Source organism: Mustela lutreola, chromosome 9 (assembly GCF_030435805.1).
Source record: "Mustela lutreola isolate mMusLut2 chromosome 9, mMusLut2.pri, whole genome shotgun sequence".
Taxonomy (NCBI): Eukaryota; Metazoa; Chordata; class Mammalia; order Carnivora; family Mustelidae; genus Mustela; species Mustela lutreola.
This window is the reverse complement of record NC_081298.1, coordinates 85,067,224-85,183,012: the sequence shown is the minus strand read 5'-3', so window position 1 is coordinate 85,183,012 and position 115,789 is coordinate 85,067,224. Positions and strand designations below refer to the sequence as shown.

General features: G+C 40.6%; 2 long non-coding RNA genes across 3 annotated transcripts; one reads left to right on the top strand and one right to left on the bottom strand.

The window, feature by feature from the left end:
• Window positions 1-20,583: 20,583 nt before the first annotated feature.
• On the bottom strand, window positions 20,584-30,249 carry LOC131840178 (uncharacterized). Of its 2 annotated transcripts, XR_009357241.1 has the most exons (3): window positions 30,108-30,249; window positions 29,623-29,762; window positions 20,584-21,116 (listed from the first exon to the last, which is right to left on the bottom strand). It is a non-coding gene; the product is annotated as an uncharacterized LOC131840178 (long non-coding RNA). The 2 variants fall into 2 exon arrangements; XR_009357240.1 differs by having other exon boundaries at window positions 29,623-30,249.
• A 27,274-nt stretch (window positions 30,250-57,523) lies between these two features.
• LOC131840179 (uncharacterized) lies at window positions 57,524-114,710 on the top strand. The gene is made up of 4 exons (XR_009357242.1): window positions 57,524-57,628; window positions 69,371-69,537; window positions 97,184-97,284; window positions 114,216-114,710. It is a non-coding gene; the product is annotated as an uncharacterized LOC131840179 (long non-coding RNA).
• The last annotated feature ends 1,079 nt before the right edge of the window (window positions 114,711-115,789 follow it).

Here is a 115,789-nt window from a genome sequence, read left to right as displayed (position 1 = left end):
TTTCAAATCTTTCTATGCAAATTCAAAAATTTTCTTTTAGAAGGTATCAGGTTGATAACTGAAGCATTTCTTTATCGTGTGGCATTACACAGTGATGGGCAGAAGTCAGTCTTTTTTTTTTTTTTTAAAGATTTTATTTATTTATTTGACAGAGAGAAATCACAAGTAGATGGAGAGGCAGGCAGAGAGAGAGAGAGAGGGAAGCAGGCTCCCTGCTGAAAAAAGAGCCCCATGCGGGACTCGATCCCAGGACCCTGAGATCATGACCTGAGCCGAAGGCAGTGGCTTAACCCACTGAGCCACCCAGGCGCCCAGGCAGAAGTCAGTCTTAAAGATTAAATCAAATATAGTTTTCAGGTGGTCGGTAACTGAGAATGTTGTACATTTGTATCATCAGAATTTGCTCCATAATTCTTTTCACTTATGGGATTCTCTGTTATTCAGGATTAGCTTAGCATCAAGAAGAAGGTTATGCTCTTTTCCCCTTAAATAAGAAAAATATCACTGGGTTACCTACTGGCCTCAAACATACTTCTTCAGAAGAAATCAACTGGATATTGGAGGATGAAGTGATTTTATATATTATATATATATATTATATAATATATATACACACACATATGTACACTTAATATGTGTATTCTACATATATAGTATGCACATTCTACATAGATAAATACACTTAATGTAATAACTTTAATATACTTAACTATATATACTAATTTTTATCTTCATATAGTATATATAAGATATATATTGTGTATACTACATAAGCACATACAAGTGTACGTATGTATATGATAGAAAATTTTAGAAATCACTTTTATCACATTTATTTCGTCTACACAATAAAATTCACATGCCTCAAAGGAATTATTTTTATGGATGATATTTTTAAATTAATTCTAATAATTTGAGACTAGCAAAGATTTCAACATTTAGACATAAGCAATAAAAATCATCAGCCTTAAAATACTGCCTTACTGCTTATAAAAAATTGTTTTTACCCTTCTCAACCTTCATATGCCTGTGTGTAGATGTGTGTTCTTGGTGGTTGTTATAGAAGGAAACAAGGTTTTGTGAAAGGAGGTTTTAGTCAATAAAGCTTTGTCAATATATTATGGTCTAAAGAAAGTGATTATAGGGCGCCTGGGTGGCTCAGTGGGTTAAAGCCTCCCCTTCAGCTCAGGTCATGATCCAGGGTTCTGGGATTGAGCTCCACACGGGCTCTCTGCTCAGCAGGGAGCCGGCTTCCTCTTCTCTCTCTCTCTCTCTCTCTCTGCCTGCCTTTCTGCCTACTTGTGATCTCTGTCTGGCAAATAAATAAATAAAATCTTTTTAAAAAAAATAAAGGGATTACTTTGTCCAAAAGCTCTAGGCATTCTCAATTCATATAGCTTATAAATTGTGCTGATGTGGCCTATGGTTGGCCAATTTATCTGTACCATCCTTTATCTGTACCAATTATAGGAATAACTTTTATAGGAATTTGTTTGTTTCTACAGAGGAAAAAAAAACAGGTATATGCTATATTTTTTTAATTCTACTTTTAAAAAATCCTAATATTCAGAATCTGTCTAGCAACTAATAAATGAAAAAAACTAAAACCATGGTTTATGAGATTTCCTAGCTCTGAAAGCAGATATGTTAATATTTAGAATATTTACTCTAGTTATTTTTCCTCATTTCTTTTATTTATTTTTTAAATTTTGATTTTTTTTAAGATTTTATTTGTCTATTTGACAGATTTTATTTGTCTATTTGTCTATTTATTAATAGACTGTGTCTCAGTGTTGGCCTCCTGACCCAGTTTCCCCAGGAATACAGTGTTTTTTTTTTTTTTTTTAAGCTTTCTGTGTGTGTGTGTGTGTGTGTGTGTGTGTGTGTATGTGTGTAATTTCTACACCCAACATGGGGCTTGAACCCACAATCTCAAGCTCAAGAGTCCCATGCTCTTCTGACTGAGCCAGCCAGCACCCCTTAACACATTAATTTTTGTGTTTTATTCTCTCCAGTCTTCATTTTTGAAATGATTATTTTCATTTACTTCTGATCTTTCCTGGGTTTTTTACTTCACTTTTTAAATCTTTTTCAAATCATTTTACTTCAAATTTTTCTCACTATATGAATATTTTCTTTTAGCTCATTCTGAAATATGATGGCTATATTTTCATTTCTTTTGTGTGTATATTTTTCTTCTGTGCCTTCATTGCCCAAAGAGAAATTCTTCTCTTGTTCTCTTATTTAAAAAAAAAAAAAAATTGGGGGCGCCCTGGTGGCTCAGTTAGTTAAGCATCTGCACTCGGCTTGGGTCATGATCCCAGGGTCCTGGGATCAAGCCCCGCATCAGGCTTCCTGCTCTGTAGCTTCCTGCTTCTCCCTCTCCTCTGCCTGCTCCTTTTCCTGCTTGTGTTCTCTCTCTGTCAAATAAACAAATAAAATCTTCTAAAAATTTTAAAAACAATGTTTTAAAATAGGATTCAATTGTGATCCTTTTACTTTGCTAATGTTTTAAGTGAAATGAGTTAGAAGCAGCTCAGGACAGCTTTTCTAGCTTCTGTTACAAACTGTGCAGAGTCTAGTACTTTACACTTGTTGTCAGTTCATGAGTTGGCATGCCTCAGTCTCATGGTTGTTGTCAGAAAACATGAGACTCCTGTGTCAAAGACAAAGGACTGTTACTCATAGTAAAAGCAATAGCTGACGTGTCGGCATGTTGTCTATTTGAGCTGGTTTCCTTTGTCCCCCGAGTTCCACGGAGGAGATGCGATGCGAAGAGACCATCGTGTATGTATGCCTTCACATTGGGGTGGCCTGTGTTATAAGAGAAGAACTGAGATTGGGGGAAGTAGCAACTTTCAGAGTAGGTGGAAACAAGACTGTAATTTGTCTGGAGGTAGAGGTGGGAGAGACATTACTTCAGCCTTGAAGCTTGCTTGCTACAAACAAAACCCTGAGAAAATGACCCCAGGTAAATAGTGGTCAGGACCTTGCATCCTGGCTTATTTAGCAAGAATGTGTTTGGACTCTCTGGGCCTGTGGCAGGTTACCTCCTCTAACCGCAACCCCCCCCCTTTTTTTTTCTTTTTTCTTTTTTTTTTTTTTTTCTTTTTAAGTAGGCTCCACACCTAGCATGGGGCCCAAAATAGAGCTTGAACTCAGGACCCTGAGATGAGGACCTGAGCTGAAATCGAGTCAGACACCTGGGGCTCCTGGGTGTCTCAGTTAGTTGAGTGTCTGCCTTCGGCTCAGGTTGTGATCCTGAGTCCTGGGACTGAGTCCCGCGACTGAGTCCCGCATCAGGCTCCCTTCTCTGCAAGGACTCTGTTTCTCTTCTGCTTCTTTCTCTCTGTCTCTCATGAATAAATAAATAAAATCTTGGGGGAAAAAAAGGGGTCAGACAAATACCTGACTGAGCCACCCAGGCACCCCTTCTCCATCAGCTTTAAACTTTGCTGTTTGTATGATGTTATTAAAATAAATGTGGGCTTGAACTTTCTGAGATTTTTCTACTCTGCTCACCCATGAGCTTTTACATGAGTCTCCTATTTTCTTTCCCCCTGTTGTCCCTACTGAGGGTAGCTGAGTAGCCAGGGGGTCCTGGCTGGCTCAGTTCGTAGAGCATCCAACTCAGGTTTGTGAGTTCAAGCCCCACATCAGGGGTAGAGCTTACTTAAAAAAAATTTTTTTCACCTCAGTGTGAGACTTTTTCCTGGGAAGATGCTTTGGTCCTTTTGCGACCCTAGACCACTTCAGCATTCTCAGACCTTCCTGTAGGCTCTTCCTACTCAACTGTGTATTGGAGACTACAAAGTCTGCCCCCGTTTCTGCTGCTGTCCTCAGCCTACTCCACTATTGCCAATTTTAGGACTTTTGGATTCTCGGTGCCTCCAAAAGCGCCTTTGACTTTTCCACTTCCTTTCACATTCTCCCTGACACCATGAGGGTCTTATTTTTCCATTTTGGTATTGATGGCTCTACCTTATCCCTTGTAGATGTTAGCTGAGGGGTTTTGGTTTTGTCATTGTCCTTTCCTATTGGTGGATATGGGACAATTTCAACACTAGGCTTCTGGCTTTGCCTCTTCTCCACACACAGTACTGGGTACTTTTGGAACTGTTTGAATTTTTTTTTTCCTTACTGTATTACTTAGAAAAAAATAACTTAATTAAAAGAAGATACTGGAAGGGTGCCTGGGTGGCTCAGTCGTTAATCGTCCACATTCAGCTAGGGTCATGATCCCAGGGTCCTGGGTTCTAGCCCCGCTAGAACTCACTGCTCGGCGGGAAGCATGATTCTCTCTTTCCCACTTCCCCCTGCTTATGTTCCCTCTCTTGCTCTGTGTCTCTCTCTGTCAATAAATAAAAATCTTAAAACAAATAAACAAAAAAAGATACTGGACTAGGAGCAAAAGTTTTAGTTCCCTTCCACCACTTAAAGGAAACAAAAAGATGGTGCTAATAAATTCAAGTGCTATAGGAAACAAATGAAGCAGAGAAGGGAGATGGGGGGGGAGATCATGCTGCAAATTTTTTCTTAAGATTTTATTTATTTATTTGAGAGAGTGAGAGAGCGCACGCGAATGAGGGAAGGGCAGGGAATCCTGAGCAGACTCCACACTCATGGCAGAGCCAGACCCAGGGCTCCATCTGACCTGAGACGGTGATCCAAGCTGAAAGTTAAGAGTCGGATGCTTAACTGCACCACCAGGGGCCCCTCATGCTGCAGATTTAACTGAGGAGGTGAGGGAGTGTGACCTTCCAACAAAGGCCTGAAAGGGTGAGGGGTGGCCCCAGTGGCCATCAGTGGGGAAAGTGCGGCAGGCAAAGAAGAGCCAGTGCCGAGCTCCGAGCAGGTTGTGCCTCGGATGTTTACGGAACAGAGAGGAGGCCATGGTGGCCGGAAATAAGGAGACAGGAGATAAGGTCAGAAAGACATGGGGTGGGTTGGGGGTGCTGGCAGAGAAGGAGGCGATCTTGAGAGCCGCTGCAAGGATCGGGCTTCTGATGAGATGGGAGAATAATCTGACAGCATTACGGTCATTCTGCGGCTGGAGGAGAACGGCCTGTAAGTGCAAGAGCGAAAGAGGAAGGTCACTTAAGAGACTTTTAAAAAATAGCCCATAGGGCAGATCCAGGTGTGTCTAATTTCAAAGCCAGTTCTCCGTCCATTACACCTCGTGCACTAAAGCAGTCATAAGGGAGACTGTACTTATGATGTATGGGTAGTTATTTTCTCCTCAAAACCACTCTATTGCAAACAAGCCATATAAATATCCTTTCAAAACAAAAACAAATATCCTCTCAAGACCCACCAACTACAGTGTTGAGTCTATAATATTTCCATTAGAAACTACTCCCCCCAAACAAGATAACTGACTTGCTTTAGTGATAGTATTGAGAAATTCAAACCAGCCCTTACAACTCCTATGTTGCTGTTATAATTAGAAAATAACCATTAGGTTGTAGACATAATCTTGAGATAGTGATATTTTTTTCCAAGAAAAGAGTATAGTAGAAACTGTCAGTTGTTTCGCGAAACTATTTTTCCCTTTCTTCCTTATTATTAGTCCCCTACTTTTGCCGGAGGTGGCAATTTGCCCAGGTGACAACAAAACAACACAAAATTATTCTTCCCAAACTTCCTTACAGCTAGGTGGTAACGTGATACCAACCCCGGGCAGAGAGAGGTAAGTAGGTTTTCAGGTAAGGCCTTCAAGAGGGAAAGATTTGGGGGGCTTGGCCTTTTGGTCTTTGCCTTTTCTCTTTTCTTCTCCCTTCCTTCCTGAACTTCAATGTGGTGGTTAGAGCCAGAGTAGTCATCAGCATGAGGGAAAGCCCAAGGGAAACCTGAGAAACTATGGCCCTCACACCTTTGAGCCACAGAATCAACAAAGCAAAGGCTAACCTCCAAACTCTTGTGTTAATCCTGTTTGAGCCTTCCTGTTTCTTGTTTAAGCCGCAGTCACTTACTCACATGTGACAGAACACAGTTTTCAATTCAACAGCAGCACCCAGCCCATCCTGAAACATGCTTCGGGAAGAAGGAACATTTCTGAATTTCCACAAGCTACAAGTGCCTGTGATGTTCAACATGTACACTGAGGTCTGTATTTTACTTTTCCTTGAAAAACGCTCACTTTTTTCCAAAAAGAAAAACACCCCCTGCATTTGTCTATTAGGGAAGAAATGTAAAACAGGGAATCAACATTATAAAGAAAAACAATGGAGCCCTTCTCAAATACTTGTAAGTTCATCCTAAATTTTTTTCTTTTTTTTAAGTAATCTCTATGCCCAGTGTGGGGCTTGAACTCAAGGTCAAGAGTCCTGTGCCTTACCAACAGAGCCAGCCAGGGACCCTGTTCATTCTGAATTACTAACAAAAAGAAGCATGGTATACTTTATTATGAAAATAAGCTACCCTGTGGCACTCAGATGGACTGAGTAAGCTACCGTGTCCTTTTGCCAACCCTAAACGTTATATTCTTGAAAACTATGCCAAGAGAAAGTGTGGCTGAGGGACTGAAATATTTCATGAGAAATATGGAGGCAGAGGAACCAAAATAGGCCAAGAGGAAGCCAAACAAAGTACATTTCTAAAAATGTTCACCAATATAAAACAGCCCACTAAATAAGTGGCATTATGGACATATATATGTAATGAATAATGAGTACCACAATATTCATTCTCTTTGTTATTTTCCTTGCTCATCAAGAAATTTTCAGACGTTCTTTCTCCTATATTTTTGATAGGATCTTGTAAATTTGCTTTGCTCTCTAGGAAGTAGAGAGAAATTGTATTTTGCCTCAGCATTTTTTTCTTTCACAAGGAGACCCTGAACTAATATTTCCAGATCAGATGGGCAAGTGCACTAGACGAGAAGACTCTCCAGGGCCTATCATCACTTCTGGAACCAAGGAAGTACATGTTTGAAAAAAAGAGGAAAGGAGGAAAGTTTAAAAACAGCAAATAATAAACAAGAATCTTTTGTTTGTGTAACACTGTAGTTTTCAAAGTATTTCATATCGTATCATTGGGGATTCCCATCCAACCTGGTAGGTAGAGTATCCTTTCCATTTTGCAGAGGAAGGAATTAAATATCCCAGGCAAAGCCTATATTGTTTTAAAAAAAATGCTATATTGTGCAACTAGTTAATGACAAAAGCAGGCTCAGAGTCCTCTGCTGGTTCAACTGCCCCCAACTTCCCCTACAATTTACAGAATGTTACCTTCAAGACATAATCAGTTTATGTTCTAAGTAGACTCAGAAATCAAACAGTAGTTTCTTTCAAGGAAAGCACAGGATTTTTTTGGTTCTTAGAATAGATCCTACTCAGGACACTTGACTGGCCTAGTTGGAAGAGCATGTGACTCTTGATCTCAAGGTTGTGAGTGGAGTCCCATGTTGGGTGTAGAGATTACTTTTAAAAATAAAATTAAGGGGACAGATGCTGGCGAGGATGCAGAGAAATTGTTGGTGGGAATGCAAGCTGGTGCAACCACTCTGGAAAACAGCATGGAGGTTCCTCAAGAAGTTGAAAAGAGAGCTACCCTATGACCCAGCAATTGCACTACTGGGTATTTACCCTAAAGATACAAACGTAATGATCCAATGGGGCAGGTGCACCCGGATGTTTATAGCAGCAATGTCCACAATAGCCAAACTATGGAAAGGACCTAGATGTCCATCAACAGATGAATGGATAAAGAAGATGCGGTATATATACACAATGGAATACTATGCAGTCATCAAAAGAAATGAAATCTTGCCTTTTGCGACGACGTGAATGGAACTAGAGGGTATTATGCTTAGCGAAATAAGTCAATCAGAGAAAGACAACTATCATATGATCTCCCTGATATGAGAAAGTGGAGATGCAACGTGGGGGTTTAGGGGGTAGGAAAAGAATAAATGAAACAAGATGGGATTGGGAGAGAGACAAACCATAAGAGACTCTTAATCTCACAAAACAAACTGAGGGGGAGTGGGAAGGAGGAGGGCAGTGGGGTTATGGACATTGGGGAAGATATGTACTATGGTGAGTGCTGTGAAGTGTGTAAACCTGGCGATTCACAGACCTGTACCCCTGGGGCTAATAACAAATTATGTATTTATAAAAAATAAAAATTAAAAGAGAAAAAAATAAATTAATAAAAAAGTATTAAAAAATAAAATTAAATTAAGGGGCGCCTGAGTGGCTCAGTCATTAAGTATCTGCCTTTGGTTCAGGTCATGATCCCAGAGTCCTGGGATTGAGTCCTGCATCTTGCTCCCTGCTCCACGGGAAGCCTGGCTTCTCCCTCTCCCACTCCCTCTGCTGTGGTCCCTCTCTCGCTGTCTCTCTCTCGTCAAATAAATAAAATCTTTTTAAAATTTTTTAAAAATTAAATTAAAAAAAAGAATAGGGATGCATGGTTGGCTCAGTTGGTTAAGCATCTGCCTTCAGCTCAGGTCATGATCCCAGGGTCCTAAGATCAATCCCCCCATTGGGCTCTCTGCTTAGCCTGGGGCCTGCTTCTACCTCTCTCTCTGCCTGCCTCTCTGCCTACTTGTGATCTCTGTCTGTCAAATAAATCTTTAAAAAAAAAGAAAAGGAATGTGGTTGCAAAGCAAGTGGGACAGAGAATGAAGAGTCACGTGTTCTAAGTCAAGGCGGCTGCACATATTGTCAAACCTGCTGTTAAACCCACTTTACAACTGGGCAGCATAGAGGCAGAGTAAACCAGAGCTCTGAGCTCCGTCCACCCCTGCCCCTGCCCCTCAGAGATTTGGGCAAAGAGTGAAGGGATGCCTTTGCTTTCATCGTGTCATTCAAGGTCATCGTGCTTTAATGTGACCCAGGCATGGGGGAGGGCAAATATAAGGTAATGAGGTGAGAGATTGTGTGAATAGGAGTAAGGTTCTTTGTGTAGAAGAGATGCAGGGCTTCCGAAGAACATGCTTCCTTCGCTGTGGAGGTGTGTTTGGTGTTATGCTCTGGAAGGAAGCCAGCAGGAGTGGAGGTCTCACTGGCCCCCTAGGATCCAGAGCTCATCACTCCTCAAGAGGTGGGGGTGGGAGAAGCAAGCAAAGCGTCAGCTTCCCTTTCCTTTTTGCAGAGCCAGCAGAACTGGGATTAAGGGCTCAGGAAAAGATGCTGATTTTCAGTAGAAGCCCAAGGATGCAACATTTGCAAGACAGAAGAAAGAAGGGGGTAAGTGTTACATTATTTTTGTTGGGAGTATTAGTTACCCCTGGTAGTGGTAACAGAAGGTGTAGTGGGGAAGAAGGGACAGAAAATAAGGAGAGGTTCAAGGCGGGACTTTGAGAAATAAGGGAGAGAAGAACTGAAGGAGAACCAGCATTTATGGATCCAAAAGAGTAGAGATTAAGGTCTAATTTTCCATTCCCCGCTCTCCTTTAGTTGGGAAAAAACCTCTTAAACATTGTCAAGGGCTCTCTCTGTGTGTTTTCCCAGTAAGGAGGTAAACTATAGACACTGGCCAGAATTCCTCAGGAAAGCCTAGTTTAGTTATTTGTCCCCACCCCACCCCCACCACACACGCCTCCCCTTAGAAAGGAGATAATGATATGGTGGAATTTTCAGGAGAGCATGAGACCTAGAGACCAATCAAAGGAGTAATCAGTTGCTCTGCCTTGTCTGTACAGAATATAGTACATAATGTTTCGCTTTTACCACCTGGTTTCCACTGCAGTAAGATCTGCTCATCTTCAAATGTCTGAACACATACACACATACACACACACAGACACACACACCCATTTCAGAGGGTGGGCAGTTGGCCTCTGAGGAGAGAGGCTTCTGCATCCGTTAGTGTTCGCTCTCCTGGAAAAGAACACTTGGCCACCGGATGTTAGTCCTGACCCATCCCCACCCTGAGGCTCCTTCTGGGGCAGGTTCCCTTCTGCTCTCCCAGCACCCCGTGAGGCAGCTTGCCAATACAGCTTTTAGACAAAGTTTTTTTTCCACATAACTTTATAATTATGCACAATCTGAGAAAGGTCCTCCCAGAACCTGGGGTGATTTACTAGAGAACAATAATTTATAGCCATAGTGGGCAAATCCCACATGTATCCCCAAAGGGAGGGAAAATGTTGATTGGAAGGTTAAGGGACTTGGGCCCTAGAAAGAGTCAGCCTGGGACTGTCCCTCCCTGCTCCAGGCTCATCTTTTAATACTCGTTCTGGCTCTTGCCACAATCCAACCGAAAGATGGTGAGGACTTCGACTAGAAGTTGTCATGAGGGAGATAATGAGAAATATTTGGATTCTGGGTATATTTTAAAGATAACATTAGAAGGATTTTACTGTAGAGTGTGAAATAAATTGATGAGTGTAGGGATGGAGTTTCTACCTTGAACAAGAAGAGAATGGAGTTAGCACTTACTGGATTAGAAAAGATTTGGGTGGGGCGGGGGGTGTACCTGGGTGGCTCAGATGATTAAGCAACTGGCTTTGGCTCAGGTCATGATCCTGGAGTCACAGGATCGAGTCCCGCATCAGGACTCCCTGCTCAGCGGGGAGTCTGCTTCTCTCTCTGACCCTCTGCTCTCTCTTCCTCTCTCTCTCTCTCTCATTCTTTCTCTCTCAAATAAATAAATAAAATCTTAAAAAAAGAAAGAAAGAAAGAAAGAAAGAAAGAAAGAAAGAAAGAAAGAAAGAAAGAAAGAAAAGATTTGGGAAGAAACGGTTTGGGGAGTTGCCAAATGCCATTTGTGCCTTATCCCACCTTCCCTTGGCCTACTTCTGAGTTTACTTGCAGCTTGGCAAATAGTTCACCCTCATCCCTCTGCTTCCCTGCCTTGCTGGGGACTCCCCCATTACTGGGAGACTTGTTCAGCCAAGCTGAAGGGCTGGGGAACTTTGCTTAGACTTTCTGGAGTAGCCTTCCGCGTAAGTTAGCTTTTGCTGCATAACCAACTATTATTTCTATTATTACAACTATAATCAAAAGGTAGTGGCTTCAAACAACTATAATTTTTGCTCACGATTCTGTGGGTGAGCAGTTTGGTCTGGACTCTGCTGGTTTACCTGGCCTTGCCCACATCACTTAGTGGCTACAATCAACTGGCAGCTGGACTGGTGCTGAATGGTTTGAGATCACCTCTGCTGGTCCATGGTAGATGCTAGTTGTCAGCTGGTTAATTTAGAGGCTTCAGATGGAAGGGCTCATCTACTCCCCCAGCCTTCTCATCCTCCCCTAGCATAGACTGAGGCTCTACAAGGCAGTCTCAGAGCCGAATCCTAAGGAGGGCAAAAGTAGAAGCCACAAAGCATCCTGGGGCCTGGGGTCAGAAGTCCCACACTGTCACTTCTACTGCATTCTTTGTCAAAGCAAGTCACAATGCAGGGCCTGATTCGAAGGATGAAGTGATAAATCCCACTTCTTATTGGAAGGGACATTAGGGTCCTCTTGCACAGGAGCAGGCACATGGAAAGGGAGGAAAGCTTAGATGATTTTTCATACAATCTCCCCATCTCCCCTGGTACTTGGGAGACATTAACTTGGGGAAAAGCTAACTTATGCGGAAGGTTACTCCAGAAAGTCTAAGCAAGGTTCCCTAAGCAAAGTTCATTGAAGTAGACATAAATATTGGAAGTGATAGACCTGGATAAAAGCATATAAAGAACATGTGTAGGGAGAAGAGGTCAAGACTGAGTCCTGAGCTACCAGTGATGAGAAGTTGAGGAGAGGGTAAGGAGCCAGCAAAGGACACTGAGAAGGAGTAACCTTGGTGTCCTGGAGGCTGAGGAAAGAGTGTTTCTGAGAGATAAACAGTGACGACGGGAGCTTTCATATACTGTCTGTATAAAGTGACCTGGGCTCACTGATTCATTTATGTCAGTATTTTACATTGTTTTTAAAAGCCCCACAGGCCTGGGCACCTGGGTGGCTCAGTGGGTTAAGCCGCTGCCTTTGGCTCAGGTCATGATTTCAGGGTCCTGGGATCCAGTACCGCATCGGGTTCTCTGCTCAGCAGGGAGCCTGCTTCCCTCTCTCTCTCTGCCTGCCTCTCTGTCTACTGTGATCTCTCTCTGTCAAATAAATAAATAAAATCTTTAAAAATAAATAAATAAATAAATAAAAATAAAAACCCCACAGGCCCTAAATGGTGTTACTTAGACTGAGTTCCCAAACTGATGCTTAATATGTAATCGAATTTTAATTTCAACCTCCCCCAGAAATACAATCTGAACCTGTGGGCCAGGAATATTTCAGTCCCTGTGGATGAGTCTGCCTCTTGGGCCCCGCCCTCCCCCAAAGAAGATGAAGTCATCTGCTTGATAAAACACCTTGTTTTCCTCCCTAAAGAGCACCCTCTCCTAGTTCTTTTCTTCTCCTACTAACTTTCTTGCCTCCATGCTCTTTCTAGAAAAACCTTCCATTCTGTGTAACTCCTTGAGTGCCTCTCTATTTGCTTGATGGGATGCTGCCCAATTCATGAATCATTTAATAAAGCCAATTACATCTTCAAACTTACCTGATTGAACCTTATTACTTAACAACATCCATCTTCATTATTTTTTTCTTCATTCACTTGTAAGAATTATTTTGCGGGGCTCCTGGGTGGCTCAGTCAGCTAAATGCCTGGCTTTGGCTCAAATCATGATCTCGGGGTCCTGGGATCGAGCCCCATGTTGTGCTCTCCCTGCTCAGCCCCCCCCGCCCCGAGTTTTCTGCTCCTTCTTCCTCTGCCCCTCCCCCTGCTCCTGCTCTCTCTTTCTCTCTCAAATAAATAAATAAAATCCTAAAAGAAATTATTTTGCAACTCAGAGACAGAGGCAAGCAGAACATGCACCTTTGGGGCAGGTGTGTAAATCAAGATGCAGTCGAGAAGGAAGCCAAGGAGGGCAAAGGGCACATACGTAGCACAGTACCCCTGTCCTACATACAGGAATTACTGCCAGCGCTCCAAAGGAGCTAGAGGATCAGACCATTTTAAACCTCACACTTAAAAGGAAAGCAGCATTGTATTTCCTGTTTACAGTTAGTTGGTGGTCAGGTATTACCAACTGCCCCCCCAAACCAATTCTGCTGTGCTATTCATACCTCACTTTATTATTATTTTTTTAATTAATTTTTATTAAACACCAGAACTAATGCCTTTCTTGGTCTGTTTGGGGACAGGATCAAAACCATAATGTTGGCAGTGTCAGAGTCATATCCTCCCCAACTAAGCTAACTAGCCAGCTGTAGACCTCATTTTTAAAAATTATATAATAAGTATTTCACATTTTATTTTATTTTTAAAGATTTTATTTATATATTTGACAGAGAGACACAGCGAGAAAGGGAACACAAGCAGGGGCTGTGGGAGAGGGAGAAGCAGGATTCCCAATGTGGGGCTTGATCCCAGGAACCTGGGATCATGACCTGAGTGGAAGGCAGATGCTTAACGACTGAGCCACCCAGGTGCCCTGCGGACCTCATTTTTAAGAGTTTTTGTCCTCTTCCCTCAGGAGTAATAATTTACCTTTCCCCCTCCATGTCTTCCAGAGCTTACTCTTGTCATGCATTCCAGATATAACAATGCTCTAAATTTTTGAATACTGCATTCTATGCCTAAAAGAAAAAGAGCCTACCTTAAATCCTGGGTTCAGGGCACATTCAGAAAACTTTTTCCATTGTCTGCAAACAATTATTAAGAAGCCTTCAGTACCAGTATCTGAAGAAGCCTTCAGATAATGAATGAAACCTCCAAACAGTTCCTTTGACAAGACGAGGCAATTTCCCCAGTCCCTCTTCCCAGTGGTTGCCAGGTGGCTGGGGCTGCAGGGCTTCCCCACTTCTCCATCAGTTCCTGTAACCCCCTCCCAAATAAACCCTTGCTCCCAAATCCGTGTCTCAGGGCTGGTTTTTGGGGGAGTCCAAACAGCGTCCTTCTGAATATCTGAAATGTCTAGCAGCGCTGGGCCCGCACTTCCCCGGCCCACAGACAGTGGAGCCCAGAGTGACTGACCCTTCCAAGGACGCCAGTGCCTCCATTCCGAGCAGCCTTCTCTGGGATCCACTGGGTAAACATCTGGGTTTGCGATTCTGCACACCTAAGACACAGGTAAGTGGAGGTCTTTCTTTTTTACACTTTCTTTAAAAATTTCTTTTTTAAGATTTTATTTATTTATTTGACAGACAGAGATCACAAGTAGGCAGAGAGGCAGGTGGAGGGTGGGGGGGGGAGCAGGCTCCCTGCTGAGCAGAGAGCCTGATGTGGGGCTTGATCCCAGGACCCTGGGATCATGACCAGAGCTGAAGGCAGAGGCTTTAACCCACTGAGCCACCCAGGCGCCCCTCTTTTTTACACTTTTTTAAAAAAGATCTTTTTTTTCTTTTTAAGAAATCTCTACACCCAACGTGGGGCTTGAATTTACAAACTCAAGGTTGAGAGTTGAGTGCTCTACTGATTGAGCCAGCCGGGGGCTCCTCTTTTTCACATCTTAAAGCAGCAAGAGAATGCATTTTACAACTTCTGTTATTATTATTTATTTATTTATTTATTTATTTACTTATTGGAGAGACATAGAGCGAGAGAGAGCAAGAGAGCGTGCATGGTGGGGGTGGGTAGAGGGAGCGGAAGAGAGAGAATCTTCAGCAGGCTCTACAACCACAGAGCTTGACTTGGGCTCCACCTCATGACCCTGAGATCATGACCTGAGCCGAAATCAAGACACTGAACCGTGGAACCACCTGGACACCACCCCCCCTCACACATTTTACAACTTCAAAACCACAGTATAATCTATGCAATGCATGTAATTGAAAAAGCCAAACAGATAATTTAACAAAAAATATTTCCCTTCATAAGTGCCTCCTATTCTGTCATTTTTTTCTCTTTCTAATTTCTTCTCTTCCTGCTTCTCTATTTTCTCAAGTTGGGGTTTCAAGAGTCTCATTTCAAGAACTAACTTGCTTTGCTTAATTTTTGTCCTCCGGGCTTTTGTTACCTCATTAGCTTGAGTGTTTTCAGGAGGACATTTAATGCTTCAACTGCAATTAGCAATGCTCCTCTGGAAGAAAACACATACCACTGTCATTTCTAAATTAATTCTAAGACCTTACCAAATTTGATTTCCACAAAAGAATGTGAAAATCATCTTTGATAATTTAGGCAGCAATTTTATCTGACAAATGTGAGCTTTGATTCTTTCAAACAAGAAGACATGAAAGGCAAAATTGCTTTCATGTGAAAAATACACACCCATGATTTAAGCTGTTTAATATCAATTACTCATAAAAATCCTCTTTCCCTACAGTTACTTCTAAATAGAATCTGAGACGGAGTATTACATTTCCAAGACTGCTGGTCTTTTCCCTGATTTTAAGGCATGGTTAATTTTCCCATTTCCCAGGTGTCTAAAATGAACGTTTCGCACTGACAGTGATAGGATAACAGGAGCCCAGTGTTGTCACCGCCACTCATGGTCAAGTAATGCCAGGTTTGTACACCTCAACTGAAAAAATAATGGGAGTTTCTCAGTAGAAGTTCAACATGCACTTAGATAAGGGGTGATGGCGCCTTCAGAAGAACCATGAGCCATGAAAGATCAAAACATGCTTAGAACCATCTTTCTGGATTGAAATTGCTTTCTGAGCTCAGGGTATATTCTTTTCTTTTTTGAAGATTTATTTATTTATTTATTTGAGAGAAAGAGAGGGAGAGTGGGGGATAGGGCAGAAGGAGAGAATCTCAAGCAGACTCCCCACTGAGCACAGAGTGGGAACGGGGCCCGATCCCATGACCCATGAGCTTAAGCCAGGAGCCAAAGCTAAGAGTTGGTTGCTCAACCAACTGAGCCACACAGATGTCCTCCAGGGTATATTTTTTTAAGTATCTCAATGGTGCCAAATATTTCTTCTTTGAGAATTAGTTACTTTTCTTAAAAACTGATCAAAGGAATTTGATAGTAAGTCTAGTGAATAAGATGGGCAATCATAATGGTTGGCACGGACTTAGCAAAAAAGCCTATGAGACAGGTGTTCCTGCCTTGCTCAGGCGCTGCCTCTGAGATTAGTCCATTGTGCCCCAAGTGTTCCAGACACTGCAGCATCACTGGCAGCTACAGCTCCCCAGGGGTGGTGACCGAGACCAGTTGCCCAATTACTGTACCCCCAACACCTACTATAGTGACTGGTACACAGCAGGTATCCAATAAACATTGATTAGATGAATAAATCAAAGCAACCATTCACAGGGGGTACTAACTTAAAGTACCTGACATTCATTTAATGTATATATTTGCAATAGTTGTGGGGGGTTTTTTGTTTTGTTTGGGGGGAGGGGCCAAGGGAGAATCTTCAGCAGGCTCCACACCCAGCACAGGGCCACTCTTCAGGCTCGATTTCACAGCCCTGAGATCATGACCAGAGCCAAAACCAAGAGTCAGATGGTCAACCAACTGAGCCACCCAGGTGCCCCTGAAATTGTTGTTTTTCAATATAGTCTCCATAATTTGTAAACCCAACAATAATCTGATAGTTTATAGGAAATGCCCCAAGCTACTCGGTCTAATTTTATTTATTTTTGCATAGCACCCCCTTCTAGATATAGTCCATTTTATAAAATAAAATAGCACTTTTACAGTGATTATGTTGGATAGATAGGGAAGACAATATCACCCTCATTTTATAGACTAAACATCAGGATGCTAAGCAGTTAAGTAATTTGTTCAGCATTCATGTTATTAATTAGAATATTTTTGGCTACTAATAATAGAAATCCTAAGTTATACTGACTAATGCCCATTTCTGACCAAACTACTTGGCAAAGGAAGGGGGATTACTCGTGTGCTGGGGACGGGGTCAGCCGCTCCTAAAATGCCAGGGCTTGGTGGGGCAAGATGATGCTTGAGTAAGACTGGGTCCTACTGGAATGTAAGAATGTGGGAGTGTATCCTGGGTCAGTACTATGTCCCCTGTGGTCACCAACTGGCACTCAAACCCAGCTCTCCTAAAAGCAAATGTTTTTTTTTTTTTTTTTAAGATTTTTAAAATTTATTTGACAGAGGTCACAAGTAGGCAGAGAGGCAGGCAGAGAGAGAGAGGGGAAGCAGGCTCCCCGCTGAACAGAGAGCCCTATGTGGGGTTCGATCCCAGGACCCTGGGATCATGACCTGAGCCGAAGGCAGAGGCTTAACACACTGAGCCACCCAGGAGCCCCTCAAGTGTATTTTTTTTAAGGGAACATGCTGTAACAAAGTTATATTTTACAAGTTCATTTTATAGCAGTTTTCAGGAATTAATAAATTTTACCCTGAGAGCGTATCAGCAGTTTTATTTTGGCTGAAAGTTAAATTTGATTTATGTGTCTTCTGTATTTTGATTTGGCTTAATACAGTTCATAAATAAAGAGTTGGGAGAATGCAAATGATACAAGTTTTTGTGTTTGTTATTTTGAGTCTTAATTTAAAGTTGTATTACATTCCTAGAGTACTTCTGGTGGTGCTATTCTAAGTCCCTTAGTAACATTATTTAAGAGGGCCTGGAGAATGTGTTCCAGTAATTTTTGAAGTGTTGTTCTTTAACGTTGCCCCACAGAGAAGCATTAATGTTTCCTACGAACTTCTACCCTAAGTCATCCTAAGAAATTACGGAGTTCAATAAATATCATATTTGAGATTGGCGTCCTTAAGTTACATAGTATGCCAATGTGGCAGACCTTGCAAGTGGCTTGCCCAATAGCCGTCATTTTTATTCACAGAACACAATCCTATTCCAGGCACAGTGTGTCCAGTTAAAATAATGAACTCTCAGCCTCTCTGGTAGTTGTGGATACCCTATAATAACATGGTTCTGGCCAATTCTCAATTCTATAAAGCAGTGGATTGGTGGAGCTTCTGGGAACATACCCATTGCCTTTCCCCTCTTCTTCCTGCCTGACTCCTGGACATGATGCTTGACAGTGGGAAAGCCATCTTGCCACCATCCCTATTTGGTGAAGCCATTGTAGTTGGGCTTCTATTTGCATGCTTCCAGATGCAATGCCCGAGAGACCCATTCAGTATTTCCATTTTTGGCATTCTTTAAAGCTCCAGTGAGAAGACTAAACAACAGGACCATTACTATAGGAAGTCTTTCCTGACCAACTTACTAACTAAAATTCATTCTTCTCTGACTTGTGTTTCTGTGACAGTCATTAACTTACATGCAATTGGCGGATAGGGAAAAAAGAACAGCATGACATGGAAGTCCCATTGAGTTATACACTGTTTTTCACAGCATATTCATATTTTGAAACAACTCATGAAAGTCTTAAGGGAAAAAACTCAAAATCTTACAGAAATGCCCTTCTTTAATACAAGTAGGGGTACTTCAGTGGCCTTAAGAACTGCCAATCTTCCCTCAATGTTAAACTGTCCTGGACAAGGTGACCAAAGAGCAGCTGAAGAAGCTGGTCCTACATATAATACATTTAATTCCAGAAGAGTTGTTGACTCCAGTGAAGATCTTTAATTTTATCATTTCATCACGTATATCCCAGAGGAGACCATGCGAGCCCTAGGGATTGATGCTGCAAAAAGTGACAGGGTAGGGATGCCTGGGTGGCTCAGTCAGTTAAGTGTCTGACTTCAGCTCAGGTCATGATTCTGGGGTCCTGGGATTGAGTCCCACGTCAGACTCCTTGCTCAGCAGAGAGCCTGCTTCTCCCTCTGCCTGCCACTCCCCTGCTTGTACTCCCTCTCTCTTTCTGACAAATAAATAAATAAAATCTTTAAAAAAAAAAAAACCTGACAGGGCATGAAGGTGGGTACAGCTTCATCTGCAGGTTGGATGTGCTAATATATTTTTTTTTTAATCAGAATTCTTATTGTTTTCATTAGTGTTCTGGTTACAGCATTGCATAGAATTTTAAAAGTTTGCACCAGATCCATTTTCCCCCTAAGTCCAAATGATTTTTAGAGAGTGATCTTGTAAAATTCAATCTTTAGAAAAGGAATACATATATTCACTAAAGCAGAAATGTTGGATTCTTAGAAACAGATATTAACTCTTGTCAGGACTGCCATTAATAATCTGGGTAGATTAAAAAAAATCGTATCGGGCGCCTGGGTGGCTCAGTGGGTTAAGCCTCTGCCTTCGGCTCAGGTCATGATCTCAGGGTCCTGGGATCGAGGCCCGCATCGGGCTCTCTGTTCAGCAGGGAGTCCGCTTCTCACTCTCTCTGCCTGCCTCTCTGCCTACTTGTGATCTCTCTCTCTCTATTTCAAATAAATAAATAAAATCTTTTAAAAAAAAAATCGTATCATTAGGGTTTCTTTAAAAAAAAAAAAAAAAACATGTGCTGAATAATGGAAATAAAAATGTGTTTTATTTCCATTGGCCTGGCCACAGAGAAAAATCTTGTGCATAGTAGTGTTTTCTATATAAAGGAAGTCATTTCACACCTTTGCAAGTAACCATATGTTCTATTCGCAATGAATTCTGGAAACAAATTATCCCACAGAGCAAGTCTTTACTAGTTCCTGTCTTCCTAAATAATCTCTAAACAAAGTGAGCAAGCATGGGCTGAGCAGAATCTTTCATGCATCTTTAACGTCTCACAATGAACAACAGTACTACTCATTTAAAGACAACACCACTACAAGCGTTAGTAAGTCCAAGCTCCACTCCTACTAGAAGAAACAACATAAACTCTCTATCCATTCGTGAAACTGAACAGCACACTAAAATTTGAGAGTTCGGAAGACAAAAAGAGTGAGGAGAAAGGTAGATATGTAAAATCTCCCTGTTTCTTTTAGCTAAATGAAGTTCAGAAAATTTGGGATCACTTATAAATTCTTTGTAGAAACTTGGGTGTATTTTTTCCCCTTCTATTTCAGCCAAGTCCTAACCAAAAAAAGGTCCCTTATGATCTTGCTCCTGCCTTGCCTATCTCTGGTCTAATTTCCTACAGTTCCACTGTTACACACATTCTACTCCAAAACCACACTGGCCTTTTTGTTGTTCCTCCAGTTCTTCTTATACACCAAGCCCTCTCCCATCACAGGACCTTTGCACATAGCTTTCCCTCTGCCTAGAATACTCTTTCCTCAGTCACCAGAGTTGCTCTCTCACCTCATTCAGACCCTCGTTCAAATGTCATCTCCTCTGGGAAGACTTCCTAACTCCCCTATCTAAAACGGCACTACCTCGCAATCCCAGTTTCTCTCTACCCCTTTATTCTGCTTTGCCTACATAGCATTTATCATTACTAGGCATTATGTAATATACTTATTTGCTTATTTATCATCTTTCCTCCACACCAATGGAAGCTCCACAAGTACAGAAACATCATCTGTTTTGGTCACTGCTATATCCCAGGGCCTAGAGGATTGGTTAGTAAACATCTTTCAAAAACTTACCGAGTCTCTGCTAGATGATAAGGATATAGCAGTGAACAAAACTGAAAAATCTCCGCCCAGTGGAGCTTATATTCTAGTGGTATGTAGTAAGTGTTTGATTTAATATTTGTTGAACAAATCCTCAATCCTCAAGATTGCAATCAATCCATTAAAATAAACATTTTGTCCCATAAGCTCATTATAAGGCATGTTAATGAGACCCTCATCATACTAGTGCCCTGGGTAACAAATGACCACAAACTGGGTGGTCTCAAATAACAGAAATTTATTTTCTCACAGTTCTGGAGGCTGGGAGTAGGAGATCAGTCTCACTGGGCCCAAATCAAGGGATAAGCCGGGCCTTCTCCCTCTGCAGGCTGTCAGGAGACTTCATTTCTCGCCTCTTCCGACTTCTGGAGGCTGCTGGCCCTCCTTGCTTGTGAGGCTATCACTCCAGTCACTGCTTCTGTCTTTACATCACCTTCTCCGTGTCTACAACAAATCTGTCTCCCTCTCTCTTGTGAGGAGGTATATGACGGCTTTTGGGGCCCACCAGATAATCCAAGATAATCTCCCCATCTGAAAAACCTCATATCTGCAAAGACCTTTCCCTCAGATAAGGCGACGTCTGCAGGTTGCAGGGTAAAGACCTGATGTCTGTGGGGGCCGTCATTCAGCCTACCACGCTAATGTTGTCGTAGATGAAGGGAAGTCTCTGTCAGGAGAATACCGCGACGTATCTTTATCTCTCTGCTTTTGTCTTCTCCTCTTCTTGGAAAACATGTTTATTTCTGGAAAACTAAGAAAGGTGATGACTCTTTATTTTCATCTTAACAATAGAATTCTATTTTCCAAAGAATCAGTGGAGTCGTATTTGTGACTCACACATAAATGTGTTTGATTGTCTTCCATCAAGAAACTCCCACAAAATTAAGTTAATGAACAGTGGAGGTGGCAAAGCAATATTTGAGAACAAATTGTTTTATACCTTGTACCATGAGATCTCATTATGATTTGCAGACAGAATATGAAACCCTTACCATTCACTACTTAGAGTCATAATCTCTACCTTACAAAAGCAGGCTGTGACCTTAGGGTGCTTGAGAAATGCCAATGAACAGAGTAGGGGTCTGGCTTCACAGGGTGAGCTGGAGCCCCGCAGCCTTTGGTGTGTTTGGGAGCCCCTACGATGAAGGACAAACAAGCATCATTCACAAATAAAGCCATTTTGGTGCAATTAAGCCTCTCTGGAATTTGTTTTTTCTTTTTAAAGATTTTATTCATTTATTTGACAGAGATCACAAGAAGCCAGGGAGGCAGGCACAGAGAGAGGGGGAAACAGTCTCCCCGCTGAGCAGAGAACCTGATGCAGGGCTCCATCCCAGGATCCTGGGACCATGACCTGAGCCGAAGGCAGAGGCTTTAACCAACTGAGCCACCCAGGCGCCCCCGTTTTTGTTTTTGTTTTTGTTTTTAATAAAGATTTTTATTTATTTGACAGAGAGAGAGAGAGAGAGAGAGAGAGAACATGAGCATGAGCTCAGCTCCTGCTGAGCAGGGAGCCCAATTCAGGACTCAGTCCCAGGACCCTGGGATCATGACCTGAGCCAAAGGCAGATGCTTAATCAACTGAACTGCTCAGATGCCCCAAGCCTCTCTGGAATTTGATTTGCAAGCCCAGAATTTACATTTGCCCTGCTTTTCGGCTTCTTTTTTTTAAAATTAAATTTATTTTTTTAAATAAACATATAATGTATTTTTATCCCCAGGGGTACAGGTCTGTGAATCGCCAGGTTTATACATTTCACAGCACTCATCATATCATAGCACATACCCTCCCCAATGTCCATATCCCCACCACCCTCTCCTGTTCCCCCTCCCCCCAGCAACCCTCAGTCTGTTTTTTGAGATTGAGTCTTTTATGGTTTGTCTCCCTCCCAATCCCACCTTCTTTCATTTTTTCTTTTCCTACCTCCCAACTCCCCCACATTGCATCTTCACTTCTTCATATCAGGGAGATCATATGATAGTTGTCTTTCTCCACTTGACTTATTTCACTAAGCATAATACCCTCTAGTTCCATCCACGTCGTCGCAAATGGCAAGATTTCATTTCTTTTGATGGCTGCATAGTAGTCCATTGTGTGTATATACCACATCTTCTTTATCCATTCATCTGTTGATGGACATCTAGGTTCTTTCCATAGTTTGGCTATTGTGGACATTGCTGCTATAAACATTAAGGTGCACGTGCCCCTTTGGAGCACCATGTTTGTATCTTTAGGATATATAACCCAGTAGTGCAATCGCTGGGTCATAGGGTAGCTCTATTTTCAGTTTTTTGAGGAACCTCCATACGGTTTTCCAGAGTGGTTGCACCAGCTTGCATTCCCACCAACAGTGTAGGAGGGTTCCCCTTTCTCCACATCCTTGCCAGCATCTGTCATTTCCTGACTTGTTAATTTTAGCCATTCTGACTGGTGTGAGGTGGTATCTCATTGTGGTTTTGATTTGTATTTCCCTGTTGCCGGGTAATGTGGAGCACTTTTTCATGTGTCTTTGGCCATCTGGATGTCTTCTTTGCAGAAATGTCTGTTCATGTCCTCTGCCCATTTCTTGATTGGATTATTTGTTCTTCGGGTGTTGAGTTTGCTAAGCTCTTTGTAGATTTTGGATACTAGCCCTTTATCTGATATGTCGTTTGCAAATATCTTCTCCCATTCTGTCAGTTGTTTTTGGTTTTGTTAACTGTTTTCTTTGCTGTGCAAAAGCTTTTGATCTTGATGAAATCCCAATAGTTCATTTTTGCCCTTGCTTCTGTTGTCTTTGGCGATGTTCCTAGGAAGAAGTTGCTGCGGTTGAGGTCGAAGAGGTTGCTGCCTGTGTTCTCCTCAAGGATTTTGATGGATTCCTTTCTCACATTGAGGTCCTTCATCCATTTTGGGTCTATTTTCATGTGTGGTGTAAGGAAATAGTCCAATTTCATTTTTCTGCATGTGGCTGTCCAATTTTCCCAGCACCATTTGTTGAAGAGGCTGTCTTTTCCATTGGACATTTCTTCCTGCTTTGTCAAAAATTAGTTGACCATAGAGTTGAGGTTCTATTTATGGGCTCTCCATTCTGTTCCATTGATCTATGTGTCTGTTTTTGTGCCAGTACCATGCTGTCTTGATGATGACAGCTTTGTAATAGAACTTGAAGTCTGGAATTGTGATGCCACCAACTTTGGCTTTCTTTTTCAATATTCCTTTGGCTATTCGAGGTCTTTTCTGGTTCCAAATAAATTTTAGGGTTGTTTGTTCTATTGCTTTGAAAAAAGTGGATGGGATTTTGATAGGAATTGCATTAAATGTGTAGATTGCTTTGTAGAATAGACATGTTCACAATATTTGTTCTTCTGATCCAGGAGCATGGAACATTTTTCCATTTCTTTGTGTCTTCCTCAATTTCGTTCATGAGTACTTTATAGTTTTCTGAGTATAGATTCATTGCCTCTTTGGTTAGGTTTATTCCTAGGTATCTTATGGTTTGGGATGCAATTGTAAATGGACTGACTCCTTAATTTCTCTTTCTTCTGTCTTGTTGTTAGTGTAAAGAAATGCAACTGATTTCTGTGCATTGACTTTATATCCTGACACTTTACTGAATTCCTGTACAAGTTCTAGCAGTTTTGGAGTGGAGCCTTTTGGGTTTTCCACATATAGTATCATATCATCTGCAAAGAGTGGTAATTCGACTTCTTCTTTGCCGATTTGGATGCCTTTAATTTCTTTTTGTTGTCTGATTGCTGAGGCTAGGACTTCTAGTACTATGTTGAACAGCAGTGGTGATAATGGACATCCTTGCCGTGTTCCTGACCTTAGCGGAAAAGCTTTCAGTTTTTTTCCATTGAGAATGATGTTTGTGGTGGGTTTTTCATAGATGGATTTGATAATATTGAGGTATGTGCCCTCTATCCCTACACTTCGAAGAGTTTTAATCAGGAAGGGATGCTGCACTTTGTCAAATGCTTTTTCAGCATCTATTGAGAGTATCATATGGTTCTTATTCTTTCTTTTATTAATGTATTGTATCACACTGATTGATTTGTGGATGTTGAACCAACCTTGCAGCCCTGGAATAAATCCCACTTGGTCGTGGTGAATAATCCTTTTAATGTACTGTTGGATCCTATTGGCCAGTATTTTGGTGAGAATTTTCGCATCTGTGTTCATCAAGGATATTGGTCTGTAATTCTCTTTATTGATGGGATCCTTGTCTGGTTTTGGTATCAAGGTGATGCTGGCCTCATAAAATGAGTTTGGAAGTTTTCCTTCCATTTCTATTTTTTGGAACAGTTTCAGGAGAATAGGAATTAATTCTTCTTTAAATGTTTGGTAGAATTCCCCTGGGAAGCCATCTGGCCCTGGACTTTTGTTTGTTTGGAGGTTTTTAATGACTGCTTCAATCTCCTTACTGGTTATAGGTCTGTTCAGGTTTTCTATTTCTTCCTGGTTCAGTTGTGGTAGTTTATATGTCTCCAGGAATGCATCCATTTCTTCCAGGTTGTCAAATTTGTTGCCATAGAGTTGTTCATAATATGTTCTTATAATTGTTTGTATTTCTTTGGTGTTGGTTGTGATCTCTCCTCTTTCATTCATGATTTTATTTATTTGGGTCCTTTCTCTTTTCTTTTTGATAAGTCTGGCCAGGGGTTTGTCAATCTTATTAATTCTTTCAAAGAACCAGCTCCTACTTTCATTGATTTGTTCTATTGTTTTTTTAGTTTCTATTTCATTAATTTCTGCTCTGATCTTTATGATTTCTCTTCTTCTGCTGGGTTTAGGCTTTCTTTGTTGTTCTTTCTCCAGCTCCTTTAAGTGTAGGGTTAGGTTGTGTATTTGAGACCTTTCTTGTTTCTTGAGAAAGGCTTGTACCGCTATGTATTTTTTTTTTTTTTCAGGACTGCCTTTGCTGTGTCCCACAGATTTTGAACCGTTGTGTTTTCATTATCATTTGTTTCCATGAATTTTTTCAATTCTTCTTTAATTTCCTGGTTGACCCATTCATTTTTTAGAAGGATGCTGTTTGGGTTCTTCCCAAATTTACTCTTGTGATTGAGTTCTAGCTTCAGAGCATTGTGGTCTGAAAATATGCAGGGAATGATTCCAATCTTTTGATACCGGTTGAGACCTGATTTATGTCCCAGGATGTGATCTATTCTGGAGAATGTTCCATGTGCACCAGAGAAGAATGTATATTCTGTTGCTTTGGGATGGGATGTTCTGAATATATCTGTGATGTCCATCTGGTCCAGTGTGTCATTTAAGGCCTTTATTTTCTTGTTGATCTTTTGCTTAGATGATCTGTCCATTTCAGTGAGGGAGTATTAAAGTCCCCTACTATTATTGTATTATTGTTGATGTATTTTTTTGATTTTGTTATTAATTGGTTTATATAGTTGGCTGCTCCCACGTTAAGGGCATAGATATTTAAAATTGTTAGGTCTTCTTGTTGGACAGACCCTTTGAGGATGATATAGTGTCCTTCCTCATCTCTTATTATAGTCTTTGGCTTAAAATCTAATTGATCTGATATAAGGATTGCCACCCCAGCTTTCTTCTGATGTCCATTAGCATGGTACATTGTTTTCCATCCCCTCACTTTAAATCTGGAGGTGTCTTTGGGTCTAAAATGAGTTTCCTGTAAGCAGCATATAGATGGGTTTTGTTTTTTTATCCATTCTGATACCCTGTGTCTTTTGATTGGGGCATTTAGCCCATTAACATTCAGGGTAACTATTGAGAGATATGAATTTAGTGTCATTGTATTGCCTGTAAGGTGACTGTTACTGTATATTGTCTCTGTTTCTTTCTGATCTACTACTTTTAGGGTCTCTCTTTGCTTAGAGGACCCCTTTCAATATTTCCTGTAAAGCTGGTTTGGTGTTTGCAAATTCTTTCAGTTTTTGTTTGTCCTGGAAGCTTTTTATCTCTCCTTTTATTTTCAATGATAGCCTAGCTGGATATAGTATTCTTGGCTGCATGTTTTTCTCGTTTAGTGCTCTGAATATATGATGCCAGTTCTTTCTGGCCTGCCAGGTCTCTGTGGATAGGTCCTTGCCAATCTAATGTTTTTACATTTGTATGTTACAGACTTCTTTTCCCGGGCTGCTTTCAGGATTTTCTCTTTGTCGCTAAGACTTGTAAATTTTACTATCAGGTGACGAGGTGTGGACCTATTTTTATTGATTTTGAGGGGCGTTCTTACCATCTCCTGGATTTTGATGTTTGCTCCCTTTGCCATATTAGGGAAATTCTCTACAATAATTCTCTCCAGTATACCTTCTGCTCCCCTCTCTCTTTCTTCTTCTTCTGGATTCCTAATTATTCTAATGTTGTGTCATCTTATGGTGTCACTTATCTCTCGAATTCTCTCCTCGTGGTCCAGTATTTGTTTGTCTCTCTTTTGCTCAGCTTCTTTATTCTCTGTCATTTGGTCTTCTATGTCACTAAATCTTTCTTCTGCCTCATTTATCCTAGCAGTGAGAGCCTCCATTTTTTATTGCACCTCATTAATAGCTTTTTAAATTTCAACTTGGTTAGATTTTAGTTCTTTTATTTCTTTAGAAAGGGCTTTTATCTCTCCGGAGAGGGTTTCTCTAATATCTTCTATGCCTTTTTTGAGCCTGGCTAGAACCTTGAGAATCGTCATTCTGAGCTCTAGATCTGTCATATTAGCAATGTCTGTATTGATTTAGGTCCCCAGCTTTCACTACTGCCTCTTGTTCTTTTTTCTGTGGTGAGTTTTTCCACCTTGTCATTTTGTCCAGATAAGATTTGCTTTCTCCTCCTCTGGAATTCCGCTGTTCTCCTTGGTGAGTGAAGTTGGTCTTAGCTGGGTTTCTTGTGGATCTTCTGGGGGAGGGGCCTGTTGTAGTGATTCTCAAGTGTCTTTGCCCCATGGGGAATTGCACCGCCTTTACCAGGGGCCGGGCTAAGTAATCCGCTCAGGTTTGCTTTCTGGAGCTTTTGTTCCCTGAGCACTTTCCATAGAGTTCCAGAGGACGGGAATGAAGATGGAGGCCTCCCAATCTCCGGCCCGGAGGAGTGGAGAGCTCAGGGTCCCGCTCTTCAGTGCGCCCTCAGAGAAAAGCGCCCAACCGCCGCTGTCTCCCTGGCCTCTGGTGGCGCTTGTAGGAAAGCGCTCAATCTGTTGCACTTGGAGAAAAGCGCCCAGAGCTTCCGTCTCCGTGGCCTCCAGCCGCGCTCCAAGCTCACCGAGCCTGCGACCTGTTCAAGGTAACCCTGAGCTGAGAGCCCGCTTCCCCGCTCTAATACCGCTTCCCCGCTCTAATACCTGCAAGCTCAGACACTCAGACATCCCCAGTCCTTCTGTGACCCCGTGGGACGTGGGGTTCTGCTGACCCCGCATGGGCTTCACCCCGATTTAGCCTCTGGAGCGAGGTCCCTCCATGGAGCAGACTTTTAAAAGTCCCGATTTTGTGCTCCGTTGCTCCGCTGCTTGACCGGAGCCGGCCCCTCCCCCCCGCGGCCTATCTTCCCGTCACTTTGGATTCACTTCTCTGCAGGTCCCACCTTTCAGAAAGTGGTCGATTTTCTGTTTCTAGAATTGCTGCTCTTCTTCTCTTCGATTTCCCCGTTGGATTTGTAGGTGTTCGCAATGGTTAGATAAGCTATCTAGCTGATCTCCTGCTTCCTGATATTGTCTCAGCCTGCTACTTCTCCACCATCTTGACTCCTCCCCTCCTTTTTGGCTTCTTAAGAGGAAAAATGTATTCTACAAATTTTTTTCTCCTGTAGTTTATTCAAAATATTTTCACTGCTTCTTTAGTGGGAAAGAATATTCTTAGTTAGATTTATTTAAATATGGTCAAATTTAATCAGTGTATAAAGTCACACTTATTTTTCATAATAGTATTTTGCTCTTGTAAAAATCTCATTATTAAGTAATAGAGTCTATTGAGAAGGTCAGGTCTAACAAAAAAAGATTTGAATGATTCTCATGAGTTTTATTTCATTTATAATGAATTCAGAGGAACATTTTAGTTTTATTTAACTTTATTTTTGTGTTAGTACTTTCAAAATAAAATTGTGAGAGTAAATTATGAATTTCTCCTTTACCAGAAAACCTAGTTTTAAAGACTTTGATTCTAATTAGGTCCATAAAATTGACAGCATATGTGTTTTTTCTCAGGAATTAAAAATTTCTCAAGTATGCTGTTTCATTTATTCACATAGGCATTTATTTTTTGAACACATATTATGTGCCAGTGATGGTACCAGGCACTGGGGATACCAAGGTAAACAAGACCCAGTCTCTGGCCTCAGAAAGCCTAGGTGTAAAGGGAACGGGGACAAGGACATTGTTCCTCCCAGAGTGTGCCCGTGCTCTGCCTAAAGACTGGGTAAAAGTCAGACTGTTGCTCAAAGAGACTGCAGTGACGGGTGGGGGGTGGGGGTGTGAATGTCCAGAAGTAAGAGAAAGTCTAGGTCTTGGGAAATGGAGGTAGTTCCTGGCTAGATCTGAAAGGGACAGAGTTAAATGAAGAGGGGAGGCTAGCCCCTCCACGGCCCCTAAGCTTATTAAAGAGCCTGGACTTCAAAACCCATCGAAGGACTTCACTGATTTAATTTCATTAATTAATTAATTTGAAGATTTTATTTTTAAGTAATCATTATGCCCAATTAAGGGGCTTGAACTCATAACTATAAGGTCAAGAGTGCATGTTCTACCTACTGAGCCACCCAGGCACCCCTACCATTGAAGGATTTTTAAAGAAGAGCAGTAGTATGCTGAGATCTGTATATTATAATGATCATTCTAGTTGCAGGGAGAGAATGGATTGGAGGTAGGCACGACTGAAAGCAGAGCTCTGTCAGGATGGAGAGTAGGGGTAGGGTGGGGCAGGGATGCGGGGGGGTCCATGGAAGAGCCTACTTACCTGAATTGGAGCTCTGTGAGGAAGCTGGCAGATTTGAGAAATAATTTCACCTAGTAACATTCTTAAAACAAACAATAAAGTTAAATACTTTCGGGGAACCGTGAAAAAATTTTAGTGGTCTGTGGTGAATGAGTTTATATATAAAGAACGTGATTGACAAGAGCTTTCTGTAATTTTTATTCCAAAGTCATCTGATACAAGCCTAAATAAGTAAACCTAACCTGCCCACAGAGTATAGAAACATATCAAAGCTGCTCTGATCCCCAAATATAGGTATTGAAGCAGCCAATAATATTACCACTGGCACTTCTCTTGGCTCTCAGAATCCATAAGTGAATTTCCCTGATGTTTTCCTGGCTCACCTTAGTAGTAGCCCACTCCAACACCTTCCATTCTCTTGAGGTAAAGGGATGGAGGCAGGTTGCAGGACATTCTCAGGAACTGAATGGTCAGAGAACCTCCTTCTCCTGGAGTCCAACCACATGCATTCCTCTGCCTTCACCTGGGGCAATAAGGGGCGACTTCTTTGAGGGCAAGTATGATTTCCAGGTAAAGCATTCAGTTGCACTCCTTCTCTTCTCCGGCAGGTGGCAACATGTAAGCGACAAAACTCCAAAGAGGCCCATTCATAGCCAAAGCCAGAAGGGCACTGAATGTTTAAAATTCTTAACTAAATGCCAACTGTTAAAATATTTAAATTTTGTTTAGATTGGCACAAAATGGAAGGCCTACATAATGTCCTTGTGATTACAAAGAATTGTGGCAGAAGCAAGCACCTCAACATTTTTTTATAAAAACAGAATCCTAAAATTTCCATTTTTTTATATAAAAGGATGACGCTACAAACCAATGCCAGCGGTGACTAGTCTGCAGACGATCCCAGGAGATCACTCTGGGTTTCCTGGACAATGAACCAGCTGTAACCAATGGTCTCCCTTCCCTGTTTCTTCCAAACTCAGCTTCCCACAGCACCAGTAGCTTTTTCCTTCCCAGCAGAAGAGGCGGTGACCTCCCAAAGACAACCCCCCACCCCCAACCATCCCCACCCCCAGAGTCCAGACACAGGCAGCTGGTTCTCTCAGATAACTCCTGACAGTTGACATCTAAACCCTGACAGCCTGATACCAAAGAGTCTGTGTGAACCCCACTGACAAGAATGTTCACAGCTTTGGTCATGGAGAGAGCAAAAGGGAGGTGTCTCTTCTCTGGAATGCTCCCTTATGACATGTCCGACAGAGCACCCTGCTCCCAGTATATCCCCTGTGCCTTCTCTTGCAGACTCATGGCTTGCCACTTTCCCAGTAAAGCCTGTTCCTTTGTCTGTGACACTGAATTCACCTCAGCCCTGTTGATGACAGCATAGGCTTTAAGTTGCTTTTCAGATGATGAGTGTTCCTTAGGCAGTTCAGTCTCACAATTGTAATCTCTCTGGGGTTCAACAGTACATAGAATAAGACATGAATCTTTCTAATTAGAAGGAGGCAAGTAAAACCATTGTTTCCTAGTGGAATGTCTTTAGAGGTCTTTTTTTTTTTTAAGATTTTATTTATTTATTTGAGAGAGAGAGAGAACGCAAGTAGTCAGAGCAGCAGGCAGAGGGAGAGGGAGAAGCAGATTCCGCAATGCAGGGCTTGATCCCAGGTCCCTGAGATTGTGACATGGGCTGAAGGCAGATGCTTAATGCACTGAGCCACCAGGCACCCAGGAATCATACTGTTTTATAATACATTTTCCACTTACCAGTATATCTTGGACAACTTTCCGCGTCATTCTTTTAAAAGACTGTGTAGTATCTCAATACGTGAATATCATTACGCTTAACCAATTCCACATCTATAGATACCTGCATTGTTTTCAATCTTTTGCTATTATAAACGATGTTGCAATAAGTATCCTGTGTCTATAGATCTTTGGGCTCTTGAATGATTATTTACAGAGGATCAATTGCTGGAGGTAAAATTGCTGAGTCCAACAGTATGACTGTTTGGGTTTTAACAGATTGCCAAATAGTCTCTCCAAAGGTTTGAACCACTAAATATTCTTGTATAAATACTGTATCCAGCTAAGGCAGTGGTTTTCAGACTTGTGTACTGTGGGAATTCTTTCTTTGAAAGAAATCCTTTTCAGAATCAGTAATGTAAAGCAGAAAAGGAGCTTTGTTTGGGTGGAAGCTGATACCCGGGTGGGAGGCCTGCGCTTGGCTGGCCTGGCCCTCACCTTAGCCTGCAGCAGCTCAGGGGGCCTCCTGGGCCAAAAGCGATTGAGGCAGTTCCCTTCTTTCTAACAATGTGTTCTCAAATATCTTTCACCGTCTGCAAGTAGAACTAACATGATCTAAGACTTAAAAGTTACTATAAAGCACCTATTACCCTTGGTTTCTTTATTTTCTTTATTTTTTTAAAAAGATTTTTAATAATTTATTTGACAGAGAGAGCACAAGCAGGCAGAGGAGCAGAGGGAGAAGGAGAGAAGCAGGCTCCCCACCAAGCAGGGAGCTTGATGTGGGGCTCCATCCCAGGACCCTGGAATCATGACCTGAGCCAAAGGCAGATGCTTAACTGACTGAGGCACCCAGGTGCCCCTAAGTCCTGTTCCTTTTAGATAGTTGAGTGATTTCCATCTTTGTCTTAACTGTTCTAAGTGTATGAAACCTAAACTTGGTTTCACTGGGACCCACACTTTCATTTTTGTTTCTCTTCAGTTTAAAGATTAAAGAAAAAAAATGTATTCAGTAGAGGGGCACCTGTGTGGCTCAGTTGTTAAGGGTCTGCCTTTAGCTCAGGACATGATCCTGGGGTCCTGGAATCAAGCCCTGTGTCTGGCTCCCTGCTCAGAGGGAAGCCTGCTTCTCCCTCTCCTTCTCCCCCTGCTTGTGTTCCCTCTCTCGCTCTCTCTCTCTCTCTCTCAAATAAATAAATAAAAGCTTTTAAAAAGATTTATTCAGTAGAGAGAGCACAAGCAGGGGGAGCAGCAGGCAGAAGGAGAGGGAGAAGCAGACTCCCTGCGGAGCTGGGAGCCTGACGTTTGGGGCTCCATTACAGGACCCCGGGATCATGACCTGAGGTGAAGCCAGCCCCTAACCATCTGAGCCACCCAGGCACCCCTGTTTCTCTTCATTTTAATAAGAGAAGGACAAGATGCAATAAAATATTCAAATAATTACACAGACTCATCGACAAAGGTAGTGACTGTGACTGTCAACACTGAAATGAAACTCTTGGCTGTCTCACCATATAATATTTCAAAATATCAATTCATTAACTGATATTTAAGAACCTGAACTGAAGAAAAGGTGGGTTGGGGTGTGACTATAATACATAGAGGGATGGGGGTAAAAATGTGAAGAACCACGTATATAGCATTGCAATCAGTGACCCTAGTCTGGGGTTTAGAAGGCTATTTTCAATGTTTTCTTAAGAGATTGCCAGACTTGAACAAATCTATGTTCCCAGAGAAGCAATGAGAGAAGAATACGTAAATGTCCACCAAAGCTAGGGAGCCATTTGTACCGGTCATCTCTGAAAACTAGATGTCCTGCTTAGAGCTCTCACTCCAGACCCAAGCTTCTGTGAGATTCCTCTAAATAGAGGCCTCTGCTTCCCCTCATTTTTCCCAAGAGAATGCTCACCCCTCTCTCTCTCTCTCTCTTTCCTCTAAACCTTTTCACTTTTATTCCCATTTCTATCATATCAAAATCATGCAAAGTTTATTTCAAGGTTGCTTCACAGAGGCATAATTAGGCTTATTATTTTCAGCCAACCAGGTATTGTCCCCCTTTTCATAATTATATAATGCTTCTTAAAAGCATCCAGAAATCCCAGCTCTTAGAGACAGGATGGAACACATTCAACCATCTAAAAGGAGCAGATCTTTAGCCTCAATCAGATGCTTATTGTGAAGGAAGAAACAACTCAGGAGAAAACACACAGAATGCTAGAATGATTTTATTCGGCGAGTCAACAAATACGTGAGGCCCTATGAGGCAATCACTCGTTGCTAAGAGAGTGCAGAACGTGCAAACAGCGGTCACTCTCCTAAGCCGGTGATCTCACCAGGGCAACTGGGTATACACACCCAAGAAGTTCCATGATCAGGAGGTAGTTTTTGAATTAAATGTGAAATGTGTGGTACAGATGATGGTTGCTGTAGAAGACCCACCCTTTCAGGGTCTCAGTTTATTAACCCCCTTAGAGTTTCACATGCCCTTGTTCCTGGTCTAGCCACTTCAATTACATCGGCATCTCAGAATCCTTTGGCCACTTGATCTTTCATATCTGCCTTATCATTCCTTGATCCTGGTAAATGCCACTGTCTGCTTTCTCAGCTTACTCTCCTGGGGAGAATGATGTTCTCCCCAGCATCCCGGGAGAGAATGATGTTCTTTGCTTTACCTGATTCTCTGCACGGTGTCTTATAGCAGCTCTTCCAATTTTTCCTACTCTCCTGGAGCTCCTGGTCCCAGAGGCTCCCTCATCTCAGCAGGTGACCTACCCTCCTGTACAAGAATCAAGGAGGTCTGGCGAGATTGTACCTTCCATCCTTCCCATCTGAATTTTTTTCTGATCCTTGCTCTTCCTTTCCATAAATAACTTCTCCTTCCTTCCCTGATGATTCTCACCCTACAACCTTCCTCCAGAATTTGACATAGCCATTATTTCCTCTCTCCTGCAGAATCTGCAGGATCCCAGGCTCTTTTGGCTGCTGCTTCTCAACCCACAAACATGTTCAAGACTGCCTTATTCCCTCACCTCTTATATTTGTTATCATTGCATAACAAACTTCCTCAAAATTTAGCAGATTAAAACAACATTTACACTTTCTATAGGTCAGGAATATAAGGTCAACTTAGCTGGTGGTCCTTCTGGCTCTGCGCCTCTCCTGCGGCTGCAATTGCGATGTCCCCAAGAGCTTGTCTTGGGGCTACAGAATCTACTTCCAAGGTTGAGTTTCCTCCCAGCATGGCAGCTACCTTCCCCCAGGGCGTGATCCAAGAAGGCAAGAGGGAAGCCCCAGTGCCGCTTAGGACCTAGTCTCAGAAGTGTCATACCATCACTTCTACCTTATTCAGTTCACTAGGAGTGAGTAACCAAATCCAGCCCACACTCAAAGGAGCAGAACTGTTTCCATCTCTCAGAGAAAGGAATATCAAAGAAGTTGTAGACATATTTTAAACCTACCACATCTCTCAAGCTGTTGTTTAAGAAAAGATTTTATTTATTTTTGCGACAGAGAGAAAGAGAGCATGCTCACACAAGTGAGGGGAAGGGGCAGAGGGAGGAGCAGACTCCCACTGAGCTGAGCAGGGAGCCCAAGCTGGGGCTTCATCCCAGGACCCTGGCTTCATGACCTGAGCCAAAAGCAGATGCGTAACTGATGGAGTTACCCAGGTGTCCTCAAACTGTTCTTTCAAACCTGCCAGTTCTTGGGGTGCCTGGATGGCTCAGTTGGTTGAGCCACTGCCTTCGGTTGAGGTTGTGATCCTGGAGTTTCAGGATTGAGTTCTTCATCAGGCTCCCAGCTCCATGGGGTGTCTGCTTCTCCCACTGATCTCCCTTTTCATGCTTGCGCTCTCTCTCTCTCTCTCAAATAAATAATCTTTAAAACAAACAAACAAAAAACCTGCTAGTTCTTCAAGCGACTCCACTGCTTCCTTACTCCTTTCTTTGCCACGCTTCTCAAAGCAGTGATCCGCTCCCTTCCCCCACTGTCTCCCCACCTAGTACTCAACTGTTGGCAGTCCAGACGTTTATTGCCTTCCTGAACACTACTGCTGTTGACCATCATATCTGAATTAGCGTGGTATTCAGAGCCCTACAAAACCTAGCCACAGCCTAGCTTTTCATTTCATTTCCCCCAGGTCCCCAACCACCTAGCTGAATTTCTCACCATCATTCCCCAAACATGACCTCAGCTTTTGCTCAGATGGTTCCCTCACTAGAAAGGTCCCCTCCTCACGTTCTCATTGTTCAAGACCAGTTTAAATGTCTTTTCATCCAAGATTTCCTTGCTCTTCCCCTTCCTCCTCTCTACTCCCAGAGTGTGTTCTCATTCCATTTCACACCAGTACTGTGTTGGTATACATCTTTGTATTCCTTTCAGCACCCCAACAATACCTGGCTCATACTTTAATTTTACTCTTATCAAAGGGCAAATTTAAGTCCCTATAATCTCTAACTCTGTTAGACTAATATATGGAGCTAAGAGAAATTGCAAAATGGTCTCTGCCAGAGAATAGCCTTTTCTATTATTTGAACAATTTTAATGGAGTGGCTCAAATTAAATCACGATTATTTTCCAAAAAGGTTTGCCTCTGAGATATGTTTGCATATAGTATTTTTACAGTTCCTGGTCAACATGAAATTTCCATGGTAACAGATCACACACACTGGAGAAGAAAAGAATTGAATTGTGTTTGAGCTGCATTTTGTCATCTCCATGGAGCTATTTGTGCTAAATATTTGAGTGCGTAGGGAAACTGTAATTTAAAATCACCCAAGAAAAGACATAATATTTAATGCTTTTTAAAAATGGTAATATCTATTACTAGTCTTAAAGATTTTTATTAATAATGTGGATATACTATAAAAAGAAGTTTGAATATTTCTCAAATCATATATTAATATCGACGAACAAAATACCTTTTTGCCTCTTTGCCAGTGCATAAAAGGGAAGAAATTAAATGCCATCATGGAAAGGGTGATGGTGCTGTTTTGGGTCAATAGATAGAATAATTTCTTCTGGATATCATTCAGTTTCTAGTCTAGGTTCATGTAGCAATGAACTATCTAACAATTTTGATTCTCAATATTACTAATTAAATACAGTTTAAAATTATGTATAGAAACTAAAAGACAAAATTTTTTTTTCTCACTCAATAGTACTGTAAGCTTTTATGATTTGAGAAATGTATTCTTTTCCTAAGCACTGTAAAACCTACCCAGGAACTTGAAACCATCAGAAATAATGTATCTTGAAGATTATCTTTTTTAATCTGTTTTTGGAATATAAATCTTTGTACATCAAAATTATTAGAGATTTATTCAAACAACTCAAAATATTCAAGAGGAATCAGAAACATCTCAGGGGTTTTGGTGTCTGTTTTTTTCAATAAAGACTCTATTTATTTGACAGAAAAAGAGACACAGCAAGAGAGGGAACACAAGCACAGGGAGTGGGAGAGGGAGAAGCAGGCTTCTCTCCTAGCGAGGAACCCGATGTGGGGTTTGATCCCAGGACCCTAGGATCATGACCTGAGAAGAAGATAGATGCTTAACCCAGGCATCCAGGATTTTCTTAAATTCTCATTCAACGGGCCACTTGGGTGGCTCAGTTGGTTAAGGGTCTGCTCAGGTCTTGATCCCATGGTTCTGGGATCAAGTCTTGCATCAGACTCCCTGCTGAGCAAGGGAGCTTACTTCTCTCTCTGCCTGCTGCTCCCCTGCTTATGAGCTCTCTTGCACTTTCTCTTTCTTTCTCTGACAAATAAATAAGATAAAATATTTTTAAAAAGAGAGAGATTTATTTTTAAAAATAAAATAAAATAATAAATTCTCATTCAACATCAGCTGTTGACTTTTATTTTTACATTTCAATAAGTATAATCAGAACAAACATAACAGAAAAAAGGAAAAGAATTACAAAAGTTGTATACCCTTTTGTGCACAGAGGCTATTCACAAAAAGAAGTTACATCACACTTACTCTACATTTTACTTGCTCCACAATTACAACTGTTGGCATTTATTTATTTATTTTTATTTAAAAATTTTTTTCAACTCTTGATTTTTTAATATTAATGAAAGGATGTATTGGTAGAAGGCAATTTAAATGTGTCAGTAATGTAGAGGCCACTTTTAGGCAAACAGGCTTGAGCAATGGAATGTCGAAAGGCCCACAGTGACCCTACCTCCCCCAGCTAAATACAGACTAGCCCATCAGATGAGCCAAAATATCTGTAGGTCCTAACTAACCAATGGGTTACTTAAAACCAGGCACTGTTACCAAAAAAGGGAACATTCCATAACTCGTGATATCTCCTTCTTTCCCCTTTAAAAACAGCCCTGGTCCCACTACCTGTATGCAGATGTCCTCTTCTCTGCCTGGGAATCCCTTGCGGTGTGTTCAATAACCTTCCATCTCCTCTGTTCTGCCTCAGTTAAATTCTTTCAAGTCCTGTGCCACTGGCCTCCACCCAATCGACACCCCACATTTGGGGGCTCCCACCCCATTTAGACACCACAAATAATACACTTAGCTTGTTCTTTATCGATCAACCTTCAGCACCAAAATTTATCTTACAAAAAAGACCAGGTCTCTTACTTTGCCAGGGACAAAAACTGAAAAAGCCATCAAAGCCAAAAACGCAGTAGAAAACGGTCAATGGAGTATCCTTTCCATTTAGCAAGTTTTAATTATTTTCTGATAGTTTTGCTCAGATGGAAATTTGAATGAAGCCTCCACCTATTTGTCCGAGTGATGATAACCCCCTCAGATAGGTTTGCTGTAAGCGAACTTTCTCCAGTTGGCGGGGGCTGGCTTCGGGGGTCTGATGGTTTCCTCACAAGCCTGTAGGACTTTACCTAAATTACTGGCAACCGTGTTGAAACCATGTTTGTCCTTCTTATAGGACCCAGCTTTCCATTCCTGGGGCAGCTGTAGCTTTGACTGGAATAAACAGCAGCTCAGAGGTGATTATACTTTGACTCTTCCAAGGTGGGGAGTCGGGGAGGTTGGGTGGAGTGACTTTAGTGGAATAGAGGGCTATTCACGCAAACGAAGATAAGTCTAAAATCCAAAATGTAACAACGGAGGCAAAAAAAAAAAAAGGTAGAAAAAGCCAAAATACTCAGGCCTAGAAAGTGACACTTTGATTAATCTTAATGAGAATCTACACATCAGAGATTATTTTTCCTTTCAGATTCTTTCTGCTGCCTCCTCTGTGCCCTGAGAGACTGACCTGTATGGACTGCAGCACTGGGCTCCCTGCTCTCCGATTTCTATCCGTGTTCACTGAATGGGAGGGGCGGTGCTGGTACTGGTGGGAAGTTGGTGAGGGAGTGAGGAAGGATGTTTATTTCCCTGGCTCCCTCCTTTCCATGTTGCCATAGGTTGACTGTTTCCCTTTGTCAAAATCACTGTTCCTGTTATGTTGCCCTCAAAAGAAGTTTACCCTCAAAGGTTCAGCAACCATTCCTTCCCCTTGCCCTTTGAAAGGTAAGTGTGGAAACTGCTCCCTACTGTTACTAGCCTTGGGGCACTACACCATCCCTTCTTTTTTCCCTCCAAATCTTGTCTTTATAAATAACCTCTTTATTAAACGCTCCTTAATGACTTGGTTTGACGGTGCCATCTGCTTCCTGGATCCTGACTGATACAGATGGTACTGATTTTCAACAAGAAATCTCAGAAACATCACTCTGCATTGCAGTTTGACTACACAATCCCATTCATATTATGGACACATTTCCTTGTTCATGTTCATGCTCATGACTAAAACCTTTCCACGCCTCCAGGCTGACCCTTGACATAATGTCCTTCTCTCTCTGCACAAATGACAGGGATTTAGAATAGTTCTTCCTTCCATTCTGGGAATGCACCAAGACCCTGGGCACATTCACGAACGGTTAGACTGTAGCTTTCTTTTGAGTTGTGTTCAATCTCTCTGACTAATCTTCAGTGCTGGTTATTGGTTTTCAGATTAGCCTTCTTGCTGGGACTAGAGTCTGACCTTGAACCCCAACCTTGTAATTCTGACCTCTGCTTTTCCCAGATATTTAATTGTTCCCCCATTGTCTTTTAGCTACTGGATGCTTCCTATGTCACCAAGATGGACCTTCTTATCACTCTATCGTTGGCCTGCTCCTGATCCTAAAAACTGTCCATCTCAAAATCCCTTTTATTACACTAAACCTGTCCCTTAGAAAGAAATCCTATTTACTAATTCTCCTGGAACTTTCCTATTTGGTCTGCTGGTCCCTCCTTGGAGGCTATGCCTGTTGGGTGTATTCCTCCCCCAGGTCTCATGCCTCCTATAGGCAGAACAGGCAGTGGGATTTTGAAATAGTCCATGGCCGTGGTGACATCACTTATGATCAATACATCCTGAAGGGGAATGGATAACACAACGTTAAAAATAGAGACTCACAAAGCAAGAATCAGTAAGCGTGCTTTCAGCAAAATACTAAGGATAATGCATTCTAAGCAACCGATACATGTATTGCTCAGTTTGGCATTTTAATTTACTAATCAGCCCTTATGAATCAATGCCCTGAGGTTTAATCAGCCTAGATAAACTTCAAAATAAGGAATTTAAAACCTAAAGATCAAGATCCTGAAAAGGGAGTAATAATTCTTGGACTCCAACACAAAGAATCTGCCAAGAAACAATCTTAAATGTCTAAAAATAGGAGAAAGATTAAAATTATGGTATTAATAACAACTATTTTGTTAGACACCTACTATGTGCCAGGTATTTTGCACATATCGCTTTTTTCCCTTAAGTTTTCTTTTTAACATTAAAAAAAAGATTTTATTTATTTATTTGACAGAGAGAGAGAGGATAAGCAGGGGGACCAGCTGGCAGGGGGCACAGCTGATGGTGCGGCTAGATCCTGGGATCGTGACCTAAGCCAAAGGCAGACGGTTAAATGACTGAGCCACTTAGGTACCCCAATGTGTATCACTTTATTTAACTCTTAACAACCCTGAAACTTTGGTATTTTACTAATGACCAAGGCTGAGAAAGGTTAACTGCCTTTAGTCACACTGCTAGCATTTGGGGAACTGGAATTTGAATTCAGCCTTGTTTAGAAGCTCATTCTTCTCTCTGTACTTCTTTCTATATTATGCTAATACATCAATATGATAGAATATTGGACTACCCTTAAAATAATAAATATGATGACTTTATCGATATAGAAGAAAATGTGTATGAGGAATGTAAATACAATATTATATAAAAACATAAAAATTCAGTGACCCTAAAATAATTTACAAAAGGAAACTCGGAGAAAATAAAGTAGTTGCTACTTTAAAGCAAAGAGATTATGTTTTGATAATTTTTTAAAGATTCATTTATTTATTTGAGAGAGAGAGAGCAAACATGTATGTAGGGAAGGAGAGAATCTCTAGCAGACTCACCTTTGACCACAGAGCCTGATACGGGCTTGATCTCATGATTGAGACCTGAGCCCAAACCAAGTCAGTCACTCAACTGACTGAGCCACCCAGACACCCCTTGTTTTGATAAATTTATATCTATGTATTTCTTTTTTTTGGAGGGGGGAGAAATTATAAATATTACTTTTAAATTTTTTGTTTACCGCTGTTAGTGTATAGAAATTTGTATGCTGACCTTGCTGTATCTTGCAATCTTGCTAAACTCAGTCATTCGTTCTAGATTTTCTTTTTGGGGGCATAGATTCCTTGGAGTTTTCTTTGTAGACAATCACGTTATCTGCAAATAAGAAAGATTTTATTTCTTCCTTTCCGATCTGTATGCCTGTTATTTCTTTTTCTTAACTTGCCCTCGCTAGGACTTCCATATGTTGTTGAACAGGAGTAGAGGGATGGACAGCTTTGACTTGCTCTTTATCTTAGGGAGAAGCACACAGCCTTTCATCATTAAGTATGATGTTAGTTGTGGGTTTTTTTTTTTTTCTCCCTAAGGCTTTATTTATTTATTTGAGAGCAAGACAGAGAGAATACGTGTTGGGGGGAGAATAAGAGGGCGATAGAGAAGCAGACACCCTGCTGAGCAGGAGCCCCACCAAGTGGGGCTCAATCCCAGGACCCTGAGATCAGGACCTGAGCTGAAGGCAGATGCTTAGCTCACTGAGCCACCCAGGCACCCCTAGCTGTAGGTTTTTTGAGGATGCTTTTACCATGTTGAGGAAAGTTCCTTCTATCCCTAGTTGGTTGAGAGGCTTTTTTTTTTTTAAATCATGAATTGATGCTTAATGTTTCAAATTCTTTTTCTGCATCAATTAGTATAGTCATGTGATTTTTCTTCTGTAGACTGTTAAGCTAATTGTATTAATTTTCTAATATTGAACAAACTTTTCCTTCTTAGAATAAACCCCACTTGGTCATGATGTGTTACTCTATTTTTATATTATTGGATTCAATTTTCAAATATTTTGTTGAAGATTTTTCTATGTTCATGAGGGATATTGATACATAGTTTTCTTTTCCTGTAATGTTTTTGGTTTTAGTACTATAGTAATAATATTTGTATCTTCTATGTTTTTGTCAATTTTCTGTTTGCTACTCTGTTACTGAGAGAGGAGTACTGAAGTTCCCAACTATGATGTGAATTTATATATTTCTTTTTCATTTCTGACAGATTTTTGCTTCCTGTGTTTTGAAAACCTATGGTTAGATGCATAAACAATTAGAATTCTTACACCCTCTCAATGAACTGAATCCTCTATTGCTATGAAATGACCTTCTTTATCCCTGCTGATTTTCTTTGCTGTGAACTCTGCCTTGTCTGATATCAACCACTGTTTCAGTTTTCTTTCAGTTAAGAGTTTTCAAAGTATATCTTTTTTCATTCTTTAGCATTGAATCTATAGATATTTGAAGTGAGTTTCTCATATATAGCAGATTTTTGTTGTTGTTGTTTAGTTTTTTGGTGCATTTTGACTAATCTTCGTATCTCACTGGCTCAAATTCCACTTTACCCAAGGAAATACTGGGCACTGATTTGCTTAAGCTTGGCAATTATCGTGACAAGAGGGAAAAAGATCACCTGACTGGGCAGCAAATTAGAGAATAAATCAATAAGTAGAATTGAGTCTGCTTTTTCCCATAATCCTATGGCTGCTACACAGCTGGGGAGATACACTCACAATGTCCAGGACAAGCTTCAGCTACCATGACACTAGAAACATTTAGTATTTGTAAAGCTGAACCCTTAAATGATACCAGCTGACTTTGTATCCCAAAAGAAAAACAAAAGTTCTAGAGAGGGGAAAATTGTTCTCTCACAGAAAAGTGTTTTAACAGATATTTTTGCTGAGATCGTATCTCAAGAATTGGCTGGCACAAAACTAACTTGTATTCACACAACAATGCATTGTGTTCCCATGTTAGTGCTGAAGTAAGGTAAAGGTAATTTTAAGTAATCTGATGTACAACTGTGGTCTTTCTGGGTAGATTGAAGAGTATTGACTCCTGCTTGGAGTCATATCCCCACCCTGCTGAAATATGACAGTCATGTGATTTGCTTTGACCAGTGAAATATGAGTGAACGGATATGCATCAACTTACAGGAGGAAGTTTTAAGAGCCAGTGGTTAACTACTTTTTCTTTTTTTCTTTGCCATCACAACCTTCAGTGTTCCAAAGTAGTATGAGTAAGAAACAAATTTGTAGTGATGCATGGGTGGTTCAGCTGGTTAAGCGGCTTCCTTTGGCTCAGGTCATGATCCCAGAGTGGTGGGATCGAGTCACATTGTGCTCCCTTCTCAGTGGGGAGCCCTCTTCTCCCTCTCCCTTTGCCTGCTGCTCCCTCTGCTTGTGTTCACTTCTCTCTGTGTCAAATAAGTAAATAAAAATCTTAAAAAAAAAAAAAGAAAAGAAACAAATTTGTAAGTATCTGAGATCTTGGAGACATTTGTTACTAATAACTAATAATAATTAGCCTATGACTCATATTTTTTACATATGCTTTACTGCCTTTAAGCTTTTCTGTCTCATCTCTCCTGCGTCCATTTTTTTGTGCTTAGTTTTTCTCTTTTTATACCTTTATATTTTGCCATTATCCTGTCCTTGAGAATCTGTTTTTATTTATTTTATTTATTTATTATTTTAACTGTCCTTGAAAATTTGGATCAACAAAAAGCAGAGAAACAGTTAACAAGCCTGGAGCCTTGAAGATTTTAAATTTCCTCTTGTTCTACAAAGTCCAGGTAGTTGATTTGTTTGTTTGTTTGTTTAAGATTTTATTTATTTATTTGAAAGAGGGAAAGAGAGCACACAGGAGCAGGGCCAGAGGGAGAAGCAGACTCCCTGAGTAGGGAGCCTGATGTGTGACTCAGTGAGGGACTCAATCCTACAACCCTGGGATCATGACCTGAGCTGAAGGGAGACGATTAATTGACTGAGCCACCCAGGTGCCCTAATCCAGGTAGTTTTTACAAGAATCTTAGGCTTACTACCATTTAGGCAGAAAACTAGAAACCTGAGAATTAAACATTTCATAAAAATGCTTACCTTTGACTAGCATTATAAATGCTTACCCTTACTTCACTTTTCATTATTGACTTTATATTAAATACTTAATATAAATTTAAAGCAATTTAAAGTATATATTGTAATCCCAACATCTTAATTCTATTTTCTATAACAATAATATTAATATAAACTTTAAAAATAAAGGTTTTAAATTTTAACACTCTGGTCACTTGAAGAAGAAGAATGGCAACAAATAAACCTCCTTAAATTCTCTTCCAAGCTCTTAATGAAAAGAATTCCCATGGCTCCCATACCTCTTTATGAGTTTGAGAGGAAAGATTCCTCTATAGCGCTCCTAGAGATTCTGATTCAGTACATATTTGGAAACCATTGCGTTAAATGGTAGTGAATCCCTAGTATAACTGGAACAGAAAAGTTTCATCCTCAATTCTCAGGCTGTACTTTCTTTCAAGTACTAATTAGGAATTTTGGAACAGCTGATGCAATGTACTGTCCCCACCATATGTTGAAGCTCTAATCCCCAATATGATGGTATTGGAGCCAGACCTTTGGGAGGAAGTTAAGTTTACATGAGATCATGAGGGTAGAATCCCCATTATAGGATTAATATGTACGTAAGAGGAAGAAATCCGAGCTCACTGTGTACAGTGTGAGGACACAGTGAAAAGGCTGCTGTTTGCAAAGGAGGAAGAGGGCTCTCACCAGACATGGAATTTGCCAGCACCTTGATCTAGAACTTCTAGCTTCCAGAACCAAGAGAAATAAGTGGTTTTTTTGTGTTAAGCCACTTGGTATAAGCTGTTAACCTTAATAAAACTGCAGTTATTTTATCACCAAAGGATGGGCTTACTAGGGAATAGCTGAGAACTGCAATCTGGCAGATAAGCAGAGGCAAAACTGTACATAAATCCAGAGATCAAAGGGACGGAATGCTTTTTTGACGGAGAAAAGAGATCAGTTGGGAAGGCTGTTATAAACTAAAAGTCCACCGGAGTAAACTGAGTATAGTGGCTTCTCATTGGCTGAGCTATTGCTGTGGGACAAGGAACTCCTCTCTTCCTCCCATCTTTCTCCTCCCCTTTCCCAAATGAGGAGAACCAGACAGTGTCTTTTATTACGTTAGTAAGGTGACTATTGAACCTCACGGAAGGATGGGGGCTGGTAGCTGGGAAAACCAACACTGTGATTAGAGGACTGGAACTTTCAGTCCCACTCCCCTGACCTGGGAGGTGAGAGGGGCTGGAGGTTGATTCATTCATCAGTGGTCAATGATTAATCAATCATGCCTATGTAATGAAACCTTCATAAAAACCCCAAAGGATGAGGTTTGGAGAATTTTAAGGTTGGGGAACTTACACGTGACGCTGTGCTGGGCCCCAAACTCCACAAGGACAGAAGCTCCTTGGTTTTGGGAAATACCATCTGTTTCATCCATCCATTGATTCATATTCTTTACTATCCTTTGCAATAAATGGATAATCTAATGAGTAAATGGGTTTCCTGAGTTCTGTGAGCTGCTTTAGCAAATTAATCGAGCCCAAGGAGAGAGTTAACAGGAATCTGTGATTTCTAGCCCGTCAGTCACAAGTACAGGTAACAACCTGGGCTCTGCTTGGCATCTGAAATGGAGGGCAGTCTTGTAAGACAGAGCCCTTAAGCTGTGGAATCTGTACTATCAGCAAGTAGGTAGTGATGTAGTTTTGGAATGTATGTGAGGTTTGGTGGGGTGAGGTCTGGTGCCAACAGCCAAGAAAGAATCCTTGAGATGTCTTTGGTGCAAACAGGTGATTTTATTAAAACACAGAGCAGGGCCTGTTGGCAGAAAGGGGCACTGGGTTTGTGCGGAGTGACTGATTATATATTTCAGGGTCAAGAAGGGAGGTGTCCAAAAGGACTTTCATATGCTAAAGAAGACTGGTACTGGTGGCCTTGCTATTAACAAGCTAAGGCTGTTTTCCCCTTTAGCAAAGCATTAACAATAAGATAGTTGGAAGTTTCCTGGAGGAATGTCACACATATCCCACCCAGGAGTTGGGAATTTGGGGAGGTTGCAGGGTGTCAACTTGTGCTGTGTCTTCTACTAGCCTCCTGCTCCCTCATCAGATAGTGTCAGAATTGAATTAAATTATAGGACACCCAGCTGGTGTGGAAGAATTGGTGGCATGTAAAACCCCCCACAAGCTGAAATTGGGAGCAGAACCATTATTCCCAGCCACCTCCTTAAAATTATTAAATCAAGGGGTAGAGCATAGGAATAATTTTTTTAAATTAATAGACTTAATTTTTTTAGTATAGTTTTAGGATTACAGAAAAATTGAGCAAATAATACAGATCTCATATTCTGTCCTTAGATCTATGTAATCTTCCTCATTATTAGCATCTTTATATTAGTATGTAATATATTAATTAGTGAATGAGCCGATACAGATACATTACTAATAACTAAAGTCCATAGTTTATTCAGATTTGCTTCATTTATACCTGTCTTTTTTATGTTCCAGGATCCTATCCTGGATGTCATGTTACAGTCAGATGGCATGTCATCCTTTTTTTTTTCTTTTTTTAAGATTTATTTATTATTTATTTGAGAGAGAGAATGAGCACTAGCAAGGACAGGAGGAAGAGAATGTGGAGAGCAGACTCCTCGCTGAGCAGGGAGACTGATGTGGGACTTGATCCCAGGACCCTGAGATGATGATCTGAGCTGAAGGCAGATGCTTAACCGACTGAGTCACCCAGGAACCCCACATTTAGATGGTATGATTGTGACACTTTCTCAGACTTTTCTTATTTTTGATGACATTGACAATGTTGAGAAGTACTCGTCAGGTATATTATATCATTCCCCTCTACTGAAATTTGGCTTAAATTTTTTTCATGATGAGACTAAAGTTATGAGGGTGCCTGGTCGGCTCAGATGATTAAGCATCTGCCTTCGACTTAGGTCCTGGAGTCCTAGGCTTGAGGCCTGTATTGGCCTGCCGAGCAGGGAGCCTACTTCTCCCTCTGCCTCTCTCTCTTTCTGTCTCTCATGAATAAATAAATCTTAGAAAAAAATAGACTAAGGTTATGAGTTTGGGGAGGAAATTCACCAAGCATTTTTAACAGGCACTCAGGTGATTTTTATGTTCACACAGTAGTTAGAGGCCCTGCTGGTCATATGTGTATTATCTAGTAATTGTGACTGTAGGTGCAGCTTTGTGTATTATACAGCCATATTGATATTTTCAAGGACAGAAACCATGTCTTACTCATCTTTGAATTCTTAGAGTTCAGCATAGGACTTATCATATAGTACCTATTACAGGTATTATAATATACTTGTATATTACTTATTATTATAGTTACGCAAGTCCATTCACACCAGAAAAGGTAACTAAATATAAGGAAAGAAATAATTGTTCCTCTGAAAACAAAAATGAACATGAATCACCAAAAATAATAGGTATGGACTGAATGTTTGTGTCCCCCAAATGAATATGCTGAAACCCCAACCACCAACATGACTCTGTTAAAGATAGGGCTTTTATGGAGGTAATTAAGGTTAAATAATGTCATAAGGGTATAGCTCTGATCCAATAGGATTAATGTCCTTATAAGAAGAATAAGAGACATCAGAGAATTCATTTTCTTTCATTCCATACTATGCAAGGACACAGCACAAAGGTGGCCCTCTGTATACCAGAATAAAAATCCTCACCAGAACTTATCATCCTGGCTTCCTGATCTAGGACTTCCAGCTTCCAGAACTTTGGGAAAATAAATTTTTGTTAAGCCATCCAGTTGGTAGTATTGTATTATGGCAAGCCCGAGCAAACTAAAACAGACTTGGTACCAAGAAGTAGGATGTTGCTATTATAATAAAAACCTAAAAATGTGGAAGTGGCTTTAAAACTGGGCTATGGGTAGAGGCCAAAAGAGTTTTGAAGTGCATGTTACAGAAAGCCTAGATTGTCATGAAGGGATTTTTGGAAGAAATATGTATGTTAAAGGTGGTTATGGTGAGAGCTTAGAAAGAGAAAAAGAGCTAGAGGGGCTTCTGGGTGGTTCAGTCTTTTAAGCATCTGCCTTTGGCTCAGGTCATGATCCCAGAGTCCTGGGGTTGAGCTGCACATCGTGTTCCCTGCTCGGAGGGGAGTCTGCTTCTTCCTCTGCCTCTGCCCCCCAACCCCACTCTCTCTCTCACTCTGTCTCTCTCTTAAATAAATAAAATCTTTATTTTCTTATAACAGTTTTACAGAGAGATAGCACAAGCAGAGAGAGCAGCAGGCAGAGGGATAAACAGGCCTCCCCCACCACCATACCAGAGAGCCCAATGCACTGATCCCATCACAACCCAAGTGGGAGGCAGATGCTTAACTGACTGAGCCACCCAGTCACCCCAACAAAATATTTAAAAAAAGAAAAAAGAGCTAGAGAGAAGGCCTCCATCATCTTTCTTCCTTTCTTTCTTTTTAAAAGACTTTTAAAAATTTATTTATTTGACAGAGAGAAACACACAGAGAGAGGGAACATGAGCAGGGGGAGTGGGTAAGGGAGAAGCAAGCCTCCTACCAAGCATGGAGCCTGATGCAGGGCTCGATCCCAGGACCCCGGGATCATGACCCAAGCCAAAGGCAGATGCTTAACAATTGAGCCACCCAGGTGCCCTAGGCCTCCCTCTTCTTAGAGAATGTATGAATAGTCATGAGCGGAATGTTAGTAGAAATATGAATGCTAAAGGCCATTCTGGTGAGGTCTCAGATAGAAATGAGGAGCAGTTATTGGAAAATGGAGAAAAGGTGATTCCTGTTATAAAGCAGCAAAGAACTTGGCTGAATTGTGTTCTATTGTTTTGTGGAAGAAAGAACTTGTGAACAATGAAATTGGATATTTGGCTGAGGAGATTTAAAAAAAATTTTTTTTAAAGATTTTATTTATTTATTTGAGAGAGAGAGCTCAAGCACGGCAGGAGGAGCAAAGGGAGAGGGAGAAGCAGACTGACTCCCCACTGAGCAGGGACACCCCCCCCTCAAGACAGGGCTCAATCCCAGAACCTTGACAGAGCTGAAGGCAGACACTTAACCAACTGAGCCACCCAGATGCCTCGACTGAGGAGGTTTCTAAGTAAGATGTTAAAGGTTGTAGCCTTGGTCCTCCTGACTACTACTAGTGAAGTGTGAGAAGGGAGAGCTGAGTTGAGGAAGAAAATATTAAAACCAAAAAAGAACCAAAATTTAAAGCTTTGGAAAATTCTCAGCCTATCCATGATGCAAAATAGGAGAATGCTCATTCTGAGGACAACACTAAAGGTGTGGCTGAACAACCATTTGGTAAAGATATTAATATGGGTGTGAACCCTGAATTTAATCATCACTTCAACAGACAGGCAGAACAAGAGATGGATTATACCAACAGAGACACTGCCCGTTGGCCCTAATATGGACAGAAAAAATGAGGAAATGAAGAAAGGCTGCTGGGACTTTTTGTATTGTACAAAACTGGATGATAGAGCTCTTCTGCTGGAACATGGTTTTTTCTTTAAGAAAAAGGAAGGATGACCTTCAAGGTAGTCCAGAGATCTTTGGGGCTTCCATATCCACCATGGGCCCAGTGTGCAAGTTTTTCCTCCTTGGTTTCAGAGGGTGGGGTCCTTGTAGAACAGCAGAACATTGGACCAAAAAATATTATTCTCAAGCCTTAAGATCTTACAGAATTATGTAAGTCCTGGGAATGTAATGTACATCATGGTGACTATAATCAATATTGTATTATATATTGGATAAATGCTAAGTGAGTAGATCTTAAAAGTACTCATCACCAGGAAGCAAAATTGTAAATATGTGTGGTGATGGATGTTAACTAAACTCAGTGTGGTAATCATTTTGCAACATATACATGTATCACATCACGTTATACACCTAAACATAATACAATGTTATATGTCAATTATATCTCAATTGAAAGAATCTTTTAATTAAAAATAAGATCTGGGGTTCCTGAGTGGCTCAGTGGGTTAAAGCCTCTGCCTTCGGCTCAGGTCATGGTCCCAGGGTCCTGGGATTGAGCCCCGCATCTGGCTGTCTGCTCGGCAAGGAGCCTGCTTCCCTCCTCTGTCTCTGCCTGCCTCTCTGCCTGCTTGTGATCTCTGCCTGTCAAAAAAAAATGAATTAAGGGGCACCTGGGTGGCTCAGTGGGTTAAGGCCCCTGCCTTCAGCTCAGGTCATGATCCCAGAGTCCTGGGATCAAGCCTCGCATCGGGCTCTCTGCTCAGCAGGGAACCTGTTTCCTCCTCTCTCTCTCTGCCTGCCTCTCTGCCTACTTGTGATCTCTCTCTCTCTCTCTCTCTCTGTTAAATAAATAAATAAAATCTTTTTAAAAAATAAATTAAAAAAAAATCTTAAAATAAAAGAAGATCTAATGGGATTTGCCTTGCTAGGTTTAGACTTGCTTGGGACTCACTTGTCTCCCTTCCTTCTTTCCTCTTTCTCCTTTTTGGAATGGGAATGTCTATCTGGCCCATTATTTTACTTTGGAAGCATGTAACTGGGTTTCACAGATTCTTAGCTGGAGAGAATTCTGCCTCAGGATGAATCATACCTCTTAAGTCTTACCAATAACTGATTTAGATGATAATTAAATGAGACTTTGGGCTTCAGATTTTAGAGTTGATGCTAGAACAAGTTAAGACTTTTGGGGTTACTGGAATAGACTGAATGTATTATATATACAAGAAGGACATGAGCTTGGGAATCCCAGTGGCAGACTAATGTAATAACTGTCAAACTCATTGAGGGCAAGAGAATATTAAAAGATGAGAGAAAAAATGTAGAAATCTAGAATTCTGCATTCTGATTGCTCGGTGAGTATCTTTAAATTCTTAACCTGCATGGAAGAAATTGAAGCTTGCAACAACAGCAGTGCATTATGGGTATGTTTCATGGAAGTATACTGATGAACTCCAATCAGAGCCTGAATTCAAAAAGTCTTGGCCCTACATCAAAGCTCTGATAAATATCCATATGCTTTAAGTTAAAACAAAATGTTTAAGTACACCTATATCAATTAAGAATGACAGTTGAGGGGCACCTGGGTGGCTCAGTGGGTTAAAGCCTCTGCCTTCGGCTCAGGTCATGATCCCAGCGTCCTGGGATAGAGCCCCAAATCGGGCTCTCTGCTCAGCGGGGTGCCTGCTTCCTCCTCTCTCTCTGCCTGCCTCTCTGCCTAGTTGTGATCTCTGTCTGTCAAATAAATAAAATATTTTAAAAAAAAAAAAGGAATGACATTTGGCTGTTAGTATCCAAGGTCCACATTTATTGTATAATAAGTAAGTCATCCAAGGGGCTTATTTTTCTTACTGAAAACAAGGCCAGAGATAGGCAGCACAGTTATCAACAGACTCCTATATCATCTCTAGTGGCATATAAGCTGACACTTAGAGCCCTAGCCATCATAAATGAATTCCAAACAGGAAGCAAGAGAAAAAGAACAAGAAAGGTCCCTCCCATAAATCACACTCAACAGAGTTCATTTACATCTCAGTGACCTGCTCTAACTACAAAGGCAGCTGAGAAGTGTCTTTTGTTTAGTACACTGCCTATGCAGAATGAAATACCAGTTTTATTGGTAAGGATGAAAGAGAATGAATTTCTTTTCAAAAATTCAAGTATAAGTAACATATGGTATTACATATATACAAGAAGGACATGAGCTTGGGAATCCCAGTGGCAGACTAATGTAATAACTGTCACAGTTTCATGTGTGAAGAATGAAAATTATTTGGGAGACTAACAGACCCTGCCAGTGTAGAAATTTTGTAATGATTCTTTGTTTTAGTAACTTAAAACTAAATGACCAATTAACTGGCCCTAATGGCACGGAGTAGAAGAGCATGTATTCTCCAGCTTATTCAGGTGGGATATGTGGGATGCTCTGATGGGATGGGGGGGCAACCAAATGTGGGGTGACCCGATTGGGAGGAAGCCAGGGATGCGGGGGCAGTGAAAGAATTCACCCAAAGCAGAACCAAGGAGATAAAAGTTTATTGAATACACCAGAAGGGAGCAATGGGCAGAACAGTAGAGCTGACTGTGTGCAACAAGGTGGTGGTGAGGGGCTGCAGTTATAGGGCAGAGTGAGACAGTATGGGAACATATCGAATTCTCCCTTTTTAGGGAGTCTTAGGAACTGTGCCTGTTTGTGTTTGTCAGTTAGGGCCTATGGTTATTTTGAGGTCGGTTGCTTGATGAGCATGTTTGCATTCAGCTTGGTGGTCACTGTGAGCCCTTTTACCTTACTCGGGTTTCCATTATTCAAGCTTGTTGCCTAATAGCTGCCTCTACAGGATACTGCAAAGCTGACTGGAGTACCTTTTTTACCCATGTGGCATCCAAAAGGGATAGATTCAGTGAAAGTCTGAAAATATGAGACTTGAAAGTTGGTTAGAGTTTAGTGCTAGAGATGCAGATGTCCTAACCTGTGGTATGGACAGCCTGTTGGATGAACTCATAAAAAGGTAGAAAGAAGAAAGCCTAGGACATTAGCTCAAGCAATTGCAGTTAAACAGAATAAGAGTGAAGAAAATAAAGAAAAACCAGAAAGGATAGAAAGTTATATCATGAAGATGAAGAAAAAAGGGAGTGACCAGCATCAAATGAGATAAAAAGGTGAATGCAGATTCATAGAGCAAGCAGTGGAAAGAGGCTGGGGAGGGTCTCACTACTCAGTATATAGACTCTTTCATTTAATCCTTTTTTTTTGCTTGACCTGGTGTGCCTAAATCTCCTTTGGTTCCAACTCTCTACCAGTTCTAGGGTTAAGCTACTCACTTGGTTATTTGTCCTAAGGATGGTGACCTAGATCTAGAAGTCTAACTACTTTGTACAGATTTTCAAATGATCCTTTGGTGTTTCCTTCCACACCCTCCCATTGATGTGGTATCCACAATTTACTTACAAGTCTGTAGTATAATATGGCATGTCTTTGTCTCCTGTTCCTAGCAAAGAGCTTATAAAAACTCTGGAATTTCCTGAGTGATAGGAGAATATTTTGCTTATTCAGGAGGCTCCACTTTTTTTTTTTTTTAGGAGAGTGGGAGGTGAGTGGTGGTGCAGAGGGAGAGAGAGAATCTTAAGTAAGCTCCATGCCCAGCCCACCTTGGGGGCTCAATCTCATCACTCTGAGATTATGACCTGAGTCGAAATGAATTCAGACACTTAACCAACTTAGCTACCCAGGTGCCCCCAAGAGGCTCCTCTTTTGAGTACACTTGAGTTCATGCTAATTTAGGGGAGGGCCCCTAAATAGACTCAGGATGGTGCTGGTGACCAGAAAGACCAAATGACTGGAGGGTTAGAACTTTTAGCCTCACCCACAGACCTCCAGGAAAGGGAGAGGGGGCATAGAGATTAAGCTCTATAAAAACTCTCAAGGAAATCTGAAGAGTTTCTGGGTTGGTGAACATCATGGAGGTGCTGGGAGGGTGGTGCGTAGAGAGCATGGAAACTCTGTGCCCCTTCCTCCCTTCTTTGTATCTTTCCATGTTTCATTGTATGCTTTATAACAAATCAATAAACATAAGTAAATATTTCCCTAAATTCTGTGACCTTTTCTATCAAATTACTAAACCAGAGAAGGGAGTCCTAGGAATTCCAATTTATGGTTATTTGGTCAGAAGTGCAAGTGACAGTTTGGACTTGCAGTTGGCATCCGAAGTGGAGGTAGTCTTGACGGCTGAGTCAGGGTTCTCTAGAGGAATAGAACCAATAGGATAGACAGATGATAGATAGATGATAGATAGATAGATAGGTAGATAGATGAGATTTGCTGTAGGAGTTGGCTCAGATGATTGTGGAGGGCAAGAAGTCTTACACTCTGCTGTCTGCAAGCTGGAGAAATAGGAAAGCTGGTGATATAATTCTGTTTGAGTCTGAAGGATGCAGAATGGCCCAGTCTGAGTACCCAGAGAGGGGGTCCGAAAGGACTAGCCAAGAGGGTCCCTGGCTTCATGCAGGATGGAAATCAAATGAGCCAGCAGAAGTGAAAGCAGAGTTTATTGAAGATGTATGTAGAGACAGTCAGATACAGACAAGAGTATCCTGGAGATTTGGTAAGGTAAGAAGCACGAGTCTTGTCTTTGGTTGTGTCCTGGAGTTTTTATTGCCCATTGTGGTCTGGTGCACAGTCTTTAACCTCTGAGATCTGATGCTGTCTTCAGGTAGGTAGTGTCAGAATTGACTTAAATTTGTAGAACACCCAGGGGTACCTGGGTGGCTCAGTGGGTTAAAGCCTCTGCCTTCAGCTCAGGTCATGATCCCAGCATCCTGGGATTAAGCCCCACATCGGGCTCTCTGCTCAGCGGGGAGCCTGCCCCCCTCCCCCGCCTGCTTGCCTCTCTGCCTATTTGTGATATCTGTCTGTCAAAAAAATAAAGTCTTTAAAAAAAAAATTGTGGGACACCCAGTCAGTGACCACTGCAAATTGGAGAAGTGATGTGGGATAATCCCCCCACATCTGGTGTCAAAGTTATTGAGAGTAGAGTGAGAAAAACAATTTTCCTTTACAGAGCTTTCCTGGAGTTCTGAATTATGAATTACTACTATACTTCTAATTGTCATTCCCCTCTGCATTCATCTTTCTTTTTTTTTTTTTAAGATTTTTATTTATTTATTTGACAGAGAGAGATCACAACTAGGCAGAGAGGCAGGCAGAGAGAGAGAGAAGGAAGCAGGCTCCCCGCTGAGCAGAGAGCCTGATGTGGGACTCGATCCCAGGACCGTGAGATCATGACCGGAGCCGAAGGCAGCGGCTCAACCCACTGAGCCACCCAGGCGCCCTGCATTCATCTTTCTTAGTTCCAACAATTTCTTTATCCTCTTTCCTTCTTCCACTAAGAACACTCCAACATCTCTCATTCCGTTTCCCACTTTCTTAGTCCCTGTGGGTTTTTGTATTTTCTCATTTCAGTGGGGGTTCATAGGGAAACAAGACTAACATATGTTTGATTGCTCATGTTAAAAGTCACTCTGTAGAACATGTTTTCAAAATTATGAATTTTTAAAAAATCAGTTATGTGGTTATAAAATGCTTAACTGATATCCTTTTTTTCAATACAGTAGTCCTCCTTTATCCACAGTTTCACTTTCTGAGACTGCAGTTACCAAGGCAGGCCAACCTCAGGCTTAAAGCGGATGATCCTTCTCCTGATGTATAGTCAGGTCAATTGTCTAGTGCCACATCACAATACAAACATTATCCACTTCACTTCAAGTCATCACATGGGCATTTTACCATCTCACAGCCTCACAAAAAGGGTGAGTACCACTGTAAGATATTTTGAGAGAGACCAACATTTATGTAACTTTTATTACAGCATATTCTTATAATTGTTCTATCTTATTATTGCTTATTATCAGTCTCTTGCTGTGTCTAATTTATAAATTAAACTTTATCATAGCTTTGTATGCATAGGAAAAAAAAAAAACAGTATAGATAGGGCTTGGTACCATTGCTAATTTCAGGGATCTCCTCGGGGTCTTGAATCCGGGCCCTGCAGATAAAGGGGCAGTACTGAATCTTATTTTTCTGATTAGAAATGTTTGCTCATTGGGGCACCTGAGTGGCTCAGTCGGTTAAGCGTCTGCCTTGGGCTCAGGCCTTGGGATCGAGCCCTACATCAAGTTCCCTGCTCAGCAGGGAAACCACTTCTCCCTCTCCCTCTGCTGCTCCCCCTTGTGCTCTCTCTCTGTACCAAATAAAAAAATAAAATCTTTAAAAAAAAAAAAAGAAACAAATGTTTGCTTATTAGAGTAACCCAGAGGATACAGAAATATCTAACAAAGGGAAGGTCTTTCACAATCATAGCCTTAGACAAAGTTACAGGTTGGTCTCTTACGTATACTACTGTTTAGTGATTCTATATTTGTAAAATATAAGATAGGAAAAAACAACAGGAACATAACACTAAAATAGTAACAGCAGTTAACTCGGGGGATTGGGATTAATGGATTTTTTCCCCCTTCTACTGATTTAGCTGTATTTTCTAATGTGCCCAAATTAACATCTAATTATTTATTTTTTGAACATTTATATTTAAAAAACCTTGAAATGTTAAGATTTAAGTCTCTTCCTCAAAATAAATGTAATTATGTTCAAACTTTTGCAATTTTTAAAAATTAAAAAAAATTTTTTTATTAATATACAATGTATTATTTGCCCCAGGGGTACAGGTATGTGAATCATCAGGCTTACACACTTCACAGCACTCACCATAGCACATACCCTCCCCAATGTTCATAAAACTTTTGCAATTTTTGAAATAAAATATTTCATTTCACTTAATATTCCAAGAATAAAAAAAAATCCAAGAATAGTAAAAGGCTCTCTGATGTCTACAGATTAAAAGAATTTTAAAATTATAATAAAATTAAAGAATCAATACAACCTACCATACAGTTTCCATCACTTAATTACATAATTTGTGTTTAAGTGCTTAAGGGTTTCCTAGATGAATGAGCTCTTAATTTTCCGTTTTAACATCATTCACCAGATGGTCTAGAAATCTTTGATCTGCAAGCCTTGTGGGGTTGTCAGGCCTCCAGCTGAGGTGTTACTTCCCCCAAACTTTATGTAGTTCCTGTCCACTCTCTGAGACAGAATAATTAGACGTTTAGAGTAGAGTTACTGATCAATCACCATAAAGTTAGATAATTTGCCAAAGAGAACAGCATGAATTTTACAACGCTGTTCACGGATTGTTTTTAAGATTTTATTTATTTGAGAGAGAGACAAACACAGAAATAGCGACAGAGCAAACAGAGCAGGGAGGAAAGGGTGAAGTAGGCTCCCCACTGAGCGGGGAGCCTCATGAGGGGATGGATCCCAGGACCCTGGGATCATGACCTAAGCAGAAGGTAGTAGACACTTAACAAATTGAGCCACCCAGGGTAACAAATCAGGGTATTTCTACAGGGTAATTCAGAGAGATTGCCTTAAAAAACGTCAACCTTTCCACCTAATGTCCTATTGATATCTCAAACCCAAAGATTTTGAATCGTAATCATTCAAAAATTGGTTATCAACTTTCATCCCAAACACAAGCGTAGTTCTATCTGGTTCCTACATGAGTACAGGAGCGTGTGCCTGTTCATCTCTAAGGCCTCGCCACTTAACAGCCTCTCTGGTTGGGTGTAGTAGGTCTTTCCCCTCCCCGCTTTCCCGGCCCGTGGCTAACCCATGCAGCAGCCAGTAGCTGGCCCGACCCTTCAACCTGGGCCTCGCCTTCCCTTCCTCCTCCTCCGCAGTCCCACGTCTGCAGTGGGTCCGGCCTCGGGGAGGGGGTGGTGGTGGAAAACCTCGCTTGACTCCTGCGGCCCGCTAACCTCGGGTGCGAGGAAGATTAAGACGCTCCCAATTCAAGAACAAGCATGAACCAGTCAGTCCCCTCCCACCGCCAAGGTCCCCAACCCGCGCCCCGAGTAGGGCGCGAGAGTGACAGGCCCGCGAGCGCGCTCCCGCCCGGCCTCCCGGCGCGCGCTGGGAGGAGCCTGGCCAATCAGAGCGCGCCTCGCCTCTACGCCCCCAGCTCCGCGCGCGTCCGTCTTCCCGTAAGGGCAGCTTCCTAATACAAAAGCCTGCAAGCGGACCTTCCCTTCCCTACTTGCTCTCAAGTCGTCGCCCATAGAAACGCCCTTCCCCGAGGCGGCCTTGAGACCCTCCCGAGGGAGGGAAAGCGGGTGGTGGGGGAAGGGTGGGAAGTGAGGTAGGGTTTTTCACTTTCAAGAAAATACCTTTCCCTCTTCATACTTTTCCCCTTTCGCCTCTCTAGATAGAAAGTCCCTACACCGGCTTAAGTCAATAGCAAATGATGTGTTAAAAGAAAGCGGTAATTAGTTTTTCTTTCAAATGACAAGTTCTCGTGAAGTAATGCGGCCTCCGTGCATTACCCAGAATTCCCAAGGTTCCGCATGGCGTGTTTCCGTTCTGCGTGCGCCGCAAGGCGGGGCTCCCGCGTTCGCCAGCCTTTTCACCCCGCCCAGTCCCTGCGGGTCCTCGCCCCGTGCCCGCTCCTCGCCCCGCGCCCGCGCCCCCCCCCATCCCCCGACCCAGCCCCTCAAAGTAATAGTTCCCTTGTATTTTATGATGATAAGAAGAAAACTGCTTTCAAAAAGTGCCTGCTCCTTGCAAAACTGATAGTAAGTACATAAATGTTTATAAAAGAAAGTTGAACTCACCACTCACCCACAATCTCACCACCCAGAAATAACAGTATTAACACCCTGGTATTTAAAATTGGGAGACTTCACATAGGCACATAAAGTTTTTTTCTGTTCTGTTTTGTTTTGTTTTTAAAGACAGAAGTGTCTCCTAGCATTCCAGGTAAATTTAAATAATCATTTTTAATGGCTGTGTGGATATAATTTGTTCAACCAGTCCTTAAATTGTTGGACTTTTAGGGTATTTACAGTTTTTCACATGTAAAATAATACAAGATGTCATCAAAAGGAATGAAATCTCGCCATTCATAATGATGTGGATGGAGCTGGAGTGTATTATGCTAAAGAAAATAAGAGAAAGACATGCCATATGATTTCACTCATATGGAATTTAAGAAACAAAACAGATGAACAAAGGAGATGGAGAGAAAAAACGGAGAGAGAGGCAAACCATAAGAGACTCTTATCTATAGAGAACAAACTGAAGGCTGCTGGAGGGAAGTAGGTGGTGGCGGATGGGCTAAATGGGTGATGGGTATTAAGGAGGGGACTTGTGGTTAAGTACTGGGTGTTAATATTTATTTATTAATTTTGAGAGAGTGTGTGTGTGTGTGTGCAAGCAGGATAGGAGCAGGGAGAGAGAGAGAAAGAAAAAAACTCCAAAGCAGACTCCGTGCTCAGCACAGAGTACCATGAGGGGCTTGATCTCACTACCGTGGGATCATGGCCTGATCAGGAATCAGGGGTGCTGCTAACTAACTAAGCCATCCAGGTGCCCTTGTTTTTTTTTGTTGTTGTTTTTAGAGATTCGTTTATGACAGAGATAGTGAGAGAGGGAACACAAGCGGGGGGAGCTGGAGAGGGAGAAGTAGCCTGCTTCTCGCTCAGAGGGGAACCCAATATGGGGCTCTATCCCAGGACGCTGGGATCATGACCAGAGTGAAAGGCAGCAGTTTAACCCACTGAGCCACCCAGGTTCCTCGCCAGGTGCCCTTGTACTGGGTGTTATATGTAAGTGATGAATCACTAAATTCTGCTTCTGAAACCAGTATTACCCTAAGTGTTAAATAACTAGAATTTAAATTAAAAAAAAAAGAATAATACTCATTTTAAAAACTCTTCTAGATAATTATTCTCATAGATAAATCTGTACATATTTCTGATTATTTCCTTATAATAAATTCATGGCAATATAATTACTGGATGAAAGGAATAACTCCTTTTTTTTTTTAAGATTTTATTTATTTATTTGACAGGCAGAGATCACAAGTAGGCAGAGAGGCAGGCAGAGAGAGAGAGAGGTGGAAGCAGGCTCCCTGCTGAGCAGAGAGCCCGATGCCGGACTTGATGCCAAGACTCTGAGATCATGACCTGAGCTGAAGGCAGAGGCTTTAACCCACTGAGCCACCCATGCACCCCACCGAATACTCTCTTATAAGAAGAGTCTAGATGATGTTACCAGACTCTCCCCATGAGATATATTTATTACTTTTCTACCTGTGTCTTCAACTTCTTGCTAATCTTCAGTACTGTTAGGCTTTGAGATCTTTATCACCTTTTGAACATTTTTATCATCTTTGTCATCTTGTTTTAATTTACATTTTTGTTGACTATAAAACAACATCATTCGTATATTTATTGGCTCTGTTTTTGTGCAATTACTCCTGGTTTAAAACTGAAGTATTTACATTTAAAAATTATAAGTGTTTTTGTATATCAGGAATATTAACCTTTGAATGAAATGTAATTACAAATATTACCATATTTTTAAAGATTTTATTTATTTATTTCAGATAGAGAGAGAGAGCTTGAGAGAGCACAGGCGGTAAGGGGAGGGGTAGTGGGAGAAGGAGGTTCCCCACTGAGCAGAGAGCCTAATGTGGGGCACAATCCCAGGATCCCAGGATCATGACCTGAGTTGAAGGCAGATGCTTAACCAACTAAGCCACACGTTATTACCTTTTTTTTTTTTTTTTTTTTAAACGCAGCTACATCTTCCACCTTATAACATGGTGGGGGTTCAGTTTAGAGAATTCAACTATGGGTATTGTTTTATTTTAAAGACTTCATTTATTTGACAGGGATCAGAAGTAGTCAGAGAGGCAGGCAGAGAGAGAGAGAAGGAAGGAGGCTCCCTGCTGAGCAGAGAGCCCGATGCAGGGCTCCATCCCAAGACCCTGAGATCATGACCTGAGCTGAAGGCAGAGGCTTAACCCACTGAGCCACCCAGGTGCCCCATTATTACCATTTTTTAATATGGCCTATGGTGGTCATTTGCTGAAGGAGAGAAAAGTCTTGCAAAAAGGAAGAACATATAACGTCAGATGGACTAACATAGCAAAGAATACAATTCATCTCTGTTATTTGTATGTCAAAAGTTTAAATTAAAATGCAAAAAAATAGATCTTAAGAAAATGATACTAAAATTCACTTGAGAAAGTACAGTTGACTCTTGAATAACAGATTTGAACTGCTTGCATCCACTTATATGTGGATTTTTTTTTGATACAGTATAGTACTGTAAATGTATTTTCCTTATGATTTCCTTAATATTTTTCTCTGGCTTACTTTATTGTACAAAATATGTGTTAACAGTTTATGTTGTCAGTAAGATAGTCAGTTTATTATTAATAAAGATTTTTGGGGTGCCTGGGTGGCTCAGTTTGTTAGGTGTCCAACTTTTGACCTCAGCTCACATCTTGATCTCAGGGTGGTGAATTTAGGCCCTCTGTTGGGCTCCACACTGGACATGGAGCCTACTTAAATAATAATAATAACAAAGTTTGGGGGGAGTCAAGAGTTATGTGTGGATTTTCTACTTGGGAGGAGTTGGTGCCCCTAATTCCTGTGTTGTTCAAGAGACAACTGTAAATCGTCATCACTTTTTTTTTTTTTAAAGATTTTATTTATTTATTTGTCAGAGAGAGAGAGGAGAGAGTGAGGGCACAAGCAGAGGGAATGGCAGGCAGAGGGAGAAGCAGGCTCCTCACTGAGCAAGGAGCTTGATGTGCACTGATTCCAGAATCCTAGGATCATGACCTGAGCTGAACGAAGGCAGAGACTTAACAGGATGAGCCACCCATGAGTCCCTGGTCATAGCTTTCTTCTTTCTTTCTTTCTTTTTTTTTCCTGGTTATAACTTTTTTTTCTTTTCTTTTCTCTTTTTTAATTTATTTATTTGACAGAGAGAGAGAGAGAGAGAGAGCACAAATAGGCATAGATTCAGGCGGCAGGGGGAGGAGGGTAAGCAGTCTCCCTGCTGAGCAGAGAGCGCAATGCGGGGCTCGATACCAGGACCCTGGGATCATGACCCGAGCCGAAGGCAGAGGTTTTAACCCACTGAGCCACTGAGGCGCCCCTCCTGGTCATAACTTTCAAAGAAACTTATTTAGAAGGGGGAGAGGGAAGTGGAGTAGAGGAGAATGGACTCTCCTGACATGATTTGTACACTAAATATAAAGATAACTAGGAATACAAGAAAAAATATGTGGTAAGGTTATATAAAGTGTATACCATAAAATTATGCACAATTTTGTACTATGTAAAAACTCAGTATATGTAGAATTAATCAGAATCAGAACCCATAGGTAAGTAAAATAAGTAGAAGTTTAAGGTGATGGGATTTTTTTAAAAAAAGATTTTGTTTATTTATTTGAGGGACACCTGGGTGGCTCAGTGGGTTAAGCCTCTGCCTTCGGCTCAGGTCATCATCTCAGGGTCCTGGGATCAAGCCCTGCATCAGGCTCTTTGCTCAACGGGGAGCCTGCTTCCCCCTCTCTTTTCTGCCTGCCTCTCTGCCTACTTGTGATCTCTCTCTCTCTGTCAAATAAATAAATAAAATCTTTTAAAAAAATACTCAATCTTCACTATAGATTTAAAATCTGTACTGCACTGTTTCCATGTGTACTTTATTTTCTATAACATTGATTTATTTGTTACTAGATGGCAATATTATTATTTTAATATATCTTAACATTGTTTTTAAATTTCTGGTGGGGTAAATCCCTGCTTAATAGATTCCTTTTGGAGAGTATTCTTTAAGAACTGTCTTTTTAAAATATATTTGATATGTAGAAAACTTAAAAAACATAACATGAGGGGTGCCTAGGTGGCTCAGTGGGTTAAGCCTCTGCCTTCGGCTCAGGTCATGATCTCAGGGTCCTGGGACCGAGTCCCCCATCGGGCTCTCTGCTCGGTGGAGAGCCTGCTTCCTCCTCTCTCTCTGCCTGCTTCTCTGCCTACTTGTGATCTCTCTGTCAAATAAATAAAATCTTAAAAAAAATAATAACATGAAGCAAACCACCAACCTAAGAACTACAACATTACCAGTAACTTGCATCAGTCTATGTTCTCTTCCCATTCTACTCTGTGTCATCCTTGCCATAGATAATAGATACAGTGTTTCATTGTCTCTTTCATAGTAACTTTAAACTTACTTTGTCAAATTAGAAGAGTTGTGATTTTGATTGAAATTGCATTAATTTTTTGGATTAATTTAGGGAAAATGGGCATATTATAAAAATAACTCTGTAGGGTTTTTTTTTTTTTTTTTAGTGTTGTTTGTGTTTTTTAATCTACAGAACTCGATTGTTACCACCCTCATTTCACAGATGAGGAAACTCATGCATAGATTACTTGTTGAGGTCAGGAAAAACAGAGCCTGTGCTTTTTACCTCTATGTCATATTGCCTCTCCACAATATGGAATCTGCTCATCTGTAACAGACATGCCCTTCAACTTGTCTGCACTACTCCCCCATATCCCAGAATGCATCTTTCTTTATCTTCTGTGAATGAGTAGATGTCTACTTGACCCTCCCCTCCTCTGTTATAGCTGATTAGACTAGCAGGTTGGTAGAAAGCTGGTCCAATCAGATTGTTTCTCCCAGAAATTTGCAATTAGTCTTACCTGGTCTCTTGACCTAGAAAATGATGACACAAAGGTAAAGCAGGGAGAGAGGTTTGACCCACAGATAGGTAGCGTAGAGAAAGTGGGCCCTGAGAGGCAGGAAAGAAGCAGAGCTAAGAAGCCAGAAGAGGGTGGCAGGGCAGCTGCCTGAGATTCTGGGGCTTTCCATGGCCTGGTTTGCCCCTACTAAGACCTTGTTACCCTTTCTGCTCTTGGGGATCTATTCAAGATACCTCTCTTCCTTCAAATAAACTTCTTTCACTTTAAATTCACCTGATTACTTTTCCTTTTGAAACCAATTATGCCATCTAAAAACACAGCCCCTTGATTTACCCATTTTCTTTTGGTTTCTCAGTAGCATTTTCTTTACATAAGTCCTGCACATTTCAGACGTTAAGCGTCTGCCTTCAGCTCAGGTCATGACAGGGTCCTGGAATCAAGCCCCACATCAGGCTCCCTGCTTAGTGGGAAGCCTGCTTCTCCCTCTCCCTCTCCCACTCCCCCTGCTTGTGTTCCCTCTCTCCCTGAGTCTCTGTCAAATAAATAAATAAAATATTTTTTTAAATCCTGCATATTTCTTGTTCAGTTCATTCCTAAATATATTTTAGTTGTTTTTTGCTCTTTATAATGATAATATGTTTACTGTTGTTCCTTTTACATCTTAATCTATAAAAATTTTACTTTCATCAGCTGAGACTGCTAGATGTCAGTGGTTTGTAAATGTGAATTAGTCTTTTAAATGCATTTTGAAATAGTGTTCCTACTAAATATATTTTTTAGTTCTATACTTTAAATTGTTCTGCTTATGATTCATGTGAGGATGATGATGATTCATCTGATGGAAATGAGCCACAAGGATCCCAAGAAGTATAGCATTTCCTGTAAACTGATTTAAAAAGTCTCACATGTGAATAAGAAACATGGAGTTTTCAACAATGTTTAGCTGATATTAAAACAGATAAAACAAGGAAAGCACTTTTCAATAAGACCACTTTTTCAGATACAAAATAATAAATATAGGGCATTATTTGGGTACATATTTTGAATATAGTAGATTAAAAAATAGAGAGTAAGAGAAATCGATATCTCATACTTAATATAGGCATTCTCCTTTATCTAAAACCCTTGGGCCAGATGTGTTTCAGAACTCAGAATTGTTCGATTTTAGGCTTGAATATAATGCACATACCATATTTTCTGTAATACCTCAGTGGGTGCGGAGTAGCATCTTATAATGAAACATATTAATAGTCATGCCAATAAGAATGCATTAGTATTAACCCTAAGTATGATAAAATAAAGGCTATATAATCTATATAATATCTGCATATATATAGATTATATATCAGGTCAGATTTCCTGCTAAATGAGTTTGCCTTAGCCTTATGAAAAACTTTAGGTTTCTAAAGCTTTTCTGGATTTTGGAATTTCAGGTAATGATTTATAGACCTATGCAAGCAAATATGTTCAGATTTCAACAACTGGCCAGCTCTGGGGGTCAGTGAAAGTCTTCTTTGAAGTCCTGGCTGTGTTAGATAGTCCTGTGATTTGGGATGTTTAGTCTGAAGGCAAAGAAGTACATTTTTAGAAGAACAAAATAGATTTTGAAATAATTATTGAAAAAGTAATGGGTAAAATATCTTAACTTATATTCTTTTTTTTTCCCTAAGATTTTGCTTATTTATTTGAGAAAGAGAGAGAAGAGGGAGAGTGGAAGATGAAGAGAGAAAATCTTTTTTTTTTTTAATATTTTATTTATTTACTTGTCAGAGAGAAGGAGAGAGAGAGAGAGAGAGAGCACACAAGCAGGCAGAGAGGCAGGCAGAGGCAGAGAGAGAAGCAGGCTCCCTGCAGAGCAAGGAGCCCATGCGGGACTCGATCCCAGGATTTTGGGATCATGACCTGAGCCGAAGGTAGCAGCTTAACCCACTGAGCCACACAGGCATCCCAAGAGAGAAAATCTTAAGCAGACTTTGTGCTAAGCCCAGAGCTTAGAGCCTAGAGTAGGACTCCATCCCAGGATCCTCAGATCATAACCTGAGCCAAAACTAAGAGTCAGACACTCATTGCTCAACCAACTGAGCCACCAAGATGGCCCATTAACTTGCATGCTTGAGCTTTGTCATCAGTCATTATTTCAGTGTGTGATGTTTTAGTTGAAAACAATTGCAACAAGCACTAACAGTTCCTAGAAAATCTTAACTTAAAAAATTGCTGTATTTTTCCTTCAACTTATCAATGAAGGGATCCTTTGTTTTGTTTTGTTTTTTTAATTAAAAAAATTTTTTTCAGTGTTCCAAGAATTGAAGGGATCCTTGATGTTTTTATTTCTACCACATAGACTCCTTTCCTTCTAAATATCCTCTGACTGTGATGGTACTGTTTCAGTTGACTCTTTTAAAGTACCCAGATTAAGTAACCTATTCAGTCATCATATACATTGAGTGCCTACTCTGTGTCAAACAGTGCGAGGTGCTGAGGATACAGGCTGGTAGTAGAGAAGCACACATAACTAGGATACTGTAATATCGTGAGATAAATGATGTGATAGGGTAAGTAGAGTGTACTATAGAACACCCTGTTCTGGGGTAAGAGAAGGACTGAAGGTTAAGTAAAATACTAGGCAAATGAATGGGAGAGGGAAATAAAAAATGTGCTAACAGGGATTTTCAAAGTGTGATTGATTCATGGACCAGCAACATCAACATTCACCTGGGAACTTGTCAAAAATTCAGGTTCTTAGGCCCTATCACAGAACTACTTAATAAAAAAACTTAGGGTAAAAGCTAACAATCGATGTTTTAATAAGCCTGACCATCTAGGGCACCTGGGTGGCTCAGTTGGTTAAGCCTCCAATTCTTGGTTTCAGTTCAGGTCATAATCTCTGGGTCCTGAGATCAAGTGCCCCATCAGGCTCCATCCTCAGTGTGGACAATCTCTCTACTTGAGATTGTCTCCCTCTCCCTCTGTCCCTACCCCTGCCTGCTTGCTTGCTTTCTCTCTCACTCTTTCTCTCTCTCTCTCTCTCTCTCTCTCTCTCTCTCTCACACACACACTCATTCCCTCTCAAATAAGTAAAATCTTAAAACAAAAACAAAAACCTGACCATCCAAGTGATTCTCAAGTACACCAAAGTTTGAGAACCCACTGTTCTAAACAGCAAATGTGATAAAACAAGAGTGTATAGGTGATCTTGTCATAAATGAGGTCTGTATGGGATTTGGGTAGCAGAATAGGGGGTGTCATGGAAGTGCCAGATGAGATTGCAAAGGTGAGCATGTTTCATTTGGGGTCTTTTAGGCCATGTTAAAGAGTTTGGACTTCATTTATTCAACAAATATTTATACTATTCTACATTAAGAGTATAATGTGCAAAATGGATTCCCTGCTGTCAGGGAACTTAGCAATAAATATATATGTTAGATGGTAAAAAAAAAAAATGCTATGACACAACAACTTGGATGAATCTCCAGAGAATTATGCTGACTAGAAAAAGGCAATCCCGAAAGGTTAATACTGTATAATTCCATTTATGTAACATTCTTGAAATAACAAAACTATAGAAATGGAGAACAGATTAGTGGTTGCCAGGGGTTACAGCTGCGGTGGAGGTTGGAGGGAAGTGGGTGTGGCTATAAAAGAGTGACACAAGCCCTGTGGTGATGGAACTGTGGAAATGTTCTGTATCAATGTCAGTATCCTAGTCCGGGATATTGTACTATAGCTTTATAAAATGTGACCATTGGAGGAAACTGAGTAAAGAATATGCAGAATCTATCTGTATTATTTCTTACAACTGTCTATGAATCTACAATGTTTCAAAATAAAGTTGTTGGGTTTTTTAAAAGATTTTATTTATTTATTTGACAGAGACAGAGCATACAAGCAGGGAAGCAACAGGCAGAGGGAGAGGGAGAAGCAGTCCCCTCACTGAGCAGAGAACCTGACACAGGTCTTGATTCCAGGACCCTGGGATCAAGACCTGAGTCTAAGGCAGATGCTAAACCAACTGAGCCATCCAGGTGCCCCAAGAAAGTGCTTTTTTTTAGTGTTATAAATATAAATCGGGATAGGGGACTGAAAGAGATGAGAGGAAAAGCCTAGCGATAAAGGAAGTTAGAGAATAACATATGAATATCTGGAAAATATTCAAAGTATAAAGGCCGTGAGAATATGCTTGATATGGGTAAGAAACAGCAAGGACACCATTGTGGATAGAGTGGGGTGAGCAAGAAGAAGAGCAATGGGAAATGAAATCAGAGAGTTGATATAGATGGTGGTTGTAGAGACAGATCAGATACGGGCTTATAGATCACAATTAAAGACTTTTCATTCTGAGTAAAATGGGAAGCTATAGAAGAGTTTTAAGCAGAAAAGTAACAATCGAATTTACATTTTTTAAAAATTTATTTGAGAGGGAGAAAGAGAGAAGGTGAAGCAGGCTCCCTGCTTATCAAGGAACCTGATGCGGGACTCCATCCCAGGACCCTGGGATCAGGACCTGAGCCAAAGGCAGATGCTTAACTGACTGAGCCACCCAGGTGCCCTCAAATTTACTTTTTTTTTTTTTTTAAGATTTATTTATTTATTTATTTATTTGACGAGAGAGATCACAAGTAGTCAGAGAGGCAGGCAGAGTGAGAGGTGAAGCAGGCTCACCGCCGAGCAGAGAGCCTGATGCAGGGCTCGATCCCAGGACCCCGGGATCATGATCTGAGCCAAAGGCAGAGGCTTTAACCCACTGAGCCACCCAGGCACCCCATCAAATTTACATTTTAAAAATATCAATTCACTAAGTAAAAAACTGAGTGACGGGAACATGAGATTATGGGGGTTTGGACTAAGGGGGCAGAAGGTTAGTGGTTTAGTTTTGGGCTTGTTGAGATGCCTACAGATATCTCAGTGGCGATATTATATAGCCTATTGGACATATAAACGTGTCTGGAGTTTGGGTGGGAGTTGGGCTAGATATATGAATTTAGCAGGCAATAGCATATAGGTATTTAAAGTTATGGTCTGGTGCTCGCTTCAGCAGCACATATACTAAAGTTATGGTCTGGATGAGAACTCCAACAAATGTGTGTGTATATAGATTGGGAAGAGAAGAAGATATCTACTTTTTTTTTTTTTTTAAGATTTTATTTATTTATTTGACAGACAGAGATCACAAGTAGGCAGAGAGGCAGGCAGAGAGAGAGAGGGAAGCAGACACCCTGCCGAGCAGAGAGCCCGATGCGGGACTCGATCCCAGGACCCTGGGATCATGACCTGAGCCAAAGGCAGCAGCTTAACCCACTGAACCACCCAGGTGTCCCAGAGGATATCTACTTTTTAAAGGTTGGGAAGATAAAGGAGAACTCAACAAAGAAGGCAGAGAAGAAAATTGAGATAGGAAAAAAACTGCGGGTGGGGGCTATCTTGGTATTTCAGGAAGAAAAGAACAACTAATAGAATGAAGAAAGAACTGAGATTTATCCTTTAGATTTGACTGCACGGAGGTCACTAGTGATTTTGGTAAGTGCAGTTTTGATGACAATAGGAGGAAGACCTGATTGGAGTGAGCTCAAGAGAGAAAGGAGAGTCACTAGAAATTAAGTATAGGCAGTTCTTTGGAAGAATTTTGATCATAGGAAAGGAGGTGCAAAGAGAAAGTAGCTTTATCCTATGTACAAGGGGGGAGTTAATTAGCTCCTTGTGTCCCCCCCCCCTTTCAAGGACAGTTTAAAGCATTTGATATGATTAGGCACCTGGCTGGCTCAATAGAAAGAGCATGTGACTCTTGATCTTGGTGGTCGTGAGTGTGAGCCCTATATTGGGTGTAGAGATTACTAAAAAACTAAATAAACTTCAAAAGTAATACATACATACATACATAAAACACTTGATATGACTGCTTCGTTAATGTGTCTTTATTAGCTATTACGTTGGGAGAGATTATGCTAGCTAACATCTTTATGTACAGTGAAACAATGTCATCGAAAATCAGTAACTCACTAAAGACTATTGGATATCAGATTTTGGTTGTCTGCTTTAAGCAGTAAGATTTGTTCTTTATCTGTGAGTGTTCATATAATATACATTTATACATATATGTATATACACATTAAATATATGTATTATATAGGTATAGTGTGTGTGTGTGTGTCTATGGATACAAATACACATATATTTGCCAAAAAAGATATTTATAGTCCCTTTCATGTAGGTTAGACTTAAAATACTCCTTGGTTCCAGAGAGAAATAGAGAAGTGGAACCAATTTTAGTGAATTTTTTTTTTCTTAGAAAGGAAGAGAGAGAAGGGGGGTGGGGGAGGAGAGGCAGAGGGAGGGAGAGAATCTTAAATGGGCTCCACACCTGACTCAGGGCTTGATCTCGCAACTCTGAGATCATGGCCTGAGTGGAAATCAAGAATCAGGCACTTAATCAACTGAGTCCCAGTAGGTGTTTTCTAAATTACATCATTGTATTATTGGTTAGGATTCTGCTTTTAATGGACTAGTCTCTAAAAAGGTACAGACATAAAAACTAGAGATAGGAGGAAGGGAAGGAGGGATGCTGTGGGAGGAAGGGAGGATCATTCTCTTGTGAGGCAGGAGTTTTGGACATTTCTGCCATGTGGGCTGAATAGTATATAAGCCAGTTTTCAGAGAAAATAGTTATATGTAACATTTACCAAAAATGTACTGTCAAACTACAAGGCTCTGTGCAGAGAGGTAACCTACCCAAAGCCCTACAGCCTATAAGAAGTAGAATCAGGATTTGAACACAGGCAGTCTAGGTCAGGAACCTAAGAGTTTCTCCATCACTCTCAGCAGATAAACAGAAACCAATGGCAGCAGTACTGCTTAAAATTGCCTAAGCGGGAAGCAAAAAGGGAAGTAATCATAAAGACAGCAAACCTGGGTGCCTCCTGGGATTCAAGAGCAGGACCCGGACAAAATCTCTGGAAGGACTGAGTTGGTGATTCATCAGGAAGCAGGTAGGATGTTCTAATTCCCAAATGGCAGACTCCATATGTACTTCAAGCGATATATGTTTTGGGTTTCTACAAATAAAATGTTTTATCTTCAATTAAGTTCTTTTCCATAACTGTATAACAGCATACACCAGGCAAAATAACATATAAAAGCATAGCCTTCCATCAAGTGTAAGAGAAGCAGCACAGTACTGTCTTAGGTCCCCAAAGATTTGGGTTTTTTTCATTCATAAGTGCTCATGGAAACTTTTGGGAGTGATGGATATGTTTGATATATTTAATGCCTTGATTGTGGTGTTAGTTTCACAGATGTGTACATATGTCAGAACTTAATGCTTTAAATATGTGCAGTTTACTGTAAATCATTTTTACCTCACCAAAGTTGTTTAAAATAGTGACTGAGTGCCCACAGGATTGCTGGCATCAGGCTATAGAGAGAATATAGGCAGAACCCCATCCCTCAAAGGACTTTTTCTCAAGTGTGGGGCCCAGGCATGGAAGCACACAAGTCACAGAGGAACAGAGAGAGGCTGTAACACAGAGAATCATGTGCTTTGCCTCCATTTCCTTATTACATCTGCTCCCCTACCTCAAAGGATATAGTAAAAATCCAATGAAAGCACTTTGTGACAAATGCTATAAAAATATAAAGGGGTTGTTTTCAAAACGGGATGATTTTTTTAAGATTTTACTTATTTATTTGACAGAACACAAGCAGGGAGAAAGACAGGCAAAGGGAGAGGGAGAAACAGGCTTTCTGCAGAGTGGGGAGCCTGATGCGGGGCTCAGTCCCAGGACCCTGGAATCATGACCTGAGCCAAAGACAGATGCTTAGCCCACTGAGCCACCCAGACACCCCAGAAACCAAGATGATTCCAGTTTAAACAACTTATTTAGAATCCTTGATGAGCCATTTTTCAAATAATGCCAATATAAAGTAATTACTAATTATATCTACACACAAAGTAATAAAAGTCAGACTTGACTTTGCCATTATTATCATGGTAATTTCATTTGTGTGACTTTAGGTAAGTGACTTCTTCTCTAAGCCAATCTATAAAATGGAAATATTAAAATTGACCTCCAGGGTAGTTGTGAGAATTAAATGAAAGAAAATATGTTAACTGTTTAATATGGAGCAATAATGAAAAGTATACCTGATTTGAATTTTTTAAAGGAAAGCTATTTATTCCTTTTGAACTAGTTCACATCTAACATTTTCTCTTTCATTAAGCTATTTGTACAGATAGGGAATTTTTCATAATAAGTTTCACCCCATAACAATATCACAGTAATTCCAAATTTGTTTCTGTCTTATTGTAGTTGTAGGTTGGAGGATAGAAAAGATAATGAGTTGGATAAATTTGGTTGTCACCCTGCAGTCCTTGAGTAATTCAGTCTATTTTTATCCCACTTTGATGGCTCCAAATAATTATGGGATGATAGTTTTGCATGTCCTGTTTGAGGTTTATTTGGTCCCTTTGATTGTTGCCTTTGATAGTAGAAGAAATACTGATAAGGTCAGTTGGGGTGAAGAAAAAATGTATACTCAACTCAGGCCATAAGTTCCTCCTACTTCAGTGGCTGATCCGTAAAATGAGGTAAGGAATACAATTTTATTTTTATTTTTATTTTCTTTATTTAAATTCAATTAGCCAACATATGGTACATCATTAGTTTCAGATGTAGTATTCAGTAATTCATCAGTTGCATATAACACTGCAATTTTATTTTATTTATTTATTTTTTAAAGATTTTATTTATTCGATAGATCACAAGTAGGCAGAGAGGCAGGCAGAGAGAAAGGGGGAAGCAGGCTCCCTGCTGAGCAGAGAACCTGATGTGGGGCTCGATCCCAGGACCCTGAGATCATGACCCGAGCCGAAGGCAGCGGCTTAACCCACTGAGCCACCCAGGCGCCCCTGCAATTTTATTTTTAAACTTTTTTTCTATGGACTTTTTTTTAATTGAGGTATAGTTGACATACAATGTTATATTAGTTTCAGGCATACAGCATAGTGACTTAACAATTCTATACACATTAAGCTATGCTCACTAAGGTAAGTGTAGTTACAATACAACATTATTATAATATTATTGGTGGTATTCATCATGCTGTACTTTCCATCCCCATAACTTACTTATTTTATAACTGGAAGTTTGTAACTCTTAATCCCCATTACCCATCCCCCTAAACTCTTCCCCTCTGGCAGCCACCAGATTATTCTCTGTATTTATGATTCTGTTTCTGTTTGTTCATTTGTTTTGTTTTTTAGATTCCACATAAAAGTGAAGTCATATGGTATTTGTCCTTCTCTGATTTATTTCACTTAGCATAATACTCTCTAGGTCCATCCTTCTTATCCTGAACGACAAGATTTCATTCTTTTTTTTTTTAATTTTATTTATTTATTTGATAGAGATTATAAGTAGTCAGAGAGGCAGGCAGGGAGAGAAGAGGAAGCAGGCTCCCTGCTGAGCAGAGAGCCCAATGTGGGACTCCATCCCAGGACCCTGAGTCCATGACCTGAGCCGAAGGCAGAGACTTTAACCCACTGAGACACCCAAGCACCCCAATTTCATTCTTTTTTATGGCTGAGTAATATTCCATTAAATATAATCCTATATATGTATTACATCTTCTTTATCCATTTATCTATTGATGGACAGTTAGGTTGCTTCAGAGTCTTTGTTCATGCTGTTTCCTCTGCCTGGAATGCCCTTCTCCTTGAATGATTAGCATCCTTTTGATTCAGGTTTTGATTTATCTCCTTATTCATTTACTGAATGCCTGCTAAATTCCAGGCATGTTTTGGATGCTAAGGAGAGAGCAGTGAAGCAAAGATCCCTGCCCTCAGAAACCTCCCCTAATTACCCAAATGAAGCCCTCTTCCCTGTAATATCCTCCTTCCATCCTTGTTTGTGTCCCTTTTTAGTACTCACTACAGTTTGCAACTATTTTACTACTTTGCTTGTCTGCCTTCTCCCTCAACTGAAATACAAGCTCCATGATGGCTGGGGCCTCATCCATTTGCTATTGTATCCCCCATGCCTGGGATGTGGTAGGTCTCAATAGACACTAAATGAGGAATCATCAGCATCTGAAGAAATTTTACAATGACATCTGCTAAGAACTAAAGCTAAAGAAGATGTGAATTATGTTTAGTGCAGATTCAATATAGAAAATGAGTAGTTTAAAAAAATGAGTAATCTATAGCAAAGTCCTAGCTCATAATAAACGCCCATCAAGATAATATTTGAATATATAAATGAATGAATAAGTTTGAATTTATTGCCATAAGTCCCAAATGGGACATTTGTAATAACTTGAATACCGACCAATATTTTTTTTTCATCTCACCTGATTCTATCTCATTTAATGTTCAAATTCTTGGCCAAGGAGCCAGCAAGTGCAATAATTCCCTTTAATAAACACATAAATTTCTTTTCTTTTCTTTTTTTTTTTTTAAAGATTTTATTTATTTATTTGACAGAGAGAGATCACAGGTAGGTAGAGAGGCTGGCAGAGAGAGAGAGAGGGAAGCAGGCTCCCTGCTGAGCAGAGAGCCCGATGTGGGACTCGATCCCAGGACTCTGAGATCATGACCTGAGCTGAAGGCAGTGGCTTAACCTACTGAGCCACCCAGGCACCCAGTAAATTTATTTTCTATGGTACTTTTTTTTTTTTAGATTTTATTTTAAGGTTATCTCTACATCCAATGTGGGGCTGGAATTTACAACCCTGAGATCAAGAGTCACATGGTCCACCAACTGAGCTAGCCAGGTGTCCCTTCTATGTTTGTTTGTTTGTTAAGTAGGCTCTACTGGGTGATGGACACTGGGGAGGGTTTGTATTGTAATGAGCACTGATATTATATAAGACTGATGAATCACAGACCTGTACCCCTGAAGCCAATAATACATTATATGTTAATTAATTTAAATTTTTTTAAAAAGTAAAAAAAAGAAGAAAGTAGGCTGTATGCTTACTTACGTGTGGAGTCCAACTTAGGACTTGTACTCATGACCCTGAGGTCAAGACATGAGCTGAAATCAAGAGTAGGATGCTTAACTGACTGAGCCACCCAGGCGACCTGAAAATCACCATTTTACAGCTATCTTAGTGATAACTGATTCAGACTATATTCAAGGATACTAAGGCAATTGGGCAAAAGACTCGAGCACAGAATATTCACACAATCTTACTTTTATTCCACTGATCAGGTATTAATTAATTAGCACATATAAAGATCAAGAGATAAAAGAATCATCAAAGTTTTGTGGAAAACTAACCCCCACGTAAGAAAAGCAATGAATTTGCGGCACCTGGGTGGCTCAGTTGGTTAAACATCTGCCTTCAGCTCAGGTCCTGATCCCAGGGTCCTGGGATTGAGTCCTGTGTCTCTGCTAAATGGGGAGCTTGCTTCTCCCTCTCTCTATGCCTGCTGCTCTCCCTGCTTGTGTTCTCTCTCTTTTTCTTGCTCTGTCAAATAAGTAAAAATCTTTAAAAAAAAAAAAAAGGCACTGAATTCAACAAATGGAACTAAACTCTCAAGAGAGTTGATAAAGCAAATGAAAGGACTCTGGGTGAAGAAATGAAATTAGTATCTTTAGTGTGTTGTGAAAGGATTCTGCAACCACATCAAAGAGTCAGTTTGAAATCTAGGAAATTAAATTTTTGGTCTTTGAAATAAATCAATAGAAGGTTTATTAATAGAAGAGAGATGACTAAAGAATAAATTAATGAGTAGAAGGTAGAGGAGAAGGAATTCTCCTTCAGTGCATTTCAAAATAGATCTGAAAGTTTAAATATTCATATATAGAAACACTAGAAAAGAGAAAGGAGAGCATGTAGAGGAGAAAAAAAAGTAATGATAAAAGTAGATTGCTCTGAGTTTAAGAAAGATACAAGTCAGGGGCTAAGAGGATGGGCAAACTGGATGAAGGGGAATGGGAGAAACAGGTCTCCAATCATGGAATGAAAAAGTCTTGGTGATAAAAGGTACAGCATAGGGCATATAGTCAGTGGCATTATAACGATGTCGTATGGTGACAGATGGTAGCTACACTTGTGGTGAGCGTAGTATAAGGTATAGACTTGTCAAATCACTCTGTTGTACTCTTGAAACTAATGTAACATTGCATGTCAAACTATTTCAGTGAAAAAAAGAAAAGCTACAAATCTTCAAATTGAAAATGTTAACCAAGATGAATGAAATAGAACCAACACCTAGACTTGTCATAGTGAAATTTTAGAAAACTAAGAATAGAGATCAAATCCTAAAAGCTTCCCAAGGGGTAAACAGGTTAAGCTTAGAGGAATGCAAATCATGGCATCAGGTTTCTCAGGTTTCTCCTACAGATCTTTGTTGAAATAATTAGTTGGGAATGTACTTTATCAAAGTGAACAATGAATCCAAGAAAAAGGAAGATGTAGGATTGTGAAAGGGAGAGTGGGTAGGCTTGAGGTACAGTGTGTTCTGAGTTACTGCTAATTACCCTGTATCCAGAACCTCCAAGGCCACATCAAATAGGACACATTCCAATCCTAGATGATACTTGGGATTTTCATCACCAAAAAATTTCTCTTTTATAAAGATTATTGGGAATTTTGCTGGATGTAAAGGACTCTTCCAACTTAGAACGAAACTCGAATATGGCTTTACTCTATTGTTTCTTGTAGGATTAGAATTAAGGTCACGTTTGCTGTGAAAATAATTATTTGATATTGTACCCATCACTGTATTTTGCCATTTGTAAAAGTTTGCATTAAAAGGTTGTTCTTTTGGGACAACATAGGAAACGCTTTATTTCTTTTGGGTTGTTCTTTTGGGAGCCACTTTGGTGGCTCAGTGGGTTAAGCCTCTGCCTTCTGCTCAGGTCATGATCTCAGGGTCCTGGGATTGAGCCCTGTGTCAGCCTCTCTGCTCAGCGGGAAGCCTGTTTCTCCCTCTCTCTCTGCCTGCCTCTCTGCCTACTTGTGATCTCTCTCTCTGTCAATTAAATAAATAAAATCTTAAAAAAGAAAAAGGCTGTTCTTCTTAAGAGGCATATAAAGTTGGGAACTGGTATAGCAAAGTGTTCTGTGAAGTCAGACCTATCTGGGTTTGAATTACAACTCCGTGATTTCATCTTGAGTAAAACCCTTTCTGAACCTTGGTTTATTCACGTATAACAGTCATAAGATCTCCCTCTCACGTTTGTGTAAGTATTTAAGAAGTTAAAATATGTAAAGTAGTATAGTGTGCCAAGAATTTCAACCCTCGTTACACATTAGAATCATTGGTGGGGCTTTTAGAAACTATAGATATTCAAGCCTCGCCCCTAGAGATTTAGTTTCAGTAGGTTTCAGGTTGGTATATTTTACATTTTCAAAAACTTGAAGTGTAATTAATATGCAGTGTTATATTGGTCTCAGGTATATAATGATTTAATAATTGTATACATTCTATACATGCTCAGCGCTCATCACAATAAGTGTACTCTTAATTCTCTTTATCTCTTTATCTATCTCTTTATCTATTTCACTCATTCCCCCACTGGCAACCACCAGTTTGTTCTATGTATTGAAGAGTCTGGTTTTTTTTTGTTTTTTTTTTTTTAAAGATTTTATTTATTTATTTGACAGACAGAGATTACAAGTAAGCAGAGAGAGAGGAGGAAGCAGGCTCCCTGCTGAGCAGAAAGCCCGATGCGGGGCTCGATCCCAGGACGCCGGGATCACGACCCGAGCCGAAGGCAGAGGCTTTAACCCACTGAGCCACCCAGGCGCCCCGAAGAGTCTGTTTTTTAATCTCTTTTTTCTTTGTTTTCATAAATTCCACATATGAGTGAAGTTATATGGTATTTGTCTTTTTCTGTCTGACTTATTTCACTTAGCATAATACCCTTTAGGTCATATTGTTGCAAATGGCAAAATCTTATTCTTTTTTATGGCGAGGCAATATTCCATTTTATGTGTATACCACAACTTCTTTATTCATCTGTGGATGGATACTTGGATTCCTTCCATAACATGCCTATTGTAAATAATGCTGCAATAAACATAGGAATACTTCTATCTTTTTGAATTGACGTTTTCATTTTCCTTTGGTAAATACCTAGTAGTGGAATTACTGGATCATATGGTAATTCTATTTTTAATATTTTGAGCAATCTCCATGCCGTTTTCTATAGTGACTGCACCAATTTCATTCCCACGAACAGTGCACGAAGGGCCATTTTTTCCACATCCTTGTCAACACTTGTTATTTCTTGTCTTTTTGATTTTAGCTATTCTGAGAGGTACCAGCTGTTATCTCATTGTGGTTTTGATTTGCCTTTCCTTGGTAATTACTGATATTGAACATCTTATCATGTGTCTGTCAGTCATTTGTATGTCTTCTTTAGAAAAAAATATTTATTGAGGTCCTCTGCCCATTTTATTAATTGGATTTTTTTGGCATTGAGTTGTAGAAGTTCTTTATATATTTTGGATGTTAACCCTTTACAGATATATCATTTGCAAATATCTTCTCCAATTCAGTAAGATGCTTATTGTTTTGATGATGGTTTCCTTTGCTGGGCAGAAACTTCTTATTTTGATGTAGTCCCAATAGTTTAATTTTACTTTTATTTCCCTTGCCCTAAGGCCCATGTCCAAGAGACTACTGCCTATGTTTTCTTTGAGGAATTTTATGGCTTCAGGTCTCACATTTAGGTTTTTAATCCATTTTGAGTTTACTTTTTGTTTGCTAAATTTTAAAAGCTTCCTGAGTGATTCTAAAGTATTGACAAGGTTGAGAAAAATTGACAAGTACATATATGGCTCACATAAAGTAAGCACCTAATAAATGGTAACTTTTTAAAAAATTGGGGAAAATGTAATAGAAAGCTTCTAGACAGAGGTGGATTTAATTTGAAGCAAATTAGGCTTATGTTTCATGACCCTTACCAAGGACAGTCTCCTTCTAAGGCTTAGAGAGATCTCTGTGACAGGAAGAGAGTAGTCAGCAGCCTAAGCCCTGGGGAGAGCTACCCTACACAGGGCCACCTGCCTGTGCTACCTAATTCTCTTCCACTTCCCTATTTCTGTTTCTTCCAACTGCAGAAGGAACTTTTTTTTTTTTTTTTTTAAGATTTTATTTATGTGACACAGAGAGAATGAGAGCACAAGCAGGAAGAGTGGCAGAGAGAGAGAGAAGCAGGTTCCCCCACTGCTCAGGGAGCCTGATGCGGGGCTTGATCCCAGGACCCTGGAATCATTACTGAGCCCAAGGCAGGCAGACAGACTCTTAACCAACTGAGCCAATGAAGCACCCAGAAGGAACATTAGACAATAAGAATTAGCAATATTTCAGAACAAGGATAAAAATTATGTCTGTGGTAAGACCTCAATATACCCCACAAATAGGTAATTCTTGTTACTCTATTTTACTAGTGTTTAAACCAGCACCCAGAGATGATATGATCTGCCTCAAGTCCCAAATCAGCAAATAGTAGCAGTAGCAGCAGCACAGTAATAGTATCTGTGAGTCTTGTCTTACCTTGTGCCTAAGTACACAAATATATCTCTTGAGTGACTGTGCAGGTCTGTGCTGGCTAATCATGCATAAACTCCAGAGGATGGTATCATTGACCTTTCAAAATTTGCCCCATTCCTTGAGTAATTGATATGTCTTCATGCCTTACTAGCTTGTGACCTCAAAACAAGGCCATGTGCCTTAATATCCAGACCATAGCTCTGAGCCCAGGGAGCTGAGGAGTCTGTCTGTTCTTTTGCTGAATTTATATGCTCCTCCCCACCTCCCCCAAATCCAAGGAGTGCGTAGGAGCGCTTGTCATCTCCATCAGTCCCTCGCTTCCAAAGTGGCTTTCTCTAAGGCCCTGGGAGAAGCCCTCGCAGTACATTTAAATGGGTGTGTGTTTTTTAGAAGTTTTATTTTAATTGCAATAATTTCAGACTTCTGTCTATTTCTACTACGACTTTTGCTCCTTTATTCTCTCCCTGTCTAGGGTAGTATTGGAGTGGCTGTGGGCCTTTTTATAGGATCTGGCTAAGAGGAGAGTGAATACTATATATGTCGTACCTCCTTTTTTTTTTTTTTTTTTTTTAAGAACAAGTTAACTTGGAAATATGCTGTTTTTTACACCTTTAATGTCAGATATTGACATACAATAGAGGGCTTATATTTAAAGTGTATAATTTGATATGTTTTGACTCATGTATAGCCTGAGAAACCATCACCAAATCAAGATGATGAACAGACCCATCAACCTTAAAAGGTTTCCTCATGCCTCTTTCTAATTCCTCCCCCTTGTTCTCACTCCCATTCTTAACCACTGATTTCTGTCAGTTTAGTTTGCATTTTCTATAACTTTCTATAAATGGAATCATATAGTATACTCCTTTTTTCTGGCTTTGTTTGCTCAACATAGTTATTTTGGGATTCATGCATGCTGTGTGTATCAATAGTTTGTTCCTTTTTATTAGTTATATTCCATTTTATGAATATGCTGAAATTTCCTTATCCATTCTACTGTTGAGACATTTGGATTTTTTCTAGTGTAGGGGTAATTACAAATCTGTGAAAATTTAAATATAATTCTTTGTACCTTCATCTCTCTTGGTTTATCTGGAAGGAGAATGGCTGGGTCAGATGGTAGTTTTATAGTTAATTTTTAAGAAATTGCTAAGTCTTCCGAAGTGATTATATCATTTTGCATTCCCACTAGCAATGTATGGAAGTTCTAGTTGATCTGTATTCTTGCTGATTCTTAGTGTGGTCAGTCTTATATTTTAGCCATTCTAATAAGGGTAGCAGAATTTCACCGTGATTTTAATTGACATTTCCCTAATAGCTAATGATGTAGATCTTCATTGTGTTTGACATCTTTATATTTTCTCAGTGAAGTGTCTTTTCAGATATTTTCACACTTAAAAAAATTTTTTGTGGTGTTTGTTTCCTTATTATTGAGTTTTGAGAGTTCTTTATATATTCTGAATATTCCCAGATGTGGTCAGGCTCCATATGGCCAAAATGAAGCAATCAGTATGGATGACAGAGTATTTCCAAAGCTGATTACTATGTCTTGAATAATGCCACTGTGGGACACCCCCTACCATTACCTGCAATGTAGTTCATGCAGCACTGGGCCAAAATTCCCAATGTGGGAAAAATACTCCCTGTGTTTTTCCTCTACTCTCACACTAATGCCACACTTCACTTCACTTCAGACATCAGATGTGTGGATTTCCCACACATCAGGCAATTCTCTGACACCAGCTGGGTGTTCCACAACTTAACTCAATTCCGACACTATCTACTTGGAGTTAATATCAGATCCCGCATGTTAAGGTTTCAGTCCCACAAGATTGCCTACCCCCACTTCGGATGCCGATCTCAAGTCCCAAGTGGTCATCTGTACTTTTGACTGACCATCTGTAAATCTCATGTCACACTCCTTGGGTTTGATAATTTGCTACAGAGACTCACAGAACTCAGGAAAAAGCTAAATTACCTTTACCAGTTTTTATAAAAAGCTATGATAAAGGATACAAAGTGGCATCAGATGGAAGAGATGCCTAAGGCAAGCTATAGGGAGTAGGGCTCAGAGCTTTCAAGTCCTTGCCAGGTGCCACCCTCCCCAGAACCTCCATCCTCCATCTGCAGTGTGTTCAGCAAGCTGGAAAATCCCTGGAACTCATATTTTTGGTTTTATGGAGGTACCATCACGTATGGATGGTTAATCAACACCTCAATTTTTAGCCTCCTCTTCCTGGAGTGTATGGGATGCAACTGAAAGTTCTAAAGTTTCTAACCATGGCATGGTCTTTCTGGTGACCAGCCCCAACCTGGAGCCCACCAATCATTGACTCCTGAGTACAAAAGATACTCTATCACTTAGGAAATTACAAGGGTTTTTAGGAGCTCTGTGCTAGGAACTGGGGACAGAGGTTGATATATACATTTTCTATTATTTCACATACTCCAAGTCCTTTTCACAGCTTTTCATCTGGCATAGGGGAAAGAGAAGTTCAGACATGCAGGTTATCCTGCCTATTGTGTAGTCTTAAAATCTCCCATTAACAAATACCTTAATAAAAATACCAATATGTCTTGCAAAAACAAATACCTCTTGCAAGAACCATCACTTTTAGGGACATTCCAGTCTACATAAGCATTTAGAAAAACAACGGAGAAAAACAGCTCTCTTACTCTGAAAGCATGTAGTCCTGCTAATAATACTCCCAATTTGTATCCCTAAATGAAAGGCTTAACATTTTAAGTTTTCAAATGCTTTACAATAGCCTGCACATGTCTTCACAGTTGTCTTCAAGAGCAGCTGATGGATTCCTGTTTGTCGTTTACATTTTGCAGGTTACATTTTCATCTCTACTTCTAGAGACAGAATATTTGTAATAAATATCACCTCTTCCATATCTCAAACCACTGAACTTCCTTATCCACTTGACACTGAAATGCCTGTAAACATGTGTGTGTACATGTACACAAATGTATATACTACTTTATATATATGTATATGAGTTGTGAATGTTCCATATAGAAAAGTATATAGGGGCACCTGGGTGGCTCAGTGGGTTAAAGCCTCTGCCTTCTGCTCAGGTCATGATCTCAGGGTGCTGGGATCGAGCCCCTCATCGGCCTCCCTGCTCAGCGGGGAGCCTGCTTCCCTTCCTCTCTGCCTGCCTCTCTGCCTACTTGTGATCTTTCTCTGTCAAATGAATGAAATCTTTAAAAAAAAAAAAAAAAGTATGTTATTTGCAACTTTCCCTTCTAAAGAACTTCTGTTGGGAAGTCTCTGGATCAATGAATAAGTATTTTGGAGGATTCTAATGGTCCTAAATGTGTGAGCTGGTATCTAGCCATTTTGAAACACTGATAGAGGAGTAAGGGAGTTACCCTAAATGGGGCTAAGCAGTGGGTGGCAGAATATTCTTTCCATCCTAAACTTTTCCTTGCTACTATAGCCTTTACCTGTGCAAAAACAAAGGTTTTACAGAGGGGCATAGAATAGGAACATTTACTGCAGAATTTTTGAAAGACTTTGGAAACTAAACCAAGTCAACCAAAGGAACTTTTAAAATCCCAGTTGTTTGCAGAACATTTATTATAGGATCAAAAAGCATTATACCCCTCAACATTCTCTGACTACCTTGTCATATTCAATATAGCACTGTCATCATCTTCGTAATCATTATCACATAAGCGTTGGTTTTGTTTATTAGCATTGACCAGTTACCGAACTACATGCTTTATACATTTATCTTTCAGTAACTTGGAACAGCCCTATGTGTTAGATATTATTATCCCTTTTCACAGATTAAAAAGCAGAAGCATGGAGAAATAATTTCCCCGCAGTCACAAACTAATGAGTGAAGTTAAAAATCAAACACAGATCCATTTAAACAGAGTCATGCTCATAATAAGCTTACCATACTCACCCCTTCACTCAATAATTGATCTTTGTAGAAGCAGATTTGCCATGAACTAGTGAAGCTTAAGTTCAGACCCATGAGTTGCACAAACCCCTTCCAAAGCCTTGGGCGTGGGGGTCCCTAATGATGTGTCCACATGGCCATGTGCCTTTGTAAAACAAGCTATCGGTTAAGATGCTTTTCCTTCCATTCAGTTCCTCCTCCATCACACTTTCCCTTACATCAGAGGGCATTGGAATTTGCTGTGGACATTCTAATACTGAACTGGAAATTTGGGGATACATTTAGTTTGGGTTTTGTGTGATATTTTATGTAGTTCACAATCACTTATGTACAGTCAAACAGTTGCTATCTATGTCGGTATAGGAATGGCTTTTAGTAATATTCTAATCACTGATGGTGCCAACTCACAGGGTGTTATGACATTTAAACTAAAAGAGTTAACTAGCAGTGAGGGAACCAAAGAAAATGGAATTAGAATGAAAATTATATTTTTGACATCTTAAACTAGTATAAGAATTCATAAATCTTTTTTTTTTTTAAGATTTTATTTATTTATTTGACAGACAGAGATCACAAGTAGGCAGACAGGCAGGCAGAGAAAGAGGAGGAAGCAGGCTCCCTGCTGAGCAGAGAGCCCGACGCGGGGCTCGATCCCAGAACCCTGAGATCATGACCTGAGCCGAAGGCAGAGGTCCAACCCACTGAGCCACCCAGGTGCCCCAAGAATTCATAAATCTTAAAATTAAGCTCCTTACTATTAGAATTAATGATTAAACCATTAATGAAGTTGCGTACAGTATAATCTCTCATACATTTTAGAGAGATTTTTATTAAGTGGTTTATATAAATGAGCATCATTTTTCTGAGTAATGTGCTTATAAGAAGCAGCTCATTCCCCGGGTGGTGCCTGATGAAGCATAAATTTGATGAGAAAGAACCCTGGCATATGATCATATGTGATGTGTGATGAATTTGTAACATTGGCCCTCCCAGTTTAAACTGTCAGATGAGCAGTGAGAAACCTATCTGGCACATATTTAAGGAGGCATTTGTCAAACGAATGAGCAAATGAATGAGTGAATAAATCATTAAATTTGTAGGGTTTACATATCATTTGATTTACATGATCAAGACCCCCTGGTTCAGAGAGGCTGAGTGTGATTTACTTACTAACATTCAGTGGCAGGGTGAGGTAAGGACTCAGGTTTCCTAACTCTCAATCCTATGTTGTTGTTGTTGTTGTTTTTTAAGATTTTACTTATTCATTAGAGAGAGAGCACAGGTGGAAGGGAGAGGCAGAAGGAGAGGGAGAAGTGGGTTCCCCACTGAGCAGGGACCAGATGCACCCGATCCCAGGACCTGGAGATCATGATCTGAGCCGAAGGCAGATGCTTAATAACTGAGCCACCCAGGTACTCCTCAATTTTATGTTCTTTAATAAGATTTCAGATTGTGAAAATTTTCTAGAAGGCTTTAAAAAATCTCTACTAATTTCAACAACTAAAAGTACCTCTTTTATATCTTAGAGATATTATTGTCCTATGGAAAAGAATTCTTCCTTAGAAAATACAAGAAATTAGGTAGTGGTTGTTTTAAATATTCCCTCATGTTGTCTGACCTGGTTCTGATAAACAAATGCCAAAAGAGTCTTGGGGGGACATTTTATTTTATTTTATTTTAAAGATTTTATTTATTTGAGAGAGAGTACAAGCAGGGGGAGTGGCAGGTAGAAGGAGAGGGAGAAGCGGGCTCCCCAGGGAGCCTGACACAGGGCTCAATCCCAGGACCCTGGGATCATGATCTAATCTAAAGGCAGACGTTTAACTGACTGAGCCACCCAGGTGCCCCCTTTTACTTTATTTTATTTTATTTTTTAAAATGGGGGGCCCTTTAGATCAAGGGTTTTCAAACTGAGGGTCTTGACCTATTAGTGGTTAGTGAAATCAATTTAGGGGCTGAATTTTTTCACTAGAATAAAGAAGAAAATTCAGATTGTATTGCCACATGTTAAGAGACTAGTATAGAGACTAGTTTGTATGCAGCCGGTCACAATATAATTTTGTTTGTTTTGTTTTGTTTACTGTGGATCACGGTCAAAATTGAAAACTAGGAGTGGTGACCCAACTGCCTAGAACAGAATAAGAATGTAACATCAGTGAGTCACCTGGGTGGCTCAGTTGGTTAAGTGTCTCTCTTTAGCTCAGGTCATAATCCCAGGGTCCTGGGATCAAGTCCTGATTAGGGCTCCTTGCTCAGCCGAGAGCCTGCTTCTCCCTCTGTCTGTCACTCCCCCTGCTTGTGCTCTCTCACAAATAAATAAATTTTCTTTCTTTCTTTCTTTTTTTTAAGATTACTTATTTATTATTTGAAAGAGAATGAGATCACAAGCAGGCGGGTTGGGGAAGGGAGAAGCAAACTCACCGGTGAGCAGGAAGCCCAATGCAGGACTCCATCCCAGGATCCTGAGATCATGAGCTGGGATCATAACCTGAGCTGAAAGCAGACACGTCACTAACTGAGCCACTCAGGCTCCCCACTCTGACAAATAAATAAATTTTAAAAATCCTAAAATATATATATATATATATAACATCAGCATAATATGTATTTGGGGGGAATAAGCCTGGGGACATGAATTTAATTATTTGGGGTTGAAGAGAAGAGGAGGGAGGAAGACTGCCATAGTTAGGCCAGCCCTTAAGCTCAGAGCCCTTGGGGTATGGTTGGAGGTCAAGGCCTGGAGGTCTTTACATAGTTGGTTGGAGACTTAGGACCCTGGGAAGTCTCTCATTGGGTCTAGATTCAGCCTGAGCTTGGGCCTCTAATGAAATCTGATATGGACAGGTTTGCAAGGGGCCTGTTTGGAACAGAGATCTTACTGTGCTTGGGGGACAATCAAGGTTGTTGACTTTAAAGTTGGTGGAGCTCCAATTATAAGTATAGTTGGAGACCTGGGGGGCTCAGTCAGTTAGGTGTTTGCCTTCAGCTCAGGTCACGATCTCAGGGTCCTGGGATCAAGTCCCATGTCAGGCCCCTTACTCAGCAAGGAGTCTGCTTCTCCCTTTCCCTCTGGCCTTCCCCACTGCTTGTGCTCACTTGCTCTCTCTTTCTCTCCCTCTGTCTGAAATAAATCTTTAGAAGAAAAAAAAAAAAGCACTGTTGGTTTTATTCAGTGCTAGATTCTGAAGGAGTGGCATTAAGGGTTGTGTCTACGGATTTGTGGAGGATTCTATAGGCAATGGAGTGGAGGTAGGCAAGGATGATGCAATGGGTTTAGGAAGTTATCACTATTACCTATTTTTCTTCAGACTGCTTACTTAGTACACAGAACAGTTATATATTTAAAATATTGTGCTTTTGAGAATAATATCCAAGAAGAAAAATGATTATAGAAATGCTATACCCGCCTTTTTATTAGCATATTCCTAGTGAAACTTTTTCCATTCCTTTATTTTTTCCCTTTTTTTTGACATGTTGTTTTAAGTGTGTCTCTTATAAATAGGAGATAGTTATTTTTATTTAATTAAAAAATATCAAAATGTAAAACAGTGATTAGAAGGGTGACTACCTGTCAAGATTCAAATATCTTAAAGAAGCAATTATAATAATTTAATATGGTAATTATAGGGGCACCTGGCTGGCTCAGTCGGTAGAGCATGCAACTCTTAATCTCAGGGATGTGAGTTTGAGCCCCATGTTGGATGTAGAGATTAGTTGTTGTTTTTTTAAGATTTTATTTATTTATTAGAAAGAGAGAGAGAGAGAGCATGCATGCATGCATGCACACAGCGGGAGGGACAGGCAGAGGGAGAAGAAGGCTGAGCAGGGAGCCTGGTGTGAGACTGGATCCCAGGGCCCTGGAATCCTGACCTGAGTTGAAAGCAGATGCTTAACTGACTGAGCCACCCAGCCATCCTGGGTGTAGAGATTACTTAAAAATAAAATCTTTTAAAATAAGTAAATAGGGGCGCCTGGGTGGCTCAGTGGGTTAAGCCGCTGCCTTCGACTCAGGTCATGATCTCAGGGTCCTGGGATCGAGTCCCGCATCGGGCTCTCTGCTCAGCAGGGAGCCTGCTTCCTTCTCTCTCTCTCTCTCTCTCTCTCTCTGCCTGCCTCTCAGTGTACTTGTGATTTCTCTCTGTCAAATAAATAAATAAAAAAAAAAAATAAATAAAATCTTAAAATAAGTAAATAGATAAAATTCTTAATTATATAACTGGAAGAGTTAAAACAAATAATTCACCCACTAGTTTGAAATACAATTTGGAAATCTGAATCTATAAAATTATAATTACTATGTAATAAGTGACCGCAAAAGAAAGAAAGGTGGGAGCAAATGGTATTATCAGGTCTTATTAAACCAATTGCAGATTATTAGGGATTTGATATCTACCAATATAACTGAGAAGAAAAAAAATAAATTATCAGGTCTTATTAAACCAATTGCAGATTATTAGGGATTTGATATCTACCAATATAACTGAGAAGAAAAAAAATAAATTAAAAATATAAAAAGTATGGCTATTGTATTTATAGAAAAATACAGTTTTATGATTCCACTCTCAAGAATGCAAAGAGGGGCCCCTGGGTGGCTCAGTGGGTTAAGCCTCTGTCTTTGGCTCAGGTCCATGATCTCAGCGTGCTGGGATAGAGCCCCACATCAGGCTCTCTGCTCAGCAGGGAGCCTGTTTCCCCCTCTCTCTCTGCCTGCCTCTCTGCCTACTTGTGATCTCTCTCTCTCTGTCAAATAAATAAATATAATCTTAAAAAAGAAAAAAGAATTCAAAGAATTGAGGATAGTTTTGTTGTTACTGTTTTTACTTGTTTTATCCAGTAGCAGGATGGATTTGGGTTGAAATATTGTGCTCTTTTACCTGATCCACTTTGTCATGTTGTGAAGAAGGCTGGCTAAGGATCAGAACCAGGAAAGTCACCTGGCCCACACTGGCATCGAACATGTGCGATTATATGCATCAGATAACTTGGAGCACCTGGGAAGCTCAGTTGGTCATGGTCCTAGGATTAAGCCTTGCATCGGGCTCCCTGCTCGATGGGGTGTCTGCTTCTCCCACTCCCTCTGTGTGCTTGCTCTCTCTATCTCGTTCTCTCTCTCAAATAAATAAATCTTAAAAAAAAAAAAAACCCAAGCATCAGATAACTCTTTAATATATTTAAAATATCTTATTATGCGCACTGCCGTAAGTCCAGCAGCTACATTTTCTGTTCTGATTATCTTTTCAGAGGGTAAATTTCTTCTCTGTTTCAGTGTTAACAGAAAGTGGATTAAAACTAGAATGTCAGTGTGGTTAAAAATGGACCAATCCAATGGGGCCAACAGATTCCATAAGGATTCATTTTCAAACCCATGCTAAGGCAAAACCTAACTCATAATAGTCCTATTTCCAGGTAAAACAAAAATACCTTGTGGGCTCTAGTAACCTAACTTAAACAGTAGCATTTACTAGTATATCAAATGTCCCCTGCAATAGTCATGGATAATTAGTATAAGGCAGTAATTGTGCCCATGTATGGAAACACCAAGATAATATCTGAATAAAGTGGTAATTATATCAGCAAGGATTTAAAAGATAACTCTATCAGAAGTCATGTCATCAAACTTATTGAGAAATGATTATTTTGAGGCTGAATGATACTCAGAGGTTTAATTCTCTCTACTTTTGTGTATCTTTGAAATTTTCCATTAAAGAAGTGATAAGCAAACAACAAAAGTGTGGAAAATCCTAAATCACTTTTTTACTTCTGTGAAAGTAAAAATAAAGTTTTAAGTGATAGGTTCTAGAAAAAGCAAATACTACAATGAGTTTAAGTGACCTTTACAAAAAATCAAATTCATAGTCATTAAAATTTTGCATTGATTTTTGTGTGTATATGTGTGGGCTTCAGTGCTCATAATATATGTGGCAAGTTTGAGTAAAATATTTTTATAAAATGTATGTCACAGTATAAATGTCAGATATTATTTATTTTGAAAATTACCAGTGGCCAATGTCACTGAAGCTGATAGATAGAGGGCAGCATGGTCTTGTCATTTTAGCAACACGTGCTAAGAGATGGGCTGTGATCCCAGTTTTGCTTACTAAAGAAACAGACCAATCTAATCATTATTTAAATGACACATAATAAGGGTTCAACACGGTGCTGGAACAGTATGATAAAATGGGTATGGCATAATGATAGGTCTGGAGTCATACTTGGGCTAGAATCCTGGCTTGGCCACTTATAGCCACGTGATCATGGGCAAATTAATTTAAATTTATTAGACCAGGCTCAGTTTCCTCTTTTCTAAACAATAATAGCTAACTGAGAGGGTTGTTGTAAGGATAAAATGAGATACAGCTCATTAAGTAATTAGAACAGTGTCTGGCATATAGTATGTACAATAAATGGTGGTGGTTATTATTATCTGCCCCATTGACTATGATATATTCTCTCCATAGTGGTAAGTAGAATGTGGAAATATCCACAGTAGTAAGTGGAATATACAAATAGAAATATTTTTCAATTGCTCTAGGCGTTCTGAGATAGACCATGTATGCAGACAGCCTAGCTCTTGACAGGAGCGGCATTATTCAAATGCAGGTTCTTTGTGTCAGCCTATCAGGCATCTGTACTTTGGGGTATCTTAACATCTAGGTGCCTGCAGCTTCCTGAGGCTTGCATTTTGAGGAATCAGCCACGTAGGAAGCAGGGCTCTTAAAACTTGTTCCACCCTCTAATTTTGCACTTGCTATCTCCACAGCTGGATTGATCTTCTAGGCACCCTCAATTCCAACTGATCTGGATCCAGGTCTGCCCCTGGTGCCATGACAATTGCCCAGAGTTCCCAAAGCCACATGTCACCACTACTATCTTACCCCTCAGATCAGATCACCTCTTGCATGCCATTGTCTGGATGCAGTTTAGCTGCTCTCCCTGGGCTCAGATGTTAAGACTTTATACACCTCTCTAGCTAAGAGAGGCTCCACCTTTTCAATCAGTTGCTTTCGTACTGCTGCCTTATCCCAGACTCTGTTTCCCATCCACCTCAACCCTCCTAGCATGCTGCAAGACATGAATAAGTACCTATCTTATAGAAGATAGTCACTAAATATTTGTTGAATTAATGATGTTCATGTTAATGATGGGAATGGGAGGATATTCAGCTGGTATGGGCATGAGTATGAGTAATTCTATAAGTAATTGTGTATCTAATACTTAGCATTCGACCTTATCTTGATGTCTTTCCTGTCATTTTGATTTTTGAATCTCCTTCTCTGGTATATTCCTGGGAAAGCACATGAAAACAGCAGTCCTTGATAACCATTTATTTGTGCCCTTTATATATATATATTTTTTTCATTAAACTTTTGTTCTAATGGGTCTCAAACTTCATTGTTTTAAGACTTTATTAATTTACTTGGAGAGAGAGCAAGCACAAGCACGGGGGCAGCAGGCATGGGGAAAAGCAGGCTCCCTGCTGAGTGGCAGCACAGTGCAGGACTTGATCCCCGGACCCTGGGATCATGACTCAAGCCAAAGGCAGACATTTAATCAACTGAACCACCCAGGCTTCTGTGACAGATTTTTGGTCAAGTTGTTTCCATTAAAAAGCACTGATTTTAAAAACTAATAACTTAAAACTCTCTCTCTCTCTCTCTCTCTCTCACACACACACACACACAAATGGTCCACAAAACATTCCCCTTTCCTTCTGAAGGTTTTGCAATGCATTTTTATTATTAACCAGTCTTTACTATTAAACATAAATGGCCAATTGACATAAACAGTTCTGAGACTGTTCTTCCACCACCAAGTAAGACTGGGGTGGCAGGTATTGGGGATAATACTTATTTAGTCTTCTGAGCTTTCTGGGCATACTTGGTGACTTGCCAGCTCCAGCTACTTTCTTGTCCACTGCTTTGATAACACGCACAGCAAGCATCTATCTGTCTCATGTCACAAACAGCAAAATGGCCCAGAGGAGGATAGTCAGAGAAGTTCTCAACACACATAGGCTTGCCAGGAACCATATCAGCAATGGCAGCGTCACCAGATTTAAAGAACTTGGGACCATCTTCCAGCTTTTTTCCAGAACGACAATCTATCTTCTCCTTCAGCTCAGCAAACTTGCAAGCAGTGTGGGCTGTGTTACAATTCAGCACAGGTACGTATCCAGCACTGATTTGGCCTGGATGGTTCAGGATAATCACCTGAGCCATGAAGCCAGCTGCTTCAATGGGTGGTTCATTTTTGCCATGATGAACATCTTTGACAGATGTATTCTTTTTTTTTTTTTTTAAAGATTTTATTTATTTATTTGACAGAGAGAAATCACAAGTACACTGAGAGGCAGGCAGAGAGAGAGAGAAGGAAGCAGGCTCCCCGCCGAGCAGAGAGCCCGATGCGGGACTCAATCCCAGGACCCTGAGATCATGACCTGAGCCGAAGGCAGCGGCTTAACCCACTGAGCCACCCAGGCGCCCCTGACAGATGTATTCTTGACACTGGAGCCCACTTTGTTCACAGGAAGAGCCTCACTCAAAGCATTATACATTTCAACAGACTTTACTGTAACATTGACTGCTGCAAAGGTGACCACCATTGCCAGGTTTAAGAATACTAGTCTCCACTCGAACCACAGGCACAGTACCAATACCACCAACTTTGTAGATGTCCTGGAGAGGCAGATGCAAGGGCTTGTCAGTTGGACGAGTTGGAGGCAAAATGCAATCCAGAGCTTGAAGCAGTGTGGTTCCACTGCCATTCCCATTTACTCGTGACTTCCCATACTTTTAACCAAGGCATGTTAGCACTTGGCTCCAGCATGTTGTCACCATTCCAACCAGGAATTGGCACAAATTCTACTGCGTCAGGGTTATAGCCAATTTTCTTAATGAAGGTGCTGGCTTCCTTAATGATTTCCTTGTATCTCTTCTGGCTGTAGGGTGGCTCAATGGAATCCATTTTGTTAACACCAACAATTAGTTGTTTTACACCCAGTGTGTAAGCCAGAAGGTCATGCTCATGGGTCTGCCCATTCTTGGAGCTACCTTCTTCAAATTCACAAACACCAGCAGCAATAATCAAGACAACACAGTCACCCTGAGATGTGCCTAATATCATGTTTTTGATAAAGTCTCCATAGCCTAGGGCATCAGTGATGGTCAAATAATACTTGCTGGTCTCATATTTCTAAAAGGAGATATCAGTGGTGATATCTCGTTCACGTTCATCTTTCAGTTTATTCTAAAACCAAGCATATTTCAAGGAGTCCTTTCCCATCTCAGCATACTCCTTCTCAAGTTTTTCAGTAGTTCTTTTGTCAGTCCCACCACATTTGTAGATCAAATGACCAGTAGTGGTAGACTTGCCCTAATCTATGTGTCCAATGATGATGATGTTGATGTGAGTCTTTTCCCTTCCCATTTTGGTTTATATTGAGCGGTGGTTTTCATAACACCTGTGTTCTGGTGGCAAACCCATTGCAAAAAAATCTGTGCCATTTATATTTGAGTCAGTTTTGCCCCACAATGGTGATTTCAGCCTTCAATGTCTCAAACTTCTCAAAGCTCTGGTCACTCCCTTCTATCGTGGGTGATAGCAAACCTACCCCTACGCGACAGAGGAAATAGAAGCCCCATTTTCCCAATATAAAACATAAGACTACTTCCCTCCTTCCTGTTGTTACAACAGAGAGCCTATTATTGCTCTTTAAAGTTAATCCCTCTTTGTTTAGATTCCATCCCTTCCTCGAAGGAAGATTACACTGTCAGTTATCCTTTTCTTTTCTTGTATGTTCAAACTTTCTTTCTCCTGATTAGACCCTTCTTATCAAGTTTTAAATACATTCAAGTCATCCCCATTTTTTTAAAAGGTCACTCAATCCCACATCCCCCTTCCAACTGTCATTGTATAATCTCCTTCCCTTGTGGACACACTTTCTCAACATATGATTTGTACATGCTGTGTAGCTGCTATGGGTGCCTTCTCAATATCCATCTCCCCTGCTTTCTACAGAAACTGATTCTGTTAAGAATGATAATGAGTCAAACTAAAGAGCTACATTTCCCAGCTGCCCTTATCACTAGGAGTAACCGTATGACACAGTTCTGGCCAATGATAAGTAAGTTGAAGTCAGCTGAGGATTTGCAAAAAATGTTTGTTTTCCTGGTATTAGGTACCAGACCTTTCCCCTTGATGTTTGTTTCTTCTGTCTCTCTGAAACACTGGCTTGAGATTTAGGAGCCATCTTGCATGCACAATGGGAAAAAAACCACATACTAAGGATGACAGAGCATAAAGAAGGACTCTAGGACATTGGTGACATCATGGAATCACTGCCCCAGTCTTAACTGTCTTCCTCCATCATTCTTGTTATGTGAGGAAAAGAACCCTATTTAGTTAAGCTACTGTCATCAGGATCCATTACATGTGACCAAATGCAATTCTTAATCTATAATTCTCCCTACATTTTCTCACCTTCTCCTTATTCTCAAATCATTCCATTCTGGCTTCTGGCCCATCATTCCACTGGGCTCACCAATGACCTGCATGTTGTGAAATCCAGGGGATATTTTCAGTTCTCATATTTCTTAACCTCTCAGCAGCATTTGACTCTTGTCCATGGCCTCCTCTTTGGAAACACTGTCTTCCCATGGTTTCCATGACCAATACTCTCTGAGTTTGTTCCTTCACTTGGAGCTGCTCCCTCTCTGTTTCCTTTGTGGATTCCTCTTCCTCTTCTAGCCACACTCAGTCTCTCAGCCTCCAAGACAGACCATGGCCTTAGTTACATGCTCTTCCCTCTGTTACAAATGCTCTCCTCTCCTTCCTTTTGCCAGCTTAGTCTTCCTTAATCCTTCAGTTCTCCATCCATTCTTTGCTTGCACAGGGAGCTTCCTCTGACCTCCTTGTGAGGTCATATTTCCCCATTGTATATTCCTTCATAGCTCTTACATAGTTACAACCTCACCGTTTTTAGTGTGACTCTTTGAGTAAGCTGCCTCCCTCAGAATGTAGGCTCCATGAAGACAGGGATGATCTACTTTTGCTCATCATTGTATCCTGAGAATGCAAAATGTTCCCCAACACATAATATGTGTTCAATAATTAGTTCCTGGATGCATAAATGGGTGAATATATAGTTACATGGTGATTTATTTGCCTACCTGTTTATCATCATCTTCTTCCAGCTCCATGAGAGAAGGAAGCTTATCTATTTTGTTCACAACCACATATGCATTACCTAACACATACTACATGGCACATAGTAGGAAACACAATACATTTTTAATGAATTAAAGAATGAAAGAATAGGGTACCAAGAGAGACATTCCAATAGTTCCTTCCCTAAGATGTCAGTGTTTGGATATTATTTTACTATCTTTTTTTTTAAAAAACATTTTTTATGAATTAATTTTTCTTTTTTTTTAAGATTATATTTATTTATTTGACAGAGAGAGATCACAAGTAGGCAGAGAAGCAGGCAGGGAGAGAGAGAGAGGGAAGCAGGCTCTCTGCTCAGCAGAGAGCCTGATGCAGGACTTAATCCCAGGACCCTGAGATCATGACCTGAGCTGAAGGCAGAGGCTCAACCCACTGAGCCACCCAGGTGTCCTATTTTACTATCTTTTTATAAAGTTTCTGGTTACAATAGAGTACCAGATACCTTTATTGTCTCTAGAGAAGAGTCTTTTGGAAAAAGACTGCTATCTGCTACATTGTTCTCCTTACAATATGTCATGTCTAAAATATGTTGTCTATAAAGATCTTGAATCTCTACACTTCCCCTTTTCATTGCCACCACCCTAGTCAAGCTCACATATTTCCCCTGGAGTGAATTGGACCACACACCTTTCTCTAAGCATGATTTATTAAATTATATATAAACTTGGATGATTCAGAGTTTTGACTGTACCTCAGAACCAAGGACCATATCTGTTTATGTTACCTCCAAAGAAACCTAAGTACATATGGCATATACATAATTTTTTATTTTATTGTGGCAGAGAAATATTTCTGTTCTGGATTTGAAAAATATTTCATTTATTAAGGAAAAGAAGCATTTTTAAACTAGCAACAAATCTTTGTTTTCAAATGACCAAACTGAAAACATTTTTAAAAAGCCAATAACCTTTTAAATCCTCCTACCTTCCTGCCCCATGAATTCTTAGTCATTGAGGTACCTGAGATGCTCAGTGAGGTTGACAAGAAGAGTAATTTATGTAACTGTGACAGATTTGAGGATGCCCCCATCCTTGTAGCCAGCATATCTGGATCCTGCCCTTCCACGGAGGCCGAGCCACCTGTCTTTCTTCCTCGATAGATCTTCCTTTCACTCACTCATAGCTGTGCCACCTTGACTTATCTTATCTGTCTAATAAACATATGTTTGATATATCCCTTCTCTCCATATCCATGCCTGGGAAGGATGCAACCCATATCTTACACATTGTTGTATCCTCAGGACCTAGTACAAAGTCTTGTTGATACAATGATACAATATGCTGATGCTTATTTTCTTTTTGCTAATAAGATTTACCGAGCACCTACAACTGTGCCAGACACTATGTTAATGCTCAGTAGGTACTATTACTGTTCCCTTTTCACTGATGGGAATTTAAGTAACTTGCACAAGTGTTGTAGCTAGTGAGTAACAGACCCAGGGCTCAAACCCAGATTATCAGATTCCAGAGCTGGTGCCGTTAACCACTAAGCAATCCTGCCCTTCATGCATATTCATAGGTTACATACTCCAGCCAGGCTGCATTTGCTCCCAACTTTCAGAAGGCAGTAAGTGAGACTAGCTTTGCTTACAACTGATCAGGAGCATTTCAAGTTGTTTTCAAATGAAGTTATAAGTCTGCAGATAATTAAGAAAGAAACCATATTTGGAAACAGCAGGAAGGGGTGATGTATAGAGGCCCATTTTGACATTTTGAAGTGCATTTAAATACATAGCTCAGGGCTATAAAAGTCCCTGCACTGAGATTCCAGAAGTATTAAAAATAAAATTGCCTTATTAATTTTTTAGAGAATTGTAAATGACAACCTTTCATCTCTGGGGAAATCTTTCCCTAGAGCTCAAAGCCTCCTGGTGTCTAGGATGAATAAGTTGGCCTCCATCCTTGTCATGTATCCATTCTCTGTCCCAGAGGGTCAAAGAAAACCATCTCATTTTAAAATGTAAGCATTATTTGTTGAAGGTTCTAGCCAGTTAAACTGGAAGCAGGAAAATCCACTTCATGTGGCATGAGAATAGAAAGCATTTCGCTGCAGTCCAGCATAATGAGGGAAGACTAGCCAAGGTTATTATTAAGGTTTAGTCTCCTCATCTAGTTGATAAGGACAATTAATACTCTTCCTGTCAAGAAAAAAAAGCTTTATGAAGTCTTGACCATTGATACTTTTACCAGCTTGCCCTTTTGTGTTTTGAGTGAGAGGCTCTATTTCATGAACAACTGAGTTTCCTTGAAAGCTCCAGAGAATCCAACAGTTGCAGAAAAGTCTAGGAGTAAGATAACCCAGAGACTTGAACCTGCAGCAAAATGGAGTTTCTTCAAATTAGGCATTAGAAGCAGCAGATAAAAGCAACTGGCAACTGGAGATATCCTTGTTATTCTCTGGGCTACAGTCATGCTGGCAGAAGCTATAACTAAACTTACTTGTGAGTTCTCCAAAGGGAGTGACTGTGTTGCACCAGGGTCATTTTTCATAACATACTACTTCGCAAATAAGTTCCTAGGACCTTGTAATATACTTGACTTCTGAACCTCAATAGAAGTATTAAAATGTCAGCATGTCTATTACATATCCCAACTATAAAAAATATGAGTTTAACTGTTCCCTGGAAATAGAAACTCCAATAATAGTTATGACTTATTAGAGTCTTCATTTTGAAAGACTTAAAGCCTCCAGGAGGTATTTATCCAAAATTAGCATCCAGTAACAACACCTTGGGATATCCCTGTTTTGGCAGCATCTGTAGCCAGATCTGGTTACAGTTAATAAACTAATGCTGGAGCTGCTGACCTTAGGAAGACAACTTCTGTCTAACAGTAGGTCCATATTCTGGTCAATAAGAAATTTACTTGCTCAGTTAAATTGGCTTGAGGCCTGTTCTGTTTGCTCCAATATCTGGCCAGCATTGTAGCCTCTTCACAGAGACTTAATAGAGTTTTTATCTCTTCTATCTCTTCTTCACATAATTTGCTCTGTAATTGATGGAGCATTACATTTCCTGAAAGAAATATTGTTTTGTGGCTGAATACATACCATTCACTAATTTATTAATTAATCCAATATGTATTGAATACCTCCTATGTGTCAAGTACTTGGCAGATCATGGAGATACAAAAATTAATGATGAGGAATCTCTACTAGTAACTCAACTCAGTAGCCCAGTAATTGCTTGAGGGATCCAGATCTTTCTATCTATATTTTATCCAGGCAGCCTAATCTACAAAGCCCAGTTCAGGTCTTATCCTCTCATTCATTCATTTAGGAAAACTTTGTTAGTTTCCCCAAACCGTGAGGCACTGGAGTGAAAAAGATGAGGAGAATAAGTCTCCAGATCACCGGGAGCTTCCAACTTTATAGAGAGGTAAGCGATGTAGACAGGACCAGATTATTGAAGATGTTTCAAGCCAGACTAATCAAGGAATATAGGTTTTATCTTTTAGCAGTGAGGAGCTTTGTGGCGTTATAAAGGAAAACAGAAGCATGGTTAAATTTACATTTTAGAAAAATCAGTTTGACAATTCCAAGGAAGAGTGGCCAGAAGGAAGGAAATCAGAGGGAGGAGAAATCAAATTCCAAAGTAGTTGAAGAAATAGAAATAACAAGATTTTAATAACATATTGAATGTGAAGACTGAGGGAGAGGATGAATTCTAGAAAGACTTCTAAGAGATTTCTGTTCTGAGTGGCATTAGCAGCAGGAGAAAGAGAATAAAGTTAGTAGAAAAATGAGTTCAATTTTCCATGTATTTTGGGTGCCTGGGTGGCTCAATTGGTTAAGAGTCTGATTCTTAATTTTGGTTCAGGTCATGATCTCAGGGTCATGAGATGGAGGCCTGCTTTGGACCGTGAGCTGAATAGGGAGTCTCTCCCTTTCCCACTGCCCCTCCCACTGCTCATGCTCTTTCTCTCTCTTTCTCAAATAAATAAATCTTTACAAAAATTTTATTTGTAATGTGTTTTGTTGCAGGTGCCTTTGGAACATCCATGTGTCAACATAAAGTTTGCTGTTGTAAATGTTTGTCTGAAACTGAAGCTGTTGTAAATGTTTGTCTGAAACTCATGAAAGAGGTAAGGATTCAGACTCATCAACTTGTAGATTGTAACGGAAACATAATTACAAATGATATTGCCAGTTCTGTAGCCATCCCATATTACTCCCTAGTCTCAAATGTCTTGTACTCATCCATTCATTTTTTAATTTATTTATTACTCATTAATTCATTCTTTCCCTTGGTTGACTAATGTGGAAGAATCTCCAATATCATACTCCTGGTGACATTAAAGATTCTGGTGTACACAGATAAATAATCTGTAATTCCCTACCCTAAAGGTAACCTGGCTGTTGATTATAAACTAATTCTCTAATTCTTTTGTGTGTCTTATTCTCTAAGAAGAAGATAAACTCTCAAAGTAAGACACTCCCTTAAGCTCCTTAAAAAAATCCGCGTAAAGACCTAGTACAAGTTCTGCTCTTTGTAGATGCTTAATGTGAACCTTGAGTGATAGATTACTTATTTAAAAACATGGATCATTTTAAGAGCTGTCTGGGTGGCTCATTCAGTTAAGTGTCTGAGCAGGGAGTCTGCTTCTCCCCCTCCCTCTGCCTGCCACTCCCCCTGCTTGTGTGTGCCCTCTCTTCTTCTCTTTCTGTGTGTCAAATAAATAAATAAAACCTTAAAAAAAAAAAAAAGACTATTTAGAGGCTAAAGGCAGAGATCTATGACTTTTTAAAATTAGGAAGATAGCATGTATACATAAAAGTTCATGAAAGTAAGCTTGAGGGCGCCTGGGTGGCTCAGTTGGTTGAGCAATAGCCTTGAGCTCAGGTCATGATCCTAGAGTCCTGGGATCGAGTCCTGCATCAGGCTCCCAGCTCCCAGGGGGTTTGCTTCTCTCTCTGACCTTCTCTCCTCTCATACTCTCTCTCTTTCTCTCTCTCAAATAAATAAATAAAATCTTAAGAAAAAATAAATTAAGCTTGATAAAATTTTATAAAATGAAGATACGTACATAAAACCTAGGTTAAGAAACAGATAATTACCAAAACCCCAGAAGCCCTCTTCTGCCTTCTTCTAGTTATTACACACCATGGCCACTTTATTGCTAGGAAGCTCTCTGTCAATGCCTGAGCATGGTGTAGATACTAGTGACTGGATATTTCTGCCCAGCATGGGTCCCCTCTGTGAGCTGGCCAAGGTTTTCTCAGAGCTTCTTCCTACTCTGTCTGAGGTTCTTCCTGCTCAGTTCTCTTTTCTCTCCTCTCTCCTCTCCCAGGTGTCATACCTACATCATTGTCTAAAGATTTACCATGTCTACTCCTTTAATAGATGTTACCAGCAATAAATCTCTTGCAATTCTAACTCTGCTTTGATGTCTGCGGCCCAGAGAACCCATCAACACAGATGGTACCTGAGCTGAAGGCAGACACTTAACTGATTGAGCCACCCAGGCTCCCCGATTCAAACCGTTTTAAGTGCAGGTGGTCAAGGGAGGGAGAGACTACACAGAAGGATAATGGAATTGGCGGGGTGTTAAATAGTTGCACGGACAGCCTCCAGAAGAAAAAATGGAAATTGAGGGCAGTTAACAGACAGTTATGGCTAAATATAAGAGCCAGCAGGCCTCTTTGATAGCTTATGAAGTAGAAAAACTAGTACCACCCAGAACCAAATTCAGGGTTTGACAGTTAAGAGCCCCCCCAAACAGGGGCACCTGGATGACTCAGTGGGTTGGGCCTCTGCCTTCGGCTTGGGTCATGGTCTTAGGGTCCTGGGATCGAGTCCCTCATCGGGCTTTCTGCTTGGCAGGGAGCCGGCTTCCTCCTCTCTCTCTGCCTACATGTGACCTCTGTCTGTCAGGTAAATAAATAAAATCTTAAAAAAAAAAAAAGAGCCCCCCAAACAGTGGAATGCTCTGCCATATCAGATCTTTTATACCCTGGTTGAGGAAAACCTAGGACCCTGAAATGGGTAGGGAACACCTGGGTGGATACCTTCAAAGACGCTCTGCAGTCTTCCTTGGACCTCAGACAGATGTGGCCAACCCCTCCCTGTGCAGGAAGACACTGTAGAGGCCTCTCTTCAAGGCAATAGATGCTCCCCCTCCCCCCAGGAACTATTCTGGCTGCCAGATAGATAATTACCCTTAAATCCCCACATAAATTTACTGGGACACAATGGACTTGTTGAGGGCACTAGTGTTCCTCCCTCAGCTCATACCTGTGGCCATAGGGGCCATCCAGTATACTCAGCTGAAGGAGAAGGAAAAAGTCCAACCTTGGTTTACAGATGGGTTAGCTCAATTGTGGGTCCAAACTTTGTCTTTGGAACTGGCACAATGGGGACATGAGTGGAGTGGCCACGGTGGAAGAGACAGAAGCTACATATGGGGCTAAAAGCATGGACTCCCACTTATCAAAGCTGGCCTCATTATTACTGCCTCTGAATATCTACCCTGTCAACAAGAGAGACCAATATTCAGGCCATTATATGGCTCTATTCCTTGAGGAGACCCACTGGTAACAAGTAGACTAATTGGGGCCCTTGGGCCCCAGAAGACACGAGATTCATTCTCACAAAGATAGACACTCAAATATGGATTTGCTTTTCCTGTCCTCAAGAGCTTCAGCCATTACCACTTTCCAGGGTTTTGCACAGTGATCCACAGGCATGGAATCCCACATGACAGCATCTGACAAGAAGACCTTGTTCTGAACACAGAAGGTATGAATATGGGGCTATGACCTTGGGATTCACTGCACCATCCAGAAGCTGCTGGCCTGGTAGAGTGATGGGATGACCTACTGAAAGCATAACTGAAACATTACCTTGCAGACAAGACTCTTAATAACTGGGCAGTCCTCCAGGATGCAGCATATGCCCTGAATCAGAGGCTTCTATATGGCACTGTGTTCCTGGAAAGAAGAAAATAGCTGCCTAGGAACCAAGAAGTGGAAGCAGGAAGGACTCCACTTACCATTTCTCCAGTGACCCACTGGAAGATTTTATGTTGCCCATCCCTGCAACTCTGGGCTCTATAGGGTTGGAGAGCCTGATACAGGGATGCACTCTTGCCATTGGACACAATGAACTACAAGCTGTGGCTGCTACCTGGACATCTTGGATTCCTGTGTCTAGGGCCCAGCAGGCAAGAAGAGTCACCATCTTAGCAGAGGTCATTGTCCCTGATCAGCTAGTGGAGGCAGGGCTCCTGTTACACATGGGGACAGGTAAAAATATGTGTAGAATTCAGGTGGCCCACATGGGTGCCTCTTGGCGCTTTTTGTTGAATTGCAAACTTGGATGAGCAAGTGCAGCCATCCCAGCCAAAGAAGGATATGGTTAACCAGAGCTCAGACCACTCCAAGTGGAGCACCTGCTCCCTGGATCTGTGGAGAGAAGTAAATCTGTGTGGCACAGGGGTGGGCTGTGGCAACCACAGATGGGTGTGCTGTTCAAATGCCCCTTCAAGAAAGAACTTAGTGACCAGTTGCGAGAGGAGCAATTAACTGACAGCTTCAGGTTGCAGCACCTTTGGGATCTGCTGTGGTTTTTGAGCTGAGACCAGGCTGTTTTTCAGCCAGCCCCAGCCAATGACTGAGCATGTGCCCAGCTCTCTTTCTTACATTTGGGGACTTCTGTACTCCAACCCCAACTATGGGGTTCCAAAAGGAGCAACCATGGTCTTCTATGTCCTGACTCCTACCACTAAAGTCAATTGGTCTAAGGATGAATGCCTAACTGCAAATAGGCGGCCACTCATAGTTCTTCCCTTGGATTTTTTTCCCTTTCTTTTCTTTTTAACTGTAACTAGGAAAGAGTCTCTCTGTAGGGAAGGTGTAAGAGGTAGACTCCGCAGTTACTGGTTTCTGGCTACAGTGAGTGAGAATGAAGTCAACACAGAGAGCAATACAAAGACAAGAGACAGAGAATGCATGCAGCATTCAGTTGCTTGAGGTCCACCTGTATCCAGTTCTTCTAGATTTGATTGTTCTAAACTTAGACTATCTAAAGATAACTTTAGACTATCTAAAGATCGTCTAGTATGCTTCCAATGAATAATCTAATCAGAATCAGACGTCCATAATATGTGATCGCTTAGGTTCTGGTATTTAGGAGTATCCTACACCTATTTTATGTTAAAAGTTGACATTGAGGGCACCTGGGTGGCTCAGTCAGTTGAGTGTCTGCCTTCCGCTTGGGTCATGATCCCAGTGTCCTAGGATCGAGTATCAAATCGGGCTTCCTGCTCAGCGGGACGCCTGCTTCTCCCTCTGCCTGCCTCTCTCCCCTGCTTGTGCTTGTTCTCTCTTTCTCTCTCTGACAAATAAATAAATAAAGTCTTTAAAGTCAGACAGTCTTAAAAAAGAAGAATTAAAAAAAAAAATAGTTGCCATTGATAGAGTTGAGGGTTTATTATGTTCCAGAGAGTGGTCTAAGCACTTTACATATCTGAATTCTTGTAATCTTCTCAGCAACAAAATGATCTAATCAAACGTCCTATCTTGTTTTCCCCAATTTAAATATAAGGAAATTGAGGCTACTTTATTTTAAAATGAGAAATAAATAAGGGATTCTACCACACATCCTTTTAAGAGGGGCTCCAGAGAGCCAACTTTAGAGATGTACAATCTTTAGCATTTTAGTCCCTTATGCAGCTTTGACAGCTCTGATTTATGGCTTGAACAAGACGGGTTTGCAGCTGCAGATCCCTTCAACTCCTTAGAAAGGCATGTTTTTAAGAATAGGGAGAGTAGCATTTAGAGTAGTCCCCCCTTAGCTGCAGTTTTGCTTTCCATGGTTTCAGTTACCCATGCACGCACACGATCCTCCTCCTGACAATCGTCGTGTCAGTAGCAGCCTAATGCTGTGTCACAAGCCTGGGTCATTCACCTCACTTCATTTTATCACATAGGCATCTTATCACAAAAAAGGTGCATATAGTACAATAAGGTATTGTAAGAGTAAGACACATATGCACACTTATATAACTTATTACAGTAATTGTTATAATTATTCTATTGCAGTATTGTAGTTAGTCTCTTACTTTGCCAAATTTATAAATTAAGCTTGATCATAGTTATGTATACATAGGGAGACACACAGTATATAAGGTTCTATACTATCTGTGGTTTCAAGCATCCACTGGGGGTCTCAGAACATATCCCTTCCAGATAAGGGGTCAACTATATACATAAGCAGAACTGATCATTTCCTATATGTACAGACTTTGTAACCATAAAAACGGGGTGCAAGTTTTGACAACTATGAGTACTAATATGGTCAGAACATGTAAATGGAGACAGTGGAAGTCCACGAAGGATGCCACTGGTACGTATCAACAGAAATTCCTAGAAGGCCAAATACCTTTCTCACCAAGATTTGAAATACAATGACAGTGAGTCACTCCTTCGTGTGAAATATCCACATGATCTCTCCCATCTTTTAAAATTGAATGCTCTTGGGGAGCCTGAGTGGCTCAGTTGGCTAAGGAACTGCCTTCATCTCAGGTCATGATGCTGGAGTCAAAGGATGGAGTCCCATGTTGGGCTCCCGGCTCAGCAGGGAGTCTGCTTCTCCCTCTGACCTCTCCCCTCATGCTTGTGCTCTTTCTCTCTCAATCTCTCTCAAATAAATAAATAAAATCTTTTTTAAAAATTTAAAATTGAACACTCTTGAGGGGTATAACTGGATAGTTAATACCTTCCATATATCAAGGGCAAGAAGAATAAGAAGGATGGAGGGGAAGAAAGAATGAAGAGGCCTAGAGTAGTAAGAGGTGGGGAAGGGCTTCTAACCCCACCATGTAATGGAAGCTTCTGTTAGTGCCAGGACCCTGCCCCTGGAACAAGGCTGTCCAACAGAAATACAACACCTGCCACGCATTTAATAAACATATTTCTAGTAGCCACATTAAAATTTGTTTTCTAAAAACAGGTGAAATTAATTTAAAAAATATAATTACTTAAGCCAACATACCAAAAATATTATCATTTCAACATGTAGCCAATTAAAAATTAATAAGCTAATTACATGTATATTAAATAACAATTCAGATGCTCACTGTATTTAGATTTCACAAAACTTTAAATGGAAAGAGTAGTTACATAGACTAAGTTGTTCAAAACATACTTAAAATTTCCCAATAACTGAATCAAGTATAAGTTTTTAAATTTAAAATTAAATAAAATTTAAAATTTAGTTTTTCAATCACAGTAGCCACATTTCAACTGCTCATTAGCCATGTGTGGCTAGTGACAAGCGTATTAGCACAGATAGAGAACATTCCATCAGTGCAAAGTGTTATGGGACTATGCAGGTTTAGATGGACTGGTTGACTTCCAGCTGATGAATTTACTTCTCTGAGCCTTAGTCTTCTCATTAACAAATTGATGACAGTATTTTAAAGGATTGTTGTGAGTAGTAAGAGAGGTAATGTGCACAAGACATTGAACACAATACCTGCCACACCGAAAAGAATGAATGGTAGTTATTTGAAAACTAAGTCTCTGTATATGCTTTTTATATGCTTCCACCACTCTCAGCCACCTGTACCTGGTTATTCCTTGGTATTCTTAAGCGGGGCAGGAATTAATGAGGTTGGCAGTGAGAAGTAGGGAAGGGCCCAGCATCTGGATACTTGCATGCACCCCAGCTCAGCCCTGTGGTTAATTTATGAACACTGTTTGCGGCTACTATTATCTTCGGTTCTTCCCTCCCCCTTATCCGTTCAGATGACTTTTGCTCTGGAGCTCCAAGTCCTACATGCCCGCCCCCTTCTACTCTGAACTAGAACAAATGATTAACCACACAAAGCAGTCATCAACAGTCTTTCCAAGGACATCAATGACCTCATTAAGTCCATGCTAAGGGGCACTTTCTCCTCAACCTCTGCAGTGTCTGACACTGTTGCTTCTTCCTCCTCATCCTGGTTTTCCTCTAACATCCTACAGACTATTCCAACTCCTCCTTCTCCTCCTCCTGCTTTTGCAAAGGCAAATGTCTTCACTGCTCCCTAGGCCTGAACCTTCCCTGGGCACAATCTCATTTACTCCTAAACTCAGTTCTCCTAAACTGATAGCTCCCAAACCTATCCCAGCTTCCACTTCAGCTTCAAGCCCAACCTACTGCTCCTTTCTGGCCCCTCCTCCCGCATGACCCACCTCTGAATTCATGCTTATTCCCCTCAAACCAGGTTCCCAGGTTGCTGTCAGTGGGGGAAGAGAACACACACTGACTCCAAGCTCCTGTGGCCACATCTTGTGCTAAGTCCTTCATTTTATCTTCACAACTACTCTGTGAGGAAGGAACTGCGATCTACATTTTACATCTAGGAGGAAAAAAGGACTCAGAAGAAGAAGAAATCAAAATTTAGGTCTATCTGAATCGGGACTCCATTTCCTTTCTAATCCATAGGACCACCTCCCATAATTCAATCAGTGAATTGATGCTTTCTGCCAGGACGGGTAATATACCATCTACCCCCTAACGTTTGCACTTTAGTGAGAGAGACAGAGAGGATACAGGTAAATTCAATGATATGATAGTGCTATGCTAAGGTCCAATGGGAATGCACAGTGGGGAACCTAACTCAGGCTTTGGGGTCAGAAAAGTCTCTACCAAAGAGAAAATATCTCTGCTGAATCAAGCCAAGACTAGTAAGAATCACAAAGGAAGAGAACTGGATTAGGAAGCATGATCTTAGGCAGAGGTTGTAGTGAGAACAAATGCCTGAAACGGGGAGAGTTGGAAGGCTGCACGCAGTTCAGGGTGGCTGGAGCCAAACCAGAGGTAGCATGAGACAGCAGTGAGCAAGGCCAGCTGGAATCTAGGTTGAGGGTACAGGAAACCATTAGATCCTTTTAGCAGAGATTTGCATATGAGATTTGCATATGAGAAAGAATCTCTCAGGCTAGAAGGTAGAGAGAATGGACTCTAGAGGAAACTAAAGAGGAGAAAGCAGGGAAACCCATTAGCAGGCCAAGGCCACAGTCCAGGTAAGAGATGATGACAGTGCAAATTAAGGTAAACGGCCCTCTAGATAAGGAGGGGTAGAAAGAAATCCAGGTTGGAGACTGCATGGGACTTGGTGGTTGATTAGATGTTAATAGATGTGGAAAACAACTAAAGAATCAAGAATAATATTCATGTTATGAATGTTATCATATTCATATTATGAATATATCAATATTCATGTTATGAAGTGGGCAACTGTGTGGATGGTAGAGTCATTAGAGAGATACACAAGAAAGGACAAGTATGAAGGAATATTGATGCATTTCACTTGAGACCTGTGGAAGCGAGGTGCCAGTGGGACACCCAGAGCAGGCTGTCAGATAGACAGTGGTCTACAGGTTTGTGGCTGAGGAGAAGGAACTGTTGGGTTAGAAGCAGAGGTTTGAGTTTCATCAATGGTAACTTAAGCAGTAGGGGTATATGAATACTCCAAAAGATATAAAAGGAGGGGGAAAGTAGGTTGAAGAAGAAACTGAGGTACACAAACATTGAGGAGTTAAGTAGGAGAAGGAAGACCTTCAAGGAGACTGAGAAGAAGCCAGAGAAGCAGGAGGAAAAACCAAAAAAGTGTAGTCTTGTTTAAGCATAGGGAAGATAGGAGTAGAGGTAAAGATGCTGACAGTATAACTCGTTTCAACAGTAGGGAGGTTATGGGTGTACTTCCTGAGAGCAATCTAAACCAGTCTGCAGTGGGGTGAGGGGAGACTGGATGGTAAGCAAATGTAGAGAGAGAGGCATAAGGAGAAGCAGTCTCCCCACTGAGCAGGGAACCTGATGTGGAACTCCATCATAGGACCCTGGGGTCATGACCCACTGAAGACAGACACTCAACTGACTGAGTTACTCAGGCGCCCCCCCAACAAAAAAAGCTTTTAAACCATCATCAAAGAAATATATGCAGATGGTTAAATAAATAAATAAATAAATAAATAAAAGCAACAGTCCCCTGAGCCACTCTTTGCTAGCCCAGAAGCAAACACTTTGAACTGCTTCTGTGTTGAGGTAACCTCCTTATCACTAATAACCTCCTAATGACTGTTTCTTGGTTTATCAGCCTTAGACATTATCTATGAACTTCCTGCTATGCTAAATGAGAATTTAGTTCACTTATACCTCTCTCTTCTTTGTCATCCAAAGTGGTTATGTCACCATCCACTGGCCACAAAACCTACATAAGCTCTATTTTTCATTCCATTAATCACAGCATTTCTTCCTTTTTTTTTTTTTTTAAGATCCTATTTATTTATTTGACAGAGAGAGAGATAACAAGTAGGCAGAAAGGCAGGCAGAAAGAGGAGGGTAAACAGGCTACCCACAGAGCAGAGTCCAATGCCAGCTGGATCCTAGGACCCTGAGACCATGACCTGAGCCAAAGGCAGAGGTTAACACACTGAGCCACCCTGGTGCCCCTAATCACAGCATTTCTTGACTCCCTAAATTTAAGGTGAGGATGTTAGTAGCTTACTCTTCCCACAACCTCTCAAGGGGAAAGGTTAGTTTTTGTTTGTTTTTTTTTTTTTTAATGTGAGAGATTCTTGAGTAAGGTTAAATGAAAAGGAATCAATGGAAGTGAACAATTGAAGATTAGATTGCTTACAGTTGTTGCCCTGGTCCCTGGAGAGACAAAAGCATGACTTCAGAGTCCAATATGGGATATCTCCTCCATAATGTCATAAGTCTAGGAAATTTCCAGAACGTGAGGAACTCCTTTGCACCCTAGATCCAATCAGCTATAAAATTCCATAGATTCCAACTCTTCCGTTACCATCTTTCTTTTTTTTTTTTTTTTAAAGATTTTATTTATTTATTTGACAGAGAGAGATCACAAGTAGGCAGAGAGGCAGGCAGAGAGAGAGAGAGGAGGAAGCAGGCTCCCTGCTGAGCAGAGAGCCCGATGCGGGACTCGATCCCAGGACCCTGAGATCATGACCTGAGCCGAAGGCAGCGGCTTAACCCACTGAGCCACCCAGGCGCCCCGTTACCATCTTTCTATTCATTTCTTTTCTGCCCATGTCATTGGCCTTTCAATATTTCTGACTTGGACAGCAGACTTTTAACTTATTTCTCTCTTTCTCTTCACTTGCCCCACTCACACAATGGGTCCCAGCCCGGCAGGGGTTATTGAAAAGGTGCAAGCTGGGAGTAATGAGATAAAGGCCAGGGCAAATGGACCATGTTCCCCAGGCACAAGCATCGTTTCTCAGGACTGCCCATTCCAACTGAGCTTCAGGGCCTTACCAGAAGAGGTAAAGGCTGGTTAGGCCCCCAAAAATGTGCCTGTTGCAAAGTCAAGTAACCATAGCATGGGCTCTGGTTGAGAAATTCTCTTCATACATCCTTCAGAGTATCACAAAAGAAGAAATTCAAATGCCAACCAACATTTAAATGTTCAGTATCACTAGTGTAGAGTGACAGCCATGAGAAAAGGTGGGTATTATTTTTTGAAGGGCTTCTTTTGTGCCCATGATTAAATTAAATTAGTAACTGGACAGCTCAGCTGGGAGGTGCTTTCCCCTGCTTCTCTGGTCTCAGTCCTTTGGGAACTGGATACGCCTGGCATAGGGCACTAACTGCGGAGAGCATGTGAGGCATGTACCTCTGTGTCACGGAAGCTCTGACACTGAGCGAGATTATTTTTAGAGGTGACCTTCTAGGTTCCAAGGAAAAGTAAACAGACAGATGCACATGATTTCCTCCGAGAGACTCTTAGTAAACAAATTGACATGTGTGCACTCACTATTATCCCATGTTCTGAATTCAGGGCTCTTAAAGAACCAGCTCAAGGGAAAAGCTTTGTTGAAAGCCGTAACCAACCAGAATAAAGAAAGGGGAAACTGAGTGAAAGTTCAGTTTCTAGCTACTGGGTCAGAAAACCACAGATGAAACACCTTATCTAGTCCAAATTCTTGGAAAACATGTTTTACTTTGTTTTTTAAAGATTTTATTTATTCATTTGAGAGAGAGAGAGAGAGCTAGAGAGAGCACAAGCAGGGAGAGAGGCAGAGGGATAGAGAGAAGCAGACTCCCCACTGAGCTGGGAGCTGACATGGCGAAATCATGACCTGAGCTAAAGGCAGACACTTAACCATCTGAGCCACATGGGCACCCCAACATGTTGTTTTAAATAACATTTCAACACTTTCTTATAAAAACATTGCTAAAATTTATTATTTAACTTCTTACCTTTTATTTTTTATTACTCTTTTTGTTTTACCTTTATGGTTCTTCCTGTCTGATGCTTATTATTTTTAAGTGAACATAGTAAAAAAATGTAGAAAGGAAAAAAAAAGTCTCCATAATCCTTCTGCTTATTAACTTTGTTATAAAAAAGAATGCTTTGTCATATATCCTTGAGATTTTTTTGCACATACTTATATCTGTATATCAACAAAAGAAAAATGTACTGTCTTATAACTTTCTTTTGTCATCCAGTACTGTATCTTTTTTTTTTTTTTTTTTTTTTACTGGACAGAGAGAGAGCACAAGCACGGGGAATGACAGAAAGAGGGAGAGGGAGAAGCAGGCTCCCAGGGGGAGCCCAATGTGGGACTCGATCCCAGAACCCTGGGGTCATGACTTGTGCCAAAGGCAGTCACTTAACTAACTGAGCCACCCAGGTGCCCCAGTACTATATCTTGCCATCTTTACATGTTGGTATATATAGGTCTCTCTCATTCTACTGATGGTTGTATAGATCATTTCCAGGGTTTTACTGTTACAAATAGCATGCATAAGGAGGCATCTTTGCACAGATACATTTGAGCACTTACATGAAACTTTCTGTTGGACAGGTTGTGGGAGAAATTTCTGGATCAAAATGTTTACATATTTTAAAATTTTGATGTAATTATTGTGCTCCATTTGTCCCATGAAACATGAAAATAAGCTCATTTCTCATGAAGACTTAGCACTTAACACAATGCTTGGCACATGTTTATTAACTGCTGGTTAGATTAAAGCATCAAATATCAGTTACTATTATGGCTGTGAAAAAGTAATGCCTTTGACTCTACTGAAGCACATTGCCCTGCCTGCCTACTCTTAATTGTCCTCAGCAATGGAGGCAATGATAAAATGCTAGATTCATTGTAGCAGTTCTCATCAAAATAAATATAATAAACAAGTGCATTCCAGAATACATAGCACTTCTGATTGTCTCCTTAGTGAAAAGCTATTTTTGTCACCTGAAATCATAGAATTTTATCATAAACAGGAGTCTAGATATCAAATAGTCTTTTAAAATATATATATATGGTGCACTTGGGTGGCTCAGTGGGTTAAAGCCATTGCCTTTGGCTCAGGTCATGATCCCAGGGTCCTGGGGTCGAGCCCCGTGTCGGCTCTCTGCTCAGCAGGGAGCCTGCTTCCTCCTCTCTCTCTCTCTGCCTGCCTCCTGCCTACTTGCGATCTCTGTCTGTCAAATAAATAAATAAAATCTTAAAATATATATATATATGTATGTATACATATATATATATATATTTATATATATATATATGAAGAAGCGAAGTTGAAAAGTTTTCAAACTAATAGATTCTACTTAAAACACCCCTTATTCCCCACCATACTTTCTTGACTTAAATACACAGTTTCAGCATAATTTTATTTCATTTGATTATGTCATATAAACAAGGCAGATTATCGACTGAGATATGTTTCTTCAGGTCTTCTTAGTTCTGTCACTTTACCTGCCTAGATCTTTCTGTCTTACCCTTCTAATTTCCTACTTCAGGTCAGTCAAGGATTGGAAATAAGATAGGCTTAATAGAACATATGTCGGGGCACCTGGGTGGCTCAGTGGGTTAAAGCCTCTGCCTTCGGCTCAGGTCATGATCCCGGTGTCCTGGGATCAAGCCCGCATCAGGCTCTGCTCAGCTAGGAGCCTGCTTTCTCCTCTCTCTCTGCCTGCCTCTCTGCCTACTTGTGATGTCTGTCAAATAAATAAATAAAATCTTTAAAAAAAAAAATAGAACGTATGTCAATTGGTGGTATCTGAGTGTAAGTCTAAGCTTTTCTTGTGAGTGAAACATCGAGTCTTTGTACAACATTTTGTCAGCTATTTTAACTATTTGGGACAGCTTGTGTGTGTGCATGTACATTCACATGCACTTCCTAAATTTTAGCAGCTTAGGAACATGTTGCCATGTTCTGGAGAGATGAGATGATACTGTATATAAATATTTATATGGCATATAATACCTGGAATACCTGGAACTTAGAACCCTTCAGATTTAAAAATTTGCCCAATTCTAAGGAAACAAATGGCCAAAGGGTTTGTCTTCAAATGCTCTTAGCATTTGATGCAGGTCTATTTAAAGGACAGTGAAATATTCTTTTTTTTTTTTTTTCATCCTTTTGATGATGCCAACTTTGGTTTCATCATCAGTAATTTCAGGAATAGTATCTATGGCAGGCAGAATAATGGTTGGTCCTCATACGTGGCAACCAGGTCCTAATTCCTGAAATCAGTGGACAGGTTACCTTAGCAAAGAGATTTTGCAGATATGATTTAAATTAAGGATCTTGAGGTAGGGAGATTATCCTGGATCATCCAGGTGAGCCCAGAGAAATTACAGGGGTCCTTAAAGAGAGTCAGAGTCAAAAGAAAATATGTCAACAAAAGCAGAGGTCAGGGTGATACTATTGCTGGAGGAAAAGACCATGAGCCAAGGAATGCAGGTGGCCTTTAGAAGTTGGACAAGGCAGGGAAATGGATTCTCCCTGAGAGCTTCCAGAAAGGAATGCAGCGCACTGCCAACACCTTGATCTTAGTTCAGTAAGAACTTTTTAGATTTCTGACCTCCAGAACTGTAAGATAACAAATTTGTGGGTTTTTTAAAGTCCCTGAGTATATGGCAATTTGTTGTAACAGCAATAGGAAATTAACACGGTGTCTTACCGTAAGGCGGTACAAGTTTGAGTTTTATTGAAAGACACTATTCTAGGGGGTAGGAGAAGAATAAATGAAACAAGATGGGATTGTGAGGGAGACAAACCATAAGTGACTCTTAATCTCACAAAACAAACTGAGGGTTGCTGAGGGGAGGGGGGTTAGGAGAAGTGGGGTGGGGTTATGGACATTGGGGAGAGTATGTGCTTTGGTGAGTGCTGTGAAGTGTGTAAACCTGGCGATTCACAGACCTGTACCCCTGGGGATAAAAATATATTATATTTTAATAAAAAATTAAAAATTAAAAAAAAAAGACAGACACTATTCTTTTGCATTTTAATAAAATACTTAGGGAATGTGAAAAATTTTAAAGAAAAAGTTGAAAAATATAACCACATAATAATAGTTAACATCTACTGACCACTTACTATATCCCCAACATTGTGATTCTCAAAATTTCATTTAAGGTTTACGACAATCCTATGATGTTATAATGGCACTAATCTGTTTATTTGACAGATAAGAAAGTAAATATAAAAGAGGTGAAGAATTTAATTAACTTCAAAAACAACGAGATTAGCTGAACTCTCCAGTAGGAAAGTGTACAATTCCATCCTCTCAAATCAAGCAGAAAAAGTTGAAAGTAGTTACCATAAAAATCAGGCAAAGGTAAAACTTGCAGGGGATAGATGGTGCTCTAAGTTGTAAAAATAAATCCCATCTGAAATGCTTTGAGTTCCTACCACATGGCAGGCAGTTCCCGGCTATTACAAGCTATTACAAATTCCCAGCGATTACAAGCTGGGACTGGCAGACCCGGTAGAACCTTGAGAAGGTGCACTCCTTCCTCTCCCACCTAACCTTCCCCTTTCTGAAATCTTTGACCAAAACCCCCAAACCATAACCCCAATCTCACATTTTTGACTGAACCCTGAACATATCAGATTAATAGTGCCAAAATAAATATACCGTCTTCTTCCTTGGATAATGTTACTGGATAATGATTGTGGCCCCACTAATACACACATGCTGATGAAATTAGCATCATTTTAATGCCGCCTTCTATTTACAAGATGTAATAATAAACTTATAACTCACTGTGTTGCCTGTGTATATATTCTCTGTATTTAAGATACTTGGAATATTTTAGAGAGTCTCACAGATTGGGGAAAAACTCTGACAATAGACTGATTTTTAATTGAAATATATATATTTTAAAGAGTTTATTTATTTGAGAGAGAGAGAACACGCATGCACACACAAGCAGGGTGGGGGGCGGTGAGCAGAGGGAGAGGGAGAAGCAGACTCCCCATGGAGCAGGGAGTCTATTACATGGTCGGGCTTGATCCCAGGACCCCAGGATCATGACCTGAGCCTGAAGGCAAACACCTAACGCACTGAGCCACCCAGGCATCCTTTTTGAAATATTTAGGATTTGACCAATTAAAGATGTAGTGAATATTTCATTGATTAAGTGAATTTGACTTAATGTATAGGTTTGATTTTTATGTTGCACAGATGCCTAAGAGAATCTGATCTAGTAGATTTACACTAACATTATAACATTTGTTGAGCACTTAGTACCCTCCCAACACTGTCTTAAGTGCTTTGCATGCACTAACTCAGGTAAGGCTCACAGCAACTCTGGGAGTTGTGTACTATTGCTACCCCCACTTTCAGGTGATAAAGCAGAGGCACAGTTACATGACTTAACCAAGGTCACACAGCCAGTTAGTAGCAGAGCAGTCTGGCTGGCAGCTGGCTCTTCTAACCGGTGTCCTTTCAGTGTTCATGGAATATTCATAGGAATACTCTGTCAGTGCTCTGGACTAGGCAGAAAATGGGTCATGTTGATTTAGAGTGTAAATCTGCCTTGTTAGGGGCATGAAATACCTGAGACAAACAGATATAGCAGTGTGTGATTTTGACATATTTTAAGGGAATTTAATAAACTAAGTTTATAAACTGCAAATGTGTAAGACAGTTTGATTTATTGGATTTGGATGCTTTTGTTACTTTAATATGTAATGCTTAAGAAAATTCTATCACATTTATAATAGTATTTATTTGGAAAGTTTACTATGTCAAATTAGTTCACTGAGTATTAAGCAAAGAACAAGTTAAAGTGTTTCATTTTTAACATAAAACTGATAGATTTATAAATGAATTTGAGATTTGTGTTTACATACTTAATACCAGCTAGGCTTAAAATTTATAACACGAATAAATTTAAATATCAAATAAAAAACAAGAAGCTTTTTGGGTTCTTTCCCATGCACAAGAAGTCCCTCTGACATTTAAATCTTCAGTGACAGTTCGTAAAGTTATAGACCTATTTTATAGAGGGGAAAACTGAAATAAAGAGGAGTAACTTCCCAAGTGGGAAGCAGTGGATCCTGCATTCTGGCCCAGCCAATACCAGACCACCAAAGCACATTCAGACATTTTCCTGTATTGCCTCAATGTTTAGAGAGTCTATTTTTATAGAAAACAAATTCCAAATACATAACCTGGAGAAATATATACCCATGTAACAACGCTGGTTTTGTCTGGACTATAATTCTAAAGGGCTCTTATTTTAATTTCTGTATTACTTAAGTTTTGAGTAAAAGGAGTTCTCTTCCCTCTCACCCCATTTTTCAACTAATCTTTTTGCTGCCAATTTAAAATTAATAGAATTCTGTGCCTCTTTATATTTTATATTCTTTTATATTTATATTTTATATTTTATATTCTTTTGTGTTGTCAGTCAGCATTTTGTGATCATTTATTAATGTCTATCTCCTGAGCTTTTTTTTTTAAAGATTTCTGCTTATGTTTCTTTGTTTCAAATACCCCCTCAATGGACATCATTCCTGAGTCAAATCTTTCCTTATACACTCATCCCCATAAACTTGTAGAATTAGTTACTCCTTCGATTAGGCTACTTTTGTACTTAGTATATGCTTTTATTAAACATGTAACATTGAATTAGTTGTTTTTTTATTAATAGGCCCATCTTCCCTATTAGTGTCTGTGATATATATTTCTTTTCCCTGGATCTAGCACAGAATTTGGTCGGTTAAACCAAACTTTATTTATTTATTTATTTATAGGTGCAAAAAAGGTGGTTTTATTAAAGCATGAAGACAAGATCCATGGGCAGAAAGAGCTGCTAAACCAAACATATTTTGCAGTTACAGAAACTGAAGAATGCTTCAGATAAGTAAGCTGAGGTATTTTTTGTTTTGGTTTGGTTTATATTTTTTTCTTATTCTCTAGGAAGATTCTTTTACTTTATTAGTCTCTGAATGGTACATATTATATTTTCAAAGGGGTTATTTTAGAGTCTGTTCAGAGCCAGTGATCAAAGACAATGTGGTTGTGGTTTATGAGGTATGGGAAGAGATGCTGTGTTAGTGGGTTTCCAATGGCTACTGAGTGGAACATCCTTAAAGAATTGATAAAGCCACTCACTGTCCTTTTAGCAGTTGTCAGCACCATAACAGGTATGGAGAAAGGGAAAACCAACAGAAAGCTGCTACCAACCTGGGTGTGGCTCAGTCCAGAATTGTGCATTGTTTTGAGTGCTTGTCTTTAGGAATATCAAGTGTCGGGGTGCTTTAATCTTGCTCTTACAATTTTTCAGTTAAAGTATGCTTTGCAAAGACAGTTATATACCACCACCTCCCACCCTTTAAAGGCTCATTAGTCTCCTTTGGTCCTTTAACTCTGGTCCAGCATTGGGGTAGATGACACAATCAAGACTTAAGTTAAACGCGGAGGAATTCAGTTAAGAAGCTGTTCCAAAGCCAGAAAAATTGAATTCTCTGAAAATACCCATCATTTGCAAGGAGAGTGGAGCCATGTCACATTTTAACAACTTGGGAGGGAGGGAAAATCTTGTTTTTGCTTTCCTTGAGGTGCTCCCTGTCCAGCTGCTTTCAAGCTAACCTAGCCACCACATCTGGTATATATGTCTAAGTGTCCAGTTATCTACTTAAAAGAAGAAAAGTTAACCCCTTAACTCGAACAATATTTTTAGGTAATTGGGGGCCAGGAATACTTCAGTTACTTATCATGACCCCAGTACATTTGCATTTTATCCCATAGTTTCAGCGGTGGGAATCTGGGCGTAGAAGGGTGTTTTGTATCCCCTCGCTTGCCGCAGTTAGGAGGCCGGTTTGGGAGCGGAGACCGTGACACCAGGGCTGGCCCCCGCCACCTTCTCCAGTCCCAAGTCTGCAGCCCCATCGGGAAAGTGAGAATGAAAACAGAAGCTACTCCGATTGCCTCGTCTCAGGCTGAGACCCGCATTGGTCACTTAGGCTCTGTGAGAGGATGGGAAGCTCGGCGAGCGCCTTCTCCTCTGGGTAGAGGTGTGGGTGTGTGTGGAGGGGGAGGTTCTCCTATCTGCCTGCGCAGACCCGTGCAGCTTGACCAACCATTTTGGGGAGGGATGACGACCCCCACCGTCCCCGCCTCGCTGATTCCCCACCCGGTGACTATCCCCTCCAGCGACGTTCCGCCCGCCCTCTGCTTCCGCCCTTGAGGCCACGCCTCCTTGGGGCCCAAGCCAGCCGGGGGCGGGCGGAGCTTCGATGGGGGCACTTCCTTTTCTTCCTCCTCCCCTGTTCCCTCTCCACCTCGGTGCTGCGGGGAGTTGCGGGGTCCGAAGGCCTGGCAGAGA